At 34.7% G+C, this 139,876-nt stretch overlaps 2 protein-coding genes across 4 annotated transcripts; both read right to left on the bottom strand.

Annotated features, from left to right (window-relative positions):
- Positions 1-50,586: 50,586 nt before the first annotated feature.
- On the bottom strand, positions 50,587-138,782 carry LOC143237640 (uncharacterized). Of its 3 annotated transcripts, none has more exons than XM_076477129.1 (4): positions 138,551-138,782; positions 109,319-109,438; positions 96,173-96,408; positions 50,587-50,870 (listed from the first exon to the last, which is right to left on the bottom strand). In XM_076477129.1, exons 1-4 carry the CDS (start codon positions 138,639-138,641, stop codon positions 50,844-50,846), a joined length of 474 nt encoding a protein of 157 aa, XP_076333244.1. In that variant the 5' UTR covers positions 138,642-138,782; the 3' UTR covers positions 50,587-50,843. The 3 variants fall into 3 exon arrangements, with proteins under 3 accessions (XP_076333244.1, XP_076333242.1, XP_076333243.1); XM_076477127.1 differs by lacking the exon at positions 50,587-50,870 and adding an exon at positions 89,069-89,214; XM_076477128.1 differs by lacking the exon at positions 50,587-50,870 and adding an exon at positions 89,074-92,277.
- Positions 61,165-64,805, bottom strand: LOC143239719 (uncharacterized). The gene has a single exon (XM_076481137.1). The coding sequence runs from the start codon at positions 64,803-64,805 to the stop codon at positions 63,015-63,017; it is 1,791 nt and encodes a 596-aa protein (XP_076337252.1). The 3' UTR covers positions 61,165-63,014.
- Positions 138,783-139,876: the final 1,094 nt, after the last annotated feature.

Here is a 139,876-nt window from a genome sequence, read left to right as displayed (position 1 = left end):
GTTACTTGATTTATCCAATTTATTCTCGCAGTTGGCCAAATGAACGTGAGTTATGAGCGATCTGAACTGTTTGGTACATATCTTTTGTACTATTCCTACAAATAAGTTGTATTGTTGCTGATCTTGTAATCCACTGTTTTCGTGAGGTCGAACAAATTCTCTTAGATGTTAAATCGAATGATCCAAAAATGAACTGTAAACCTGATAAAGTTCACTCTCTCGTGTCATCGTTTGAGATGCATTGTTTCAAATAATATATATATTTATACATCGACGTACATAAAGAATGAATAAGCAAGCAACATTCTTTGTACTGGAAACCATTAATAGACATCTAGCGGTGCATGAAGAAGTTGTTTTGTACACGTGGTAAAAAAAACAAAACAACAGATGTACGTCATACGTTAATAGATTGTTCTGGAAGTTTGATTTGTATAGTTTCCTGTAGTTTATTTTAAATAAGACAATAGACGGGATTTCTGAAAGAGTTAGTTTACTAGTTGTTTTTTCTTTTTTTTAATGCATAATTGTCATGCAACGAGTTAGGTAATGAAAACTAAACGAGGACACTGTATGATGTACGAAGAATTTCCTTGATACCACCCACAAAACGTTTTGTCTCTATTTTGTTTCTCTAAAAGTTACTAACACTATAAAGGTATTTGGTTACTTAGTTTTAACCAAAAACAAAAAAAGAGTTGGCATTTTTCAATACGATATCATAGCAGTAAGTTTGTGTAAAAACAGCAACAGAAAAACGTAAACTTGTGTGTGTTCTCTGCCTTAGTTTTATGTCGATCCAATGCTGTGTGCCTTCATATCTGTCGTGATTTTGTAACTCTAGGTTTTGGTTCAACGGTCCGTGCTAACATTTAAGTTTGATTTTCGGTTATCACGTGTTGATTCATTCTCGCCATACTTTTAAGGCTTAAAGAAAACTGTGTTCAGTGGATTGCGGGAATTTTATTTTCGGTAAATTGTTATAGCATGTTTGCTGATTTAGATGGTCTTTTGAATAATGTTGTAGAATATTTGACGCATCATTTCATATCTATAAATAATAACTACCTTGTTCCCTTTTTTTTTCTTACTTGCACCAAACATTGACATCTCAGAATGTACAGTTGTCTTTGTAATAAATTTAAACTAGACTAGAGATTCTTGACCGTTTCGAAGAAAGGATAAAACATTTTTTTATTTTTTAAATTCAGTTTGCTTGTTTAGAATTAAGCACAAAACTACACAATGGACTATCTATGCTTTGCCCATCACGGATATCGAAACCCAGTTTTTTAGAGGCGTGAATCCGCAGGCATACCGCTGTACCACCGAAAGGTATTTTAATTCAGAAAAGAATTATTTTCCCGAGGAAAACGTGTCGATTTTACATCATTTTTGAACGATATGGTTTCTTTTGTGGTAGTTCTTAGTGCAACTGTGAAATAATATTGTTTAATTATTTTAGCGTAAAAACAAAATGTCGGAAAATAAATTCCTTCCCTCACCCCAGGAATACAAAGAATTGAAGAAACTTATATTAAAATTATTTTGAGCATCGCCACATCGTTACAACCCATGTAGCCACGTTTAATCCTGCTCTATCTGAAAACCGTGCGTATTGACAATAGCCTTGCAAAACAGTCCCATTGCAAAACATTTCATCTTACTGGGGTTTTATCCAAAGCATAAAACCTTCATTTTTTGAATAAACCATTTAGTATACAAGGATAACTTTTACCAAGCGTCATTTTCAACAGACTACTGACACAGAAATCCACAAGTACTGTGAGATGAAGTATACCTTCTTACAGAACAGCATAAACACCCTTTTCATTCTCTACCTTCTTAAGGTATGTGACGGTTAACTGGGCATTATTACCACAAGTCTTATCTTGGTGAATCCATAGGCTATTGACCTCGTTTTCAGACGAATATCTTCTCTGATCATGTTATGTACTGTTCTCTGGATCACGTGGGTGGTTTCTGTTACTGAATTTTGTGTTATCGTATTCTCACCTTTTACAAGACCTGAACTTTTTTTAAACAACTGGGGCAAGACTTCTTCCAGATCTCTTTCTAGATAATTCTGGTATCCCAACTTGATTCGAAGTTTTTGTTTTCTACTAACATTAATTACAAGGGATATTCCCCGTCTTAGAAATTCTAAATCCCCGCTCTGAGCACATAAATTTATTTCTAATTTTCTAATTCAAATGGCTTTGATGTATCATACACAATTCTGTAGTTTTTATATTTCCCATGAGTCAGCATCTGGATAGAGAAATCAGAATAATTTGATTCAGATCTTACAAATAATCAAATACAGTAAGTATTTTATTGTTGTCTCAGGAATAAAATATGGCAGTACAAATCATTTCATTGTATTTATAACATATAATTATATAATTTATTATTTTACAAGAAATTTCTAGGATTATAAAAATCAAGTAGAGAGTTTGTATTTGTTGCATAAAGTCTAGTAAAACTCAAAATTGATAACACTTGTATAATTTAAATTACGATTTATGGATACTTGAGTGTGAAAGTGAATGAATTTAATGAAATAGGAAATGGCCCGGCATGGCCCAGAGTGTTAAGGCGTGCGACTCGTAATCTGAGGGTCGCAGGTTCGCATCCCGGTCGCGCCAAACATGCTCGCCCACCCAGCCGTGAGGGCGTTATAATGTTACGGTCAATCCCACTATTCGTTGGTAAAAAGAGTAGCCCAAGAGTTGGCGGTGGGTAGTGATGACTAGCTGCCTTCCTTCTAGTCTTACACTGCTAAATTAGGGAAGGCTAGCACAGATAGTCCTCGAGTAGCTTTGTGCGAAATTCCAAAACAAATGAAATAGGAAACAAATATTTTGTTTCGGATGGAAGAAAATGAAATTCGCTTACATACATATTTGTATAGTTTCAAAATAGATGAATAACTATACAGTCTTTATATACAAGGCTTTTTTTTCCTTCTTATTTATCTAATTGTTGATACAAAGACTAATGAGAACCAAATGATGCCCAGTGGTTCGTGCACAAAACTGTGGATCTGCGGGTCCTTGTTCAGGTCCTGTCACCACCAAGAAAGGAAAATATAAACATGCTTCACACTTTGGGGTCCTGAATGCTTTATATAAATGACGGTCAAATCCCACTATTCGGATAGACAATAGTAGACCAAGAGTTGGTGGTAAATACTGTCGGCTAGCTCCCTTTCTTTAATTCTATCAGTTCAAATTTTGGCCTAGCTAGCACCTGTAACCATAATAACTACACTGCTGACCAAAATCTTAAGGCCAATGGACATAAAGAAAAAAAATATGCATTTTGCGTTGTTAGACTCAACCACTTATTGAGTAGAGCTTTAAAAGATGAAAATAAGAAAAGGGAAAATAAAAATAAAAAACTTTTTTTTTTTTTTGCATTTAATAGGGAAAATGTGAACACTATAAAATTACCCTAAATACTAGCTGGTCAAAAGTTTAAGACCATACCAAACAAAAAGTCCTAAACAGGGTAGGAAATGCCCAACAAGAAGTCTCAGTAGTGAACTGCACGGCCGTCTTTGCGAATAACTGAATATCGTGCCAGTAACGTTGGAAGCCATCTGGATCATCCATGTTACATTTTTTCTCCTTAGAGAACAAAACCTTCGTCCACGTTTCTACGTCCCATGTTTGGTGCTTCTCAGCAAAGTTTGACCGAGCTGTTTCGTGGTGTGGAAGGATGCATGGCCTTTGAAGACGTTTACGGCTTTTAAAGCCTTTCTCTCATAGATGCCGTCTTATTGTTCTTGAGCTGCATTTTGCATCCGTAAGGGCCTTAATCTGGTTCAACAATCGGTTGGTGTCTTGCCAGACAACCCGTTGAATCTTCCTGCTCAAAGCCGGCAAAATTTTCTTGGGCTGACCACTTGAAATTCTCGTTTCGTATCCGTCAGGGTCTTTTAAGAAATTTGCAACAGCAGTTTTACTACGCCCAATCTCACCAGTGATGGCACGTTGAGAGAGACCTTGCTTTTGCAGCTCGACAATTCTGCCACGTTCAAACTCTGTCAACTTTTTAGCCTTTACCATGTTTTTACCCAATGTAACACAGGAGATGTCAGTGAGAGATGTTGACAACGCTATTGCTTAAACACAAATGACTAAATTTCATTACGTGTTTACCGATTAACGCTTCGTTTCTGTATGAGCTTAGACTTTTGACCAGCTAATATTTTGGCTAATTTCATAGTGTTCACATTTTCCTATTAAATGCTAAAAAAGTTTTTTATTTTTATTTTCCCTTTTTTTATTTTCATCTTTCAAAGCTCTACTCAAATAAGTGGTCGAGTCTAACAACGCAAAATGCATATTTTTTCTTTATGTTCATTGGCTTTAAAATTTTGTCCAGCAGTGTATGTGCGAATATCAAAAAACAAACAAAAGAGACAAAGAACTCGTCTGTTATTATTTATATTTCTTTACTGAAAGCTTGAGTGAGTTTCCACTTTTTCACTTACGGCATCACAAAATAATGGTATATTAAAACTTGTTAAAATGTCAATAATGTGGAATTATAACACTGAGGAATAGTTTTCGTTGCATCAAAGCATATACTGCTATACTTATTTTTTGATATGCCATATCCGAAACATACCACTCCTCACTGATATTTTCCATAACCCATCTAGTGTTGAGCAAAACTAATTTCCTAGCGCCCATTTCAACAATACAAACGTAAATGAACCCACAGACATGTCTTCGTGTGGTATAGTTTAAATACTTATTTTGTTTTGAAGCTGATTGATGTATGTAATGCTTGAAAGTGTATTTCTACATTTCACTTTTCCAGACAAAGAAATCTTTCTCAATTGTGTTGCCTTTTCTCTCTGATCTGTGGGTTTCTAGAATCGCACCTGGTATAAAACAACACGCTACTTCCCCAAGTTGATACTTATTTCTTATTTTACAATGCCATTAAGTACACAGGATATATATATATTCCTGGCTAGGAAATTCTAAATTTGTAATACATACACAGCTGAGTGTATGAATATTTTGCTTCCGAGAGAGGGCTGTTGCATACTCTGCCAAAAGCGATCAGTTTTTGTTAGCATCACACCACGTATATAATATCAAACAATGTCAGTGGTAGATTTGATACATTCCATCCAATTGCAAGTATATATTGGCTGTGGTTGTCACATGGCTTTCAGAAATATATACTAAATATTGATATAAAAGAACACGCTTAAACTTTTTTATTATAAAAATAAGTAATGTATATCATAGAACAGTATGACGTGATGACAGATTGCCTACTGTAACTATAAAAATATTTGCATATGCACCAGAAATATTAATCATATATGAGGAATATCTCGACGAAATATTCGTGTTTTGTCAAATGTATTTGGAAATAACAGAAATGGTAAAACATACCAACTTAATCAAATCATTACCGCTGTCAGAAGAATCAAAATTCATTGTATTATTTATTATGTCACTAATTTATCAAAAAAATATTATTTATATTCTTTACAAATTGCAGATTTTCGTCAAATTAATATCTCAATAATTTTGAAACTTGCGAAGTCGTTTGAAAGATGCTTTCTTAAGTATTAAATAAAACCATCATTGCTAATCCCTTTATTGTATCTCTTGTTCTGTTAGTTATATACTCAGGCTATGACCCTGTGTAATTATTGTCTCCCTACTTACCCCACAGACTATCCTATCCACAGGCATTGCCAAGGAATCATCTGTAAATATAACCTCTTTCAGTTTATTATCCACATCATTCTTTCACTCTTTTGTTCTCCTTCCCTCAAATAGTTCGTTTTATCAACATACCATAGGCTGAAATTTTTTGCTCAGTAAAATAGGCTCACTAAAATTAAACCCGCAATTTTTAGTTTCAGCCCTTATAGTACTCTTTCTAGCTTCCTGAATGTGATTGTTAGTTAATATGGTCCTTGCATATTGAAGTTTATAGTACTTTGTCTAGCTTCCTGAAAGTGATTGTTAGTTAATGTGGTCCTTGCATATTAAAGTTTATAGTACTCTTTCTAGCTTCCTGAAAGTGATTGTTAGTTAATGTGGTCCTTGTATATTAAAGTTTATAGTACTCTTTCTAGCTTCCTGAAAGTGATTGTTAGTTAATGTAGTCCTTGTATATTAAAGTTTATAGTACTCTGTCTAGCTTCCTGAAAGTGATTGTTAGTTAATGTGGTCCTTGCATATTAAAGTTTATAGTACTCTGTCTAGCTTCCTGAAAGTTATTGTTAGTTAATGTGGTGCTTGCATATTAAAGTTTATAGTACTTTGTATAGCTTCCTGAAATTGATTGTTAGTTAATGTGGTCCTTGCATATTAAAGTTTATAGTACTCTTTCTAGCTTCCTGAAAGTGATTGTTAGTTAATGTGGTCCTTGTATATTAAAGTTTATAGTACTCTGTCTAGCTTCCTGAAAGTGATTGTTAGTTAATGTGGTCCTTGTATATTAAAGTTTATAGTACTCTGTCTAGCTTCCTGAAAGTGATTGTTAGTTAATGTGGTCCTTGCATATTAATGTTTATAGTACTCTGTCTAGCTTCCTGAAAGTGATTCTTAGTTAATGTGGTCCTTGCATATTAAAGTTTATAGTACTTTGTCTAGCTTCTTGAAAGTGATTGTTAGTTAATGTGGTCCTTGCATATTAAAGTTTATAGTACTCTTTCTAGCTTCCTGAAAGTGATTGTTAGTTAATGTGGTCCTTGCATATTAAAATGTATAGTACTCTTTCTAGCTTCCTGAAAGTGATTGTTAGTTAATGTGGTCCTTGCATACTGAACTTTATAGACTCTGTCTACGTTCTTGAAAGTGATTGTTAGTTAATTTGGTCCTTGTATATTAAAGTTTATAGTACTCTTTCTAGCTTCCTGAAAGTGATTGTTAGTTACTGTGGTCCTTGTATATTAAAGTTTGTAGTACTCCTTCTAGCTTCCTGAAAGTGATTGTTAGTTAATGTGGTCCTTGTATATTAAAGTGTATAGTACTCTATCTAGCTTCCTGAAAGTGATTGTTAGTTAATGTGGTCCTTGCATATTAAAGTTTATAGTACTTTGTCTAGCTTCCTGAAAGTGATTGTTAGTTAATGTGGTCCTTGTATATTAAAGTTTATAGTACTCTTTCTAGCTTCCTGAAAGAGATTGTTAGTTAATGTGGTCCTTGTATATTAAAGTTTATAGTACTCTTTCTAGCTTCCTGAAAGTGATTGTTAGTTAATGTGGTCCTTGTATATTAAAGTTTATAGTACTCTGTCTAGCTTCCTGAAAGTGATTCTTAGTTAATGTGGTCCTTGCATATTAATGTTTATAGTACTCTGTCTAGCTTCCTGAAAGTGATTCTTAGTTAGTGTGGTCCTTGCATATTAAAGTTTATAATACTTTGTCTAGCTTCCTGAAAGTGATTGTTAGTTAATGTGGTCCTTGCATATTAAAGTTTATAGTACTCTTTCTAGATTCCTGAAAGTGATTGTTAGTTAATGTGGTCCTTGCATATTAAAGTTTATAGTACTCTATCTAGCTTCCTGAAAGTGATTGTTAGTTAATGTGGTCCTTGCATATTGAAGTTTATAGTACTTTGTCTAGCTTCCTAAAAGTGATTGTTAGTTAATGCGGTTCTTGTATATTAAAGTTTATAGTACTCTTTTTAGCTTCCTGAAAGTGATTGTTAGTTAATGTGGTCCTTCTATATTAAAGTTTATACTACTCTATCTAGCTTCCTGAAAGTGATTGTTAGTTAATGTGATCCTTGCATATTAAAGTTTATAGTACTCTGTCTAGCTTCCTGAAAGTGATTGTTAGTTAATGTGGTGCTTGCATATTACAGTTTATAGTACTTTGTCTAGCTTCCTGAAAGTGATTGTTAGTTAATGTGGTCCTTGCATATTAAAGTTTATAGTACTCTTTCTAGCTTCCTGAAAGAGATTGTTAGTTAATGTGGTCCTTGTATATTAAAGTTTATAGTACTCTTTCTAGCTTCCTGAAAGTGATAGTTAGTTAATGTGGTCCTTGTATATTAAAGTTTATAGTACTCTGTCTAGCTTCCTGAAAGTGATTCTTAGTTAGAGTGGTCCTTGCATATTAAAGTTTATAGTACTTTGTCTAGCTTCCTCAAAGTGAAAGTCCTTGCATATTAAAGTTTATAGTACTCCTTCTAGCTTCCTGAAAGTGATTGTTAGTTAATGTGGTCCTTGTATATTAAAGTTTATAGTACTCTGTCTAGCTTCCTGAAAGTGATTGTTAGTCAATGTGGTCCTTGTATATTAAAGTTTATAGTACTCTGTCTAGCTTCCTGAAAGTGATTGTTAGTTAATTTGGTCCTTGTATATTAAAGTTTATAGTACTCTTTCTAGCTTCCTGAAAGTGATTGTTAGTTAATGTGGTCCTTGTATATCAAACTTTGTAGTATTCCTTCTATCTTCCTGAAAGTGATTGTTAGTTAATGTGGTCCTTGTATATTAAAGTGTATAGTACTCTATCTAGCTTCCTGAAAGAGATTGTTAGTTAATGTAATCCTTGCATATTAAAGTTTATAGTACTCTGTCTAGCTTCCTGAAAGTGATTGTTAGTCAATGTGGTCCTTGTATATTAAAGTTTATAGTACTCTTTCTAGCTTCCTGAAAGTGATTGTTAGTTAATGTGGTCCTTGTATATTAAAGTGTATAGTACTCTATCTAGCTTCCTGAAAGTGATTGTTAGTTAATGTGGTCTTTGCATATTGAAGTTTATAGTACTTTGTCTAGCTTCCTGAAAGTGATTGTTAGTTAATGTGGTCCTTGTATATTAAAGTTTATAGTACTCTTTCTAGCTTCCTGAAAGTGATTGTTAGATAATGTGGTACTTGTATATTAAAGTTTATAGTACTCTGTCTAGCTTCCTGAAAGTGATTGTTAGTTAATGTGGTCCTTGCATATTTATGTTTATAGTACTCTGTCTAGCTTCCTGAAAGTGAGTCTTAGTTAGTGTGGTCCTTGCATATTAAAGTTTATAGTACTTTGTCTAGCTTCCTGAAAGTGATTGTTAGTTAATGTGGTCCTTGCATATTAAAGTTTATAGTACTCTTTCTAGCTTCCTGAAAGTGATTGTTAGTTAATGTGGTCCTTGTATATTAAAGTTTATAGTACTCTTTCTAGCTTCCTGAAAGTGATTGTTAGTTAATGTAGTCCTTGTATATTAAAGTTTATAGTACTCTGTCTAGCTTCCTGAAAGTGATTGTTAGTTAATGTGGTCCTTGCATATTAAAGTTTATAGTACTCTGTCTAGCTTCCTGAAAGTTATTGTTAGTTAATGTGGTGCTTGCATATTAAAGTTTATAGTACTTTGTATAGCTTCCTGAAAGTGATTGTTAGTTAATGTGGTCCTTGCATATTAAAGTTTATAGTACTCTTTCTAGCTTCCTGAAAGTGATTGTTAGTTAATATGGTCCTTGCATATTGAAGTTTATAGTACTTTGTCTAGCTTCCTGAAAGTGATTGTTAGTTAATGTGGTCCTTGTATATTAAAGTTTATAGTACTCTTTCTAGCTTCCTGAAAGTGATTGTTAGTTAATGTGGTCCTTGTATATTAAAGATTATAGTGCTCTTTCTAGCTTCCTGAAAGTGATTGTTAGTTAATGTGGTCCTTGTATATTAAAGTTTATAGTACTCTTTCTAGCTTCCTGAAAATGATTGTTAGTTAATGTGGTCCTTGCATATTAAAGTTTATAGTACTCTGTCTAGCTTCCGGAAAGTGATTGTTAGTTAATGTGGACCTTGTATGTTAAAGTTTATAGTACTTTGTCTAGCTTCCTGAAATTGATTGTTAGTTAATGTGGTCCTTGCATATTAAAGTTTATAGTACTCTTTCTAGCTTCCTGAAAGTGATTGTTAGTTAATGTGGTCCTTGTATATTAAAGTTTATAGTACTCTGTCTAGCTTCCTGAAAGTGATTGTTAGTTAATGTGGTCCTTGTATATTAAAGTTTATAGTACTCTGTCTAGCTTCCTGAAAGTGATTGTTAGTTAATGTGGTCCTTGCATATTAATGTTTATAGTACTCTGTCTAGCTTCCTGAAAGTGATTCTTAGTTAATGTGGTCCTTGCATATTAAAGTTTATAGTACTTTGTCTAGCTTCTTGAAAGTGATTGTTAGTTAATGTGGTCCTTGCATATTAAAGTTTATAGTACTCTTTCTAGCTTCCTGAAAGTGATTGTTAGTTAATGTGGTCCTTGCATATTAAAATGTATAGTACTCTTTCTAGCTTCCTGAAAGTGATTGTTAGTTAATGTGGTCCTTGCATACTGAACTTTATAGTACTCTGTCTACGTTCTTGAAAGTGATTGTTAGTTAATTTGGTCCTTGTATATTAAAGTTTATAGTACTCTTTCTAGCTTCCTGAAAGTGATTGTTAGTTACTGTGGTCCTTGTATATTAAAGTTTGTAGTACTCCTTCTAGCTTCCTGAAAGTGATTGTTAGTTAATGTGGTCCTTGTATATTAAAGTGTATAGTACTCTATCTAGCTTCCTGAAAGTGATTGTTAGTTAATGTGGTCCTTGCATATTGAAGTTTATAGTACTTTGTCTAGCTTCCTGAAAGTGATTGTTAGTTAATGTGGTCCTTGTATATTAAAGTTTATAGTACTCTTTCTAGCTTCCTGAAAGAGATTGTTAGTTAATGTGGTCCTTGTATATTAAAGTTTATAGTACTCTTTCTAGCTTCCTGAAAGTGATTGTTAGTTAATGTGGTCCTTGTATATTAAAGTTTATAGTACTCTGTCTAGCTTCCTGAAAGTGATTCTTAGTTAATGTGGTCCTTGCATATTAATGTTTATAGTACTCTGTCTAGCTTCCTGAAAGTGATTCTTAGTTAGTGTGGTCCTTGCATATTAAAGTTTATAATACTTTGTCTAGCTTCCTGAAAGTGATTGTTAGTTAATGTGGTCCTTGCATATTAAAGTTTATAGTACTCTTTCTAGATTCCTGAAAGTGATTGTTAGTTAATGTGGTCCTTGCATATTAAAGTTTATAGTACTCTATCTAGCTTCCTGAAAGTGATTGTTAGTTAATGTGGTCCTTTTATATTAAAGTGTATAGTACTCTATCTAGCTTCCTGAAAGTGATTGTTAGTTAATGTGGTCCTTGCATATTGAAGTTTATAGTACTTTGTCTAGCTTCCTGAAAGTGATTGTTAGTTAATGTGGTCCTTGTATATTAAAGTTTATAGTACTCTTTCTAGCTTCCTGAAAGAGATTGTTAGTTAATGTGGTCCTTGTATATTAAAGTTTATAGTACTCTTTCTAGCTTCCTGAAAGTGATTGTTAGATAATGTGGTACTTGTATATTAAAGTTTATAGTACTCTGTCTAGCTTCCTGAAAGTGATTGTTAGTTAATGTGGTCCTTGCATATTTATGTTTATAGTACTCTGTCTAGCTTCCTGAAAGTGAGTCTTAGTTAGTGTGGTCCTTGCATATTAAAGTTTATAGTACTTTGTCTAGCTTCCTGAAAGTGATTGTTAGTTAATGTGGTCCTTGCATATTAAAGTTTATAGTACTCTTTCTAGCTTCCTGAAAGTGATTGTTAGTTAATGTGGTCATTGTATATTAAAGTTTATAGTACTCTTTCTAGCTTCCTGAAAGTGATTGTTAGTTAATGTAGTCCTTGTATATTAAAGTTTATAGTACTCTGTCTAGCTTCCTGAAAGTGATTGTTAGTTAATGTGGTCCTTGCATATTAAAGTTTATAGTACTCTGTCTAGCTTCCTGAAAGTTATTGTTAGTTAATGTGGTGCTTGCATATTAAAGTTTATAGTACTTTGTATAGCTTCCTGAAAGTGATTGTTAGTTAATGTGGTCCTTGCATATTAAAGTTTATAGTACTCTTTCTAGCTTCCTGAAAGTGATTGTTAGTTAATGTGGTCCTTGTATATTAAAGTTTATAGTACTCTGTCTAGCTTCCTGAAAGTGATTGTTAGTTAATGTGGTCCTTGGATATTAAAGTTTATAGTACTCTGTCTAGCTTCCTGAAAGAGATTGTTAGTTAATTTGGTCCTTGTATATTAAAGTTTATAGTACTCTTTCTAGCTTCCTGAAAGTGATTGTTAGTTAATGTGGTCCTTGTATATTAAAGTTTGTAGTACTCCTTCTAGCTTCCTGAAAGTGATTGTTAGTTAATGTGGTCCTTGTATATTAAAGTTTATAGTACTCTGTCTGGCTTCCTGAAAGTGATTGTTGGTGAATGTGGTCCTTGCATATTGAAGTTTATAGTACTTTGTCTAGCTTCCTGAAAGTGATTGTTAGTTAATGTGGTCCTTGTATATTAAAGTTTATAGTACTCTTTCTAGCTTCCTGAAAGTGATTGTTAGTTAATGTGGTCCTTGTATATTAAAGTTTATAGTACTCTGTCTAGCTTCCTGAAAGTGATTGTTAGTTAATGTGGTCCTTGCACATTAATGTTTATAGTACTCTGTCTAGCTTCCTGAAAGTGATTCTTAGTTAGTGTGGTCCTTGCATATGAAAGTTTATAGTACTCCTTCTAGCTTCCTGAAAGTGATTGTGAGTTAATGTGGTCCTTGTATATTAAAGTTTATAGTACTCTGTCTAGCTTCCTGAAAGTGATTGTAGTAAATGTGGTCCTTGTATATTAAAGTTTATAGTACTCTGTCTAGCTTCCTGAAAGTGATTGTTAGTTAATTTGGTCCTTGTATATTAAAGTTTATTGTACTCTTTCTAGCTTCCTGAAAGTGATTGTTAGTTAATGTGGTCCTTGTATATTAAAGTTTGTAGTACTCCTTCTAGCTTCCTGAAAGTGATTGTTAGTTAATGTGGTCCTTGTATATTAAATTTCATAGTACTCTGTCTAGCTTCCTGAAAGTGATTGTTAGTTAATGTGGTCCTTGTATATTAAAGTTTATAGTACTCTGTCTAGCTTCCTGAAAGTGATTGTTAGTTAATGTGGTCCTTGTATATTAAAGTTTGTAGTACTCCTTCTAGTTTCCTGAAAGTGATTGTTAGTTAATGTGGTCCTTGTATATTAAAGTTTATAGTACTCTGTCTAGCTTCCTGAAAGTGATTGTTAGTTAATGTGGTCCTTGTATATTAAAGTTTATAGTACTCTTTCTAGCTTCCTGAAAGTGATTGTTAGTTAATGTGGTCCTTCTATATTAAAGTTTATAGTACTCTTTCTAGCTTCCTGAAAATGATTGTTAGTTAATGTGGTCCTTGCATAATAAAGTTTATAGTACTCTATCTAGCTTCCTGAAAGTGATTGTTAGTTAATGTGGTCCTTGTATATTAAAGTTTATAGTACTCTTTCTAGCTTCTTGAAAGTGATTGTTAGTTAATGTAGTCCTTGTATATTAAAGTTTATAGTACTCTGTCTAGCTTCCTGAAAGTGATTGTTAGTTAATGTGGTCCTTGCATATTAAAGTTTATAGTACTCTGTCTAGCTTCCTGAAAGTGATTGTTAGTTAATGTGGTCCTTGTATATTAAATTTCATAGTACTCTGTCTAGCTTCCTGAAAGTGATTATTAGTTAATGTGGTCCTTGTATATTAAAGTTTATAGTACTCTGTCTAGCTTCCTGAAAGTGATTGTTAGTTAATTTCGTCCTTGTATATTAAAGTTTATAGTACTCTTTCTAGCTTCCTGAAAGTGATTGTTAGTTAATGTGGTCCTTGTATATTAAAGTTTATAGTACTCTTTCTAGCTTCTTGAAAGTGATTGTTAGTTAATGTAGTCCTTGTATATTAAAGTTTATAGTACTCTGTCTAGCTTCCTGAAAGTGATTGTTAGTTAATGTGGTCCTTGCATATTAAAGTTTATAGTACTCTGTCTAGCTTCCTGAAAGTGATTGTTAGTTAATGTGGTCCTTGTATATTAAATTTCATAGTACTCTGTCTAGCTTCCTGAAAGTGATTGTTAGTTAATGTGGTCCTTGTATATTAAAGTTTGTAGTACTCCTTCTAGCTTCCTGAAAATGATTGTTAGTTAATGTGGTCCTTGCATATTAAAGTTTATAGTACTCTTTCTAGCTTCCTGAAAGTGATTGTTAGTTAATGTGGTCCTTGTATATTAAAGTTTATAGTACTCTTTCTAGCTTCTTGAAAGTGATTGTTAGTTAATGTAGTCCTTGTATATTAAAGTTTATAGTACTCTGTCTAGCTTCCTGAAAGTGATTGTTAGTTAATGTGGTCCTTGCATATTAAAGTTTATAGTACTCTGTGTAGCTTCCTGAAAGTGATTGTTAGTTAGTGTGGTCCTTGCATATTAAAGTTTATAGTATTTTGTCTAGCTTCCTGAAAGTGATTGTTAGTTAATGTGGTCCTTGCATATTAAAGTTTATAGTACTCTTTCTAGCTTCCTGAAAGTGATTGTTAGTTAATTTGGTCCTTCTATATTAAAGTTTATAGTACTCTTTCTAGCTTCCTGAAAGTGATTGTTAGTTAATGTGGTCCTTGTATATTAAAGTTTATAGTACTCTTTCTAACTTCTTGAAAGTGATTGTTAGTTAATGTGGTCCTTGCATATTAAAGTTTATAGTACTCTGTCTAGCTTCCTGAAAGTGATTCTTAGTTAGTGTGGTCCTTGCATATTAAAGTTTATAGTACTCTGTCTAGCTTCCTGAAAGTGATTGTTAGTTAATGTGGTCCTTGTATATTAAAGTTTATAGTACTCTTTCTAGCTTCCTAAAAGTGATTGTTAGTTAATGTGGTCCTTCTATATTAAAGTTTATAGTACTCTTTCTAGCTTCCTGAAAATGATTGTTAGTTAATGTGGTCCTTGCATATTAAAGTTTATAGTACTCTATCTAGCTTCCTGAAAGTGATTGTTAGTTAATGTGGTCCTTGTATATTAAAGTTTATAGTACTCTTTCTAGCTTCTTGAAAGTGATTGTTAGTTAATGTAGTCCTTGTATATTAAAGTTTATAGTACTCTGTCTAGCTTCCTGAAAGTGATTGTTAGTTAATGTGGTCCTTGCATATTAAAGTTTATAGTACTCTGTCTAGCTTCCTGAAAGTGATTGTTAGTTAATGTGGTCCTTGCATATTAAAGTTTATAGTACTCTGTCTAGCTTCCTGAAAGTGATTGTTAGTTAATGTGGTCCTTGTATATTAAATTTCATAGTACTCTGTCTAGCTTCCTGAAAGTGATTGTTAGTTAATGTGGTCCTTGTATATTAAAGTTTATAGTACTCTGTCTAGCTTCCTGAAAGTGATTGTTAGTTAATTTGGTCCTTGTATATTAAAGTTTATAGTACTCTTTCTAGCTTCCTGAAAGTGATTGTTAGTTAATGTGGTCCTTGTATATTAAAGTTTGTAGTACTCCTTCTAGCTTCCTGAAAGTGATTGTTAGTTAATGTGGTCCTTGTATATTAAAGTTTATAGTACTCTGTCTAGCTTCCTGAAAGTGATTGTTAGTTAATGTGGTCCTTGTATATTAAAGTTTATAGTACTCTTTCTAGCTTCCTGAAAGTGATTGTTAGTTAATGTGGTCCTTCTATATTAAAGTTTATAGTACTCTTTCTAGCTTCCTGAAAATGATTGTTAGTTAATGTGGTCCTTGCATATTAAAGTTTATAGTACTCTTTCTAGCTTCCTGAAAGTGATTGTTAGTTAATGTGGTCCTTGTATATTAAAGTTTATAGTACTCTTTCTAGCTTCTTGAAAGTGATTGTTAGTTAATGTAGTCCTTGTATATTAAAGTTTATAGTACTCTGTCTAGCTTCCTGAAAGTGATTGTTAGTTAATGTGGTCCTTGCATATTAAAGTTTATAGTACTCTGTGTAGCTTCCTGAAAGTGATTGTTAGTTAATGTGGTCCTTGTATATTAAATTTCATAGTACTCTGTCTAGCTTCCTGAAAGTGATTGTTAGTTAATTTGGTCCTTGTATATTAAAGTTTATAGTACTCTTTCTAGCTTCCTGAAAGTGATTGTTAGTTAATGTGGTCCTTGCATATTGAAGTTTATAGTACTTTGTCTAGCTTCCTAAAAGTGATTGTTAGTTAATGTGGTCCTTGTATATTAAAGTTTATAGTACTCTTTCTAGCTTCCTGAAAGTGATTGTTAGTTAATGTGGTCCTTGTATATTAAAGTTTATAGTACTCTTTCTAGCTTCCTGAAAGTGATTGTTAGTTAATGTGGTCCTTCTATATTAAAGTTTATAGTACTCTTTCTAGCTTCCTGAAAATGATTGTTAGTTAATGTGGTCCTTGCATATTAAAGTTTATAGTACTCTATCTAGCTTCCTGAAAGTGATTGTTAGTTAATGTGGTCCTTGTATATTAAAGTTTATAGTACTCTTTCTAGCTTCCTGAAAGTGATTGTTAGTTAATGTAGTCCTTGTATATTAAAGTTTATAGTACTCTGTCTAGCTTCCTGAAAGTGATTGTTAGTTAATGTGGTCCTTGCATATTAAAGTTTATAGTACTCTGTCTAGCTTCCTGAAAGTGATTGTTAGTTAATGTGGTGCTTGCATATTAAAGTTTCTAGTACTTTGTCTAGCTTCCTGAAAGTGATTGTTAGTTAATGTGGTCCTTGCTTATTAAAGTTTATAGTACTCTTTCTAGCTTCCTGAAAGTGATTGTTAGTTAATGTGGTCCTTGTATATTAAAGTTTATAGTACTCTGTCTTGCTTCCTGAAAGTGATTGTTAGTTAATGTGGTCCTTGTATATTAAAGTTTATAGTACTCTGTCTAGCTTCCTGAAAGTTATTGTTAGTTAATGTGGTCCTTGCACCTTAAAGTTTATAGTACTCTGTCTAGCTTCCTGAAAGTGATTGTTAGTTAATGTGGACCTTGTATGTTAAAGTTTATAGTACTTTGTCTAGCTTCCTGAAATTGATTGTCAGTTAATGTGGTCCTTGCATATTAAAGTTTATAGAACTCTTTCTAGCTTCCTGAAAGTGATTGTTAGTTAATGTGGTCCTTGTATATTAAAGTTTATAGTACTCTGTCTAGCTTCCTGAAAGTGATTGTTAGTTAATGTGGTCCTTGTATATTAAAGTTTATGGTACTCTGTCTAGCTTCCTGAAAGTGATTGTTAGTTAATGTGGTCCTTGCATATTAATGTTTATAGTACTCTGTCTAGCTTCCTGAAAGTGATTGTTAGTTAATGTGGTCCTTCCATATTAAAGTTTATAGTACTCTTTCTAGCTTCCTGAAAGTGATTGTTAGTTAATGTGGTCCTTGCATATTAAAATGTATAGTACTCTTTCTAGCTTCCTGAAAGTGGTTGTTAGTTAATGTGGTCCTTGCATACTGAAGTTTATAGTACTCTGACTACGTTCCTGAAAGTGATTGTTAGTTAATTTGGTCCTTGTATATTAAAGTTTATAGTACTCTTTCTAGCTTCCTAAAATGATTGTTAGTTAATGTGGTCCTTGCATATTAAAGTTTATAGTACTCTATCTAGCTTCCTGAAAGTGATTGTTAGTTAATGTGGTCCTTGTATATTAAAGTTTATAGTACTCTTTCTAGCTTCCTGAAAGTGATTGTTAGTTAATGTAGTCCTTGTATATTAAAGTTTATAGTACTCTGTCTAGCTTCCTGAAAGTGATTGTTAGTTAATGTGATCCTTGCATATTAAAGTTTATAGTACTCTGTCTAGCTTCCTGAAAGTGATTGTTAGTTAATGTGGTGCTTGCATATTAAAGTTTATAGTACTTTGTCTAGCTTCCTGAAAGTGATTGTTAGTTAATGTGGTCCTTGCTTATTAAAGTTTATAGTACTCTTTCTAGCTTCCTGAAAGTGATTGTTAGTTAATGTGGTCCTTGTATATTAAAGTTTATAGTACTCTGTCTTGCTTCCTGAAAGTGATTGTTAGTTAATGTGGTCCTTGTATATTAAAGTTTATAGTACTCTGTCTAGCTTCCTGAAAGTTATTGTTAGTTAATGTGGTCCTTGCACCTTAAAGTTTATAGTACTCTGTCTAGCTTCCTGAAAGTGATTGTTAGTTAATGTGGACCTTGTATGTTAAAGTTTATAGTACTTTGTCTAGCTTCCTGAAATTGATTGTTAGTTAATGTGGTCCTTGCATATTAAAGTTTATAGTACTCTTTCTAGCTTCCTGAAAGTGATTGTTAGTTAATGTGGTCCTTGTATATTAAAGTTTATAGTACTCTGTCTAGCTTCCTGAAAGTGATTGTTAGTTAATGTGGTCCTTGCATATTAATGTTTATAGTACTCTGTCTAGCTTCCTGAAAGTGATTGTTAGTTAATGTGGTCCTTCCATATTAAAGTTTATAGTACTCTTTCTAGCTTCCTGAAAGTGATTGTTAGTTAATGTGGTCCTTGCATATTAAAATGTATAGTACTCTTTCTAGCTTCCTGAAAGTGATTGTTAGTTAATGTGGTCCTTGCATACTGAAGTTTATAGTACTCTGTCTACGTTCCTGAAAGTGATTGTTAGTTAATTTGGTCCTTGTATATTAAAGTTTATAGTACTCTTTCTAGCTTCCTGAAAGTGATTGTTAGTTAATGTGGTCCTTGTATATTAAAGTTTGTAGTACTCCTTCTAGCTTCCTGAAAGTGATTGTTAGTTAATGTGGTCCTTGCATATTGAAGTTTATAGTACTTTGTCTAGCTTCCTGAAAGTGATTGTTAGTTAATGTGGTCCTTGTATATTAAAGTTTATAGTACTCTTTCTAGCTTCCTGAAAGAGATTGTTAGTTAATGTGGTCCTTGTATATTAAAGTTTATAGTACTCTTTCTAGCTTCCTGAAAGTGATTGTTAGTTAATGTGGTCCTTGTATATTAAAGTTTATAGTACTCTGTCTAGCTTCCTGAAAGTGATTCTTAGTTAATGTGGTCCTTGCATATTAAAGTTTATAGTACTTTGTCTAGCTTCCTGAAAGTGATTGTTAGTTAATGTGGTCCTTGCATATTAAAGTTTATAGTACTCTGTCTAGCTTCCTGAAAGTGATTGTTAGTTAATGTGGACCTTGTATGTTAAAGTTTATAGTACTTTGTCTAGCTTCCTGAAATTGATTGTTAGTTAATGTGGTCCTTGCATATTAAAGTTTATAGTACTCTTTCTAGCTTCCTGAAAATGATTGTTATTTAATGTGGTCCTTGTATATTAAAGTTTATAGTACTCTGTCTAGCTTCCTGAAAGTGATTGTTAGTTAATGTGGTCCTTGCATATTAAAGTTTATAGTACTCTGTCTAGCTTCCTGAAAGTGATTGTTAGTTAATGTCGTCCTTCCATATTAAAATTTATAGTACTCTTTCTCGCTTCCTGAAAGTGATTGTTAGTTAATGTGGTCCTTGCATATTAAAATGTATAGTACTCTTTCTAGCTTCCTGAAAGTGATTGTTAGTTAATGTGGTCCTTGCATACTGAAGTTTATAGTACTCTGTCTATGTTCCTGAAAGTGATTGTTAGTTAATTTGGTCCTTGTATATTAAAGTTTATAGTACTCTTTCTAGCTTCCTGAAAGTGATTGTTAGTTAATGTGGTCCTTGTATATTAAAGTTTGTAGTACTCCTTCTAGCTTCCTGAAAGTGATTGTTAGTTAATGTGGTCCTTGTATATTAAAGTGTATAGTACTCTATCTAGCTTCCTGAAAGTGATTGTTAGTTAATGTGGTCCTTGCATATTAAAGTTTATAGTACTCTGTCTAGCTTCCTGAAAGTGATTGTTAGTTAATGTGGTCCTTGTATATTAAAGTTTATAGTACTCTTTCTAGCTTCCTGAAAGAGATTGTTAGTTAATGTGGTCCTTGTATATTAAAGTTTATAGTACTCTTTCTAGCTTCCTGAAAGTGATTGTTAGTTAATGAGGTCCTTATATATTAAAGTTTATAGTACTCTGTCTAGCTTCCTGAAAGTGATTGTTAGTTAATGTGGTCCTTCCATATTAAAGTTTATAGTACTCTTTCTAGCTTCCTGAAAGTGATTGTTAGTTAATGTGGTCCTTGCATATTAAAATGTATAGTACTCTTTCTAGCTTCCTGAAAGTGATTGTTAGTTAATGTGGTCCTTGCATACTGAAGTTTATAGTACTCTGTCTACGTTCCTGAAAGTGATTGTTAGTTAATTTGGTCCTTGTATATTAAAGTTTATAGTACTCTTTCTAGCTTCCTGAAAGTGATTGTTAGTTAATGTGGTCCTTGTATATTAAAGTTTGTAGTACTCCTTCTAGCTTCCTGAAAGTGATTGTTAGTTAATGTGGTCCTTGTATATTAAAGTGTATAGTACTCTATCTAGCTTCCTGAAAGTGATTGTTAGTTAATGTGGTCCTTGCATATTGAAGTTTATAGTACTTTGTCTAGCTTCCTGAAAGTGATTGTTAGTTAATGTGGTCCTTGTATATTAAAGTTTATAGTACTCTTTCTAGCTTCCTGAAAGAGATTGTTAGTTAATGTGGTCCTTGTATATTAAAGTTTATAGTACTCTGTGTAGCATCCTGAAAGTGATTGTTAGTTAATGTGGTCCTTGTATATTAAAGTTTATAGTATTCTTTCTAGATTCCTGAAAGTGTTTGATATTTATTGTGGTCCTTGCATATTAAAGTTTAAGCAGCTATTAAAATTGTGCTTCTATTTCCCACAGGTTACTCTTCTCTCTCTCTATTGCCTCTACTTTAATTGGGATATCTACATACAAATTACACATCTTCACTACTACTATAAAAACTTCCTTAAACGCACATATGGGCCCTGCACTGCCAAGTGTGTTAAAGCGTTCGTCTCGTAATCCGAGAGTCGCGGGTTAGAATCCCGGTCGCTCCAAACATGCTCGCCCTTTCAGTGGTAGGGGCGTTATAATGTGACGGTCAATCCCACTATCTGTTGGGTAAAGAGTAGCCCAAGAGTTGGTGGTGGGTGGTGATGACTAGCTGCCTTCCATCTAGTCTTACACTGCTAAATTAGGGCTGGCTAGCACAGTTAGCCCTCGAGTAGCTTGGTGCGAAATTCAAAACAAACAAACAAACTTAAATACGAGTCCCAAGTTCCTAAATAAAACCCATTTACTTCACCTGTCACATCTAATAGACTGTCACTGGTTAACTACAACGATAGTCTTAACCATTGTATTTGGTTCGGAAATAAATACTCAACAATAAATGTAAACAACAGTAGCCTATTGCCAACACTGTTAAACCTAACGTTTCGGAACCAAATATATTACAGTTTTTATCACTACTTTATGTTCACATTAAATTTAATTTAATTGTATAGAAATGGCAAATAACTAGTCTTTATTTGATATTTACGTTCTACTAAGACTAATTATAATAACAATTTATTTAACTTCATTCATAACCGATCTATAAACTGAAATTAAACTACTGGATCAAGACTAAAGTCAAACAAGATAATCCTTATAACACGAAGAAACAATTAACTAATTCTTACCTGGTATTTGTTTTATAAAAGAATGTGTTTTAACTAATATTTACGATTTACGGGTAAAATAAATGACATCTAAGCCTAAAAGTGCCATAAGACGTCTTATGCCTAACCTATCATTGCAGTACAGATTACACCACTAAGTTCTAATTTCAAACTTTAACCCTACTATTTTTATTTACCAATCTTATTACATCTAGTTATTCTTTTGTAATTTAATCCAAATCAATAAAAATTCTCATATTAACACCAAATAATATTCAAAAATCTATAACAGCAATACAACTTATCTTTCTAACGTCGTATTTCTTTCGTAGAGGGTCATAATTCATTAATTGTAGTGTCTGAGGCTGGGTGCTAGTTATTAATTTAAAAAAAACAACAACTGAAAATAGCACCATTGAGTTATTGAAGTTTACTGGTATTAAATGTCAGATTACTTGGTAATGAATATTTATAATATTGCCATAAGTAACACGATAAAGCAATTCACATGAAAGATAAAAAGTCATTTCTATAGTAACAATAAGAACAAGTAAACTGCAATTATAAATAACAAACATAAAGCAATTAACTTGCAAAGGTAAAGATATTGTAAATAAGCGCTACTTTGACATTATTATTTATATATTTGTGTGTGTGTGTGTTGTTGGCTATTGATGCAAGTGTTGCAAATACATAGAATCTCAAACATAAAATGTTATTTTCAGTCGAACAACGTTTAGCTGATTGAGATATATAATTATTGTTATTGATTTTTACTTAAAACCCTTTGCGTATCATCCCCTGTAGAAGTTCTAGTGTCTTACAAATTTGTTGTTTTTTATCTACGAGCCTACTTCTTTCTGTTTCTTCTGTGTGTCATTAACGTTGTCTCACTTTAGTTCTGATATAAAAAACCTTGTTTTTTCATAATAAAGGTAAAAATAAAATTTTTAAAATTACTTTTACAGTATAGATAAAGCAACTATAAGTTTATGTATTTATTTTAATGTCGCAAAAATAGCATATAAAAGGATACTCACTGTACTAATGGACTCCTCCCCATTGGTCAATGATAAGCCTGCAGGCGTACAACTCTAAAAATCGAGTTTCAATACTTGTAGTAAGCAAAGTAGAAATAGCCCATTAGGTAGCTTTGCGCTTAACATTGACTAAATTATAAAATCATACTAATGACTCTTTGAAAGTTATTTCAGCATTTTCTGTCCAACGAACCACAATAAACCCTGAGAACAAATATTAATTCTTTTTTTATATATAAAGCAAACACGAACATAAATAATAATAAATAACTTTGGCTTTAAACATTTGATTTTGGCAGAGAATACGCATATTACGCAGGGGGCGTTCGGCTGAATACTATTATTTTTGTGGTATAAAAGCACCCTGGAAGAATGGACCATGCTAACATGTTTCAGTAGTGTATACATGTGCGTATATGATACCCAATATGCTTTTGTTATTCAGAGTTCCTCAAATTGGTATACTGGGATAGTGATATATTTTTCAGTTTGTAACTCAAAAATTAGGAGTTCGTTTTTCTCAGTGAATACAGCATATAGCCCATATGGCTTTGATATAAGAAAACACACGTTTACATTAGTCATATAATTTTACAATTAAGAACTACTCTGTATGTGGATAGTAGAACACTTCACTATAATAAAAAAAACATATTTATATTAATTTAAGTATTAAAGTATGTTGATGTTCAGTTGCTTTCCATTAGATGTTTGTCGGGTTTATGTAAACAGTCATGCAATTGGTTAAGCTGTATTTAATGCAAAATGTCACAGTATTAGCATACTTTGCATGTTGATGGCTCGTAGCACAATATGTATTGGCTTTTGATTTCAAAAATTACACCCCCCTTTCAAAAATTCTGCTTTCAAGCCTGAAGGTGTGAAACGTCTTGTACTTGAGCCCTATGCAATTGTTAATTTTTTCACAAAAACTGGTAAATGTCATACGTAATCTAAATTCCATAGCCGAGATCAAACATTTAACAATGACACGTTTGTTGGTGAATGAACTACACTCGTGTCAACAATCGGGTCATAAAATGCGGTAAAAATTTTGGTCTGTATATCCGCACTAAATCTGATTCCAAGTATCCATTTTCGATACAGACGTTGGTCACAAATAAATTGGGTGTAAAATTCGACCTCAGTATTCACTTTCGGCATATCTAATGGTGTAAAGACCAAACAAAGTATTTACAGGATTGCTTGTAAGATATTTTGCATATATTTTACGATATATATAATATTATTAACATATTCAATCATGTTTTGAAGTTAGATCTATTTTATATTAAAAATCTTATACAATAAATAAAAGCTCGTATCTCAATATAAAATAATAAAAAAGTAATACACAAACGGAATTGCTGAACCTCAACGCTTCAAATGGTTTGAAAGAGGTGATGGTATGCACTTAGGGAAGGGGGGGTCAGAGAATAAGGGTAATGACACGAGGAGATGAAACATATTTGCGCTAACATAAGAAGGACACTAATGCCGCAGGTGTTTTCTTGTAAAGCCTAAAGGGTTGCGGGTAGGGTGTTTTGGAGCAGTTTATTATTGTTATTTTTGCCAGTATATCGTATCACCATTTGTTTCTTACTGGTTCCAAGTCCCTTTACTTTAACCACTGAAAGGTTATAATATAGTATAAATTTAATTTTCATACATGTCTAGCATCATTATAAGTTACGAAATGAAATTTCGAGTGATATGAAAGGAGAAAGTAAATCTGTCTGAAAACATTTTCTATTCTTCTCAAATTAATATATATATGTATAATTTTTTGTTTTGTTTTTTTGAATTTCGCGCAAAGCTACTCGAGGACTATCTGCGCTAGCCGTCCCTAATTTAGCAGTGTAAGACTAGAGGGAAGGCAGCTAGTCATCACCAACTCTTGGGCTACTCTTTTACCAATTAATAGTGGGATTGACCGTCACATTATAACGTTCCCACGGCTGAAAGGGCGAGCATGTTTGGTGTGACCGAGATTCGAACCCGCGACCTCAGATTACGAGTCGAACGCCTTAACACGCTTAGCCATATATATATATAAACAGAGATTATGTCGAACACTTCTTGGTAGTTTTCGGACACTGTTGTGATTCAAAAGCATCTACTTCTTTATTAGGTTCTCATTTTACTGTCCTTCAATGGCACAGCGGTACGTCCGCGGACACATACCGCTAAAAACCGGCTTTCGATACTCGTGGTGGGCAGAGCACGGAAAGTACAATGTGTAGTTTTGAGCTCAAGCCTAAAAAGACAAACTCATTTTACTTTATAAATTTTTATTTAAAAGTTTATGTTCTGACTGTTTGTTTGTTTTTGAATTTCGCGCAAAGTTACAAGAGGGTTGTCTGTGATGTCGAGAAAACCCACTTGTAGAGAAATATATATGCAAAATCGGCTCGTTTGGGTTGAGAAAATATTTTACATACGTGAACCTGACGATGACCGAAGAAGGTCGAAACGTTGTTCGCTCTTCTATGTAAACTATTTTCTCAACCCAAACGAGCCGTTTTTGCATATATAAGAGAGTTATCTGTACTAGCCGTCCCTAATTTAGCAGTGTAAGACTGTAGGGAGGGCAGCTAGTCATTCCGAATGGTGGGATTTACTGTCACAGTATAATGTACTGAAAGGGCTAGCATATTCGAAATTAGGAGGATTCGAACCCGTGACCCTCAGATTACGAGTCCATAGCCCTAATCATTTGGCCATGCTGGGTCTATGTTCTGTCTAACCTGATAGGTAACAGTTGTAAGGTCTTATAAGTGAAAGTAAAGAAGAAATTAAGTCAACTACACTATGGCTGCCATATCCGGTGCCGATGAGGACTTTTAGTTAATACCAGTGATCATCAGGCTGACTGGGACACGAATTATATAATACTGAAATAAACGCAATCTATATTATAAATTGTATAAACAACTCTTACAGTGTGAACAAGATTAAATAAGTGAAGTGTAGTCATTATCAAGTTCGGTTAAGTCAGAATTACAGCAATGATTGAGAACACAAAATTAAATATTTAGTTTTAATTGTTGTTTTGTATTAAGCACAAAGCTATACAATGGGCTATCTGTGCTCTGCCCACTACGGGTATCGAAACCCAGTTTTTAGCGTTGTAAATCCGCAGACACACCGCTGAACCACTGGGAGGCTTATTTTTAATACTGCTGTTAAACCAGTAAGCTATTAGTTTTGTTCTCGGAGTGGGTTTCAAACAATTACAGAGTCAACTGGAGAAAACTACGTTTTTAATTCTAAGAACTTATGTGTGAAAACAAAGAAGAGCATGTAATATGACAACCACAATGTCTGTCAGATTAAGTGGTTACAAAGCTTTCTGCCCAATATGGCCATAAGGCCGTCTGAGATACAATATACATAGCAGTGGTGTATTGCTGTTTATAGGATCAGTTTTATGAAAAAGAAACTATTAAAAGTTTGCAAGAAAGGAGAAGGGTGGTGGGCCTTTATAGGCTGTACAAACATATTAACAATCAAATTTCTATCACCCATGAAAAAAGATACAAACATAGTAACAAGGAATACAAGCTTCAATTTGGCGTAAAGGTAAGCACAATGGACTTGAAAGATCCTCGAATCTGAAATATAAGTGTTACCAACATGTTTTTGTACTTTTTGCTGCGGGTGAGTTGTAAGAGTACCAATCAATCCTACTATTCGGTTGAAAACAGCATTTTCAGGATGTTGCCAATAGGTTGTCTTCTCTTTGACCCACGGTAAGAAAATATGAATGGCTATGAGTTGATTATAGGCATCTCTAATTTGACTGTTAAGCTCGTTGTATGCTTAAGATTTACAAACAATAATAACACAAATTATCTTCTGTGATTTTAACTCTGATTGATACTGTAAACTTGCTGCAATTTATATAAATACATTGCTGGCCAAAATCTAAAGGCCAATGAACATAAAGAAAAAATATGCATTTTGCGTTGTTAGACTCAACCACTTATTTAAGTAGAGCTTTGAAAGATGAAAATAAAAAAAGGGAAAATAAAAATAAAAAACTTTTTTAGCATTTAATAGGAAAATGTGAACACTATAAAATTAACCTAAGTACTACCTGGTCAAAAGTTTAAGACCATACTGAAACGAAGCGTTAATCGGTAAACACGTAACGAAATTTAGTCATTTGTCTTTAAGCATTAGTGTTGTCAACATCTCGAACTGACATCTCCTGTGTTACATTGGGTAAAAACATGGTAAAGGCTAAAATATTGACAGAGTTTGAACGTGGCAGAATTATCGAGCTGCATAAGCGAGGTCTCTCTTCAACGTGCCATCGCTGGTGAGATTGGGCGTAGTAAAACCGCTGTTGCAAATTTCTTAAAACATCCTGAGGGATACGGAACGAGAATTTTAAGTGGTCGGCCCAAGAAAATTTCCCCGGCGTTGAGCAGGAGGATTCGACGGGTTGTCCGGCAAGACACCAGCCGATCGTCGAGCTAGATTAAGGCCCTTACGGACGCAAAATGCAGCTCAAGAACAATAAGACGGCATCTACGAGAGAAAGGCTTTAAAAACCGTAAACGTCTTTAAAAGCCACGCCTCCTCCAGATGGTTTCCAACGTTACTGGCACGATAAGAATATCCCACCGGAGACATTTTCTACTCGACATAGTGGAGGAGGTTCCACCATGATCCGTAGTGATTTCTCCTTACATGGAACAATGGAGCTTCAGGTTATACATGTGCGTCAAACAGTAGCTGGCTACATTGGCATGTTGGAGAAAGCATTCTTATTGACTGAAGGCCCTCGCTTTTGTGGAAATGACTGGATCTTTCAGCAGGACAATGCCCGCAGGACAAAGGACTTTTTTCATGGTGAATAACGTGATTCTTTTGGACCATCCAGCGTGTTCGCCCGAACTGAACCCTTTTGAAAATGTTTGGGGGTAGATGGAAGGGAAATATAAAGAAATGGACGTCAATTCCAAACAGTGCATGATCTTCTGAAACCATCTCCACCACTTGGAATAACATTCCAGCCAGCTTTCTGCAAACGCTTATATCGAACATGCCAAAGGAAGCTTTGAAGTTATTCGCAACGACGGCCGTGCAACTCTTGCGACCTCTTGTTGGACATTTCCTTCCGCTTAGGACTTATTTTTGGTATGGTGTTAAACTTTTGACAAGCTAGTATTTAGGGTAATTTCATAGTGTTCAAATTTTCCCTTTTAAATGCTAAAAACTTTTTTTTTTTTTTTTTTCCTTGTCTTATTTTCATCTTTTGAAGCTCTACTCAAATAAGTGATTGAGTCTAACAACGCAAAATGCATATTTTTCTTTATGTTTATTGCCCTTAAGATTTTGGTCAGCAGTGTATATATATATATGTATGTTGAATGTAGTGTTAAAACAGTTTCTTTTGTGACGTTTTAAGTGAATTCTAGTTAACAACAAGAAAAGATAATGCCTAGATCTCGAAATGTTTTTGTTTTTCATGACGATTATTTAGTTGAATAAATAAAGACATTTTTACACTCTGTACGAAGACTATCTTTGAAAACATAACTGATTATCTTAAGGTTAAGGCCTGGCATGGCTTAGCGCGTTAAGGCGTGCGCTTCGTAATCTGAGAGTCGCGGATTCGCGCACGAGTCGCGCCAAACATGCTCGCCCTCCCAGCCGTGGGGGCGTTATAATGTGACGTTCAATCTCACTATTCGTTGACTTGGTAAAAGAGTAGCCCAAGAGTTGGCGGTGGGTGGTGATGACTAGCTGCCTTCCCTCTAGTCTTACACTGCTAAATTAGGGGCGGCTAGCACAGATAGCCCTCGAGTAGCTTTGTGCGAAATTCCAAAACAAACAAACAAACAGGAACCACTATGTTCCTGTAGTACTAGTTACTTAAAGAACTAAGTAAACCAGTAAGATATCACACGTACTTTCTCATTGTACTTTCTCAAATCAATCAGTCAATCAAACTTTGAGGTTGGTTCTGCATAATGGAACTTTCTTTAAATAAGGTTCCAAAAATGGCGTTTCAAGTAGTCACTACTTATAAATATCGTTCCAAGTAATTATGTGTGTTTTGATAAGGGTGATATTAATTAGCTGTAATTAGTATTATACAATAAACAGTCATTTACAATCTTAAATATTTTCGTTATAATCCAACAACTAAAGAACAATTAAAGAGCTTTTGCCTAAATGAGGTAAGTAAGCCAGTCGTCTTTGTTTTGAAGTTACGGTTCACCAATGTAATTCAAGGTTTCATTTTGTCTGTTTCGATTGTTTTTCCACAGTCATTAGTGGTTAGCACTGAAACTTAACGTCTTCTACGTTAGAGCCTTCATTGTTTACGAAGACCTGTCCTCTAAAAACAGGTTAGTCTCTTATCTGTTTTTCATTTAGGCTTAATTACTCGTTGTAAGAGAAATAATTCAGAATTTTTCTCGGTGAAGACAATCTATATTATACTTATCTCAAAGGTGTTTCGTTGTTCCAAGTGGGTTACTTGTTTTTATTGTACAGTACAAATGATAAGGAAACGTACAGCGATCCTATGAGATATCAAAAGGATGGAAAATTAATTACAAATATATGTAGAAGTGCAGTTATTGTAGGAACATTGGAAAAGCTGTTGAAACTGAAGAATATGAACGATGGTAGAAAATTCAGTTAAATCATGTATTTATCGATGAAACTATAATGTAGAGTAATTGGGAATTTAAAAAAAAACCAGAAATATTATTTTCATAGCAGTCTTCCAAAGAGTTCGGTAGAAGAGGATTCTTGAGAAAATTGATTGAGTTGTTCGATAAACGCTGCAGAAGATGTACAAATACTACTGATAATTCAAACACAAAATAGGCTGACATAATGTCAATTTACAAAACCAATAACAATCCAGTATTGCCATAAGCTTCCGTTTAAAATACGTTTAGCCATGTTAAGCTTATTTACTACAACAGATTAAGCTTAAATTTTTGTAAAGTTTAACCTCAGTTTATGTAATGAGTAAGATATCACTTCATCATTGTCCAGATGAATAGGAATGACTTTATACACCTTTATTAATATCAAAATGTCTTTGGTTTGGATGTTTGAAAGTCTATATTAGAACATCTAGCTTGTTTTTTAACACGTCGAAAATTGGGTTCCAGAAAGAACAAAACTTTTTACGCTGTACTAATGTTACGTCACTAAAGTTTTCTATCTTCTCAACGACTGGTAACTTTTACATGTTTCTGAAGAATTTTCAAGAATGTTTCCTTTACTTTCTCGAATTTCATTTTCACTCTACTTCTTACCTTCTAATGTAGCGGTGTACTCTTTAGGCACACGTATCTTCTAATGTAGCGGTGTACTCTTTAGGCACACGTATCTTCTAATACAGCGGTGTACTCTTTAGACACACACATCTTCTAATGTAGCGGTGTACTCTTTAGACACACGTATCTTCTAATGTAGCGGTGTACTCTTTAGACACACGTATCTTCTAATGTAGCGGTGTACTCTTTAGACACACGTATCTTCTAATACAGCGGTGTACTCTTTAGACACACATATCTTCTAATGTAGCGGTGTACTCTTTAGACACACGTATCTTCTAATGTAGCGGTGTACTCTTTAGACACACGTAGCTTCTAATGTAGCGGTGTACTCTTTAGGCACACGTATCTTCTAATGTAGCGGTGTACTCTTTAGACACACATATCTTCTAATGTAGCGGTGTACTCTTTAGACACACGTATCTTCTAATACAGCGGTGTACTCTTTAGACACACGTATCTTCTAATACATCGGTGTACTCTTTAGACACACATATCTTCTAATACAGCGGTGTACTCTTTAGACACACGTATCTTCTAATACAGCGGTGTACTCTTTAGACACACGTATCTTCTAATACAGCGGTGTACTCATTAGACACGCGTATCTTCTAATGTAGCGGTGTACTCTTTAGACACACGTATCTTCTAATGTAGCGGTGTACTCTTTAGACACACGTATCTTCTAATGTAGCGGTGTACTCTTTAGACACACGTATCTTCTAATGTAGCGGTGTACTCTTTAGACACACGTATCTTCTAATGTAGCGGTGTACTCTTTAGACACACGTATCTTCTAATACAGCGGTGTACTCTTTAGACACACGTATCTTCTAATGTAGCGGTGTACTCTTTAGACACACGTATCTTCTAATGTAGCGGTGTACTCTTTAGGCACACATATCTTCTAATGTAGCGGTGTACTCTTTAGGCACACGTATCTTCTAATGTAGCGGTGTACTCTTTAGACACACGTATCTTCTAATGTAGCGGTGTACTCTTTAGGCACACGTATCTTCTAATGTAGCGGTGTACTCTTTAGACACACGTATCTTCTAATGTAGCGGTGTACTCTTTAGACACACATATCTTCTAATGTAGCGGTGTACTCTTTAGACACACGTATCTTCTAATGTAGCGGTGTACTCTTTAGACACACGTAGCTTCTAATGTAGCGGTGTACTCTTTAGGCACACGTATCTTCTAATGTAGCGGTGTACTCTTTAGACACACATATCTTCTAATGTAGCGGTGTACTCTTTAGACACACGTATCTTCTAATGCAGCGGTGTACTCTTTAGACACACGTATCTTCTAATACATCGGTGTACTCTTTAGACACACATATCTTCTAATACAGCGGTGTACTCTTTAGACACACGTATCTTCTAATACAGCGGTGTACTCTTTAGACACACGTATCTTCTAATACAGCGGTGTACTCATTAGACACGCGTATCTTCTAATGTAGCGGTGTACTCTTTAGACACACGTATCTTCTAATGTAGCGGTGTACTCTTTAGACACACGTATCTTCTAATGTAGCGGTGTACTCTTTAGACACACGTATCTTCTAATGTAGCGGTGTACTCTTTAGACACACGTATCTTCTAATGTAGCGGTGTACTCTTTAGACACACGTATCTTCTAATGTAGCGGTGTACTCTTTTGACACACGTATCTTCTAATATAGCGGTGTACTCTTTAGGCACACGTATCTTCAACCTATAACAGGTATATATAGCAAATGATGCAGTTCCAACACACAAATTGTGTGATGTGGCTTTGCTAGTGATTCAAGATGCGATTTTTGTTTATTTGTCTGTTTTTTTGAATTTCTCGCAAAGCAATTCGAATGGCTATCTGCGCTAGCCGTTGCTTATTTTGAATTGATAGACTACAGGTAGGGCAGTTGGTCAACAACACCCACCTCCACCTCTACTGCTATTCTTAATCAATGAATAATGTGATTGACCGTAACATTATAACATTGTCTTGACTGAAAGTACAAATATGAATGGGAGCCGAGCATTGTAACTATCAGCTCATACCAGGCCATCTGTATATGAATGGAAGTTATTTGATTTTTCTGAATTCATTCAGTAACTGGTTCATCAGAAACATATTGCCTGACATTGATTTATTCTAATGCTCTCGAATTTCAGATAAGGAATACATAACCATTGGTGGTGATCGTTCTCTCTATTTAAAACATTATTTTCACACTCAACAAGCTAATCTTTTCCTTCCTATCCATCATTAATATCTATGGACAAGCCATGTGACTTTTCTTGTGGTGCATAAACCAACTGTTATGCTTCCGAGACATTCATTTCTCTTGTACTTAAGCATTTTCATAATAGTGTCTTTATAATTAAAATACGCAAGTACATTTTAGTAGCCAGAATTATTTCAAACTTCAAAATTACTTCTTTATAAGTAGTCGCATTGGTACAGATTTCAGGTTTTGTATCATTGGTCTGGGTTTCAATCAGCATTAAAACTAAATTAGTGTAAAGTTCTGTGTTTCTGACCTCCCGAAAGGCTACAGGTACTTTAACAAATGAACAATCTGTTCTTTCTGGTAAAAGTATTCAAGTTGAGTATTATCACGGACTTCATCTCCTACGTCCATTGGCCGAGTTTGGCCAGGTGGTTAGGGCGCTCGACTCGCATTCTGAGTGTTGTGGTGATGACTAGCTGCCTTCCCTTTAGTCTTACACTGTTACATTGACAACGTTTTAACAATACTTTAAGAACTAAAATAATACACTGACAACAAGTGAAATTAAGAAAAACGAGGAAAGGAATAAGTAAAATGCAAAATTACAATGTAGGAGTGGACAGATTCCACGTGAGAAAACTACAATGTAGGAGTGGACAGATTCCACGTGAGAAAACTACAATGTAGGAGTGGACAGATTCCACGCGAGAAAATTACAATGTAGGAGTGGACAGATTCCACGTGAGAAAATTACAATGTAGGAGTGGACAGATTCCACGTGAGAAAACTACAATGTAGGAGTGGACAGATTCCACGTGAGAAAATTACAATGTAGGAGTGGACAAATTCCACGTGAGAAAACTACAATGTAGGATTCCACGTGAGTGGACAGATTTTACAATGTAGGAGTGGACAGTGAGAAAACTACAATGTAGGGACAGTGGAGGAGTGGACAGATTCCACGTGAGAAAATTACAATGTAGGAGTGGACAGATTCCACGTGAGAAAATTACAATGTAGGAGTGGACAGATTCCACGTAGAAGAAGTCGAAACGTTGATCGCTCCTCAACATAGTGCTTTCTCTATCCATACTAGCCGTTTTTACATATATATTTATGCAGTTATGAAACACCCTCTGGTGGGACACATCACCAACTACTATTGCTCCTTAGCTTCTTTAATAGGTCAGTGACATTAATGTAAACTGATTTTTAGCTTAAAGGCACGTTTTTGCATTGCAATGAGGTCTTACTCAACGCTGATGGATCCTTTATAGGTGCACTTCTCCTTTGTAGATCACTGTTCTGTACTGAATGCTATGATCCTGTTGACTTAACCACTAATTCTGTGAGCACTCCTATGTTTGATGTGTCAAACAATAATGTATTTTTGTTTATGGACTCGAGCATGGTGCTCAACAAGCTGGGTTCTGCGATTTTAGCCTCTGCAACTTTTTGAAACTTCTCATTAGCAAGGAAGTCCTGGACCTCATCAAGAACCTTGGCAGCTTCATACATTAACAATTTGGTCAAAAGACACGTCTATAAGCTTAACGTGTTCTGACATTACCCATATAACATGTCCAAGGAATCAAAGGATTTCCCAATCCACTAACTTCTCTACGTTCCAACCAGTCAACTACATCTAACCGTACTGCTCACTGCTAATCTTCTAGACCATACACTTGAACTCAACGATTTTCTTGACCTATCATTAAGTTGTCACACAGCTAGCATTCAGGTCCAGTAGATGGGAATGAGGTGGAGTCAAAATGGAATCTACACCATCAAGCTGACTCATATCAGGTGTGTTGCCCTCATCTTTAACTATTAACTTTTGCAATGCTTCCATTATCTTCTCTTAGGGACTGCCTTTCATTTACAAGCTGTAAAACAGGTATGGTAAAAATTACCAGGCTTCAACATTTGGATGATTAATTATGATATCCCCAAATTACATTTAGAACCAGCATTTGCAGGACTTAAAACTGCATTTGAAATGAAATAACTTTAATGAACCATATAAGTTAAATGTTTGTTTATTAAAAATATCTCAGTCTGCCTGACTGAGGATATTCCTTTGATAATCAAATAAATGAAATGGGCATGCTATATGTATGTATTTGTTATGAAATCTCAACCATTTTTGTGAATTTAATGCATTACATACAATTCAAAGTACTCATAGATATTTCAATTTAATATAACTCAAAATGCTTTCAAACCATGACAGAGAAATTTCAGATAAAACTGTGCCAGAACTATAGAACGAACAGAGTTTTCGAAACTTTAGTCAAATTGTGTCTCCTCTTCCTGATATAATATGAACCATGACTTACATTTTTGTCTTTAATAAAAAAACCACTGACCTGTTTAATACTCCAACGTTAAAATTATAGCATATTTCCAGCACTAATAAAAATTACAGGTACACAACAGTTTTCAACAATGCCTCCCAGATTAATCAATCACAATTCATCTCCCTTCATAATTTCTCCATATTGTGATCAAATGCTAACCATGTTTTCTTCATCTATCTTTATTATCTTCCATTACCATTCTCTCTGTGTGGCTGTTCATTTGCTTCAATTTATTTGAAACATTTATGAAGGATTCAGTTAAAGTTTTTAACACATATGCATCAGTGCACATACATGTTTGTTTGCATATGTCTATTTATAAATACATATGCCACTACTACACTTTGTCACATAGTCTTATTTTCAGAGTTTATCTCCAGCTACCGCATTGTTTATTCCAGCAACATCCATGTTACTTGCCAAAGTTACTCTGGGTAATGAAGATGGTGTAATGTAAAACCCGTAAAGCCTGTCATGATTTTATATCAAGCTTTCATTCTTCTACTTCAACAGTCTCAAAGAAGGTTGAACTCTTCTGTCAAATTCTTGATCTGGCATCTTAACCGGGAATATCATATTGTCTCCTTGACACTCGAAAATTTTTCCACTTTATTTTTAGAGAAAGTTTCTCTGATTATCTAATAAAATTTGCATCAGCAGATTCACTAATTATAACATAAATGATCCCACCTCATAGTGATAAGAAGATTGACACATACATCCATGTCGTTAGAACTCTCTGCCACTTCTTTCTCTTGTAACTCGTCATCCAGTTTTTGTCTGACTGATTATCAACAGCAATATAAGTGTTATGCACCTCTTTTTTTCGTAACGTAGGCCACATGACTCAGAATGGTATCCCCTTCTTCCTCCAACTCAGTGGTCTCTTCTATATACCCCTGGTCAAACCAGTCTATTCATCTGTGAGGTATAGACATAGGTAAATGATGTATTTTATGTGCATTCATGTTGAAATGTACCCCTCTTTACTGCCCAGTTATAGTATCTCCTTTGTTGTTGTTCTGCTTCCTTTGTGGCTTTTGGGCAAATTCATGTGCATTTGTGATTGCGTGTCTCAACCACTCTAAACACTCTTGGGATATAAAGGAACTTCCCCCGGTGGAGGACCATGAATGACATCAACAGAAAATGATACATTTCGACAAAATGGAGCTAGTTTAATAAACAACCTGTGGATCTCTTTTTCATTGCTTTATATTACATTTTTACACATGTTTGTCTTATTCATTCCCATATGACTTAGCAAAATATCCTACCTTTTTGTTGGTTTGTACTGCCTGTTCTACCACACTGAGGGTAATAAGGCAAAGTACGAGTCTTTACTATACCTAATACTTTACACAACTCAGTGAACAACTGGCTGTTTAAATTAGTCCCTTGATCCATATGGATTCCTTCTGATTCTGCAAGCCACATTATACAGTTTTCTGCTAATTCATTTGTTACAGTCTGCCCAAAACTGTTAGTCAATTGGTTTGCTTTAACTCACCCTATACGTAAAGTAATCATTACGTAGTTGTTTCTGAAAGTGAAAAACAGGTATCCAGGTTATTCTCTATAAAAGGGAACCAACAGTTCCTCATTGGAGTTTGCCCTATCTTGTACAATGCTCATACCAGTGACAGATTTTGTGTTACATGAGCTTGTGCTAATACCCAGTGATGGTGTTTTTGAGTTTTATGTTATGCAAACTATGGAGAATTCATGCCTCAGAACACTGGTAACATGCTGAGAACAATGGTATAGCGCACCTTCTTACGCTTTAAAAGAATCATATAAGTGTCATAAGTTACCTATATCCATACTTCATTCCTCAACTTGCATCTGATGGGTTTCAAATTGATAAAGTTGGATCTCTTACGATAGTTCTTGAAGCATTATATATTCCACATCCATTCTCAGTACAATCATCAGTCTTAAGATTCATCATTGTTATAGCCAACACATTCATTTTAACTCTCACATGGTGCCCAGGATCAGAATGTTTCAGGTACGGGCATGGTCTCACTATGTAGCAAGATAAACCATTAGTTTTCCAGAGCATTATTCACAGCATCCACAACTTCATCAGAGACTATTCTAGACTGCTTATCTGGTGGATTATATCTGCATTTTTGTATATTCTAAGAGTACAGGTTTGCAGAAGCTAGTTGAGTACCAACTGAAAATTGGTTATCCTGACATTCTAATGTTGTCATAAGACATGGACAGTTTCTCTGCTCTTCTTGTCTTGTATCAGTGGAGGGTATTCTGTTGGTGGAGCCTCTGGTTGCAATTAATCTGTGGGAGTGCTTTATGCTCATGCCTATTTACTTTAGACCAGTGTGGTTGCTTCACATTTTACGTGTGGAGGAACTCTTCAAATGGGTTTAACTTACTATGGTGGAGGAACTCTTCAAATAGGTTTAACTTACTATGGTGGAGAAACTCCTCAAATGGGTTTAACTTACTATGGTGGAGGAACTCCTCAAATGGGTTAAACTTACTATGGTGGAGGAACTCCTCAAATGGGTTTAACTTACTATGGTGGAGAAACTCCTCAAATGGGTTTAACTTACTATGGTGGAGGAACTCCTCAAATGGGTTAAACTTACTATGGTGGAGGAACTCAAATGGGTTTAACTTACTATGGTGGAGGAACTCTCAAATGGGTTTAAATGGGTTTAACTTACTATGGTGGAGGAACTCCTCAAATGGGTTTAACTTACTATGGTGGAGAAACTCCTCAAATGGGTTTAACTTACTATGGTGGAGGAACTCCTCAAATGGGTTTAACTTACTATGGTGGACAAACCTGCTTTACTCCTTTCATTGGTAAAGTCATTATTGCAGCTGCCACTGAAGATATTCTGTTCTTCAATGGTTAGCTTTAAATTATGTGATGGACACAGCTTCATAAAAACAAAAATATCTCTCAACCCTACAGTGAACTCGTCTATTAATATACTTTCCTGATCTACAGAAGTCATTTCCAGGTATGTTTTCCTGTGAAATTAATACAAATCCTTTACGTTACTTACCATTCCTTTGTTTACAGCTCTCTTTCGAACCTTAAACTCAGACCTTTATTTTGCTTTATTTTCCAAAGGACCAGATAAATGATGTAGGTTATTGACGATTATTTCCTAGTCTTCTTGTTGCACTTTGTGCAAGTGATTGGTATCATTGAAGGCTGGATCATCTAAACTCCGAATCAAACATTACACAGGCTGATTCTGAGTCCAACTATTCCAGGCTATAACCTGCTTGAAAAGTCTTAGGAAGTTTTCTCTTTCTGCACATTTGAAAGTCGACGGTTTGATCCGTTTGGCTTCGTTCATAGGGGACTGTTTTGCTTGTCAAAACCTCCCCATATTAGGTTCTATGCCAAAGCCTAACTAAAATATTACTGACATCACTGGTATGGCCTGATGAATTTTTTTGTTCAGGGTAGCAGGGTGGTAAATTATTTCCCAAAATTCATTATTCAGTCCTGCTTGGTTCTGTGGGTCTTTACACGGATAACTTCTTGTCTAACTAGAAACTCACTATCTCATTTTCATGGTTTTGATCCATAAGAGAATGCTACTGTGGCAGCTCTAGCTGGAAGAAGTGTTTTGTCAGTAGCACATTTAGTTGTCATTTAAGCATCGATGGCTTTGATAAGAGTTAAGGATGTTTGTTCTCTTGCAGGCAGTGTACCGGGAGATCTATATAGATCTATCTCTACGTGTATTCAGAAACTCACTAGTCGCCAATATAGTCTGGCAGACCTCAATCATTCCTGTCTCCCTATCGCCAAGATTGATCCCTAGGTCCACAGTCTGTTCCATTATCTTTGGTACACCATATATAAGCAGGTCCCCATAAGTCAACAATTGCAGACTGACCAATATTAGTGCCTGCACATTGTCAACAAAAGTCATTTACTGCATTGAAGCACAATTTTAAACTCTGCAAGAAATTGTGTTGGGATTTGTATGTGTTTATCTCACTCTCAAAAAAATCTCTCAATAAATCCTAGGTGTCAAAGCACCAACAATTCTCTTTTCTCTGTTACCTGTGGTATTTTCAGATCAAATTCATTTCTGACAAGTTTCTATGATACAAATACCTGCAGATGACTGTAAACTCACCCAATGTTTTACGTAAACGTCAGAGAGAAAATATCCAACTGAGTTTATAGAGTTATTGTGAAAATAGTGGAAATAAGAGAACTTGGACATATTAAATCAAATTTATGAAATCACAATTTATCACAACATAAAAACAATGAAACTATATGTGTACCCACGTGTGACAAGGAACAGTCCTCACTCCAGGTTATGAGTCGTTAGTCTTGAAGTTTCCTTCCAACGAGGTGGATCATATTGATTCTGAAATGCTGAAATAACTTAGATTAATCTTATTTCTGCAAACAAGAGAGCAAAAACCAATAGAAAAACGTGTCGTGGATTTCAAACATTTTCTTATTTTCTTTGAAGGAAAGGCAGCGTTAGCTCATGATCTCTATTCCCGGACAGCATTTATTGACTATCACGTTCAATCGGTTTCATACTTTGATCGGCAAAGGATATTCCAAAACTAAGTAGTTTTTAATAGAAATATACTGACACGTCCTTTCAGGCAGAAGAAGCTATATAAAAAACAATGGCTTTTGTAATGTAAAAATGTAATGTAATGTAATGTAAAAACTGTAACTTGTGATAAAATAAAATACAGAAAGCTAAGGTGGCTACAACACGATATTTGATGTCTTGGACCAAGTGTTGTTGCCCTAACAGAGCAGAGACTAAATACTCAACTATGTAACAAGTTATACCACTGTAGATGGTTTGTCTGTATACCACAAAATGTTCACATGTTCTCTGACCTGTCGTCTTTTCCTTATTTGCTCTCTTTAGTAAGGTACCACTGCTGTCAAAATGAGTTCACTTCTGGTGCAGATAGCACTGGTGTCTTGCGTCATAAATATTCTACAAAAACTAATCTTCTTTTGTTTAACTGAGATTATTGTTTTCTTAATTAATTAAATATTCATATTACTAGCATCTTAAATAGTCAGTTATATTTTTGTTATAAATGTCTTAATGACAATGACAACTATATTGTATTACCACTAAAAGTGGAATGTCAAATTTGAGTTATACCTTGATTAGTTTGGTTGTTTTTTTTTAATTTCGCGCAAAGCTACTCGAGGGCTATCTGCGCTAGTCGTCCCTAATTTAGCAGTGTAAGAATAGAGGGAAGGCAGCTAGTCATCACTACCCACCGCCATTTCTTGGACTACTCTTTTACCAACGAATAATAGAATTGACCGTCACTTTATAACGCCCCCACGACTGAAAGGGCGAGCATGTTTGACGCGACGGGGATGGAGTTATACCTTGAAGAAGGATACAATGACAGAACTTCGAATGAATTATCATACAGTATGTTATGACAGTGCACGAACTCCACACACATACATGTACAATATTACCCTTGTTTAAACGTATTTGATGAATATATCTATAATATTAACTTGCCACATTGACATTAGTAGAGAAGATACTTGCCGTTTGTCTATGACTATTTAATTTTCAATTCACAAATCACTTGTTAAATTACGTTGAAAGCCTTTACTATCTTACTGCAATTTGACTGAAATGTAGCACTTTGCAACTACAAATAGAGTCTATATAATTCACCCATTCTGGTCGAGTTATTACCTTACAAAACTATCCAAAGGGAAGTTATTTTATTCTTATAAAAAGAATTAGGACGTATATTTTGAAGTTTTAAATAAATAAATGTCTATAGTGTTAAATCGTGTCGGTAAATGGAAGGAGTCCTTATATAATAGGCACAGGGGCTGATTGGTTACTTTATCACTAAGTTACAGGTCACACACAACACGCCCGGCATGGTCAGGCGGTTAAAGCATTTTAATTGTAACACCAGGGTCGCGGGTTCGAATTCCCGTCGCACCAAACATGCTCGCCCTTTCAGCCGTTGGGACGTTATAATGTGAGGGTCAGTCTCATTATTCGTTGGTAAAAGAGTAGTCCAAGAGTTGGCGGTGGGTGGAGATGACTAGCTGCCTTCCCTCTAGTCTTACACTGCTAAATTAGGGACGGCTAGCGCAGATAGCCCTCGTATAGCTTTGCGCAAAATTGAAAAACAAATAAACAAACAGAAACAAAATAAGAAATATTGGTTTTTGGCTATAAACCTGTTTTCGACCATGGGATGCTTTGGATAGCTGAAAAGCTACATATAACGTAGCGACAGAGTTACTATGTCAGGTAACTCTTCATATCTAGCTTCTGATAACATGTAGCTAAGAAAATACATAATCATTTTGTACTGTTTTAATACAAGCATCCTTATACAGATAATGCTAACGTATTCTCCGGTACACCATCTGACTAACGTCGTTATACCACGAGGAAATATCAGTTTTGATATCAAAGAGGTTGCATCAAGATAAAGAATCCAGACACACGTCTAAGTTATTACACCATCTATCTAACGTGTTGACATCACTTCAGAGTAAAGAAACGTCTTGTACAACCTTAAACTAATACTGTCCCATCAAAATAAAGCATCTAATCACATGTTCAAATCAATACATGAGTAACTTAAATTCAAAAGCTTAGAGTAATTCATGTTAAGCCATCTGCAGACCTCTATTAACATTTGTGATTTTGGGTTGCTCAGAGAAGTGAAACGGAAATTAAGTATTGTTCTCTACTCTGCAGTTAAACTGATAGAGGTGTACTCTAATAATAATTCATAACAGAGTATAAAATGTTTTATTTTCTTTTAAACATGGAAGTCAAACTTTCTGCTATTAAACAGAAGGTTTTTAAATTATAAACAATTGTTCAGTTTTCAAGAAATGACTTTTTAAGCACAAAGCTACACAATAGGCTATCTGCCCTTTGTCCACCACATACAATCGAGCCTTGGATTTTAGGGTCGTAAGACTCTCTACTTACTACACACCCACTGGGAGGAAATGGTTTGTTTGTTTGTTTTGAATTTCGCACAAAGCTACACGAGGGCTATCTCTGATAGCCGTTCCTAATTTAGCAGTGTAAGGCGAGAGGGAGGACAACTAGCCATCACTACCCGCCGCCAACTCTTGGGTTACTCTTTTACCAACGAATAGCGGGATTGACCTAACTTTACAACATTCTCACAGCTGAAAGAGCGAGCATGTTTATTGTGAAGGGGATTCGAACCAGCGACTCTCAGATTATGAGTCAAGTGTCTTAACCACTCGACTCGTAATCTGAGGATCGCGCGTTTGAATCCCCTTCAGAACAAACAAATAATTATATGAAAAAAATTGAATATGTAGCTAAAGAAAGATACATATGACCTATTATATACAAGTTGTATGAAGAATCCACCAAAAACATGTTACTAAAGTAACAGGACCTTTAAGACTCTTTAGTTCATGGGCCACACGTGTCCTATTTTTTCAGCTTGCTAGACTGTGAATCTAGGAATCCTTAATTTGCGTTCATTTGCCTCCAAAACGTCCTTTTTACTCTGGGGCTGAGTTACAAGAGTGATAGTCAAAACATTTGGCTAGCTATGCATATAATACTTTGAAGCTTTTCCCGAATATCTAAAACAAACCAATATAAATATCATTTTCATAGTTTATTTGCTACCTGAGTGGATACACATATCCCTAAACAGAGCATATAGTAGATTCAATTCATTTCTCAAGGCTAGCTTCTCTCTTAAACTTTATAAACAGCGCAGTTACAAAAACATACTCTTCAAGGCTAGCTTCCGTCTAAAACTTGAAAAATAGCCCAATTACAAGAATGTAGTTTTAAGGGTTTTTTTTTTTCTCTTCTACTTGAGGAACACTGGTCAAAATTCTTATGGTTTAAGATATTCAGATTAAAGACAAACATCCTTGAATAAGAAAGAAAACCAACAACAAGAACAAACATAAAACTGAAGTTTATTTGGTTTTTATTAATACGGTTACTAACACGAGTTGGTTAGAGAAGAAGATCATTAAAACACCATTTTAATGAATTCAGTAATTAAACAAGAGGAAATCATCAATACCCACTGCACTTAAGTTATTTTAAGCAGAACTGAGTAATCTATAAGAACTTTATTCATTTTTATTAGCTACATTTTCAAGTGCCAGCAATGTCAAACATGGGGCAAACGTATACCCCATTCAATTTTATTATTCATTAATTAAGTCTGCTTTATCTTGGGACTCGGTCAAATACATTAATTGAAATGGTCTGACCTTTGTGTCCAAAACTGTAATTAGATCTCAAACAGATCTGTCAATAAATGAGCTTAACGTTTGTACTTGAAAAACATCCCTAAAACCCAGAGCAGTGGTTAAACATTCTATGCAAATCATGCATTTAGGTTTTTTGTCCTGCTTATAATCCTAAATTTGGCCTGGCATGGCCTAGCACGTTAAGGCATGCGCTTCGTAATCTGAGGGTCGCGGGTTCGCGCCCGAGTCGCGCCAAACATGCTCGCCCTCCCAGTCGTGGGGGAGTTATAATGTAACGGTCAATCCCACTATTCGTTGGTACAAAGAGTAGCCCAAGAATTGGCGGTGGGTGGTGATGACTAGCTGCCTTCCCTCTAGTCTTACACTACTAAATTAGGGACGGCTCGGTGCAGTGGGCTAACAACCTGCTCACTTAAATACTTGTTCGTGAAACCGCAAGAGATTGCGGCCCTATGTTCCTTGATGGAATCGAGTGGTAAATAGATAGATAGATAGATAACCCTAAATATTGGGTTTCGATATAAGTTACACATTCATCCAAATGTGTAAAAAAAAATCAGTGGATAGGTTGTTTGAAGAGGTCCGGCATGGCCAGGTGTTAGGTAATCTGAGAGTCACGGGTTCGAATCCGTGTCATATGAAACATGCACTCCCTTTCAGCGGTGGAGGTGTTATAATGTTACAATCAATCCCACTATTCGTTGGTAAAAGAGTAGTCCAAGAGTTGGCGGTGGGTGGTGATGACTAGTTACCTTCCTTCTAGGCTTAAACTGCTAAATTAAGGACGACTAGCTTTGCGCGAAATTCAAAATACAAACATACAATTGTTCCAAGAATTATTTTTTTCTGTATATTCAAACAACGATAGAGAATATAAACAACTTATTAGTTTTACCTGGTTTACCTAAGTCCATGATTTAGGAATGGTAATTTGATTGACAAGTTTACTAAGACGCCCATCGCAGATACGACTAGAATTCATTATGTAGTGAAACTAGTTTTACGATCTTCATGAAAAAAAAAAAAACTTTGATAAATTTGAAAGATTCTCTTGATATAAATGCTAATTCAAGAAAAGCTTCAATGCTTCATATGAAAATAAGATAAGATAGGCTTTTCAGAGCAAGTAGTTGTTTAATGCATGAGCCAATTGATTTCGGGAAGAAAGTGTTAACTCCTTGAGACATTTTGCAATAAATCTAGTGTTGGTATTTGTACTTATCAGTTATATGGTTTATAAACCTACTAAGATGTTTTGGTGGTTCAAAGACAAACGTAGCCTGGAGCTGTAGGAAGTGGGAAGGTCAGTCAGGTCATGACTTAACCCCTTATATTTATAGCAACAACTTATGTGTTAAACCTTCTTTACTTAAATTCAAGTTTTCTTTTTGACTTGAGATTAAGAAAATATATTTATAGAGGGCATATTCTTGTAAGAAAAATCATAAAATTTGTCTCCATAACACTTGTCTTTCTAATACTTGACGGTTTCAGTAACAATAATAATTTTAGCTATTCATACTGATAGCTAAGATATTTGTACGTTTATATTAAACTATTCTTAAGGAAAAATAATTTTATCGAGAGATTGCGTGGAAGAAATTCATAGGCATTCAAAATAATCCCTAATAATATCTGTTGACATAAAACCAATAACCAATAAGCCGGATCCAAATTAATAACATAAATTACTTTCTAGGCATAATTTAAAAATAATTTATGTGTATTTATATTAATATAAAATTCACTAAATTTCAAAAGACTGTAAAGATTAATCTGTAATAATGAATTTCTAAAACTGATTCAAGTGATGCATACGTAAACATACGTATGTTATTTGGTGAAGATACATTTTCTCACCACTCTGAGTAAGGTTAAATGCTAAGCATGTAACTTCTTTAGAATATACTGGTATTATGTTTTCAGAAATAAATAAAGTTTCATAAAAACGTGCGTAACGAATTGCATCAAAATTAAGAGATGGAATTCGAAAGAAATTATTTTTCTGCTTTTAATTAACTACCAGTAATTTAATTTGTAACGTTGGAAACGGTAAGAATGACTTTTTTTCCAGCGTCTACAGAATGCATCTTTATTTACATGGTTAAACATGGTTAAACATTCAAACACCATTCTACACAAATTGTTAAGTTTGCTTTAATAGATGTCATTAATAGTTGTTACTTCAACTAATTTTACTCCTACTTTATTGAATAAACGTAGTCTTGAGGTTCATCGTTCTCCGCATAGCACCCAGTAACCGATTTCTGATACCCTTACTATTACAATCCATCTATATATTCCTTTATTGTGTTGAAATTTTGAAATGAATACATTCAAGGTAAAGTACAGAAAATTAAAAACAATGTTTAAATAAACTGAAGTTTCGTTATCGAATTTGTTTCTGTTTGATCAAATTTTATAAATAAATTATTTGGTCACGAAATTGAAAGATAATATTTTGTTCAATATTCATTTCCCACATAACTTGTTTTGAAGTTCAGTTTTTACACTGTGACGTTCTATGATTTACACGAATAAAACGTGATATAGTTAGAAGCCATGTGAATGAAAGACTGACATTTTCCCAGTGCGTTATCTTTACAGATTCTAAGAGTTATACTTTGTTAATGTTTGTAGGAGACGTTGTTTTTTGTTTCCAGCACTTCGTAAGCGAGCTTTTGTTTTTCTTGTCTATTTGGCGACTTTTTTGTCCAAACTAATTTTATATAATATGACTGTGTAAAACATATTACTAAAAAAACAAAAAACTCATATCATGTCCACGCTGTCACTGACCTCTAGGTAAATAGGGTAGTGTGTGTCCCAGTTGCTTTGCGCAATAATTTTCATACCTGGTAGGGTAGATAAGATAAGGAACCCTCCTGTGTTCTTGTCAACGAAATTGATGTGTTACGTTATTGGTTCAAGTGACATAGGATGATAATGTCGTCTTTTATATTGCTTTCAACAGCCTGCAAAGTTTACGGTTTTGTAACTATTGCGTTAACTGCATCTTTACATCTGCTTTGAACCTATATTATTTACCATAGTAACATACCATATATATTTTAAAACAATCGTATCCTCTTTACAGGTGTATTGCAATTTAACAGCAAAAACAACTAAACCCTAACGGAATTATTAATACTAGATCACGTGATTTTATAGTCCTAACTTATTTATATATTGAATACATGTGTATAATGTATTAGTGATTGTATTAAAGCTTTGTTTCCTATATTTTCAGGCAGTGTTTTCTTAAATTGCCTGACATAATGTTTAACATAGGTAACTTGTGTCGATAAACAAAAGTTCTATACATTTGATTACGATGTTAAATCACATAACCGATTATGTTAAAGTATCTAATTAATCTTCTCAATACTACTATTATTTTGGATTAACAAGATGACCTAAGAAGGACCCCGGCATGGCTACGTGGTTAAGGCACTTGACTCGTAATCTAAAGGCTGCAGGTTCAAATTCCTGTCGCACCAAACATGCTCGCCCTTTCAGCCTTGGGGCGTTATAAAGTGACTGTCAATCCCACTATTCGTTGGTAAAAGAGTAGCCCAAGAGTTGGCGATGGGTGGTGATGACTAGCTGCCTTCCCTCTAGTCTCACACTGCTAAATTAGGGACGGCTAGCACAGATAGCCCTCGTGTAGCTTTGCGCGAAATTCAAAACAAACTAAACGAAAACCTAAGAAGGTGGAAACGTTGTTCTTTGTTTTAATTAAAGTGTTAATACATATACTAGTCGTCTTGAGGATACATAAAGAGAAAATGACAAAATTAAAAGATCTTAACATGAAGTATCATGTTTTGTGACCGAATTTTTAATAGGAATATACTTTTTATTTCCTAATAGTGAATTATTTTAGTAACATTTTAAATGATTAAGTATGATTGCAACCCATTTATTAACTTAGTTACAGATTAGACCAGCAGGTGGCCATCCAAGTATTATTTATGGATTCCCTTTAGTATATAATAAAATGTTTTCGAATATTCGAAAGTAATACATTAAAATCTCACCTGCTTACTATTTTTGAATGGTTATACTAGTAACGAATACACTTCGAAGTATAACTTTGAATTTTTAAACATCAAGTTAAATTGTAAATTTAAAAATAATAATTACTGTGTTAGTTTTGAAATTTCGTTGGAAGCAACGATACATTTAATTAAGTGAATAGTATAGTGTATAATTCGAATTTTGATGTTAATTAATTTTACCGTTTGAGAAAATAACATTTTGTGTAATGATCATTGATTAATCGTTTAATATTAAGCAGTAAGCTACACAATGAGCTAACTGTACTCTGCCCACCAGGGGGATCGAAACGCTATTTCCAGCACTACGAGTCCTCAGAAATTCCGCTGTGCCACTTCGTGTTTGTGAAAACATTATCGCTGGAGGCATTTAAAGACCACATTGACTGTATGGTTATGATCTTTAGTCTGTGTTCTTGTTTAGTCAATATTTTTCTTCCTGTTTTTGAAAGCATTACCGCCGGAAACATTTTACAGTTTTTAAACCACTTTACCATATATCATATGTAGTTGACGTGTTTTACATCTTTAATGTTTCTGACGATGTTGTACCCACCCCTTCTAGTTGCTCAGCATAAAGTCTGAAGGCTTATAACGCTAAAAACTGATAATAATGGTGAGAACAGCACAGATAGTCTCTTGTGTTGCTTTGCGTTTAACAGTAAACAAAGAAACTGACCATGTTAAGAAATTCCTGGAGTGCCTAAACAGTTATACGTACAATATTTGGTTGTTAATAGAAAACAAGCAATAGTTTTCTTTCATACACCTTAGAGAGTAATTGTGAAACAAGAAAATAATGTCTTGTATTTCAACTTTGAAGGCATTATATATCAGCTGCTTCAATACAACTCTAATGCTTCTTCATTTTGTAACTTTTTCGTGACGCCATTTTGGATCGAAAGTGAAACAATTTGTAGGTAAGTCAAATGCATGTATGGTGCTGACATCTAGCGTTGACGTTAGGTATTATTGAGAACGAATTAACTCGTCCGTGGCACTGTGTTACCGATCGTCTTGGAAGAGTTATCTCGTCTACGGCACTGAACAGGTTAAAAAACATAATCAAGATAATAATTCCTCGTGCACAGAAAATCTCACGCATGTGGTAAGACTGAGAATGATATTCCTGTCTGTTTGATAGATTGAATAGGCTATGACTACTTGAACAAACAAAATTTCGTAAAACCATGAGTGTTTAATATTTCTAAATGTTAATTATATTTGTGTGCTACAAAGTAGCTACTTATATATATTTTTTGAAAGATCGTATTTACAAACATATTTAAAATATATTTTAAAGCCACGATGTCGCCTGCAGAATTATTTTAAGTAATTATAACTGAATATTATCATGGCCAGATGGTTAAAGCGCTTCGTTCGCAACCTGAGGATCACGAATTCGAATCCTAAACATGCTCACATTTTCATCAGTGTGAGCATTATAATGTGACGGTCAATCCTATTATCTGTTAGTTACAAAGTAGTCCAAGATTTGGCGGTGGGTGGTGATGACTCGCTGCCTCCCTCTAGTCCTTCACTGCTAAATTAGGGATGGCTAGCACAGATAGCCCTGGTGTAGCTTTGCGCAAAATTCAACACAAACGATTTGTTTGTTTGTTTTTTGAATTTATCGCAAAGCTATACAAGAACTATCTGCGCTAGCGGTCTTTAATTTAGTAGTGTAATACAAGAGGGATGTAATTAGTTATCACTATCCATCTCCATCTCTTGGGCTATTCTTTTACAAATGAATAGTGGAACTGATCGTAACATTCTAACGCCCCCACTGCTGAAAGGGCGAGCATATTTGATGCGGCAGAAATTCAAACCTGCGACCCTCACATTACGAGTCCAACAGAAACGGAATACTTGCCCTAGCTGCAAACAAGAATTTCACGAATCCACCACGAATAGAAGAACATGTACATTTAAGGACACTGAACAGATGGAATGTAGATAAGCGTTACGCAGTTGTCCATTGAAGTTATTTAAATTCACCAATATGTTGTCAGGGTAATTGGTAATGTACGTTTCTGCATGCAAGTTTTATAAATTAGGAAAGTGGTCAAACTGGTAGGACAAAATGATGCTATGACTTCTTAGGATGTACGATTTTGTATACGACAAAGTCAAATTCTGGCCCGGCATGGGCAGGCGGTTAAGGCACTCGTAATCTAAGGGTCACGGGTTTGAATACCTGTCACACTAAACATGCTTGCCCTTTCAGCCGTGGGGGCGTTAGAACGTTACGATCAATCCCACTATTCATTGGTTAAAAAAATAGCACAAGAGTTGGCGGCGGGTGATGACGACTAGCTGTTTTCCCTCTAATCTTAGACTGCAAAATTAGGGACGGATAGCGTAGATAGCTCTCGTATAGCTTTGCGCAAAATTAAAAACAAACCAAACCAAGTCAAATCCTACCCTAAATGTTAAAGCGTTATTCTATAACAATCATAATGTGTGAATATCCGATATGGTACTCGTGGTACTAATAAGTTAATGGGTAGAACAAATTAGTAAAAGATATATTTCCTTTCTTAACGTCACACAGAATGTAGCGACTTTGATTTTGCTGTCATAAAATGCCTCCGGACATTCAGTAAGAGGACATATACAAAAATTACCAGAGAAACAAAACTGTATAATTAAGTGATATTTCTTCACCTAACATACAGAACTCGTCCACTTAGAAGTTAAGGAGTTAATTGTTACTATTATCCAGGACACTATGAGTGTTAACTCGCCTGTCTGTCTTTGATAAAGTCTAACCCATATATATCCTTTTGAGCATAGTTGATTGTGACGTGGTGTTCATGACTATGGATCAGGAACTATGGAGTATGATGAAATGAACCCGTTTCTGTACTTAAAAAGATGTCCAGCAGGATTAATGGTGTATATGAAATGCTTTATATGTTGCTATTGGAAGGGGATTTGTCCTCAAATAGCAAGTAACAAATCCACGTAGTAATATATAAAAAATAAATTAATTAAAAAAAATTCAAACTTCAATTTATTTCTTTGAGAATCTTTCACCCGAAGTTCTACAAAGATTTTTTATGCACAATTGTCCTCAATTTTGAACAGGTATACTAGATAGACCTCAGTTTATCAGTGCCACACACAACCATCCTTTGGGTACTAATTTATAGACCACCAACGGCACAGTGGAATGTCTGAGGTCTCCCACCGATATAAGCCAGGTTTCGATACTGGTGTTGGGTAGAGTACAGATAGTCCATGGTGTAGTTTTATATCTAATTCAAAATAAACAATACTAATTTATTTTTATGAACAGTAAAAAAAAAAATGACATTTGTCTCTTACTCTTGACAAAATATCGAAGTCCCCAACTTGCTGGTGTGATACCTCTAAAAATGATATTATAAGTCAAGACATTTTAAAGAAACTTCTTTTTTAAATACTTAATCATCTGGCCTGGTCACACCTAACATGTTCAACTTTTCACATTTGGGGACGTTTTAATGTTACGATCAATCCCGCTATTCGATGGTAAAAAAGCAACCCAAAAGTTGGCGGTGGGTGGTGATAAGTAGTTGCCTTTCCTCTAGCCTCACACTCTAGCTAAATTAAGGATGACTGTTGTAGATAGCCCTCGTGTGGCTTTGCGCCAAATTGAAAAACAAACAAACAGATTGCCCCCCGCTAGTACAGCGGTAAGTCTACGGATTTACAACGCTAAAATCAAGGGTTCGATTCCCCTCGGTGAGCTCAACAGATAGCCCGATGTAGCTTTCCTATAAAAAAAAAAAACACACAAACACACAAAACAAACAGATTTAATCGCCCTCTAGTGACAGAATTAATCACGAACACGAGAAAAGCTAACTGAAGATGCAAGATATCGTTTAGTGAAACTATCGTCACAGTTCACATGTTCCATCCTCGTTGTACAATTGGTACAGAAATTGTGTTGGTGTTTATGACTGAATTTATATCTTTTGGCACATAATATTGGACCACAAAACGATTATCTTTTGTTCACTTCTGATTTGTGTCTAAATCAAACAAATTTTCGATTATTAAGCTCCATAAATAATACAGACAATAAATCTGTCATGTTTCTCAACTACAATTTCGAAAGTTTTCACGATAAACATAAACGTTTCTTTCTTCCAAAGATCTACGTAAGAATACACTTCAGCTCGTCAATAATATCCAATCTTCAAGACGTGTCGATTACGGTTGTAATCTCTTGAAATATTGTTTTTGCTACCATCTCGAAACATACATAAAGTTCTGAAAGATGTAATAAACAACATTTATTGAAGTATACAAAGCAATGATGTTTCCGGAAGAGATGTATTTCTTTAGTTCCATTCAGAGAAGTAACAACTTACTTACAACATAAATTACTCATAATTCTCTTCCTTTTCAACCATTACATCAAATAAAATTATCTCCAGAATCAGAAGCAAAGTCATGTAATAAACTAATGAAATAGCAACAATTTTAAATCAGATAAAAATGTAAAACCCAACAGGCGATCAATGTTTTATTTATATTTGCCAAGCTAATAAATTACTCTTTACAAATAACCATGCAACAAAGTAATATTAATTCATAAAAATAATTCTCGTGTTCATGCTGTCTTAAAACTGTCCGCAGTCGTGTGTGATTCAACCACATTTTATTAGCATAAAATATTTATTGGATATTATCCTTCATTCTTTAATATCAAGGCCCGGCATGACCAAGCGTGTTAAGGCGTGCGACTCGTAATCTGAGGGTCGCGGGTTCGCATCCCGGTGGCGCCAAACATGCTCGTACTTTCAGTCGTGGGGGCGTTATAATGTGATGGTCAATTCCACTATGCGTTGGTAAAAGAGTAGCCCAAGAGTTGGCGGTGGGTGGTGATGACTAGTTGCCTTCCCTCTAGTCTTACACTGCTAAATTAGAAACGGCTAGCGCACATAGCCCTCTAGTAGCTTTGTGCGAAATTTCAAAAACAAACAAACTTTAATGTCAACTGAACTGAATTACTATCGTGTTTCAATCTGTAAACATTCTTTTATTTCGGAAGGAGGGCTTTGTGTTGAGTCCCCCCCCCACGCTATTACAGTTGTAAGTCTACGGATTTATAACTCTAAAATCAGGAGTTCGATTCCCCTCGATAGGCTCAGCAGATCGCCCGATGCTGCTTTGCTATAAGAAAACACACACACACTCTGTGTTGTGTTAGGACGTTGCTAACTTTCAAATATCTTGATAATACTCTAAGAGAATTACAAATAATCTTAAACTCTGAGAGATTTTTCTACAATTCCGTAGCAAATGTATTTGTATCAAATCTGAAACACTTGTGGCAGTATTGACTAAATATAGATTATTTGTTTCAATGCAAAGCCGCGCAATTATCAGTCTACTCTCTCTTAACTGTAGGAAATCCAACTCCTAATTTGAGCATCATTAGTCTGATCCTCCAGAGAACGTGTTGATTAGATATATGAATAATTATAGATTCAATTGATCTTGGAAGAAGAATCGCATGATCTCAAATATTACAAGTTAATTTCGAGTTAAAGAATGATAAACAAAATGCATCCAACCTTCAGAACCTGATTCGTATGTGTGCTCTTATAAACTGTAAAGTTCAAAAGAAAACATATCAGGGTTTTTCAGTAAACAAAATCTATTTCTGAGCAAGTCTCATTCACTTGAGAACTTGGTTTACAAACTACCTCTTTCTTTCAAACTTTCAAACAAACTTTCTCTTTTTTACACAAACATATATTAACCCTTTTTTTAGATAGAATGTTGTAAGTTGATGAAAATATTACTATGTCACATTCTTGGATATCTTATATACTACAATTATTTACAAGTATCAGATATGCATGTACGTCTGCAACTACTTTCAGCCAGCTGGTGGTTGACGAAATATACCTAAACCCCTTATAAGATATTAAGATAAATAGACAACATTGAATGTCATTAGAGACAAGTGCATCGTCTTTTAAGCTGAAAAAAAAACAACACAATAAAACTATAGTTCACATTTTTTAATTAAAAATCGCAGGTTGATCTATCTATGGATAAGTTCTAAGAAAAACGCTTTATTACCAACAATACATGTCCACTAACGTATGGTGGGTAATATTATATGTGTTTGTGTGTCTTTCTTATAACAAAGCCGCATCGCGCTATCTGCCATGTCCACCGAAATAAATCGAATTCCTTAGTTTTGAGTTGTAAATCCGTAAACTTACCTTCGTCCTGCAGGGGGATTGAGCACATTATAGATAGGTTAATTGACAACTTCAACCAATGTCACTCATGAAACCTGAGAAACAGGCTATCAAGAAAAGACACTAGTGTCTAAACCAGCGCAACTCACTTAGTCTAATAATATACGACTCCACTGACAAAAAAAGCCAAAAAACTTGGGTTGTCTCATTTCATTATATTTAATTAATTAAGTTGCTACTGGTGACATCTTTTGAAAGGAAATATTATTACACAGATATTTTACTTCAAAATGGGTAAAATAGACATTTCTGTTAAAGTAAATCTTGCATTTCGTTAGGACAGGCAATTGTTTTATGACGGAATACCAATTATGTGTAAATATATTCAAATATTTTATAAGAAAATCAACAAGTTCAAAATTATAAGAACCAATTTTTTTAGAGTACCGTATTTATAAACTTTAGGAATAGCAAAAAACACGAGAGATCATTTATGATTAAACTGATGGCGTTATGATGGTTGGAGATTAACAAATTCTCTTGCTAACCTATTTTTGTATGTTGACGAAAACTGTGTTAAAAGCACTGTCTCGAAAGTTTCAAACTACATGTTATCAAAGAACCATAGATATGTGGATTGCACTTTTGCCATTTTTAATAATCTTTGGTCTTATGATTGGGCCATTTGACTCGCAAACTACAAGACGCGTAATCGAAATCGAAATTCATAACCTAACTTATCGATCTTTAAAGAGTGGCCCGAAAGATGATGGTGAGTAATACTGACCAGCTGCCTTCCCTCTACTCTGTCCCTTCAAAATTGGGGGCCCGACATGGCCAAGCGTGTTAAGGCGTGCGACTCGTAATCTGAGGGTCGCGGGTTCGCATCCCTGTCGCGTCAAACATGCTCGCCCTTTTAGCCGTGGGGGCGTTATAATGTGACGGTCAATCCCACTATTCGTTGGTAAAAGAGTATCCCAATTTACACTGCTATATTAGGGACGGCTAGCACAGATAGCCCTCGAGTAGCTTTGTGCGAAATTCAAAACAAACAAACCCTTCAAAATTGGAGCTGCCAGCGCAGAGGACCCTGGAACTTCTTTAGGCAAAATTCAACAAACACACAAATAAAAAAAAACTCGGATCATGTTATTTAATATTTATAATAGTTTAGTAGTCGTGATTATAACATAAAGTTTGCAGGTTAAACAAAAAAACTTACCTTTCTGGGCCCTTTGGTGGTTAACAATGAAAGCAGCTTTGAATGTAAAGTTTATCATAAAAATACATTTTATATTTTCGTTGTACCAGTTTTGTTTATCGTTATTCAGGAAAAAGAGAAGAGTTAATGTCCTGATTGGTTGTACTTACATCATCTCTAACACTTGGGAATACTTACATGAAACATTTGACAACAAAAACTTTGTAAAGCAAAAGAGACTCAAAATAAACATCGTTAATAACATCATACGAGTTAAAAACAAGAAACCTTACAATCCAAGCGCTTTCAAAAGATTGAAAACCTCTCTTTAACAGAGACAAAGTGGAAACGACATACAACGACATCTAGAGGAGGCTGGAGTCCAAGAAACAACTTCCATACTGCGTGCCCGAAAAACCACTGTCAATAGCGCTGGTGCTGTCCTCTAGTAGCAAACAGGTAAGTTTAGTGAAGAAACACAATGTCGGATTTTTTTTTTTTTTTTTTCGTAGAACTTATCCACAGACAGAATTAGGCGCGATTTTAAAATCAGAATGTAGACTAGAAATTGTTTTCAAATGAAAGGATACCATATCGTATTCAACAATTTCGAATATTGTCTATAAATTTAAATGTTCTGGATGCCATTAAAGGTATATTGAGTCTACCACCAAAAAGGATTGAAAATACATGAATAAAAGAACATGCAAATCTGATAAGTGTAGTGACCAAGATTAGGTCATTCGAGATAGTGACATCCTAATATATTCGCTATCTTTCAATATTTTATCCAGAAACAACGATGAAAGAAGTCGACATGTAAAAGAAACATTTAATTTTTAGTTCACAATGTTTAAACTGATTAAAATTAGTTTAGCAAGTTATTTCATGTTGGGAACTTAGTTGACCATTTTCTCATTATGAGAAACAAAGAGACCAAGGAATTGTTAATGACCGGAACAAGACTTGTAGTATTTGACTTTAATTTCTTACCTGCAGTTCCAATCAAATATTGCAAAATTACTTTGATGATTAATATCACAAATTATCTTGTCTTTAGAAGAATGTTGGCAAAATCCAGAGAGTCATCTGATCATGCAGAAGCAACTTGAAAGGTGCTCAGTGTGTAATATTAGATTATAATGTATTAGTTTGTTCTCAGATACTGTGTGTGTGTGTGTGTGTTTTGTTATAGCAAAGCCACAATGGGCTACCTGCTGAGTCCACCGAGGGAGAATCGAACTCTTGCTTTTAACGTTGTAAATCCGGAGACTTACCGATGTACCAGCGGGGTACGTTCTCAGATACACAAAAGGAATTTTTTGTAACCCACTATCGGTTTTCAAAACAATATTTTCGGACCCACAGCATCCCTTTATTTTGTTATTTAACGAAACCCAATTGACTCATTAATTTCAAGTTAGAACTAGATTTTGTGCAATTAATCCATCAGCACTGACAAATTTCGATAACGTATGTGTACAATTTTTATATAGGTTTAAATGTTTACCTCTAAATCATTAAATATTAGTCTGCCAGAAATGTAAGCAATATCTCTGTTTGTTTGTTTTTAAGTCCGCAAAAATATTGCTGTTTCACTGAATGGCACCAGGTCAGAAACCTGATACAGGAATCATGTTATAATTTTAGGTGGTGGAAACCATCACATCTCCAAATAAAAAGTAGAAAAATTAATACCCTGTGTGCTTTAGTTATAAGCTAAAACACAGAATAAATTAAATAGCTTGTTACAAGGAAATCAAATACATCATAATATGACAGCCGCACAAACAAACATTCAAGATAATGAAATAAAGCAAACACGAGAGACTTCAACAAAACCACCGCTAAAGCCGACAACAATATTAAAACTGACAACCTCAATATTCCACAAACACGTACCTGTGCAGAAGTCGTGCACTCACGAAATAAAAACAGAAAGGGAGTAGCAAGTATAGAAAATAAGAAATCAACTACACAGCAAAACACCCAAATAAAACCATCAATATAATAAATAACCAGCGGTCAACCTCTGCGATTAACCCTATCTTAGAAATAACCAAAAACGTCTTTATAGAATGTATCCAACATACCAAAGTCCACAAAAGCAAACAGATGAAATTGCCTTCGTATTTGAAACAGCCAAGAAAACCTTTACACTAACGATCTCAGCAGAGCAGAGGGCGTGGCATTAGTTTAGGTTTAAAATTATCTGACCTCAAGCTGAAGCTCAGGGTCAGATATAAACGGGGGCGCTCAGAAGTATAGGTTATAAAATTCGCCCCGCCCCGCCCGTGGTGGTGATTCTTTCAGTTACTTATATATTTAAAGCCCACACTTATAACAGTTATGAATTCTTTCCTTGTTTATAACATAATAGTCACTCATTACCAGAACTTACTGCCTCACCTGGATTACCGTATTGAATGTATCTATATATATATATACAGGATATTTTACACGAAACGTGCACTTACTATAATGGAAAATAAACTATTGTTTGAGAAGTATTATACACGACAAGACGAAACAATGTAGCAGTGAGGAACTAAATATTACTGTATAATATTCACAAACAGGGTTCTGATAAGATAAATGGACACGTTTAAAACCGAACGTTTTAAGCACTGTTTTCGTAAAATTGTCACTAGTATTTGACAGATTAAAACACAGTAAAGGAAGGAGAAAAGGATTAAGCTGTACCTGGTAACCCAAGTTGAGACCTAAATACCGATCTGGACAACCAGGAAGACAGTCTATAAAGAATATTTGTTTGTTTTTGAATTTCGCGCAAGGCTACACGAGGGCTGTGTGCGCTAGCCGTCCCTAATTTTGCAGTGTAAGACTAGAGGGAAGACAGCTAGTCATCACCACCCACCGCCAACTCTTGGGCTACTCTTTTACCAACGAATAGTGGGATTGACCGTTACATTATAACGCCCCTACGGCTGAAAGGGCGAACATGTTTGGTGCGAAGGGGATTCGAACCTACGACCTTCAGATTACGAGTCGAATGCCTTAACCTGCCTAGTCATGCCGGGCCTAATTACAGAAAGAAGAAAGGATAATTTAGATTTATTCTCTAATCGTTCGTCACTTGGTGACTGAAAGGTTGGACGTGGCTCATATGCAGAGAAAATAAAAGATCCAGTTTCATCTGAAACAACTTTTGTTATTCATTTACGAGGTCCTAACAATCATGCAAAAGCAATTTGAAAGCTTTAAAGACGAAAAAAATAAATCATTTTTATACTTTACACGAAAATCAAGTTGTACTCGTACTGAATTTGTAAATTTTGGTTTATTCATTAACCTGCATTTCAAATACTTCAACATAAAATCTGACTTTTGTTTAACAAAGCTTGCCAAAATGTGTGAATGTGTACTTACTACACGTAAACTTACACTGTGTATAGTTTCGTGTTTACATGGTGGTTACAAGTCAATCAAAGTGGTCAAGAATGTTTACATAAAATATGAATTACTGAGCTGTTGGTCAAGCGGCCGTAACTTTCTCTACTTTTCTCTCTTTGCGACCTTCATAAAAGTAACACAGTTAACAACTAGCATTAGCAACCATTGTTTGTACATAGATTTACATATCGACCTTACCATGTGAATTTTAACCTCTACTTTAACCATGGCCCGGCATTGCCAAGTAATTAATATGATCGACTTGTCATCTGAGGGTCGAAGGTTTAATTTCCCATCACAACAAATATGGTCGCTCTTTTAGACGGCGGGGAGTAATAAAGCTATGGTCAATCCCACTATTCATTGGTAAAAGAGTAGCCCACGCGTTGGCGGTGGGTGGTGATGACTATCTGCCTTCTCTCTAGTCTTACACTGCTAAATTAGAGACGACTAGAGCAAATAGCCTTTGTGTAGCTTTGCGCGAAATTAAAACACAAACACTGTGAGAAAACCTAAATAAATACTAGTCACGTGAAGTAAAGAAAAAGTTTCATTGGCTAGTGCATAGGTTTTCTCATTGCGAATACAAAGCGTGTTCACATCAACAGTATGATACAGGACCAGCTTCTCTCTCTTTGGTGAACTTGTGTTGAGAGTTCCTGATGAAGAGTGAAAATGTCCGAAACTAGTATAACACAATAACACACGCTGATCAAAGTGTAGATTGAACGAGACCTCCCTTGAGTTCAAACTTCGATATAAATAATTTTCGGAATATTAAGTTTATTTTAACAGCGTTTAGACACCAATATGTAATGTGGCATTTTAAACTTATTTAGTATTTAGCTGCTTTAAGAAACTTATTAGGTTATCAGATACAACACAGACACAGTATATCAAATTTGATGTTAAAACATTAAGAGTGGTTCATCTCCGAGAATTAAAGAAAAGATTTACATGTTTCACGTGAAATTGTAGAATAAATAAGAAGAGGTGCTAAGAGCGAAAATTATAACAAAACTCATGACGTTTGGATTAGCACAACAATCACGTGGAGCTGGCTGATAATGGTTTCTATTTTACACACTGAAGTATCAAGTTTCATCAAAGTATGACATAAGATGACTTATCTTGAATATATGAACACTTTCGGAATAAAAAAAATTTTTTTACTTTTTCTCTCTTATAAATAACATTTTCTCTCTACGCCCTCTGCCGATTATTTGTATAGTAATAATATAAATGTAAATGAGATATTCCATGCCGATAAATTACTAATTAACTTTGACATAATTAATAGACGTTTCACACTGTATTATGATCATATATTGCCTTTGTAATAATTTAACATTTATTCTCTAGCATGTAGTAGTCTACTGTCAACCAAAAACTACCAAAGTTATGTTAGCCTGTCTGATCCAAAATTCTTTTGTTGATTTTCTTGTTTTACTGTATTACAGAAACTTTACATATCCTGCTGTAGAATGTACTCCCCACTATAAAATAATAATACGCTGAATATGATTCCAGTCGCGTACTCTTTGTTCGTTCATTGTGTTTGTAAACGCAACGCTACACAGTAGAGTGTCTTCGTCCTGTTCAAAATAGGAAAATCTATTTCCGGATTTCGGCATTTGACTCTAAATGTACTGCTGACCTGCCGGGTGACGATCACTTGACAAAAGATAAAATCAGTTCAACAAATTACCTTCTGTACCAAATTTGGTCAAGAAACCTATCTACTGGTTCATCAGGACTTTCATCTTATTGTACCTTGTGTATAGAAGATTGCTTTACATATGTCATATAGAACAGATGCATTTCTTGAATTTTGTAATTTTTTTTATTGGTCGGCTGCAGTGTGAGTTATGCATTAAGTTTGGCGTCTTTAAAGATTCTTTTCATCTCCGAGAACTTGAGATTCGTTTCTGATTCAGGTGAGCCAATACTTGCTGATTAAGGTAATCGTTATATATTAGTTCTAATCGATAACTACTGAATGGGCTAAGTATAAGGATATCCCCTAACTAACACATTTATAGTTTAAAGTTTGAGGTGCAAAACGGAGGTATGTATTTATTGCTACAAAATAAATAAAACACGGCCTATTATTTCATGAAACATATGTAATTGTTTTTATTTAATCCAAAACTTTTCCACTACGGTTTTATCGAGGTAAACAAGACACTTGTTAACTGATTTTAGACTTATACAAAATAATTCGACTCTTCACGAATGCATATATAAACGTGTTACAAAATCAAATTCTTGGTGATTTTAATGAAGTTTTTCTGGCGTAATAGTATGCCTTTTATCCATTTGTTTATCTATTTATTTATGTCTTTTATCTATTTATTTATGTCTTTTATCTATTTGTTTATGTCTTTTATTTATTTGTTTAGTTAATGTGCCTTCTTAAATATTTGTTGACATATCCGTTAAGCAGTGGATGGAAAATGTGCTTCGGACACTCAAGGAGATTGATACTGATGAAGAAGTAACTTCAACAGTCAGCTGTTTGCTGAAATTTGTAAGGTAGTAACATGGTTAATACTCATACACTATATTACATTACTCAATCTAATGGCTTGGTTGAGGGGCTGCTTTCAAGATTGGGAACAAACGAAAATGTAAAGTTCATCTTTTGGTAATAAAAACGATTCAATTAGATTTGTAAAATATTGTAATTTACATAGGTATACACGTTTAAAGAAAAATGAACGTGATTAAATACAAGTCTGTCAATTCAAATGCATGTCATTTATATATGTAAGAAATTCCAAATCAATCCACTAAAAAAGGTATCTTTCAAGACGGATGAATATACTTCAAATTCGTTGATGTTTGTCAGGTCAAATGAATGTTCCTCACATTGGTCTCTACTTGTCAAACCAAACGAATGTGTCTAAATGTTTATCTCTAAAGAACATTATTCACATATTTACAAAGTATCAAGTTGACATAAACGTGTAATTCACTTAGAGCTAAGATTTTCAAGTTAATCCAAATCACCTCTAAAGAATACAAATAGGTCTGCACCTTTCTTGTCAAACAACTATGATTCGTACAGTCTATAACTGACAAATCCTCTGAGTGCAATTCATTTGCCAGTTCTTTCGAATAATGAGCAGGTTAATTTAAGACAACAATTAATAATATATAGTGTTACAAGTATTTATATAGCATTACTATCCTTACCATAATTATGATGCGTTGCAACATATACAAAAATTCATAAAAATAAACAATACACTTTACCAAATTATTCACTTCACACATAAGCGATATCTCGACCGCTTGAACTCCCAATCTTGGAAATGATTTTAATTTTCTTGGAATGCAATAAGCCACTTCAACAAATCGACCTTCTTGTATGATTCTCTTCGTTTTTTAAAAAAATCTTGATTAATTGGCATCATGGTTTGATGTTCAAGCTATATTCTGTACCTATTCTACTTTATTATGTTTCTGTCATAAATTCAATTTTTACAAAACCTCAGGCAGTTGTCTCTCTGAAAGGCATATTCTTAAGATCACTCACCAACAAGGTTCAGTTCTGTCATCTCTTCTCATTATATCTCCGATGTGCTACATCTTTGACGTACAGCACAGAGTTTCCAGTATGCCGGTAATACTGATTTAGTAATTATCTGATAGACCACAAATAGCATATAATCACTTTGGTGCAAAAAATGGCAGAATATATTCAATCTATTTAAGTCCAAAGCTATTTTCTACTCTGTTTGATCCAAGAAAAAAAAAACATACTGACATGTCGAAATTCTGATCTATTTAATGTCAAAACAGACCATTTTTCTGTGGATTTACATAATACAATTAACTGTTTGGGTTTCATCATTTGTAGCACCTGGCATGAAAAGTCCATCCTGTAACAATGTGCTCACCCTTCTTCAATATCTAACTGGAACCACTTGTGGTTTAAACAACAGCTTTTGTTTTACTATTATTTGTCCTTGTATTGCCTATGGTCATAACTTAGGGATGTTCGTTTCTTTATCTTTCTGTAAATTACTTCGCAACTTAAACGCTATGGCCTCCATCTGGCTATCAATATAAAAATATCCAGTACAACTCGGGAGTTGTATAATCTCATAACATTTCTTGACATTTCTCTTCATTTTCAGTGACTTCGTATCAAATATATATCCCCTGCTATTTCCAAACTTACAATGTCATCCTTGCAGCTTGCTCAACACTCCAGTTTGACCTCTATCTGATCATGTATAAATGTCTCTGCTAACTGGTGGTTCAGAACATGTTGCCTTCCCAATGAAAAATATCTGCCCCCCCACACATTTATCGAGCCTGAAAATGGTTATAAAAAATCCTACTCCCTTTCACACCTGACTCAATAAAATTCTGAAAACTTAACAAGCATTATTTCATACCATAGAGATATATCAGCCACCGTCTGTCTAATCAAACAAACGTAACCCTAAAAGAAATATCTTTGAATCCCTGAAGTCCAACATTCGTAACTCATTTAATTGTGTACATATTTTATCAGTCCAAAATACTTGAATAACACAGGTCTACATTCGATCTTTCGACAGACAAATTGTCGATCTAAAATGACATTTCCATACGTCAATAAATGTAAATACCAAGTGAGAAAGAAAGAGAAGCGTAAAGAAACATATATTTAGTTCAACACTTTTTATGCACACATGCTCTAGGTAAACAGATAAAAAATTATCAATAGATATTATATACTTAAAAAACGTGTTTATCTTATCCTGTGGTGTGAGTGTTAAGATTTGATTTTATGGTAAGAGTACTATCTCCGTTCCAAGAATACGTTAATTAAGGTTTTAATTCAAAGTTAGAACATTAACATCTTACTTAACCTTTAAATTTACAATAAACAGCAAGAAAGACCTTGTTTCTTCTTTCTTTCATATCATTAATTTAATAAAACCATTTCACTTTTAAACATTAATAGCCGTATAAAAGACGGATAACAGCAAATCAATGTTTTAAACTAGTGATCATTGAGATGTAGATTTCAGTGTTAGTTAAACTTCATAAAACGTAATAACAAATATTTTTTATGATATGAGATACATTATTATCAAACGTAATAATTTCAGATCATAACAAGGAGAAGGTAGAATTTTCAAATGTTAGATTACGAAAATATATTACAGAGAAAAAAAAACACTCGAGAAACAGATTTTTCGGAAGTTAGACCTTCGGACTTATAAATAAAAAACAAATTAAATTATGGATTTCTTTTTGTAGTTTTCCTTATTCTATGTGTTTTTTTTTAGTATCATTACAACATCGGGTAAAATATTTTACCCAAATTTGTTTCATATTAATTTGGACAAAAGGTTAATTCCAAATATTTTCAAATTATCTTAAAATCGCACAAAATTCAAACAAATTATTAAACCAACGATTAACATACAAAACGTGAACAACAACAATCAGAATCAAAAAATCTTGTCAGATCTATTAGTACCAAGGCCATTCTTATCAGACGATAGAAAATATAAAATTTATACACCTTAAGGAAAAAATATGTAGTCAGTATCCGAATACAAGTAAAATCAGAAACTAAGTAACATACAACGGAGAGACTGTTTCAAAACCTGTGTCAACAAAAACAGGAGAACCAGGTTCGAGGTCAGAAAAACGACGAGATGGCCGAGATTTCTTCCAAATCCGTCTCACACAAATCAAACAGCAAACACAAAAACTAATCAAAATAAATAAAACTAAAGTAATAAAAAGAACAATTTTCCAATCAAAATCATTAACATTAAAATCATTAACTTCTGTTATTCCATCATCAAAACTTGAAGACCAAAAAGTTGAGCTCGGTGTACTTGATAAAAGTCTCGACACAACTGAAGAAGTATATGTTTCTGATCTTTCTTGATTTGTATGTGAAAAGGATGTGACACTTGTAACTTCATTTGTTGACAGTACTACCTCAGTACTAGATACTGTGCTGGTACTAGATTTATCTGGAATAACAGTAAAGTCAGATATGGAAGTACCTTTGGATGAAACTGCAGAGGTTACTTTCTGTGCATCTGTCGTTGTTCTTAAATCTGTTGGAATGATCGATTTTTCACTCGATGTGTGTAAACTAGGTTCCGTGCTAAATTTAGAGATATAAACGGAAGATTCTGTTAATTTGTTTATTGTACTTTGAGAGGACGATACAATCGTATCTTCTATGGTAGAAATTACTTTACCTTTCGTCGGTTTTCTACTAGAGGAAGAAATACTTTCTGTTTCGCTAATCATCGGTGAAGAACTGGTCACTTTAGTTTCTTTTTTCGTTGGGTGAACAGATGATGTTTCGCTAGCATGTTCTGTTGTTTTTAACGATTGAACAGTAGATGGCGTTAAACTACTTTGTCTGGCAAGCGTTATACTGACAGTTTGTGGAGAAGACGTCGTTTCTGATATATCTTCAGATGTATGCATGGAAGAGGTTTCACTTATAACCTCATTTGTTGACAGTATTATACCAGTTGTAGACACTGTACCTGTACTAGATTTATCTGGAATAACAGTAAAGTCAGATATGGAAGTACCTTCGGATGAAACTGCAGAGGTTACTTTCTGTGCATCTGTCGTTGTTCTTAAATCTGTTGGAATGATCGATTTTTCACTCGATGTGTGTAAACTAGGTTCCGTGCTAATTTTAGAGGTATAAATGGATGATTCGGATAATTTGTTTATTGTACTTTGAGAGAATGATACAATCGTATCTTCTATGGTAGAAATTACTTTACCTTTCGTCGGTTTTCTACTAGAGGAAGAAATACTTTCTGTTTCGCTAATCATCGGTGAAGAACTGGTCACTTTAGTTTCTTTTTTCGTTGGGTGAACAGATGATGTTTCGCTAGTATGTTCTAATGTTTTTAACGATTGAACAGTAGATGGCGTTGAACTACTTTGTCTAGCAAGCGTTATACTGACAGTTTGTGGAGAAGACGTCGTTTCTGATATATCTTCAGATGTATGCATGGAAGAGGTTTCACTTATAACCTCATTTGTTGACAGTATTTTACCAGTTGTAGACATTGTACTAGTACTAGGTTTATCTGGAATAACAGTAAAATCAGATATGGAAGTACCTTCGGATGAAACTGCAGAGTTTACTTTCTGTGCATCTGTCGTTGTTCTTAAATCTGTTGGAAGGAGCGATTTTTCACTCGATGTGTCTAAACTAGGTTCCGTGCTAAGTTTAGAGGTATAAATGGATGATTCTGATAATTTGTTTATTGTAATTTGAGAGGATGATACAATCGTATCTTCTGTGGTAGAAATTACTTTACCTTTCGTCGGTTTACTACTAGAGGAATATATACTTTCTGTTTCGCTAATCATTGGTGAAGAACTGGTTACTTTAGTTTCTTTTTTTCGTTGGGTGAACAGATGATGTTTCGCTAGTATGTTCTAATGTTTTTAACGATTGAACAGTAGATGGCGCTGAGCTGCTTTTTGTAGCCTCCGTAATACTGACACTTTCTGGAGAAGAAGTCCCTTGTGATATATCTTCAGATGTATGCACAGAAGAAGTTTCACTTATAACCTCATTTGTTGACAGTATTTTACCAGTTGTAGACATTGTACTTGTACTAGGTTTATCTGGAATAACAGTAAAGTCAGATATGGAAGTACCTTCGGATAAAACTGGAGAGGTTACTTTCTGTGCATCTGTCGTTGTTCTTAAATCTGTTGGAATGATCGATTTTTCACTCGATGTGTGTAAACTAGGTTCCGTGCTAAGTTTAGAGGTATAAATGGATGATTCTGATAATTTGTTTATTGTACTTTGAGAGGATGATACAATCGTATCTTCTGTGGTAGAAATTACTTTACCTTTCGTCGGTTTTCTACTAGAGGAAGAAATACTTTCTGTTTCGCTAATCATCGGTGAAGAACTGGTCACTTTAGTTTCTTTTTTCGTTGGGTGAACAGATGATGTTTCGCTAGTATGTTCTAATGTTTTTAACGATTGAACAGTAGATGGCGTTGAACTACTTTGTCTGGCAAGCGTTATACTGACAGTTTGTGGAGAAGACGTCGTTTCTGATATATCTTCAGATGTATGCATGGAAGAGGTTTCACTTATAACCTCATTTGTTGACAGTATTATACCAGTTGTAGACACTGTACCTGTACTAGATTTATCTGGAATAACAGTAAAGTCAGATATGGAAGTACCTTCGGATGAAACTGCAGAGGTTACTTTCTGTGCATCTGTCGTTGTTCTTAAATCTGTTGGTGTGATCGATTTTTCACTCCATGTGTGTGAACTAGGTTCCGTGCTAAGTTTAGAGATATAAACGGAAGATTCTGATAATTTGTTTATCGTACTTTGAGAAGATGATACAATCGTATCTTCTGTGGTAGAAATTACTTTACCTTTCGTCGGTTTTCTACTAGAGGAATATATACTTTCTGTTTCGCTAATCATTGGTGAAGAACTGGTTACTTTAGTTTCTTTTTTCGTTGGGTGAACAGATGATGTTTCACTAGTATGTTCTATTGTTTTTAACGATTGAACAGTAGATGGAGTTGAGCTACTTTGTCTACCAAGCGTTATACTGACAGTTTGTGGAGAAGAAGTCGTTTCTGATATATCTTCAGATGTATGCATGGAAGAGGTTTCACTTATAACCTCATTTGTTGACAGTATTTTACCAGTTGTAGACATTGTACTAGTACTAGGTTTATCTGGAATAACAGTAAAATCAGATATGGAAGTACCTTCGGATGAAACTGCAGAGTTTACTTTCTGTGCATCTGTCGTTGTTCTTAAATCTGTTGGAATGATCGATTTTTCACTCGATGTGTCTAAACTAGGTTCCGTACTAAGTTTAGAGGTATAAATGGATGATTCTGATAATTTGTTTATTGTACTTTGAGAGGATGATACAATCGTATCTTCTGTGGTAGAAATTACTTTACCTTTCGTCGGTTTTCTACTAGAGGAAGAAATACTTTCTGTTTCGCTAATTATCGGTGAAGAACTGGTCACTTTAGTTTCTTTTTTCGTTGGGTGAACAGATGATGTTTCGCTAGTATGTTCTAATGTTTTTAACGATTGAACAGTAGATGGCGTTGAAATACTTTGTCTGGCAAGCGTTATACTGACAGTTTGTGGAGAAGACGTCGTTTCTGATATATCTTCAGATGTATGCATGGAAGAGATTTCACTTATAACCTCATTTGTTGACAGTATTATACCAGTTGTAGACACTGTACCTGTACTAGATTTATCTGGAATAACAGTAAAGTCAGATATGGAAGTACCTTCGGATGAAACTGCAGAGGTTACTTTCTGTGCATCTGTCGTTGTTCTTAAATCTGTTGGAATGATCGATTTTTCACTCCATGTGTGTAAACTAGGTTCCGTGCTAAGTTTAGAGATATAAATGGAAGATTCTGATAATTTGTTTATTGTACTTTGAGAGGATGATACAATCGTATCTTCTGTGGTAGAAATTACTTTACCTTTCGTCGGTTTTCTACTAGAGGAATATATACTTTCTGTTTGCTAATCATTGGTGAAGAACTGGTTACTTTAGTTTCTTTTTTCGTTGGGTGAACAGATGATGTTTCGCTAGTATGTTCTATTGTTTTTAACGATTGAACAGTAGATGGCGCTGAGCTGCTTTTTGTAGCCTCCGTAATACTGACACTTTCTGGAGAAGAAGTCGTTTCTGATATATCTTCAGATGTATGCATGGAAGAGGTTTCACTTATAACCTCATTTGTTGACAGTATTTTACCAGTTGTAGACATTGTACTTGTACTAGGTTTATCTGGAATAACAGTAAAGTCAGATATGGAAGTACCTTCGGATGAAACTGCAGAGGTTACTTTCTGTGCATCTGTCGTTGTTCTTAAATCTGTTGGAATGATCGATTTTTCACTCGATGTGTGTAAACTAGGTTCCGTGCTAAGTTTAGAGGTATAAATGGATGATTCTGATAATTTGTTTATTGTACTTTGAGAGGATGATACAATCGTATCTTCTGTGGTAGAAATTACTTTACCTTTCGTCGGTTTTCTACTAGAGGAATATATACTTTCTGTTGTGTTAATCATTGGTGAAGAACTGGTCACTTTAGTTTCTTTTTTCGTTGGGTGAACAGATGATGTTTCGCTAGTATGTTCTATTGTTTTTAACGATTGAACAGTAGATGGCGTTAAACTACTTTGTCTGGCAAGCGTTATACTGACAGTTTGTGGAGAAGACGTCGTTTCTGATATATCTTCAGATGTATGCACGGTAGAGGTTTCACTTATAACCTCATTTGTTGACAGTATTATACCAGTTGTAGACACTGTACCTGTACTAGATTTATCTGGAATAACAGTAAAGTCAGATATGGAAGTACCTTCGGATGAAACTGCAGAGGTTACTTTCTGTGCATCTGTCGTTGTTCTTAAATCTGTTGGAGTGATCGATTTTTCACTCCATGTGTGTGAACTAGGTTCCGTGCTAAGTTTAGAGATATAAATGGAAGATTCTGATAATTTGTTTATTGTACTTTGAGAGGATGATACAATCGTATCTTCTGTGGTAGAAATTACTTTACCTTTCGTCGGTTTTCTACTAGAGGAATATATACTTTCTGTTTCGCTAATCATTGGTGAAGAACTGGTTACTTTAGTTTCTTTTTTCGTTGGGTGAACAGATGATCGTTGGCTAGTATGTTCTATTGTTTTTAACGATTGAACAGTAGATGGCGTTAAACTACTTTGTCTGGCAAGCGTTATACTGACAGTTTGTGGAGAAGACGTCGTTTCTGATATATCTTCAGATGTATGCACAGAAGAAGTTTCACTTATAACCTCATTTGTTGACAGTATTTTACCAGTTGTAGACACTGTACCTGTACTAAATTTATCTGGAATAACAGTAAAGTCAGATATGGAAGTACCTTCGGATGAAACTGCAGAGGTTACTTTCTGTGCATCTGTCGTTGTTCTTAAATCTGTTGGAATGATCGATTTTTCACTCGATGTGTGTAAACTAGGTTCCGTGCTAATTTTAGAGGTATAAATGGATGATTCGGATAATTTGTTTATTGTACTTTGAGAGGATGATACAATCGTATCTTCTGTGGTAGAAATTACTTTACCTTTCGTCGGTTTTCTATTAGAGGAAGAAATACTTTCTGTTATGCTAATCATTGGTGAAGAACTGGTTACTTTAGTTTCTTTTTTCGTTGGGTGAACAGATGATGTTTCGCTAGCATGTTCTAATGTTTTTAACGATTGAACAGTAGATGGCGTTAAACTACTTTGTCTGGCAAGCGTAAAACTGACAGTTTGTGGAGAAGACGTCGTTTCTGATATATCTTCAGATGTATGCACGGAAGAGGTTTCACTTATAACCTCATTTGTTGACAGTATTATACCAGTTGTAGACACTGTACCTGTACTAGATTTATCTGGAATAACAGTAAAGTCAGATATGGAAGTACCTTCGGATGAAACTGCAGAGGTTACTTTCTGTGCATCTGTCGTTGTTCTTAAATCTGTTGGTGTGATCGATTTTTCACTCCATGTGTGTGAACTAGGTTCCGTGCTAAGTTTAGAGATATAAATGGAAGATTCTGATAATTTGTTTATCGTACTTTGAGAAGATGATACAATCGTATCTTCTGTGGTAGAAATTACTTTACCTTTCGTCGGTTTTCTACTAGAGGAATATATACTTTCTGTTATGCTAATCATTGGTGAAGAACTCGTCACTTTAGTTTCTTTTTTCGTTGGGTGAACAGATGATGTTTCGCTAGTATGTTCTATTGTTTTTAACGATTGAACAGTAGATGGCGTTGAACTACTTTGTCTGGCAAGCGTTATACTGACAGTTTGTGGAGAAGACGTCGTTTCTGATATATCTTCAGATGTATGCACGGTAGAGGTTTCACTTGTAACCTCATTTGTTGAGAGTATTACCCCAGTTGTAGATACTGTGCTGGTATCAGATTTATCTGATACAACAGTTAATTCAGATGTGGAAGTTCCTTCGGATGAAACTGCAGATGTTAATTCACGTGTATCTGTCGTTGTTCTTAAAACTGTTGGAGTGATCGATTTTTCTCTCGATGTGTGTGATCCAGGTTCCGTGCTAAGTTTAGAGGTATAAATGGATGATTTTGATAATTTGTTTATTGTACTTTGAGAGTATGATACAATCGTATCTTCTGTGGAAGAAATTAATTTACCTTTCGTCGGTTTTCTACTAGAGGAATATATACTTTCTGTTATGCTAATCATTGGTGAAGAACTCGTCACTTTAGTTTCTTTTTTCGTTGGGTGAACAGATGATGTTTCGCTAGTATGTTCTAATGTTTTTAACGATTGAACAGTAGATGGCGTTGAACTACTTTGTCTGGCAAGCGTTATACTGACAGTTTGTGGAGAAGAAGTCGTTTCTGATATATCTTCAGATGTATGCATGGAAGAGGTTTCACTTATAACCTCATTTGTTGACAGTATTTTACCAGTTGTAGACATTGTACTAGTACTAGGTTTATCTGGAATAACAGTAAAATCAGATATGGAAGTACCTTCGGATGAAACTGCAGAGTTTACTTTCTGTGCATCTGTCGTTGTTCTTAAATCTGTTGGAATGATCGATTTTTCACTCGATGTGTCTAAACTAGGTTCCGTGCTAAGTTTAGAGGTATAAATGGATGATTCTGATAATTTGTTTATTGTACTTTGAGAGGATGATACAATCGTATCTTCTGTGGTAGAAATTACTTTACCTTTCGTCGGTTTTCTACTAGAGGAATATATACTTTCTGTTGTGTTAATCATTGGTGAAGAACTGGTTACTTTAGTTTCTTTTTTCGTTGGGTGAACAGATGATGTTTCGCTAGTATGTTCTATTGTTTTTAACGATTGAACAGTAGATGGCGTTAAACTACTTTGTCTACCAAGCGTTATACTGACAGTTTGTGGAGAAGAAGTCGTTTCTGATATATCTTCAGATGTATGCACGGTAGAGGTTTCACTTATAACCTCATTTGTTGACAGTATTATACCAGTTGTAGACACTGTACTTGTACTAGATTTATCTGGAATAACAGTAAAGTCAGATATGGAAGTACCTTCGGATGAAACTGCAGAGGTTACTTTCTGTGCATCTGTCGTTGTTCTTAAATCTGTTGGAATGATCGATTTTTCACTCGATGTGTGTAAACTAGGTTCCGTGCTAAGTTTAGAGGTATAAATGGATGATTCTGATAATTTGTTTATTGTACTTTGAGAGGATGATACAATCGTATCTTCTGTGGTAGAAATTACTTTACCTTTCGTCGGTTTTCTACTAGAGGAAGAAATACTTTCTGTTTGCTAATCATTGGTGAAGAACTGGTCACTTTAGTTTCTTTTTCGTTGGGTGAACAGATGATGTTTCGCTAGTATGTTCTAATGTTTTTAACGATTGAACAGTAGATGGCGTTGAACTACTTTGTCTGGCAAGCGTTATACTGACAGTTTGTGGAGAAGACGTCGTTTCTGATATATCTTCAGATGTATGCATGGAAGAGGTTTCACTTATAACCTCATTTGTTGACAGTATTTTACCAGTTGTAGACATTGTACTAGTACTAGGTTTATCTGGAATAACAGTAAAATCAGATATGGAAGTACCTTCGGATGAAACTGCAGAGGTTACTTTCTGTGCATCTGTCGTTGTTCTTAAATCTGTTGGAATGATCGATTTTTCACTCGATGTGTCTAAACTAGGTTCCGTGCTAAGTTTAGAGGTATAAATGGATGATTCTGATAATTTGTTTATTGTACTTTGAGAGGATGATACAATCGTATCTTCTGTGGTAGAAATTACTTTACCTTTCGTCGGTTTTCTACTAGAGGAATATATACTTTCTGTTTCGCTAATCATTGGTGAAGAACTGGTTACTTTAGTTTCTTTTTTCGTTGGGTGAACAGATGATCGTTGGCTAGTATGTTCTATTGTTTTTAACGATTGAACAGTAGATGGCGTTGAGCTACTTTGTCTCGCAAGCGTTATACTGACAGTTTGTGGAGAAGACGTCGTTTCTGATATATCTTCAGATGTATGCACGGAAGAGGTTTCACTTATAACCTCATTTGTTGACAGTATTATACCAGTTGTAGACACTGTACTTGTACTAGATTTATCTGGAATAACAGTAAAGTCAGATATGGAAGTACCTTCGGATGAAACTGCAGAGTTTACTTTCTCTGTATCTGTCGTTGTTCTTAAATCTGTTGGAATGATCGATTTTTCACTCGATGTGTGTAAACTAGGTTCCGTGCTAAGTTTAGAGATATAAACGGAAGATTCTGATAATTTGTTTATTGTACTTTGAGAGGACGATACAATCGTATCTTCTATGGTAGAAATTACTTTACCTTTCGTCGGTTTTCTACTAGAGGAAGAAATACTTTCTGTTTCGCTAATCATCGGTGAAGAACTGGTCACTTTAGTTTCTTTTTTCGTTGGGTGAACAGATGATGTTTCGCTAGTATGTTCTAATGTTTTTAACGATTGAACAGTAGATGGCGTTGAACTACTTTGTCTAGCAAGCGTTATACTGACAGTTTGTGGAGAAGACGTCGTTTCTGATATATCTTCAGATGTATGCATGGAAGAGGTTTCACTTATAACCTCATTTGTTGACAGTATTTTACCAGTTGTAGACATTGTACTAGTACTAGGTTTATCTGGAATAACAGTAAAATCAGATATGGAAGTACCTTCGGATAAAACTGCAGAGGTTACTTTCTGTGCATCTGTCGTTTTTCTTAAATCTGTTGGAATGATCGATTTTTCACTCAATGTGTGTAAACTAGGTTCCGTGCTAATTTTAGAGGTATAAATGGATGATTCGGATAATTTGTTTATTGTACTTTGAGAGGATGATACAATCGTATCTTCTGTGGTAGAAATTACTTTACCTTTCGTCGGTTTTCTACTAGAGGAATATATACTTTCTGTTTCGCTAATCATTGGTGAAGAACTGGTTACTTTAGTTTCTTTTTTCGTTGGGTGAACAGATGATCGTTGGCTAGTATGTTGTATTGTTTTTAACGATAGAACAGTAGATGGCGTTAAACTACTTTGTCTGGCAAGCGTTATACTGACAGTTTGTGGAGAAGACGTCGTTTCTGATATATCTTCAGATGTATGCATGGAAGAGGTTTCACTTATAACCTCATTTGTTGACAGTATTTTACCAGTTGTAGACATTGTACTAGTACTAGGTTTATCTGGAATAACAGTAAAATCAGATATGGAAGTACCTTCGGATGAAACTGCAGAGGTTACTTTCTGTGCATCTGTCGTTGTTCTTAAATCTGTTGGAATGATCGATTTTTCACTCGATGTGTCTAAACTAGGTTCCGTGCTAAGTTTAGAGGTATATATGGATGATTCTGATAATTTGTTTATTGTACTTTGAGAGGATGATACAATCGTATCTTCTGTGGTAGAAATTACTTTACCTTTCGTCGGTTTTCTACTAGAGGAATATATACTTTCTGTTATGCTAATCATTGGTGAAGAACTGGTCACTTTAGTTTCTTTTTTCGTTGGGTGAACAGATGATGTTTCGCTAGTATGTTCTATTGTTTTTAACGATTGAACAGTAGATGGCGTTGAGCTACTTTGTCTAGCAAGCGTAATACTGACAGTTTGTGGAGAAGACGTCGTTTCTGATATATCTTCAGATGTATGCACGGTAGAGGTTTCACTTATAACCTCATTTGTTGACAGTATTATACCAGTTGTAGACACTGTACTTGTACTAGATTTATCTGGAATAACAGTAAAGTCAGATATGGAAGTACCTTCGGATGAAACTGCAGAGGTTACTTTCTGTGCATCTGTCGTTGTTCTTAAATCTGTTGGAATGATCGATTTTTCACTCGATGTATGTAAACTAGGTTCCGTGCTAAGTTTAGAGGTATAAATGGAAGATTCTGATAATTTGTTTATTGTACTTTGAGAGGATGATACAATCGTATCTTCTGTGGTAGAAATTACTTTACCTTTCGTCGGTTTTCTACTAGAGGAAGAAATACTTTCTGTTTCGCTAATCATTGGTGAAGAACTGGTCACTTTAGTTTCTTTTTTCGTTGGGTGAACAGATGATGTTTCGCTAGTATGTTCTATTGTTTTTAACGATTGAACAGTAGATGGCGTTGAACTACTTTGTCTAGCAAGCGTTATACTGACAGTTTGTGGAGAAGACGTCGTTTCTGATATATCTTCAGATGTATGCATGGAAGAGGTTTCACTTATAACCTCATTTGTTGACAGTATTTTACCAGTTGTAGACATTGTACTAGTACTAGGTTTATCTGGAATAACAGTAAAATCAGATATGGAAGTACCTTCGGATGAAACTGCAGAGGTTACTTTCTGTGCATCTGTCGTTGTTCTTAAATCTGTTGGAATGATCGATTTTTCACTCGATGTGTGTAAACTAGGTTCCGTGCTAATTTTAGAGGTATAAATGGATGATTCTGATAATTTGTTTATTGTACTTTGAGAGGATGATACAATCGTATCTTCTGTGGTAGAAATTACTTTACCTTTCGTCGGTTTTCTACTAGAGGAATATATACTTTCTGTTATGCTAATCATTGGTGAAGAACTGGTCACTTTAGTTTCTTTTTTCGTTGGGTGAACAGATGATCGTTGGCTAGTATGTTCTATTGTTTTTAACGATTGAACAGTAGATGGCGTTGAGCTACTTTTTGTAGACTGCGTTATACTGACAGTTTGTGGAGAAGACGTCGTTTCTGATATATCTTCAGATGTATGCACGGAAGAGGTTTCACTTGTAACCTCATTTGTTGAGAGTATTACCCCAGTTGTAGACACTGTGCTGGTACTAGATTTATCTGGAATAACAGTAAAGTCAGATATGGAAGTTCCTTCGGATGAAACTGCAGATGTTACTTTCGTGTATCTGTCGTTGTTCTTAAATCTGTTGGAATGATCGATTTTTCTCTCGATGTGTGTGAACTAGGTTCCGTGCTAAGTTTAGAGGTATAAATGGATGATTCTGATAATTTGTTTATTGTACTTTGAGAGGATGATACAATCGTATCTTCTGTGGTAGAAATTACTTTACCTTTCGTCGGTTTTCTACTAGAGGAATATATACTTTCTGTTTCGCTAATCATTGGTGAAGAACTGGTTACTTTAGTTTCTTTTTTCGTTGGGTGAACAGATGATCGTTGGCTAGTATGTTCTATTGTTTTTAACGATTGAACAGTAGATGGCGTTGAGCTACTTTGTCTCGCAAGCGTTATACTGACAGTTTGTGGAGAAGACGTCGTTTCTGATATATCTTCAGATGTATGCACGGAAGAGGTTTCACTTATAACCTCATTTGTTGACAGTATTTTACCAGTTGTAGACATTGTACTTGTACTAGGTTTATCTGGAATAACAGTAAAGTCAGATATGGAAGTACCTTCGGATGAAACTGCAGAGGTTACTTTCTGTGCATCTGTCGTTGTTCTTAAATCTGTTGGAATGATCGATTTTTCACTCGATGTGTGTAAACTAGGTTCCGTGCTAAGTTTAGAGGTATAAATGGATGATTCGGATAATTTGTTTATTGTACTTTGAGAGGATGATACAATCGTATCTTCTGTGGTAGAAATTACTTTACCTTTCGTCGGTTTTCTACTAGAGGAATATATACTTTCTGTTTGCTAATCATTGGTGAAGAACTCGTCACTTTAGTTTCTTTTTTCGTTGGGTGAACAGATGATGTTTCGCTAGCATGTTCTGTTGTTTTTAACGATTGAACAGTAGATGGCGTTGAGCTACTTTTTGTAGACTGCGTTATACTGACAGTTTGTGGAGAAGAAGTCCTTTCTGATATATCTTCAGATGTATGCACGGTAGAGGTTTCACTTGTAACCTCATTTGTTGAGAGTATTACCCCAGTTGTAGATACTGTGCTGGTATAGATTTATCTGAATAACAGTAAAGTCAGATATGGAAGTTCCTTCGGATGAAACTGCAGATGTTAATTCACGTGTATCTGTCGTTGTTCTTAAAACTGTTGGAGTGATCGATTTTTCTCTCGATGTGTGTGATCCAGGTTCCGTGCTAAGTTTAGAGGTATAAATGGATGATTTTGATAATTTGTTTATTGTACTTTGAGAGTATGATACAATCGTATCTTCTGTCGTAGAAATTATTTTACCTTTCGTCGGTTTTCTACTAGAGGAATATATACTTTCTGTTGTGATAATCATTGGTGAAGAACTGGTTACTTTAGTTTCTTTTTTCGTTGGGTGAACAGATGATCGTTGGCTAGTATGTTCTATTGTTTTTAACGATTGAACAGTAGATGGCGTTAAGCTACTTTGTCTACCAAGCGTTATACTGACAGTTTGTGGAGAAGAAGTCGTTTCTGATATATCTTCAGATGTATGCACGGAAGAGGTTTCACTTATAACCTCATTTGTTGACAGTATTGTACCAGTTGTAGACATTGTACTTGTACTAGGTTTATCTGGAATAACAGTAAAGTCAGATATGGAAGTACCTTCGGATGAAACTGCAGAGGTTACTTTCTGTGCATCTGTCGTTGTTCTTAAATCTGTTGGAATGATCGATTTTTCACTCGATGTGTGTAAACTAGGTTCCGTGCTAAGTTTAGAGATATAAACGGAAGATTCTGATAATTTGTTTATCGTACTTTGAGAAGATGATACAATCGTATCTTCTGATGTAGAAATTACTTTACCTTTCGTCGGTTTTCTACTAGAGGAATATATACTTTCTGTTATGCTAATCATTGGTGAAGAACTGGTTACTTTAGTTTCTTTTTTCGTTGGGTGAACAGATGATCGTTGGCTAGTATGTTCTATTGTTTTTAACGATTGAACAGTAGATGGCGTTGAGCTACTTTGTCTCGCAAGCGTTATACTGACAGTTTGTGGAGAAGACGTCGTTTCTGATATATCTTCAGATGTATGCACGGTAGAGGTTTCACTTATAACCTCATTTGTTGACAGTATTATACCAGTTGTAGACACTGTACCTGTACTAGATTTATCTGGAATAACAGTAAAGTAAGATATGGAAGTACCTTCGGATGAAACTGCAGAAGTTACTTTCTGTCTATCTGTCGTTGTTCTTAAATCTGTTGGAATGATCGATTTTTCACTGGATGTGTCTAAACTAGGTTCCGTGCTAAGTTTAGAGATATAAACGGAAGATTCTGATAATTTGTTTATTGTACTTTGAGAGGATGATACAATCGTATCTTCTGTGGTAGAAATTACTTTACCTTTCGTCGGTTTTCTACTAGAGGAATATATACTTTCTGTTGTGCTAATCATTGGTGAAGAACTGGTTACTTTAGTTTCTTTTTTCGTTGGGTGAACAGATGATCGTTGGCTAGTATGTTCTATTGTTTTTAACGATTGAACAGTAGATGGCGCTGAGCTGCTTTTTGTAGCCTCCGTAATACTGACACTTTCTGGAGAAGAAGTCCCTTGTGATATATCTTCAGATGTATGCACAGAAGAAGTTTCACTTATAACCTCATTTGTTGACAGTATTTTACCAGTTGTAGACATTGTACTTGTACTAGGTTTATCTGGAATAACAGTAAAGTCAGATATGGAAGTACCTTCGGATGAAACTGCAGAGGTTACTTTCTGTGCATCTGTCGTTGTTCTTAAATCTGTTGGAATGATCGATTTTTCACTCGATGTGTGTAAACTAGGTTCCGTGCTAAGTTTAGAGGTATAAATGGATGATTCTGATAATTTGTTTATTGTACTTTGAGAGGATGATACAATCGTATCTTCTGTGGTAGAAATTACTTTACCTTTCGTCGGTTTTCTACTAGAGGAATATATACTTTCTGTTTGCTAATCATTGGTGAAGAACTGGTCACTTTAGTTTCTTTTTTCGTTGGGTGAACAGATGATGTTTCGCTAGTATGTTCTGTTGTTTTTAACGATTGAACAGTAGATGGCGTTGAGCTACTTTGTCTAGCAAGCGTTATACTGACAGTTTGTGGAGAAGAAGTCGTTTCTGATATATCTTCAGATGTATGCACGGAAGAGGTTTCACTTGTAACCTCATTTGTTGACAGTATTACCCCAGTTGTAGATACTGTGCTGGTATCAGATTTATCTGGATACAACAGTAAAGTCAGATGTGGAAGTTCCTTCGGATGAAACTGCAGATGTTAATTTACGTGTATCTGTCGTTGTTCTTAAAACTGTTGGAGTGATCGATTTTTCTCTCGATGTGTGTGATCCAGCTTCCGTGCTAAGTTTAGAGGTATAAATGGATGATTTTGATAATTTGTTTATTGTACTTTGAGAGTATGATACAATCGTATCTTCTGTCGTAGAAATTATTTTACCTTTCGTCGGTTTTCTACTAGAGGAATATATACTTTCTGTTGTGATAATCATTGGTGAAGAACTGGTTACTTTAGTTTCTTTTTTCGTTGGGTGAACAGATGATCGTTGGCTAGTATGTTCTATTGTTTTTAACGATTGAACAGTAGATGGCGCTGAGCTGCTTTTTGTAGCCTCCGTAATACTGACACTTTCTGGAGAAGAAGTCCCTTGTGATATATCTTCAGATGTATGCACAGAAGAAGTTTCACTTATAACCTCATTTGTTGACAGTATTTTACCAGTTGTAGACATTGTACTTGTACTAGGTTTATCTGGAATAACAGTAAAGTCAGATATGGATGTACCTTCAGATAAAACTGGAGAAGTTACTTTCTGTGCATCTGTCGTTGTTCTTAAATCTGTTGGAATGATCGATTTTTCACTCGATGTATGTAAACTAGGTTCCGTGGTGAGTTTAGAGGTATAAATGGAAGATTCTGATAATTTGTTTATTGTACTTTGAGAGGATGATACAATCGTATCTTCTGTGGTAGAAATTACTTTACCTTTCGTCGGTTTTCTACTAGAGGAAGAAATACTTTCTGTTACGCTAATCATTGGTGAAGAACTGGTCACTTCAGTTTCTTTTTTCGTTGGGTGAACAGATGATCGTTCGCTTGTATGTTCTATTGTTTTTAACGATTGAACAGTAGATGGCGTTAAGCTACTTTTTGTAGACTGCGTTTTACTGACAGTTTGTGGAGAAGACGTCGTTTCTGATATATCTTCAGATGTATGCAGGGAAGAGGTCTCACTTGTAACCTCATTTGTTGACAGTACTACCCCAGTTGTAGATATTGTGCTGGCTCTAGATTTATCTGGAAAAACAATAAAGTCAGATGTAGAAGTTCCTTCGGATGTAACTCCAGATGTTACTTTACGTGTATCTGTCGATGTTTTTAAAACTATCGGTGTGATCGATTTTTCTCTCCATGTGTGTGAACTAGGTTCCGTGCTTATTTTAGAGGTATAAATGGATGATTCTGATAATTTGTTTATTGTACTTTGAGAGGATGATACAATCGTATCTTCTGTGTAGAAATTACTTTACCTTTCGTCGGTTTTCTACTAGAGGAATATATACTTTCTGTTGTGCTAATCATTGGTGAAGAACTGGTCACTTTAGTTTCTTTTTTCGTTGGGTGAACAGATGATCGTTCGCTTGTATGTTCTATTGTTTTTAACGATTGAACAGTAGGTGGCGCTAAGCTGCTTTTTGTAGCCTCCGTAATACTGACAGTTTGTGGAGAAGAAATCGTTTCTGATATATCTTCAGATGTATGCACAGAAGAAGTTTCACTTATAACCTCATTTGTTGACAGTATTTTACCAGTTGTAGACATTGTACTTGTACTAGGTTTATCTGGAATAACAGTAAAGTCAGATATGGAAGTACCTTCGGATAAAACTGGAGAGGTTACTTTCTGTGCATCTGTCGTTGTTCTTAAATCTGTTGGAATGATCGATTTTTCACTCGATGTATGTAAACTAGGTTCCGTGCTGAGTTTAGAGATATAAACGGAAGATTCTGATAATTTGTTTATTGTACTTTGAGAGGATGATACAATCGTATCTTCTGTGGTAGAAATTACTTTACCTTTCGTCGGTTTTCTACTAGAGGAATATATACTTTCTGTTGTGCTAATCATTGGTGAAGAACTGGTCACTTTAGTTTCTTTTTTCGTTGGGTGAACAGATGATGTTTCGCTAGTATGTTCTAATGTTTTTAACGATTGAACAGTAGATGGCGTTGAGCTACTTTTTAGCCTCCGTTGTACTGACAGTTTGTGGAGAAGAAGTCGTTTCTGATATATCTTCAGATGTATGCACAGGAAGAGGTTTCACTTATAACCTCATTTGTTGACAGTATTTTACCAGTTGTAGACATTGTACTTGTACTAGGTTTATCTGGAATAACAGTAAAGTCAGATATGGAAGTACCTTCGGATAAAACTGAAGAGGTTACTTTCTGTGCATCTGTCGTTGTTCTTAAATCTGTTGGAATGATCGATTTTTCACTCGATGTATGTAAACTAGGTTTCGTGGTGAGTTTAGAGGTATAAATGGATGATTCTGATAATTTGTTTATTGTACTTTGAGAGGATGATACAATCGTATCTTCTGTGGTAGAAATTACTTTACCTTTCGTCGGTTTTCTACTAGAGAAATATATACTTTCTGTTTTGCTAATCATTGGTGAAGAACTGGTCACTTTAGTTTCTTTTTTCGTTGGGTGAACAGATGATGTTTCGCTAGTATGTTCTGTTGTTTTTAACGATTGAACAGTAGATGGCGTTAAACTACTTTGTCTAGCAAGCGTTATACTGACAGTTTGTGGAGAAGAAGTCGTTTCTGATATATCTTCAGATGTATGCACGGAAGAGGTTTCACTTTTAACCTCATTTGTTGACAGTACTACCCCAGTTGTAGACATTGTACTTTCTAGATTTATCTGGAATAACAGTAAAGTCAGATATGGAAGTACCTTCGGATGAAACTGCAGATGTTACTTTCGTGCATCTGTCGTTGTTTTTAAATCTGTTGGTGTGATCGATTTTTCTCTCCATGTGTGTGAACTAGGTTCCGTGCTTATTTTAGAGGTATAAGTGGAAGATTCTGATAATTTGTTTATTGTACTTTGAGAGGATGATACAATCGTATCTTCTGTGAAAGAAATTACTTTACCTTTCGTCGGTTTTCTACTAGAAGAAGAAATACTTTCTGTTACGCTAATCATTGGTGAAGAACTGGTCACTTTAGTTTCTTTTTTCGTTGGGTGAACAGATGATGTTTCGCTAGTATGTTCTGTTGTTTTAACGATTGAACAGTAGATGGTGTTAAACTACTTTGTCTAGCCTCCGTTATACTGACAGTTTGTGGAGAAGAAGTCGTTTCTGATATATCTTCAGATGTATGCAGGGAAGAGGTTTCACTTGTAACCTCATTTGTTGACAGTATTATACCAGTTGTAGACACTGTGCTGGTACTAGATTTATCTGGAATAACAGTAAAGTCAGATATGGAAGTTCCTTCGGATGTAACTGCAGAGGTTACTTTCTGTGTATCTGTCGTTGTTCTTAAATCTGTTGGAATGATCGATTTTTCACTCCATGTGTGTAAACTAGGTTCCGTGCTTAGTTTAGAGATATAAATGGAAGATTCTGATAATTTGTTTATTGTACTTTGAGAGGATGATACAATCGTATCTTCTGTGGTAGAAATTACTTTACCTTTCGTCGGTTTTCTACTAGAGGAATATATACTTTCTGTTATGCTAATCATTGGTGAAGAACTGGTCACTTTAGTTTCTTTTTTCGTTGGGTGAACAGATGATGTTTCGCTAGTATGTTCTATTGTTTTTAACGATTGAACAGTAGATGGCGCTGAGCTGCTTTTTGTAGCCTCCGTAATACTGACAGTTTGTGGAGAAGACGTCGTTTCTGATATATCTTCAGATGTATGCACGGTAGAGGTTTCACTTATAACCTCATTTGTTGACAGTATTATACCAGTTGTAGACACTGTACCTGTACTAGATTTATCTGGAATAACAGTAAAGTCAGATATGGAAGTACCTTCGGATAAAACTGCAGAGGTTACTTTCTGTGCATCTGTCGTTGTTCTTAAATCTGTTGGAATGATCGATTTTTCACTCCATGTATGTAAACTAGGTTCCGTGGTGAGTTTAGAGGTATAAATGGATGATTCTGATAATTTGTTTATTGTACTTTGAGAGGATGATACAATCGTATCTTCTGTGGTAGAAATTACTTTACCTTTCGTCGGTTTTCTACTAGAGGAATATATACTTTCTGTTGTGTTAATCATTGGTGAAGAACTGGTCACTTTAGTTTCTTTTTTCGTTGGGTGAACAGATGATGTTTCGCTAGTATGTTCTGTTGTTTTTAACGATTGAACAGTAGATGGCGTTGAGCTACTTTTTGTAGCCTCCGTTATACTGACAGTTTGTGGAGAAGAAGTCGTTTCTGATATATCTTCAGATGTATGCACGGTAGAGGTTTCACTTTTAACCTCATTTGTTGACAGTATTATGCCAGTTGTAGACACTGTACTTTTACTAGATTTATCTGGAATAACAGTAAAGTAAGATATGGAAGTACCTTCGGATGAAACTGCAGAAGTTACTTTCTGTCTATCTGTCGTTGTTCTTAAATCTGTTGGAATGATCGATTTTTCACTCGATGTGTGTAAACTAGGTTCCGTGCTAAGTTTAGAGATATAAACGGAAGATTCTGATAATTTGTTTATTGTACTTTGAGAGGACGATACAATCGTATCTTCTGTGGAAGAAATTAATTTACCTTTCGTCGGTTTTCTACTAGAGGAATATATACTTTCTGTTATGCTAATCATTGGTGAAGAACTGGTCACTTCAGTTTCTTTTTTCGTTGGGTGAACAGATGATGTTCGCTAATATGTTCTATTGTTTTTAACGATTGAACAGTAGATGGCGTTGAGCTACTTTTCGTAGACTGCGTTATACTGACAGTTTGTGGAGAAGTCCTTTCTGATATATCTTCAGATGTATGCACGGTAGAGGTTTCACTTGTAACCTCATTTGTTGAGAGTATTACCCCAGTTGTAGATACTGTGCTGGTATCAGATTTATCTGATACAACAGTTAATTCAGATGTGGAAGTTCCTTCGGATGAAACTGCAGATGTTAATTCACGTGTATCTGTCGTTGTTCTTAAAACTGTTGGAGTGATCGATTTTTCTCTCGATGTGTGTGAACTAGGTTCCGTGCTAAGGTTAGTAGTATGAATGAGAGATTCTGATAATTTGTTTATTGTACTTTGTGAAGATGATACAATCGTATCTTCTGTTGTAGAAATTACTTTTCCTTTCGACGGTTTTCTACTAGAGAAAGAAATACTTTCTGTTAAGCTAATCATTGGTGAAGAACTCGTCACTTGAGTTTCTTTTTTCGTTGGATGAACAGATGATGTTTCGCTAATATGTTCTATTGCTATTAAGGATTGAACAGTAGATGGCGTTGAGCTACTTTTTGTAGCCTGCGTAATACTGACAGTTTGTGGAGAAGTAGTAGTTTCTGATATATCTTCAGATATATTCACGGAAGAGGTTTCACTTATAACCTCATTTGTTGACAGTATTACCCCAGTACCAGATACAGTGCTGGTACTTAACTCATATGGAATAACATTAGTTGTGGAAGTTCTTTTGGATGCAAGTGCAGATGTCATTTCACGTGTATCTGTCGTTGTTCTTAAAATTGTTGGTGTGATCGATTTTTCACTCGATGTGTGTAAACTAGGTTCCGTGCTAAGTTTAGAGGTATAAATGGAAGGTTCTGATAACTTGTTTATTGTACTTTGAGATGATGATACAATCGTTAAGAACAATAGAACAGTAGGTAGCGTTGAGCTACTTCGTCTAGCATGCGTTAAACTGACAGTTTGTGGAGAAGTAGTAGTTTCTGATATATCTTTAAATCTATGCACGGAAGAAGTTTCAGTTATAAGCTCATTTGTTGACAGTATAGCCCCATTTGTAGATACTGTGGTGGTTCTAGACTTATCTGGAATAACAGTAAAGTCAGATGTGAACGTTACTTCGGATGAAACTGCAGATGGTACTTCATGTGTATCTGTCGTTGTTCTTAAAACTGTCGGAGTGATCGATTTTTCACTCGATGTTTGTAAACTAGGCTCCGTGGTTTGCTTAGACGTATAAATGGAAGATTCAGATAGTTTGTTTATTGTCCTTTGAGAGGATGATACAATCGTATCTTCTGTTGTAGAAATTACTTCATCTATCGTCGGGTTTTTACTAGAGAAATATATATTTTCTGTTGTGTTAATCATTGGTGAAGAAGTGGTGACTTTAGTTTCGTCTTTCACAGTGTGAACAGACGATGTTTTGATACTACGTTCTGTTGTTTTTAGCGATTGAACAGTAGATAGCGTTGAGCTACTTTTTGTAGCCTGCGTAATACTGACAGTTTGTGGAGAAGTAGTAGTTTCTGATATATCTTCAGATGTATGCACGGAAGAGGTTTCACTTATAACCTCATTTGTTGAGAGTATTACCCCAGTTGTAGATACTGTGCTGGTATCAGATTTATCTGATACAATAGTTAATTCAGATGTGGAAGTTCCTTCGGATGCAACTCCAGATATTACTTCACGTGTATTTGTCATTGTTCTTAAAACTGTCGGAGTGATCGATTTTTCGCTCGATGTGTGTAAACTGGGTTCCGTGCTGAGGTTAGACATATAAGTGGAAGATTCTGATAATTTGTTTATTGTTCTTTGAGAGGATGATAAAATCGTATATTTTGCTGTTGAGTTTAATTTGTATGTATTTGTTCCTTTAGGGGAGCTGTTTATATCTGATGTTACATGATAATTTTCTGGTGATTCTTCTGTTGACCTTATTGGAATTATTTCACTCGCATGTTGTGGTGTTGATGTTATTGCTTCTGTTGTATGGAATCGGACAGTAGAAAAGTTCTTGTCCGGTAGAAGGCTTACAGTTGTCATGTCATCAAAATGTGTGCCTCCCAATTCTGACGTATAGGACGTTTCCATATTCATTGTGGAAATACCAGAATGATGAGAAAAACCTTTTGATGTTCCAAATGATTGTTCTTTTGTAAACCTCCCCTCTGTAGTTGTGACTGTTTGTGTTGTTGATGTGTGTTGTAGAAGTATTTGAATGTTAGCAATTGCTAATATCCCATTTTGCGGTCGCCCTACAATGTCCAACTGAAAGAAGAAATACAAGTTTTTGTTTGATATTATTTCCAAGTGAAATATAATATAAATAGTGATGTGCTTAATGTTATATTTTAGCAAGAATTACATTAATCATTTATTTTATTATCGTTTTATTATATAAACAAATTTTTAACCCATAATGTATTTGGGTAAGCAGTTGTGTGTTTATTTCTTAAATATATCTTATCTTACTGCGATAGATATTACTATTCTCACATTGTTGTTTGTATCCTAATTTTTTTTTCTTTCTTTTGTTGTTGGTTACGTGGAAGACTCTTTATTTTTATCTTTATTATTTGACTTGTTTTGAATTTTTCCGTCCCTAATTTCGCAGTGTAAGACTAAAGGGAAGGCAGCTAGTGATCACCACCCACCGCCAAATCGTTGCTACTCTTTTATCGCGAATAATTGGATTGACTGTCACATTATAACAGCGTCATGGCCGAAAAGGCGAGCATGTTTTGTGTGAAGGGGATTAGAACCCGCAACCCTTGGATTACGAGTCGAGTGCCATAACCTCCTGGCCATGCCGGGCTCTTCTTGTTTGAATAGCTGTCTATATATATATATATATATCATATATATACATTTATTTATCAGTAAGTAACAATTACCTAATTAAAGGAAATGACACCGAGGTTTGAAGACGATATTGTTCTGATTAAAACTATACACAGGGTAAAAATTGTTTTTGTTCTTTTGAATTAAGCACAAAGCTACACAATGGGCTATCTGTGCTCTGCCAAACACGGGTATCAAAACCCAGATTTTAGCGTTGGAAGTCCGTAGACATATCGGTGATCCACTGGGGGGCTCAGGGTAAAAGTACTCAACATTTGAAATTCATATTTATTTTAATTTACAAACATACAACTATTTTGTATGATCAAAGTGTTATTAACTATATTACTACCATATATAGTCTTGAATTCAAAATATTAAAATATCTTATATTCGTATAACATAAATACAAATATATCCAAAGTATCAGTCAATAAGTTTTTATGAATGCCGATAATGGCATTAAGGCTAATTTTGTTCTTACATATAGTCGTAAAATGCATTAATCTTTAAGTAAAAAATAATAATTTCTTAGTAACAGAGTTTCATGGTGCTTTTACCTTGCATGGCCAGGTAGTTATGGCGCTCGACTCGTAATCTGAGGGTCAAGGATTCGAATCCTAGACACACCAAAAATGTTCGCCCTTTCATCCGTGAGGGCGTTATAATTTGACGGTCAATCCCGCTATTTATTGGTAAAAGGTTGGTCCAAGAGTTGTCGGTTGGTGACTATCTGCCTTCCCTTTAGTCTCACACTGCTAAATTAGGGACGGCTAGCGCAAATAGCCCTCGAATAGCTTTGCGCGAAATTCAAAAACAAAGTAATAATAGTATTATTACTATGTAATAAAGTAAAATATATCTTTTAACTTTAGCATAATTAAGCATCGCACTTTCCAATCGCAAACTTTACTAAAGTGAATTTGATACATTATAGTAAATAGAATAAAATATTACTCACATTCAAAAGCAGAAATAACAAAGATACATTCATTACGAAGTATAAACATTTTCTTTTTATAATATAAGTTAATTCTATAATAATTGTTTGGCATGAATCACTTGTTAACATTTATTTTAATATTATTTTTAAGAACTATTATATGAGTATTTGTTTGTACAAAACTACAATGAACTGTTTGTGCTGTGCCTGTCCAAATTGCTCAGGGTTAGTTTACTCACGTATAACACTCAAAACTGAAATCTTATATATATATGTTATGTGTCAATAATTTAAGTTATTAATTTGAGCATATACACTTTCTTTTACGTAGTAAATTAGGAGCGTCTGTTACCATTTTCTAACCTAAAATACATTTCTAATTTTCCATTCCTTTAATAATAATATTTTATTACTCTTCGTATGAATGTGTGATAATTATATGGCTGGTATGCTAATTTCATGAAACTAGTTCTACCATTGGCTTCAATGGTCTCGTTTTAATAGCCTTTTTATTACGTTGAAATTTTGTTTCCTTAAAACTGACTATTTTCATAAAACTCTGTGAACGTTGAATGACAGTGTTAATTAAATGTTTGATTTCGCATCCAAAATTTGTTCATAATTTAAACATCTTTTCTCTTCAGCATGCGAATGAAGATTAAATCTGACAGTTAGAGAGAATCATAGTTTCTAGCAGGTTCCTAGTTTACTAAGATGTATTTGAGTCTGCGAATGAAGATTAAATCTGACAGTTAGAGGGGATCGTAGTTTCTAGCAGGTTCTTAGTTTACTAAGATGTATTTGAGTCTGCGAAAGAAGATTAAATCTGACAGGTAAAGGGAATCATAGTTTCTAGCAGGTTCTTAGTTTACTAAGATGTATTTGAGTCTGCGAAAGAAGATTAAATCTGACAGTTAGAGGGGATCGTAGTTTCTAGCAGGTTCTTACTTTACTAAGATGTATTTGAGTCTGCGAAAGAAGATTAAATCTGACAGTTAAAGGGAATCGTAGTTTCTAGCAGGTTCTTAGTTTACTAAGATGTATTTGAGTCTGCGAAAGAAGATTAAATCTGACAGTTAAAGGGAATCGTAGTTTCACGCTGGTTCCTAGTTTACTAAGATGTATTTTATCCTCAAATCAATCTTCTTTGTACCCCTGTTGTATATGTGTCGTTTATGTGAGATGCTTTTTGTTTTTGATTTAATTTTCCACTATATTTAAATGAATTCTTCCTCTCATATTGTTTTTATTTTGTCATAAGATTTATATCACAATTATAACAATCACTTACAGAATTAAAGTCCTTACGAGCGAAACTGAGCATATTATAATTATTCTAAGATACAGACAGCAAACATTAGACAAAACAGTTCGTTATGAATTTCGCATAAAGTTTCACGAGGACTCTCTGCGCTATCCTTCCCTAATTTTGCAGTGAAAGACTAGAAGGAAGGCAACTGGTTATCATCACCCATCGCCAACTCTTGAACTACTCTTTTACAAACGAATAGTGAGACTGACGGACACGTTATAACGACCCTACGGCAAAAGTGCAGATTGCGAATCGAGCATTATAACCATCTAGCCCTGCCAGGACACATAATAAAGTTAAACACACCTGGACAGTCTTGACAAAAGTGCTTGTATGGTATTCGATATTAATGTTATTGTCCATATTTTTGCAGTAGTTATTAAGTTAATTCCCCAGTTATAACAAAGTTAAAGTATGATTATTGAACAAACATGTATGAGTTGTTATTATAGTCTGAACAAGTTGTTTTAAGCATTTGTTTGTCAAACTACACAAGCCCTCCTGTTTTGTTGTTTTGTATAAAAGGGTGTGTTTTTGGTATCATCTTTTTCAAAACACGTCAATGCTTTGTTCAGGCAATTTCTTTGTTATTGATGTACAGTTATGCCTTCTCACGTGCCAGAAGTTACAGGGCGTTAAATTTTCGGATTGTCCAGAAATGGTATGAAGCAAACAGACATCGCCAAAACGTTAGGGTACCCCCAGTATATTAAATATAGAATTCTAAAACGTCATCAAGAGTGTATCAGATTAAAGGAAATGCTCTTCAAGGAAAGCCTACTGGGAGACTGTGTTTTTATCAGGTTAACATATCATGGTCGAAATAAGTCTTTAAACACTGTACGACAGGAGTAGTATAAACACATTCATTCTTGGGTATCCAGTAGAAAAGTGAATAGGAGACTGGCCAAACAAGGTTATTTTACAAGAAGTGCTATCTGGAAACCGATATTAATCAGAATTCATCACCGTCACCACGTTACTTGAGCAAGACAGCATACCAACTTACAGTTAAGAAAATAGCGACATGTCATACTTTCAGATGAGTCCTATTTCCAGCTGATTGTAGAATTCGTAATCGTTGTATACTTGACGAACAGAGGAGGGAAGAGAGTCTTTTTCACAGAGAACACATAGTGGATGGTGAAGTACATATTTGGGCAGCTATTCATCATTGTGGGAAACTGCTCTTCATATCCTCCAAGGAAATGTCAATTCCTACAGGTATCACATAGAGACGATGTTTTTGCATATGCTAAGTTGAGATTTGCCGATAACTTTGTCTTCCAAAACGACAATGCCACTATCCACAGTACAAGTATATTTAGACCAGAAGAATGTTACAAGACTGCCATGACCAGCAAGGTCTCCACATTGTAATCCTATTGAGAACTATTAGGCAGTATTAAGCGGGAAAAATTGCTAACTACAACCCTAAACCAATCGCAATAGTTGAGGTGCACGCCTGCTAGTGAGAATTTGGTATGATATCACGGGATATTACATCAATAACATCATCGATAGCACATGTTCCCGACATCAGCGAAAAAGTAACCAAAATTTGAAAAAAAACTTATAACAAAATACAACATTCCAGTAAATACCAAATTTATTCAAAAACCAGGTACAAAACTAAAGTCCATACTTCGTAAAAATTACACTGACAAACACAATACCAACATTAGTTATAAAATACAATGTATCAACTGCCACGACTTGGAGTAACAAGCAGAAAAATGGAACCTAGATTCAAAGAACAAAAAAAAACAACTTCACACGTTTTTGAACACTGCAAATCAAATAAACACAACATAACCATAGAAAACACTCAGGTACTATGTAGGGAAGCAAATATAAACAAACACAAAATCAAAGAAACCCTACTTGTACAACTAAAACCAAAATTAAACCAGCATAAAGGAACACCTTTATACTTATAGTAATTATATAACCTAACATTCAACTGCATGTGTCCGGCAACGGTCAGTTGCAAACTCTCTCTTTGTTAACCTGAAGATGAGCTAGGAAGGTTGAAACGTTGCTCTCTGCTTTATTAGTAAAATTGTTAATACCCATACCAGCCGCTCTGAGATGCATTTTTATCAACAGCATACCATGTCGCTTTGTGAAGGTTTTTAGGACTCACCAGGTACCGAATATTTTATATGAACTGATATAAGGTTACAGACGCCATATATAATAATATGATGTTCTATTTTGTCATTATGTATGTTGTGATAGGTAAAACTTTGAATTACACATTCTTCTACAGGTGTCTCATAATATTTTTTGTTGTTCCAATAAATTGTTCCTGATGTCTCATTGTACAAATTACATATGTAGGTGTTTAACATAACATGCATTTTAATTTTGACTGCACTAAGTGCATTTGTATTCTTTCTTAACACTAATGATCTTATTTGTTACAAAATATCCAAAAATTTAGCCAATATTATCTTTAAACAATAGTGGTTACTACTACCCTCCAGAAAAGAATGAAGTGGGTATTTGATTAAAATATCAAAACCATTCGCTGTACTTAATTGTAATTAAAAGGATTTATCACACTATTAGTTTATAAATATATAACAAGCTTAATTTTAAAGTGGGCGTTCCATACACACATAAGAAAAGATTTAAATTACATTGACTTGCAAATGATTTTAACTCCGGAAATATTTGGAATAATAAACTTTTCACATTCCTTCTTGTCATAATTTATAGATTTAACTATTATTATGAGTGATTTCTCGTTGATCTGATTATTCGATTTCTTCGTGTTTACAAAATAACAGAAAACATTGAGTTTCATTACTTTTAATATTTTTTATGTGTCTTGTTCATAATGAGCCGGTCCCTGCTGGTACAGTGGTAAGTCTGCGAATTTACAACGTTAAAACACGGGGTTCGATTCCCCTCGGTGGACTCATCAGACAGCCCAATGTGGCTTTGCTATAAGAAGACACACACTCATAATGCACGGTTTTAATCAACGCAGGTCTGACTAGACTATAACCAGTCTATTGTAAATTTAAAACAGTGGTTCCCAACCAGGGGTGCGAGATAACATTTCAGTTTATTATATCGGCCCGGCATGGCCTAGCGCGTTAAGGCGTGCGCTCGTAATCTGAGGGTCGCGGGTTCGCGCTCGCGTCGCGCCAAACATGCTCGCTCTTTCAGCCGTAGGGGCGTTATAATGTAACGGTCAATCCCACTATTCGTTGGTAAAAGAGTAGCCCAAGAGTTGGCGGTGGGTGGTGATGACTAGCTGCCTTCCCTCTAGTCTTACACTGCTAAATTAGGGACGGCTAGCACAGATAGCCCTCGAGTAGCTTTGTGCAAAAAACAAACAAACAAACAAAACAAGTTTATTATAATTTTTGTTTTCCAAATGTTTCGTTTTCATGTATATATCATTAAAAACTAATTATAAAAATTTGTTTTGACCATCTTCACCTTTATTCTTAAATAAATAATTACTGTGAGGGGTGGGAGAACATATTAAAATGTTTTAGGGGTGCGGGGCATAAAAAAGGTTTGGAACCACTGATTTAAAATAAAACGAGGGTTGTGAGCTACTTGAAAAAACACATCAAAATACGTTATAATTTGAAATATTCTACAATCAAAAAACACAACAAAATACGTTATAATTTGAAATATTCTACAATTTAAATAGTTTACAAGGTGTATAACATTTATAAAAAGATGTTTTTAATTTGGATTTAAGTACAAAGTTTCGTAAAGGGGTATCTGTGTTCTGCCCACCATGGGTATCAAAACTCAGGTTTAAGTGTTGTAAGTCCGCAGGCATAAGGCTGTGCCAGTTGGAAGGATTTTATAAAGATAAAATGTTCCAAAATTAAGATATTATGATTATTGTTAATTTCATCGTTCACTGTATGTTTATGTAAATTATGATTTAAACATTTATGACAGCCATAGCTGGCATAAAGTGCTAGTGGTTTGTTTGTTTGTTATAACGCACAAAGTTTATCAGGTATCGAAACTCAGTTTTAGCGTTTAAATTCTTCAGACCTACCTCTGAGTCACTGGGGAGAGAACAGTGGAAATACATTTTAGTATTGTTTAACATTTAACTACGTGTAATTTGATTGTTTTAGTGAAGCACGTGCAATAATCCTTTGCTGTGCAAGATATTCACAGACTTAGATCGTAAAAATGTTTCAAGACCTTGTGTTCAGAATTTCTAACAAGATTATCTGTGCTAATTATTGGCATTGATAAACACAGAAATGTGGTTCAAATCGAGGTAACAAGGCCACCCAGAACGAGACTTTGCAACAAGTCACAGTAAGTAGTGTGGGGTCTTGTCACAGATGCAAATATAATTACACAAAGTGCCAAAAGCCTTCTACGCGCTCTAGGAAACAGTATACAATATAATCATGAAGAATCTCCACCAGGAAAATGGACAGAGATTACAGATACATAAGCTATTTTCAACAAAAATATCCATTAAAAACTTGAGTACATGAAAAGTTTGGAGAAAGAAAGGTGTATCTATCCTATTCCACAAAAGAAATATCAATGAAGTCACCGACTGCAGTGCCTATGGATTTCTGTGAGATAGTATTGTAGAAATATGCAGTAGAAAGCCAATGTTATAATGCACTAGATGGATTAAGTAATGTTTGCCTAGAGAAATCGTAGGCTTTTCACATAGTAGCTTTACGATGGGGTCTTCTATAATGAAAGCTACGTTGCAGGACGAGTGTCAAGGTCCATAATTCATCAGAAACAGCATGACTGGATGGACGTGGTGACGTAGACTGCAGATATATGCTGAGGATCCAAAATATTTTTAATATAATATATTCAGTATCTGTATTTATATTTAACTACAGTTCAAAAGAGTAGTATTTCTACAGTCATAGAAATGCCTGGGAATATAAACGGTTCAAGTTTTAAGAACATTAATGTGTTCTTCGTAGCACATGAACAACATGATACACTATAAGCATTGCCAAGCTGCTCTATTTTGCATTTTCTATGATATATTACTCGATATATTTAAACTATAGCTTTTTTTTTTCTTTTTCTGTAGCTAAAGCGTTTCGGGCGGATTTCTTGTTATTGTTTAACGTTAAGCAAGTCTTACACGTACGTAATTTTATAATATTTCTAATATAACACACATTATTGAGGATCTTACGTGGGAATGAAAAGCTTGTCACTTTTAAGAACAACGTGCTGAAAGAACCAAAAGCAGCAGTGACACTAGATGGCACTCGCTTCAAAAAATGACCTCTGGAAACGAGAGTCAAATGGAAATTTTTTTTAAACTGATATGTTTGTTTTCTGAATTTCACACAAAGTTACTCGAGAGCTATCTGTGCTAGCCGTCCCTAATTTAGCAGTGTAAGACTAGAGGGAAGGCAGCTCTTGGGCTACTCTTTTACCAACGAATAGTGGGATTGACCGTCACATTATAACGCCCCCACGGCTGGGAGGGCGAGCATGTTTAGCGCGACTCGGGCGCGAACCCGCGACCCTCAGCTTACGAAGCGCACGCCTTAACGCGCTAGGCCATGCCAGGCCTAACTGATATGATGAAACATAATTTGGATAATATGTTTTCACAACTTCACAAAAGCACGTAACTGCCTCAGCTAAGTATTCGCACAATTAATTCATTGCTTCATACCACTAATGTAAATTTGAAGAATATAAAGTGTTCGCTAGTTGTTTCACACCCACTTTATAGCATATTTTGCGTTAATGAAACCAAACTTTGCAAAAGTGTGCACCTTGTACAGTTTCTTCTTCACGTTCACATCACTAACAAAAGAATACTTGTATTATTTATCATTATTATTATCGCTGGACAAAGACTGAAAACGCTGAAAATTTTGAAATATTCTAGAAATTTAACGTGGCTCTAAAATAAAAACAGACAATGTTATTGGACAAACGTTTACTGACCTGTGGTAAAGTTGAGAATGAAACAATCTATTTTGCATAATTAAATATTGGGAAAAGGATTAAGTGTATTATTAAGAAAAATTACACATTGTGTGCATAATGTGCAAACTATGAAACATGCATGACAACAATGGTGTTGTTTGTTCTTTTCCGTTTTGTTTGGGCCGACATGGCCAAGTGTGTTAAGGCGTGGGACTCGTAATCCGAGGGTCGTGGGTTCGCATCCCCGTCGCGCCATACATGCTCACCCTTACAGCCGTGGGGGCGTTATAATGTGATGGTCAATCCCACTATTCGTTGGTAAAAGAGTAGCCCAAAAGTTCCCTTTAGACTTACACTGCAAATTTAGGAACGGCTAGCGCAAATAGCCCTCGAGTAGCTTTGAGCGAAATCCAAAAGTAAACAATCCGTTTTGTTTAATCTCTGGTAAATTGACAGCTGCTGTCTTGCGACAAAACAAAACAAAAACAGCTTGAAGGACACAATGTATTATTAACACGAGTGATAGTTTAGCGATCGATTTTCCACCTTCTGCAGCTCACAATTTGGTAACCTCAACTATCACATATTTTCAGTAGATGTGCTCTACTAGACCCTTACTTTACGTACCATATTTCTAGACAATCCATTAAGACACAACATCTCCAGTTTTGACTTTCTTCGTCTTTTATTATTTGCATCAAAAATAGAGAAACTTTATTTGAAAGAGAAATATACTTAACTTTTATGCATTTTGTCTAAGTTTACTACACTGATAGACCTTTACAACCTAATCTCTAAGTTTACTACACTGATAGACCTTTACAACCTAATGTCTAAGTTTACTACACTGATAGACCTTTACAACCTAATGTCTAAGTTTACTACACTGATAGACCTTTACAACCTAATGTCTAAGTTTACTACACTGATAGACCTTTACAACCTAATGTCTAAGTTTACTACACTGATAGACCTTTACAACCTAATGTCTGAGTTTACTACATCGATAGACCTTTACAACCTAATGTCTAAGTTTACTACATTGATAGACCTTTACAACCTAATGTTTAAGTTTACTACACTGATAGACCTTTACAACCTAATGTCTAAGTTTACTACATTGATAAACCTTTACAACCTAATGTTTAAGTTTACTACACTGATAGACCTTTACAACCTAATGTTTAAGTTTACTACACTGATAGACCTTTACAACCTAATGTTTAAGTTTACTACACTGATAGACCTTTACAACCTAATGTCTAAGTTCACTACATTGATAGACCTTTGCAACCTACAATAATAGGTTTCATTTAGTATAAATATAAGTCATATGTGCAAAGTTATTCAAAAGGTGGTTAAGGCACTCGACTCGTAACCCGAGGGTCGCGGGTTCGAATCCCCGTCACATCAAACATGCTCGCCCATTCAGCCGTTATAATGTAATGGTTAATCCCACTATTTATTGGTAAAAGAGTAGCTCAAGAGTTGGAGGCGGGAAGTGATGACTAGCTGCCTTCCTTCTCGTCTTAAACTGCTAAATTAGGGAAGACTAGCGCAGATAGCACTCGTATAGATTTGCGCGAAATTCAAAACAAAACAAACAAACAAACCTTTAAGTTGGGCGCTGAATCATTTTTGGCAGCACCTTTTTATCACACCTAAGGTGGTTTTCATTAAATTTAATTAGAAGGACCACGTACTGCCGATGTTTATGCATGTGTTAACCTTAAATAAATATTATAACTTTACATGACGAACATGTTATTTTCAGAGATTTTTCCTGCAATAAGATCATTAAGTGGTTTGTGATACAGCTACGGCTTTACGGTGCTGTTTCAAAAACAGTGTTCGGTGTTTCTATAGCTACTCCTTAGATTTCTAGGTGAGTCCTACGTCACAAGATATAATATTTGATTGATGTAAAAGTGTTTCATTGAAACATTTTTACATCAAATGCTATATTACTATTAGTTTATTCAGATAATATAATAAATGAGGACCGCAACAAAATATTAAATGTTGGATTTTTGTATTACATATAATTTATTTATTTTTTAGTTTCGATATAGTGTATATTGCCTAAATATAATTATATTTATTGTAAGTGACTTCACCTACAGTCCCTTAGTAACTCAGCCATAGGTCTGAAGGACTTGTAAAGTTTCGGTTTCGATAATCACGGAAGGCAGAAAACAAATATCTCGTCATGTAACTTTGCATGACAAACAAATAAACAAGACTTAGCAAGTTAGCTCCATTTTCTGTACTTTATACTAGTATTTCAAAATCGAGAAATGAACAGCGACGTGTTTTTAAACAAAGGAACCTAATATGATTCATCTAATAACAATAACACATTTAAAAACAGCGAAAACAGTATAAAATAATTAAAAGTTGTGAAAAACAACATCCCGTGTTTCATCTCTATTTATTCGTTCCTGATGATAAATCATCACAAGAATCTTTAACTGTTTGATCCATTTAACCAACTTCTTAAGTGTATTAAGAACTGCGATATATGTAACCAACTAACTAACAACAGACGCAAATTTAAAGATTTGTATTTACTAATTATACTTCCTTAAGCCTTTGTTCGCTGTTTTCAACGGTTGTTTAAAGTTAAGTACAGAGTTACACAATGAGCTATCTACCCACCACTGGTATCGAAACTGTGTTTCTAAAGTTGTAAGTCCACAGACATACCGCCGTGTCACTGGGAGATTTACTTTTCACTGCAGCAGTCATAAATACAATTGTGTTAAATACTTACAACGAATGGTTTATTGGGAGTTACTCGTATATTGACTTCAACTTCCTCCCATGTGTTAACCTCTCTGTTTTTGTGACTCGGAATCGCTGGAAAACTGTCCAGTTTTATTTCCAATCTGTTATCTATATCTGATGTCCACATCAATAGGGTCATTTTAAATTTCGGACTATCTGATTGCACTTTTGAACTCGATAACTGGAGGAAATATCCATTGTTAACGAGTATATGTGATTGATCTGAAAAACAAAGTTATTATTTTTGGAATAGTAAAAAGTAACTTAAATATTAACATGATGTACCTGTATTATTTTTTTAAGTTAACTCCCTAGATTTGATTATTTATTCATTTACCTCCTTACACTTAAATGCTAAATACTTTGTGTACAAAACACAAGGAAACACACGAAAAATTATACAACAATAACACTTTCTGTAATTGTAAAACAAACAATGGAGAATTACAAAAAAAAATAACTTTATTTTAATAGATAATAAAATTTTGTCACTTCTTGAAACTAAGCTGCAATTCCAAGCACGTGTTTCCACGGATTATATACTGAGCGGCATTGAAAAGGTAACAAGTAATAAAATGAGTTATTTGATACAAAACTTATGTTTAACCTAGTGTATTAAAATTGTTTAACTGTATGAATGTTGTTGTGTTTTTAATGCCTCTCAGTATATATGTCTTTTATTTCAGAAACCATGGTTAAAATCAATATCGGCCCGGTACGGCCAGGTGGTTACGGCGCTCGATTCGTAATCCGAGAGTCGCTGGTTCGAATCCCCATCACCCCTAAACATGCTCGCTATTTCAGCCTTGGTGGTATTAAAGTTACAGTCAATCCCACTATTCGTTGGTAAAAGAGTAGCCCAAGAGTTGGCGGTGGGTGATGATGACTAGCTGCGTTCCCATTAGTTCTACACTGTTAAATTAAGGACGCCTAGCGCAGATAGTCCTCGTGTAGCTTTGCGCGAAATTCAAACAAACAAACAAAATCAATGTCCAGAAAATTTAATTTCAGCATTGTTATCATAACAATGTTATGTACGATGTTATGTATAAGACTACATTGTTATCATAACAATGTTATGTACAATGTTTGTATAAGACTACATTGTTATCATAACAATGTTATGTACAATGTTTATATAAGACTACATTGTTATCATAAAAATGTTATGTACAATGTTATGTATAAGACTACATTGTTATCATAAAAATGTTATGTACAATGTTATGTATAAGACTACATTGTTATCATAACAATGTTATGTATAAGACTACATTGTTATCATAACAATGTTATGTATAAGACTACATTGTTATCATAACAATGTTATGTATAAGACTACATTGGTATCATAACAATGCCTTGAAAAATTTTTTAACAAAAGCTTTGAAACTTAAAACTTAAATTTTTGAAAGAAACATCTAGATTACAGAACCTTAGCTTTCTTACTATCATGTCAGACATATAAAAAAGTGCAAAAATAAATGTTAAACTTTGACTTTTTGTTAGTTAGTATGTATCGACTCTGTGCGTGGAAACTTTCTTTTACTATCTACTAAAATATGTTCGATTCGTTAACCTGAATGTGACCTGAGAAGGTCGAAACGTTGTTCTCTGTTTTATTAGTTAAATTGTTGATACCCATACCAGCAGTCCTGAGGTATATTTTTACTTCAAGTGGGTTATTCGTCATCACGAATGTTCGATTCGTATGACCCAAAATATCCTATAATCATTCTATATGCCAAGAATGAGGTAAGTAGCTAAGGAAACTAGTTTTTCGTAGTATAACAAACTGTTTTAAAGTAAAATTGTTGAAGAGATTATTCCTGAAGCTGTAATTTTCAGTCGATAAATATAGCACATCGTTACATAAAATGTCATCCAAATCGTGTAATAAATCGGTAGCTAGAATGCTAATAAGCAACAGATGGCGTGCAGTTCCTTTTGAAAGCTTATAACAAAACTACACATTTGGCGATCTGTGCTAATGAAAAGTGTCTTCCAATCAAACTTAAATATCACAAAGAAAAAATAAATCAATCGTAACTATATCAAGTGCTTTACATGATTTTGGTACAATGGAATTACCATCTTTTCACTTATTTCAGTCATATTTCATATAACAACAACAATATATTTCTTAGAGTTATTAAATGCCTGTTGTGTGTTTTCCCGCTTCCAGAGTAAATAGCGAATGATACTCCGTTTTTCAAAATAATATTTATGTTTTGCCTTTACGTCGTTTAACAACATTCCTCTGAGAATATATATCTTTAAAAGGAACGGCTGTATCTCTCCAACCATTGAATAAATTTTCTGGACGTTTTACAGGGCCTGGCATGGCCAAGCGCGTAAGGCGTGCGACTCGTAATCCTAGGGTCGCGGGTTCGCGCCCGCGTCGCGCTAAACATGCTCGCCCTCCCAGCCGTGGGGGCGTATAATATGACGGTCAATCCCACTATTCGTTGGTAAAAGAGTAGCCCAAGAGTTGGCGGTGGGTGGTGATGACTAGCTGCCTTCCCTCTAGTCTTACACTGCTAAATTAGGGACGGCTAGCACAGATAGCCCTCGAGTAACTTCGTGCGAAATTCCAAAAAACAAACTGGACGTTTTACAAGTCACCTGAGAGTGACTCTCTTGTTGATGCTGGGCTGCTGTCTGTCTATCACAAGACTGTTTATCTAGACTAAATAAATGATAAATAATTTACATATGTTTGCATAATATGTAAGTTAAAATATATTTAAACGATTAATACCTAGTTAAAAAATACTGTGCTCTGCCTAACTAGAAAATGTTTTCTCTGTTTGCTTGTAATTAAGCGCAAAACCGCACTAGGGTCTATCAACGCTGTGCATCTCACGGGTATCGAAACATGGTTTTTAGCATTATAAGTCTTCAGATGTACATCTGAGCCACTGGACAAAAGAAAGTCGATAAGATATGTATGGTTAATAATTAGGAAATGCATCTACTAGCAGGTGTGCAGTGATCAGGGTATGTTGTTAGAAGCTGTATAGTATTTGGTTCAAAATATAGTCAGCAAATTACGCATACAACCTGGCTGCTGAGAATAACAACATAAAAGAAGTATTAATACGATATCATATCATAAAGTATGGTAGAAACTATAGGACTGTGCAAAAGCTATGATCATTTCTATAATATCCCGTCTACATAGTCGTTTAAAAGGTTAACTGTTGATATCACGAAACTCGTATTTTATCTGTAATGCTACAGATGTTAACAAGGTATTTATAATTCTCTCCTTCAAGTCTTCTCAGTTACTTGGATGTGTTAAGATACCAAATGTTTAATATATCTCCATAAGAAGTGTATAATGGTGAAAGATTAAGGGAAAAGAAGCAAACAACCTCAGTTCCTGGACCGCCGGTCAGGGAAAACGATATCTAGGTATTGTATGATGTATCATGTATACTGAAATTACACAAATTCAAAGTAAACATTATTGTGTTACGTATTACTATTTGAAATAACCGTAATTTTGTATTTGGCCTTACGAGTTAATTAATTGTATTAAATTTATGTTATATGCCTACAAGACTGATGCACACAGTTTTTAACACATATGTGTTTTAATATAAAAAACATAAAAACATTGCAATTTAAAATAACGGTTATTACTAATAGTTATTGCAAATGACGGTTCATATACAACAGCTTTACAAACTTACAGACAATAGTGAGCCTCATTTCCGGTTTAGAACTAAATATTTTATCGATGATCTAGGTCCACAACATATAAATTAATTCCGAGTTGATATTGTTACGCCTTGCTTAAGCTAACAATGTCTTTTCTTGGCTAACTTCACACCGGGTACAATCTGAATCATTCCAGCGAAGATATTTAATGTTCACATAGAAATAATAATGTCCGAAGTTACTTACTGAAGTTGAACGGTTGGTAATGTTCACAATACATAAAAGTTCCTGGTCAAATACTGTAAATTTCCGATGAATAGATTAGTCACAATTAAAGCTATCTAGACTGACTGTACCTGACCTATATATATTCTTATTCTCCTGCCTCTCGGCTGGCTGCTAGAAATTACGCGAGACTCTAGAACTTTCACCAAATCTCGCGACAATACTGTCAACCAATAATATTATACATACACATAATACATAGTTGATCTTTTCCCCAAAAAAATTCTCTATAAGTTTCGAGAACAGGCGGGACTTGCGCAATACATAGTCAACAATATACGTCAAATGGAATAAAGAAAACTATAGAGAAACAAGCGTAGGCATCAAAATAAATATACAACAGTAAATCCATTACAACATCGATACCCTTTGGTATGTGTTGCAAATCTGCAATCATTAGACTAGCACATTCCTTTAAAAGATCAATGAAACTTTCTCCGAAAACTATCCTTTCAAAGAAAATTACAACCAAACTGATATTTCGTAAGGTTATATCAAACCAGTAGTGTGTTTGTCTAATTTTTAGGAAGACCAGCATCATTAATGTGGCAATTTGCCTCTTTGTGATAAAAATTGTCCACAACGTCTGGGTAAATTGATCATACAATTCATCTTGTATCATGAACTATTTGTAAAATGTTTCACGTTAATTTAAACCATCTTCTGTGTATGTTTGAGCTATGTGGAACTAGTGATGATGAAAGCTATGCTATTTCAGAATACAAACAAGATTTGTACAATTTGATGAAATGGTGTCACTAGGTAGCTCAAAAGGTAAGGGTCACAACTCCCTTTCAGCTGCTGATTTCTCAATCAACTGACCACCCTAACTGCTAAAAGAGCTTATTTTTCATTACAGGCTGTAGTGACCAGAAGATTAACACTACATGTATTCACAAAGATTGCTTACTCAGGTAGTATGTTATCTTTATTTGACTCTCCTTGAACAGTTTGAGTTTTCTTTATATCCAGTTTCTTTTGCTGGATTAGAACAGTACTTGATAATACTCTAATCACTGTTCTTGGTGTCAATTGTTTAATACCATGTTTCCTGAACAAGCTACAGCTGCAAAGATTTTGTCACTAATATACAAGTTATGTGACATGTGAATAATAAATGTTGCATTTTGATGTAGATAGTTGTTGCAGGACAAGATAAGAGTTAGGTCATCAAGACCTGAACAGTCGTCATGTTGAAAAGGAAAGCACTAAGGAGCTACCTAACTTATGGAAGGTATTTAAGTAATCAAACAAACAATCCTAATTTATGTAATTGTAAAATAACTATATGGTATCAGATTGAGAAAAGTGAAAAAATTCAATCATATTAGGATGAATAGCTACTTGGTAATTGAGCCTTAGCTAAACAAACAGTCTAACAAGAAAATATATAACAAACTTAAAAGAATCGATGAAATACAATTGCACGATGACTACACTGAATACGTAAAAAATGAAATCATAATATTTTTTGCTTGCTGAATAACGTTATTAGTATTTATAATATATATTATATTAATAGATTTTAATCATGTGAATGAACAATACTTGTAATCATAGCGATAAGAAACAACTGAGCCCACTACTACAAATACACGAAATCCTCAGTAATAGCAGATCCGAGTACAAACATAGTACATCAACACCAATGTTTAGCACGAGATTACATGGATCAGTAGCAGATCAGTTCTGGGTCCAAGATCCACGTGGCAGAAGATGAAGATAGGTATAATTGTATAGTTCGATCTTCACAATGAAATATAGATTGGATAAACATAAATACTATAACAACCAGATAAATATTCAAAATATATAATAATAGGGCATATTATTTAAGAATCTATATTTTGTTTATTTTGAAGCACAAAGCTACACAACTGACTATCTGTGCTTTGCCCACCATGAGTATTTAAACCAGGTATTTAACATTATATATATAAGCGTCTGACTTACTGCTAAGCTACTACAGGGGGTTAGAGGGAATATTGTACAAGAGTGTAATTATTGTAATTAGAAAATACAACACATGGCCAAAAGTATGTGGGCACAACTTCTAATCAGTGGATTTGGCTATTTCAGCCACACCCATTGCTAACAGGTGTATAAAGTTGTACATACAGGAATGCAATCTCCATAGACAAACATTGACAGTAGAATGGGTCGTACTGAAGAGCTCAGTGACTTTCAGCGTGGCACTGTCATAGGATGCCACTTTTCCAACAAGTCAAGTTTCTGTCCCGCTAGAACTGCCCCGGTCAACTGTAAGTGCTGTTATTGTGAAGTGGAAACGTCTTGGAACAACAAAAGCGCAGCTACGAAGCAAGACTACACAAGCTCACAGAATGGGACCACCAAGTGCTGAAGCGTGTAGTGCGTAAAAATCGTCTGTCCACAGTTGCAACACTCACTACCAGGTTCCAAACTGCCGCTGGAAGCAACGTCAGCACAATTGTTGGTCGGGAGCTTCATGAAATGGGTTTCCATAACCAAACAGCCACGCACAAACCTATGATCACCATGCACGATGCCAAGCGTCGGATGGAAAGGTGTAAAGCACACCGCCATCGGACTATAAAGCAGTTGAAACGCGTTCTCTGTAGTGATGAATCACGCTTCACTATCTGGCAACCTGACAGACGAATCTGGGCTTGGCGGGTGCCAGGAAAACGCTACCTGCCTAAATGCATAGAGCCAACTGTAAAGTTTTGTGAGGAGGAATAATGGTCTGGGGCTGTTTTTCATGGTTTGGTCTAGGCTCTTTAGTTCCACTGAAGAGAACGCTTAATGTTACAGCATACAATGACATTCTAGAGAATTGTGTGCTTCCAACTTTATGTTAACAGTTTAGTTCTTTCCCTAAAGTAAACTCAATCGAGCACCTTTGGGATGAATTGAAACGCCGTCTAGAGCCAGACCTTTTCGTCCGACCTCACTAAAGCTCTTGTGACTGAATAGAAGCGATAATCAGTGATGACGAGAAAACACACTTGAAGAGAAAAATATATATGCAAAAACGGCTCGTTTGGGTTGAGAAAAATTTTATGTAGAGGAGCGAACAACGTTTCGACCTTCTTCGGTCATCGTCAGGTTCACAAAGAAAGAGGTAACTGATTGATAGCTGACCGCATGTTTGAAAGGGGTTGTGTAACTGAGTGTAGGAATGTAGAGGGCGTGCTTAGATGTTTATATATATATATAGTTGTTGTTTTTTTAATAAAGGTATAAAGGTGTTCCTTTGTATTAGTTTATATTGGGCTTGAGTTGTTGTATAAGTAAGACTTCTTTAATTCATCGTTTGTTTATGTTTGTTTCTTTATTTAGTATTTGGGTGTTTTCTATGGTTATGTTGTGTTTATTTGATCTGCAGTGTTCGAAAACGTGTGAAAGTGACTTTTTGTGTTCTGTGAATCTGTTTTCCACTTTTTTACTTGTTTCTTGAATAGAAGCGAATCTCCGCAGCCATGTTATAAAATCTAGAGAAAAGCCTTCCCAGAAGAGTGGAGGCTGTTATACTATCAAAGGGAGGACCAACTCCATATTAATGCCAAGGGTTTTGGAGTGAGATGTTCAACAAGCACATATGTGTGTGATGGTCGAATGTCCACATTATTTTGGCCATGTAGTGTATATACAGAACATTAGTAAATGTATTTACAGATGCACTAGCAAGAGTATAATTTTGGTATTGTTGTTATTTGCTTTAGACAGACAAAATGTAATTATAGTTCCACTATATAACAAAGCAAATACTTATATTTGCAACGAATGTAGACTTTCACTGCTAAATTAGGGACGGCTAGTGTAGATAGCCTTTGTGTACCTTTGGGTGATTTTCAAACCAAACTGTTAATGTTGTCTCCTCTGTTGAGAATTTTTATCTGAGAATACTCAGAAAAAAACATTGCGTTCAAAAATATGAGATGGAATCCCTAAATATTCATGAAATCGAGTAGAGAGTTATCTACTTGTTTCATCAACATAACAGCTTTAGCAATCCGTAAATTCAACTGAAAACACATTTTATGAATTATAATTATATTTATATATATATATTTGGCAGTTCATTGATAAATTATCGTATTTCCGACGCACCCACATTTTTATTGCCTAAATTTTGGAAAAGAAAAAACACAAACATAAGAATAAGATGGCAGCACTTCCACTAATCTCACCAAGATGTTTCGTGGATTGTTTATTGACTAGGTACATAAGTTCTCTAGCCCACTTCTCGTTTCTCTGAGTTATACACTTATCATATCTACCTTTGAAAGTATATACCTTATATTACCTCTGGGATACCTGTAATATTACCAGTAATAACGTTATTTTAAGTCTATTCTTGGAGTGCCTTTTTTTTTTTGGTGAAGTCATAATATGGGCTATGTTAACAAACATTGACTCAGCTGAAATGTTACAGAGAACTACTTCCGAGAACAGGTCTGTGTTTAAAATCGTTGTACAACAACTGATCAGAATGGTCTGAACGGAACCAAAAGAATGGCTGCCGTTTCCGGGTACTGCTTCCGCAATTTTCTTTTCATATGTTCTTTAAATGTTGCCTTAATATCAAGATCGTTTGAGGTGAGTAAAAATGTCACTACTGGGAAAGTGTCAATAGATTTTGTGATTTATGATTATCTTGTTCATTTATTTGTTATTTAATACAAAGTAATTCATACATTTCAGTTCGGGTCATACAGAGGAGCTTGGATTACTTTCTAATATCGAAACGCTTCCTATAGGCTTAGTTTTAGGCCTGTGAGCAACGTAACCTTCAGTTACGAAAACACAGGGTAAATGTTTTAGACTTATTTTGGGGAAAAAAGAGCGTTTTCGACGCCGGGAAATAGGGTACTTTATTGTTTGGATATGGTTAGTTGTAGATTACTATTGCAATAATTATCACGTGATCCTTTTTAAAATTAAGTTCTATTAATCTCAGTTCCTGTATTTCACCTCATGATTCCAGGTAGACCAAGTGAAACGTTGTGAATAAAATGAACAAAAGTTTTACAATGCACAACTGATAAAACTTGTGTGAATTTAATAAAACAAAGTTCTGTCTAATATTGTATTCATGTCACTTTTTGGAGTCATCAGAAAGTTTAACGTCATTGTGAATACATTGAAAAACATTCTTGGTTTACGTAGGTGCAATTACTTAGGCCTAAACCTCGTAACTGCGAGAAAAGTGTGGATCTAATGCTAATATAAAAACAACCGCTATCCAAACTACCTAAGAAAACATACTATATATATATATATATATATAACTGGAATATTTATCCTATTCATAGGACTAACCTGATCTGTCTTTATATTTGAAGTTTTTGTGTGTTTTTTTCACAACCCACGCCTTCCTTGAACGAACATTTAACTTTTACCTATGATTCTTCTATGAAAAATACCATTCGTCGTCTGGTGAAAATGAACTTGTTAATAAGAAAGTAGAGTCGATACTCACGTTATGCACGAGAGTTCTGGATCATCACATTATTCCTAATTTTCTTCAATGTGAGTTAAAACTTTTAATTTCCAGTATGCTAAAATAATAATAACAATGCAGTACAAAGTTTATAAATGTATGCTTTAAAATTACAGATCGTTATCAAAATAAAACAAAACTATCTGCTAACAATATCAAAATTTAAAAACAATTTTGGATAAAATAATAGTATGAAGTAGTTTTACGACTTATTAATAATAATGCCATCAATCACGAAACGTTCAACTCGTAGGCATTCTGAGAAATTTGAAGAAAAAAAAACTGGAATAGACGCATGAAAAGAAAAATCTTATATCTTCAAGTGAGTAGGCCTAGTTCCATTTCACTACACTGAAAACAAGTCGTTTTTAACCTTTCCAGTCACCAGTTATTCACTGATGAAATTCAGTTCTTAGAAAAAAGGTTTTAGTTATGTTATTAAATCCTGAAATTTCCCTGTACTTGAATTCCAGGTAGGATTGGATGACTCTGCTAGGAAAATTGCTATTTATCAGCGTTTTAGCTCATCAAATAAACCCATCTATTCTCATATTCAAAAACTCATATTACAAATTCTTCCAACACGATTCATTAAAGAACAAATAATCCAGATCTTTCATTAAATAACCAAAACACTCGTCCTGAAATCCACAGTTACCTATCTTGTCATTTCCCAAAGTTCAAGAAAATAGTCAAGTTTTATCAATTTTTCATGATTTTGTACACAAACTTTTGATCTTTTGGAAAAACCTAAACTCTGAGCCAATCATAGGGGAGACCATTAGGGCCATTTGGCCAGGGCTCAAGCTCAAAGGGAGCCTAAAATGTAAATACTTGTTAAGTTTTGCAACTCATTGTTTTATGTGCCTCCATTCAAATTATAGTTTCATTATTTTTTGAGTCTAACAATAGTTTTAATATGTTTCTGTTATTTTTTTTTATTATTATGGTCAGGAGATTCAGAAGTTGAAAGTAGTCTGGGTCTCTCTGAACCTGTAAGAGGACCTACCTAGACTGCTAAACTCAAACTTTTCTTCAAAAGAACAGAAAGCACTACAACTATTTAAAAATGACGAAAGTATAATTTTACTAAAATCCGACGAAGGTAATGCTGTTATTGTCATGCAAAAGATGCACACACTCCCCGATTATCAACTTAACCCTTCCAAAGAAAAGGACTTAAAACAATTTGTTTTACAATGTAATGGATCTACTGTTGTACGTTTGTTTGAATATTTATGTTTGTTTCAGTTTAATGCATGTAACGTATGTTGTTAAATGTGTATTGCGAAAGTCCTACATATTATCTAAATTTGTAGAAGATTCTCGAGCTTAGGAATCAACAATGTACGATGTTCATTTAAAATACAGGTGATTTTCAGTATTATTGCCAGCTTATTATTTCTTTGATTTGAATTTCGCGCAGAGCTACACGAGAGCTATCTGCGCTAGCTGTCCCTAATTTAGCAGTGTAAGACTAGAGGGAAGGCAGCTAGTCATCACCACCCACCGCCAACGCTTGGGCTACTCTTTTACCAACGAAAAGTGGGATTGACCGTCACATTATAACGCCCCCACGGCTGGGAGGGCGAGCATGTGTGGCGCGAACCCGCGACCCTCAAATTACGCAGCACACGCCTTAACGCGCTAGGCTATGCCAGGCCCCAAACAACAGGTATTTGACCATAGACATATATAGGTTTTGAGCATAACGAACCGTTCAACTTCAGAGAAGTAACTCTGGACGTTGGTATTTCTTCGAGAACATTAGATATCTATCTTTCTTTGTGAAAAGAAAGCTTATCTCATATACCGCGTTAGGCCAAACAAGAAAAAAGCTAGCTAGCATTCCCGTCAAATGAAGTGTATCTGTGTATCAACATAAAAGTAATTTTCTCCTCGTTAACCATCGATAAAATATTCAGTTCCACACCAGATAGAAGACTTAATTTTGTTTCTAAGTTTGTACAATGTTTGTGTATAAATTACTATTTGTAATAAACGTTATTATAAATTATATTGTTGTTTATACATTTCAATATATTTGTCTTAACAAAGAAAACTGTGTGTATCAATCGTATTGTCAAGTTTAATACATATCGAAATTCGAGTAACTTCTAAATTCAATCTCCATTTTCCCGTGCTTGAAGTTGTAATACGTAACGTTTGTAACATAATAAATCGGAGACAGGTTCGAGATAAATTATAATGCGTAACAGCAGTTAGAAGTAAAACACTTCTGAACTTTCTGATGGTATATATTAATTTTTCGTCCCCTCATATTTCTGTACATTTCAAACTTTGGTTTTCCACAAACTCACACACAAACTTGGTTTTCAGTTCATCTTGTTGTTTACAACTATAACCGAGGAAGATTCCTATTTTTCTCAAGCTTTGTCCTTCTTAAAAATTCTGAAATGTTTACCAAGAAACTCTAATAATTTAATATCTTTGTTTTAATCACATTTGATGTAAACCACCAAGTTCTCGTCCTCGAGACGATAAATGCTACCCTGAATTATTTCAAAAATGAATATAATCGTCGTGTCTGTTTACACATCAATGCCGTAAGAAAAACGTTTCTCCTTACCGATAAATCTTCCACTTTCCAGTTTGAATGTGTGATTATATAACAATTAAAGGCCTAAGTATGGAAAATATTATAGCTCCAGTACTTACCAATACCCTTGTGATAAGAATTGAAGAAACTGTCATCTCAAATTCTCTTTATAAACCAATTTTGTGGCTTCGAGATGTTCATGACATTTTTTTCAGTTACATATAATCTTAACGTTACCTAATTAACTTACGAGCAGTTTGATGTTTCGGTTTGGTTTGTATTGAATTTGATTTCGTCAGGAGTTACAGTCAATTGTTTGTTTTGAATTTCGCGCAAAGCTACACGAGGGCTATCTACGCTAGCCGTCCCAAATTTAGCCATTTAAGGCTAGAGGGAAGGCAGCCAGTCATCACCACCCACCACCAACTCTTGGGCTACTATTTTACCAACGAATAGTGAGATTGACCATCATATTATAACGCCCCACGGCTGAAAGGGCGAACATGTTTGATGTGACGGGGATTTGATGTTTTGAAACAGCTATTTGTGGGATAATAGACTTATTTGTACACAACATTTCATTTCTGACAATGAGACACGATCACGTACAATGTTTTTCTTGATCATGTATCATGTTAAAGAAAAAACATTGTATAGACATAAATCCGTTGTCCCACAAACAGCTGTCTCAAATTTCAGTATCTGTTCATATTCAACGATGCCGTTTATCTAATGTGAACAATAAGTATTTTGTGTATATATTATTTGTGGTTTAACTTTCGTTCTGATTCATTCTGTGTTACTTTATGTATTCAATTATTTCTCACATCTTCAGTTTTATAAACTTTTATTCTCTCTATATATATTTACTAGAGTGCATTTAAATTATATATTTCCACAAATGCACTGTTGTGACTTTGTTAGTTTAAATTTAATTAATAAATTTGAACAGCTCGAGATAAAAGTTATTCTTTAGTCTTTGACAAACAACTTCATAAAAAATTAATGAAATAATTTTAATCTACTTATTTCGACATAAAGATGAAAAATTTAAAATTAACTGTGCATATCTATTCAAAAATTTAGTTTTTATTCTCTTATTTCTTTAGTTGTATTTTGTATTTTTAAATCCTTACCTTCAGGAAATTCAATTTCAGGATGTGTATCAACTATTAACGGTTGTTTTTCGTTTTGTATCTCCCATTCACAAAAGGTGTTTTCAAATCTACAGGATAATAATTCCACAGATGGCGTTCCTGAAAAATTTACCAAATATATGAAGAAAATTAAATAGAGACAAAATAAAGTTTTGTAACTACGTTATGAATAAATATGGATTGCCACCACATTTAGCTTCTAAGTTAAACACCAAATATGTTGAATTGTGCTAAATATATTTTAAAAACTTACAAAAATGGCAATCCCAGCAATAATATTTTTGGTTATTTTTCATAAAATACATTAACGAATTCATATAACAAATGAAAGAATGTTCTTGACTTAAGTTAATTTAGTGGGAAAAATTATGGTTATATTTGTTCAATAACATGTTTCAAGTTGAGGTTGTTTAACTTTACTCCTAGGGTTCGATTTCCCACAGTATAAATAGGAGATAGTTCAATGAAACTTTGCTCCAAGCAAACCAAGTATACAAACGCTGCTTAACTTTCTGCTTGTCTTGTTCATCATGCAGCAAACCTGGGTTCTGCACATAACAGCCAAAATACCCAACTTTTTGTTAAATAGAGGAAGCTGATCACACTTATATGTCTGTTTCAATCTTGATAAAAACTTAACATGTTTATTAATGGGTTAATACTGGTATGTGAAAAGACATTATTATCCTACTCACGGTTTTAATAAAAGTGTTAAAAGTGAATTATTGTTTATGTCGCACTTTTTTCCAAAATTCTGACGAAAGGTTATGACAATTTTTTTTTTTCAAAAAATGCTAACCCTGATTTCTGAATACTCGCTGGCAGTTGTTGTTCCATAACTATTGTACTTCACATTTTTATCACTGAAATCTGTCAGACTACTCGACATCATTATTTTTAAGATCACAATTAAATTTTGGGGAAACAAATGTTTAGATTAATCTAATAAAGTTAATATGGATACTGAAGCAAAAGGCTTATGCTCTTCATTTATTTATAATAAACAGAAATTCTACTTCATTGTCAAAACATTTCTAGAACCCTGAGTAAATAAAATTAGTTTAGACATCATAGTGTTAATGACATATTGTTAAACACTCATAGGCTAGGATTTATTTTACAATGAAACAAGAGAAAAATAATAATCTTTTTTTTAATTTTTTTAATTAGTAATAGTAATGGTAAGGTTAAAAGAATAAAAGGAAACAGTTTTAATATCAGAAGTACTGAAAACAAATTTCATTAAGTTTTGAATTATCGCGTTTATAAACGAAAGTCTCACATGAACAAAATTGTATAAAGTTATATTCCAAGACGTTTATCAAATAAAAATATACTTTAGTGTCTGAATAAGGCGAACACTCTAAAAAAAACTACGACGTCATAGTTGCTCAAGATAATTGGTGTGAAAACTTTAATTAGAATAAAGTACAGAGGTCCGGCATGGTCAGGCGGTTAAGGCACTTGACTTGTAATCTGAGGGGTGCAGGTTAGAATCCCCGTCGCAACAAACATGCTCGCCCTTTCAGCCGTGGAGGCGTTATAGTTAGCGATCAATCCCACTATTCGTTGGTAAAAGAGTAGCCCAACAATTGGCGGTGGGCGGTGATGACTAAGTGCCTTCCCTCTACTTTTACATTCCTAAATTAAGGACACGTATAGCTTTGCTCAAAATTCAGAGAATAGAACAACATTTCAACCTCATTTTGTCTTCTTCAGGTCAGTAAAGAGAGTTTGTTCTGTCCTTTAATATAATTAAAGATTCAATACCCATACTAACCGTCTAGAGAATACATTTTTACTTCAAGTGGATTTCTCGTCATCATGGATGTAATGGTTTAAATGGCGACAGTTGCGGGAGCATTAGGTACCAATATGCCTAAAATGTATTGTAAAAAACACTCTAACTATTTATTTATTTATCTAATTTATTACACATCCTCATCACCAGTTCATTTCAGATTCAAAATCACAACTTCTAAAAAATAGCATTTCACGTGTTTGTTTGTAATTAACCACAAAGCTACACAAAGGGCTCTCTGTATTCTGCCCACCACGGATATCAAAACCCGGTTTCTAGCGTTGTAAGTCTGGAGGCATTCCGCTGGGGAGGAGTTGTGTTTTCTCATAGCAACGCCACATCGGGCTATCTGCTGAGCCCACCGAGGGGAATCGAACCCCTGATTTTAGTGGGGAGCCGCTGGGGACGAAGACAGCGTTTCACTTATCTCTCCAGTATATTACAGTTAGGATTAGAACATTAACCCATTGTTAACATTTGTGTGCTTTTGTTTTTTTTATCACGAAGGAGAAAAGTAGAGGGTTAAGCCCTCTCGTAGACGAAGCGAAAAAATCTAGAAAAAAATAAATAAAATTGTAAAAGATGTGTAAAAGGGTGCAAAAAGATTTTTTTATATATGTAGTGTAGTACTTTAAATCTTATGGTTTAAATACTGAAAGCTAGCAAACCATTAGAAACTAACAGGTCTAAAATTTGTAATAAAAACAACGCTAACTAAAGGTGTTTTTACCCACTTTACTATTAAGTTGTTCATTTCGGCTTCTGAAATGAAAGGCGCGAACGTCACTAGCTCGTGAACGCATCTAACAAAGTATACGAATTAAATTAATGTCTTTGTTATTCATCAAGTATACATTTGTACTACAAGATGGCACTACTCTCTCATATGCCAGAACGAAATATCTCAACGACAAATAAAAGCATGTGAATTGAAACGCCGAAACAGAAACCAAAATGCATGAGGGTGCTTATGAATAGATTAAAGTCATATCTTTAATCGTGATAATTCATCAAATAAGTCATAAATCAATCTGTTAAATAACATTGTCGTTAGGCTTATTATGTTTAATACTATATCAAAACTTGTTAATGCCATCATTTTGAAGTGTTTGTTTTTGAATTTCGCGCAAAGCTACACGAGAACTATTTGCGCGAGCTGTCCCTAATTTTGCAGTGCAAGACTAGAAGGAAGGCACCTAGTCATCGAAACCCACCGCCAACTATTGGGATACTCTTTTACCAACGAATAGTGGGATTGACCGTAACATCATACGCTACTTAGGCTGAAAGGGCGAGCATGTTTGGTGTGATGGTGATTCGAACCCGCAACCCCCGGATTACGAGTCAAGTGCCTTAACTACCTGGCCATGCCGAACCGCATCTTGAAGTATTTATCGAAAATTATTTTGAGCAGTAAATTTCTATATTAAATGAGATGTACCACATTGTCTTGAACTATGTTGTACATAGGGTAACATAAGAAGCGATAAAACTACATATCAGCATGTTACAGAAAAATATAATTACACATAACAAAGTTTCCCTTCACGTGTAACGTATAGCTGTTTTTATTTAACATAACGTCACATAAAAAACACACAATGTTGATAAAGCTTACCACGACCCACAAGAAATCTATACTTATGACGGTATATACAACATTGTGTTTTGTTTAACACAACACACAACGAAACTGCATCTCAGGTGTAGAGTACAAGATCGTTAATAACATAACACACAACAAAACAATATCTCAGGTGTAACGTACAGCAATGTTAATAACTTAACACACAACGAAACTGTGTCTTAAATGTAATGTACAACGATGTTACTAACTTAACATGATATACAGCATCCCAAGAAGAAAAGTTAAAAATTCTAAGGCCTTAGAGTGCAAAAAACAGGGGTTCGATTCTTGTAGATAGACACAGCAGACAGCCCAATGTAGCTTTCCTCTAAAAAACAGACACACAGTTATACCTCAGGTGTAACATAAAGTGTTGTTGCCAGCTTAACAATAGAGCATAAAGTATTGTTAACAACTTGACGTCTCATATGATTTGTGGTGGGCAGAGCACAGATAGCCCATCGAATAGCTTTGTGCTAAATTCAAAACAACAGTAATTCATATGATTATCTCGTACAATATTTTTTTACCGTTTTGATTATCAAGTCACACAGCCATTAAGCCAGAACAACCTGCTCGCACACTGTGTATTATTAATAAAAGTTGACGTTTAGCAGTTTTACATTTTCTGTGGCTTAGACTGTGGTTAATCAAATTATTTTCAGAGAACGTGCTCTACTGGACCCTTAATTTACATATCAAATTTAAAAACAATTCATTAAGAAATACACGAGATATAAAATCTCCAATATCGATTGAATTTATTTTGGTTTTTTTCCTCTCACAGAAAATATAAAAACTGTATTTGGCAGAAAAGCATATATAACTTTTATGGATATTTTAAATTTTTTGTACTGATGGATCTTCACAACCTAAAATTAGTTGTTAAATGAGATCAAAATATGAGTCACATGTGTAAAGTAATTCAACAAAAATCGCTCAATTCTGGTCAAATATTTTGCGCATGCGTGCACAAAAAAGTCACGTGAGTTATCGGTCTTAAATAGTTACTAAACCCTCATCGAAGAGTAAAGGTAGACTATTTGTGTGTGTTTCTTTTGTTGTTGTTGTTTTGCTATTCGAACGTTTGATAAGGTTGTACCGTCTGCATTCGGGTGATTACAAGAAACTGTTAATCTACACTCATTGACCACTTTATTAAGTACACCTATCTAGTACCGGGTAGGACCCCCTTTTGCCTCCAGAACAGCTTGAAGTTTTCGAGTCATGGATTCAACAAGATGCTGTAAATATTCCTTAGGTATTTTGGTCCATGTTGACTCGAGTGCTTCACGCAGTTCCTGCAAGTTCACTGCCACACATTCAGAGTGCATGTCTTTCTTTCTAACTTATCCCAAAGGTTCTCCATTGGATTGAGATCTGGTGGCTGTGCAGGCCACTGTAGTACATTGAAGTCACTGTCATGTTCGTGGAACCATCTTGAGATGATGCGTGCTTCGTGATATGGTGCATTATCCTGTTGGAAGAAGCCATTGGAAAACAGGTAGACAGTGGTCGTAAAGGAATACAACAATACTCAGATACGCTGTGGCATTCCAATGATGCTCAGTTGGTATTAATGGGTCTAATATGTGCCAAGAAAACATTTTCACACCACTACATCATCACCACCAGCCTGTACCGTTGACACAAGGCACGATGGATCCATGGATTCATGCTGTTCATGCAGAATTCTTACCCTATCACCTCTATGTCGCAGCAGTAATGGAGATTCATCAGACCAGACGACGCTAACAATCTTCAATCATCCAGTTTTGGAGATCACATGTCATCTGTAACTTCATCTTCCTGTGCTTAGCTGACAAGAGTGGAACCATGCGAGGTCTTTTACTGCTGTAACCCATCCGCTTCAAGATTCGACGCGTTGTGCATTCAGAGATGTCCTTCTGCACCCCACTGGTTATTTGAGTGTTTGTGCCCTTCTTGTCAGCTCTCCTCTGACTTCTGTCATTAAGAAGGTGTTTTCACCCATAGTCTGCCGCTCACTGGAAGTTTTTTGTTTTTCAATCCATTGTCTGTAAACTCTAGAGACTGTAGTGTGTAAAAATCTCAAGAGGTCGTCAGTTTCTGATATGCTGGAACCACCACGTCTGGCAACAACAATCATTCTACCGTCAAAGTCGCTTAGATTACACATCTTCCCCATTATAATGTGTGATGGAACAACAACTGGACCTCTTGACCTATAATGTGTGGTGGAACAACAACTGAACCTCTTGACCTATAATGTGTGGTGGAACAACAACTGAACCTCTTGACCTATAATGTGTGGTGGAACAACAACTCAACCTCTTGACCTATAATGTGTGGTGGAACAACAACTCAACCTCTTGACCTATAATGTGTGGTGGAACAACAACTCAACCTCTTGACCTATAATGTGTGGTGGAACAACAACTGAACCTCTTGACCATGTCTGCATGATTTTTTTTATTGAGTTGCAGTCACATGTTTCGTTGTTTGGCTATTTAGTTTATAAAGAAGATATACTTAATATAATGGTCGATGAGTGTAGTTTTTACGGTGTTACCACAGAGGAAGTTATTAATACTGTTTTTAGAGGGTAAGAACTGCAACCATATATTTATTTAAAAAATCTGGTTGGCTCTGTAAATTATACGTGTGTTCAGAATAACAAACAAGAATTATAAAGGTGGTGGTTTGTTACTATCGAACATAACATTTTCTTACTTACTCAGTTTGTTGGTATGAATTGATAAAAATATTATGGTATCTAATCAAAAACACATTAAAGTGAAAAAATGTCCGTCCAAAAAAAATCGTGCATTTTAAATGAATGAAATCGAAATTGGAGGGTAAAGTGTAGCTACATCTATAGCATTAATAATAATTATACAGAAGTTATTCACTCATTAATTAGCTAGGCCATATGTTACTCGTCATAATACCCCAAGTTGAACAAAAAATACGATATGTCTGCAAACCTACAACATCAGAAGTCGGTTCGGATACCCGTGGTGGGCAGAGCACAGTGAATCGTGATGACGGGAAACCCACTTAAAGTAAAAACGTATCTTTTTTATCTACACTTTTACTAATAAAGCAGAGAACAATGTTTCCACCTTCTTAGACCCGGCATGGCCAGGTGTTAAGGTACTCGACTCATAATCTGAGGGTCGCGGGTCCGAATCCCCGTCACACCAAACATGCCATTTCAGCGGTGGTGGCGTTATAATGTGACAGTTAGTCCCACTATTCGTTGGCAAAAGAGTAGCCCAAGAGTTGGCGGTGAGTAGTGATGACTAGCTGCCTTCCCTCTAGTCTTACACTGCTAAATTACGGACAACTAGCTCAGATAGCCCTCAAGTAGCTTTGCACGAAATTCAAAACAAAACAAATCGACCTTCTTAGGTCATCTTCAGGTAAACACGTTATTAGTAAAAGTGTTAATACCCATACCAGCTATCCTGAGATACAGAACACAGTCAACTATTGTGTAACTTTGTGCTTAACTTCAAACAAACAAACTTAATTAGTGAAGAATAAGTTTTATACGTAACTAACTTAAAAGTAACTAAAATTAATGTGTTTGTTAATTTACTTTACACAAGGATACAAAACTCACTTTCATATCGTTCTCTTTCTCACGATTTGCGTGTACATTGAGAACTTATGTTTCAAGTTACTACTTTTTGACCTAGAGTCACATATTTCTAGTTTAAAACTACTGTTGTTTACACATAGTTTAATTTCTCTAGAACGTAATTGTTTAGACACGAAAATAAATAATACTATCACACATCTTACAACTGGGATTGTGTTCTCCAAATTCATCCAGGAGCAAATTCAGGTGACCAAGTCCAGCTCACAGATCGATAACCTTTGGTATTTATGAATAACACAAACTGAAACTTACATAGATTATAAAATACTGAATTGTCAGGATTAAATTAAGTTTTGTATAAGTGTGTGTGTCTTCTTATAGCAAAGCCACATGGGGCTATCTGCTGAGTCCACCAAATGGAATCGAACCCCTGATTTTAGAGTTGTAGACACGTAGACTTACTGCTGTTTAAGTATACATTTGTATGAGTGTACTACATTTCAGTTTGTGCACAACTTGTATATATATATATACATTTCACTCAATCAGACCCATGAACTAAATCTTTCTAGCATCTATTAACAAAACTTAACAAATATTAGATAGGGAATTATGGTCTAGAATCAGTTTTTCATGTTTATGGCCAATCATTTATAATAAACTTGCAAGATGAAGTTTATTTAACTTTGTTAAAGGCAAAAAAATATCTATTTTCTTGTTAATTGTCCCTCGAACGTATAGAAAGACAGTCTATGCAAGAAACCTAGAGACTGCTATATGATACGTTTCGTCAACGTTAATAGATACTGTAGCGACAGTAAAGTGAACCGTCAGTTTAACCAAGGCTTATATGCTTGGATGGACGATTAATAGGAAAATAAAGATTTTTTTGCCTTTAACAAATGATTTTACAAGTTTACTATAAATGATTGGCTATAAACATGAAAAACTGATCCTAGAACGTAATTTCCTATCTATTATTTGTTAAGTTTTGTTAATAGATTTAGTTCATGAGGCTGATTGAGTGAAACCCCAATCATTGCATCTAAGTGTTCGAGCGTCTATACCATTGACAGGAGCCCCCTAGTAGCACAAACGGTGTCTATGAACTCACACCGCTGGAAACCGGGTTTTGATATCCGTTGCCACCTGCTGTGCTACTAGGGGGCTCCTGTGAGTAGTATAGTCACTCGAACACTTAGATACAATAATTGGGTTTTCAGTCTTGGGCCAAACAATAAACTAGCTTTATATAAATCTTTCATGGCGTCACATGATTGATATAGAATGTTGTCATAACTACTTATGAAGATTTGCAGTGTGAGAGCAAGAAGTTCGGTAGTAAAAGCCGCCCACGCGTTCCAGGCAACAGCATGAAACATAATAAAAAGAGGACCTACTATCGCAAACAAGACTTGCATGGTATAGGTTCACCAAGATCAGTGTTAACTTCCCTTTGAATGGAAACATTCCTCAAGCAACTGGACAATGAAATTGGTATTCATGCTATGACAAATAAAAACATACCAGTCAACAAGTTGCTGGATGCAGCATCTGAGAATTTCTATGCAACTGGTCCGTCGAAATTGGCACTGAGAAACTGTCGTCCTCGTATAACAGAGGGCTTATGGAAAGCATGAGGGAGAAGTGGTGTATTTTGGACATGATAGTATTACATAAGCCCTTTACAATAAAGCTTACATTGCAGCTTAATTGTCAAGAATCAGGGTTACTGTCATCAAACACAGCATGACTGAACCTAGTGGCTTAGATTGTAATGACTTGGAGAGGCTCAAGTTTTATATAACATTTTCAAGTTTGTGCAATTGCACAAGTATTGTGCTTAGTTTTTCAAAGAAGTGAATACAAGTCTTTTTTTCTTATGATAGTGATAACTTCTGGGTTGTGAGTTTTCAACTCGGCTAGAAAATAACATCTCAGAAGAACTTCATAATGTGGCCTTCTTAGAGACTGAATTGATTTCTGAATATCTAGTATTTTCCTTACTTTATATCATAAGACAAGTTTAGCAAGGTGTGGAAAAGTCCTTTTATCTTTATGCCTACAGATTTTCTTCAAACCTACAGTGGTTATTACAGACTAAAACTGTTTTGTGAAAGAGTCGGTTCCTATTCCGAGTTATTGTTTCCCAGACTAATGAAGTACTTATACAGACAACTGAGTTTAAGTTTGTTGTTTTTTGTGTGTGTGTTTTTTTTTTGGGGGGTGGAGAGAGTGTCTAAAAAGAACTCTAGAACTGCAGGGTAATATTTCTTCTAATCTTTTGAATACACGTGCAGAATAAATGTTTTAATGTGCACCAGTATCAAAGCAATGTGTGTGGATGTGCGATTTTTTATACCATCAATCCTGTTGGATCATTAGAACGCTCTGCAATGATACTAGGTAGCTGTTTGGGCTTTAGGCCTATCAACTATCACAGTCATTAAAGCCATCAACATGTTGAGACTACTCATTTGTAGTGAGAATATCTCGCGACTAGAATAATTAAGTTTGCGACACTTGATTGGTGTTTGTGTGGCCACTCAGCTTAAAGGAAACATTCTGCAGAGTGTAGCACCAGTGACGTTTGTTCCTAGTGTTGAGTGTAAGACATCTTCATTTTTTCTCTTATCTTACGTAAGAACTCTTTCTCCTGTTTAAATATCTGTAAGTCGGTGTTGAAACAGAACTTTGAAATCAGTGATGTATACTTCTTTTTTAATTTACACCTACTCCTAAGATCAAAGTTTGTAGAACTATTACCCTTTTTTGGAAGTACATCTATATGCAAATAGATTTAGTAGCAGCCAATCAACTCTCTGGGTAAAGTTATAAACCAATAAGAAACAACCTCTACACAAAATCTCATGAACATTTCTACAGAAAGGCAAGATTATAATTTTCTACAATAGCAATGGATAAAGAAAACCATTTGCATAGGTCTTTTAAACAATTAACAAAACAAATCATCTTATAAAGATAAATATGAAAGGTAATTTGTGATGACGAGAAAACCCTCTTGTTTAGAAAATTATATATTTAAATACAGCTGGTATGGATAGAGAAAGCACTAGTGGAGGAGCGAAACGTTTTCTGAACCCAAACCAGCCGTTTTTACATATGTATGAAAGGTAATTTATTATTAATATTTAGATATTTAAGTAAACATCCTTTTCAGAGTGAATACATGTAAACGAATGTTTGCAATATTTCCTTCAGGTAAACACCAATCAAACAGAATGTCATTTGAATTATGCAATACTTTCTCCATAGTTCAGGGATTGATGGGTATTTTATTATCAGAATATATAATTGAAGTATAGATTTAAAACTATGAAGTTCAAGTGAGAATATTTGAAATGTTTAGGCAGATATGCCGTAACCCTGCTCTTATCTGCTCTTGAAACACTATCTGCCTTCAGAAACCCTGCTCTTATCTGCTCTTGAAACACTATCTGCCTACACAAACACTGCTCTTAGTAATACCATCCGCCTCACCTCGTTCTTTAGCAGGACTATGAAAGATAAAATAGTATTATTATAAAATAAACAATATACTAATTAGATTAATGATTATTTTAATGCGTTAATTATTGCGTGCTTTTCGTAGCTGACGTCATTATCCAATTCTGTTTTCTAACAAAATGCTCTGTCGTACCACCACTTCGTGGAACCATGACGTCACTTCTCTTGTTAATAGTTTTTTAGATGGCATTCCCACTCATTTGACAACGTTTAATAATGCAATTACTGCTAACATTGAATGTAGCACAGATAGCCCTCGTGTAGCTTTGCGCGAAATTCAAAACAAACAAACATTTGAATGAATGTGTGTTCATTACTTGATTACTAAATTATATTCTCAACTAAACAACTATTTATAGTTATGCAGTTTGTGTATTCTATGTTAATTGATGTGTCAATAAACCTCAAAATATTTTACCCTAATTTCTCTCTCGGATGTTAAAGAGACATCAGATTTTCTTAACTATGCTTTGTACTACATTTTAATTATAATATAACTTAAGATTACTTCATCCAGTTTAACGTTATTGAATTTTAACCTATTTCTCTGTTTCTTTGACTGTTTTCTTGATGGAAAGCTACACAACGGCCATAAAATATTAAAGTTTAGGGGTTTCATTCTATATTTCCACGTTCCTAGTCAGAAAAAGCGTTAAATATTACATTGGTGACGTTGTTTCTTGTTATCTAAAACTTTATCGAATGGTTATTAATTTGAAAGTGTAACGAAATAACTTTGCATAGATTTTGTCAACTTGTTAATTTTACGTCAAATGAATATATTTTTTATCAATTTTTAATCTGATTGCATTTCATGTGTATAATGCTCTATTGAATAAAACCTTATATGATATGAATATTTTCAGATAACTACTGTCGCCTTTCGTTTATTCTCCTTTTAAAGATATGATAATTCACTTATCATACAACCGTTTTTGTTCAAATGACGTTGTACTTGTTTCGTAACTGAAGTACGGAAATATGAACATTTAAATATCCTTCAACCTATGTAATTCGTAAGCTACTGAAGATTCGAGTTTTTACTTTTTCAAAGGAAAATATGAAGAAAAACTTTTTTAAAGATAACTAACTGCAGATGACATTTCTCTCCTAAAAAATATAACGTGAATTCTTTTGTTTTGAAATTCACTCAACAGTTATCTGTGCAAGCCATCCCTAGTTTTCAGTGATAGATTGACTATGGGTAAACCAAGTAGTGAAAAGCGTCAATTGTAAATTCTTAAACTTAGCCAAATAGTAGAATTTACCTCATTTTTATAACGCACCTATTGTCTTACAGTGTAGAGTATTCTTACAACAATAGAACAAGAAACACGTTTCCTCAGATCCAGTCCAACACCTTAATCACACGTCCATTATTTGAACAAATAGTGCAGTAACTATCCTTATAACTCTTTTCTAACAAGAAGTATTGAATTAAATAGAATTTCGTAGCAACAACGTTCTAATTCCCATAGTGCTCTGGAAACCTCTTGTACCATTCTTGGTCGTGCTTAATCTGATTTCCATTGTTGTAAACAAATACCAAAATCTTAAGGTAACAAGATCTTGTACAGGACGAAATTTGTTTGCTTGTTTGAAATTATGCACAAATCTACACAAAGAGCTATCTGTGCTTTTTCCGCCAAGGGTTTAGAAAGCTAGCTTCTCGTAGTGTGACTTCGCAGACACACCCCTGTACCACTGGGAGGGAATTTCAATCTTAGACCATACAACAAATAAACATTTTATAAAAATATCTACTTTACGTGAAATAGCAGATATCTTGTCCACTGTGGATATATTGTAATACTTAACATGATAACAAGCAGGATACCTGTGGTACTAGCTATTTATGTTATGGTTTGTTTGTTTGTTTGTTTTGAATTTCACGCAAAACCATGGGATTGGATTGTAGTCACATCATAACGCCCCTGTCGCTGAAAGGACCAGAATGTTTGATTCGAACCCACGACCCTCAGATTACGAGTCAAGCGCCCTAACCAACTCACCATATTATGGAAACAGTCCTTCATTTTAAAGCGTTGTTGAAATGTTGGAAAACTTGGAATACCCATTTCAAAAACGTGTTTTCTATATTGTTAATGATGCCAGAATATATTTGCAGTTTCAAAGCCTAAGGAGGGGTGAGGCAGGTGGAAAGATTTTCTTTTAAAACAATAAAATTCAATCTAAAGATGAGAGTACTGATAATTTGGTTGGGCTTTAAAGACAGTTTTTACTCAAAATGTGACACTTTGTTAGTTTTTTTAATTTAATATAGAACACCGAAAACTTTATTTCATGAATTTCTATATTCTTTTGTGTTGTATTAAAAATGTATTTTCGTCCTCAAATCTACACGTGGTGTCGTTGGTAATTTCTTTCATTATTATGGCCTAAGAAAAAAGTTACTTCTTTGAACCTTGAATTCTATTAATAACCCGACATATAGATGAAATGTAAATAGTAAAGTAACATTAAAGATATCTTTATTTTCAACCAGTCGCATTTTTCAATTAAAGCCACCATTGTTCTGGCCCCATTAAATTCCAAGTTTGTGAACCTGACGATGACCGAAGAAGGTCGAAACGTTGTTCGCTCTTCTATGTAAAAGTGTTTTCTCAGCCCAAGCGAGCCGTTTTTGCATATAAATTTCTCAACAAGTGGGTTTCTCGTCATCACTGATTATATTTGTTTTTGTTTGTTTGTTGCCAAGCAAAAAAAACTACACAATGAGCTATTTGTACTGCATTCACCACGGGTATCGAAACCAGGATTTAGCCTTCAGATTTACCGTTGAGCCACTGGAAAGTGTGAGAAGGAAACGGTAGACGTTATGTAAATAAAGACCAATACATTCAAACATTGTATTCATATTCCAGGTACCTGATAAAACCATGGTCGTAATAAATGAAATATTTATGAAACGTAAAATTGTCTTTGTTTTCCTCAATTCTGTAACTATGCAGTTTCACCAAGTAACGATAGTTTCAACTACTGGCACGATATATAATGTTATATGTAAGAGCACGAATAAATAGAAAATTAAAATATTATGTTCCTACAAATAAGTGTATCATGAATATTTTATTGTTAACTAAAAAACTAGTTGTGGTCATCTCGTATGTTCACTTCTTCTTTGAATATAGAATACTTATAAACATAGCGAACACTGTGTATTAGTTTATGTCATTGTTGTTCGCCAGGTTTATATTGTTGTTCTAAAAGGCATCTCCAGGTGTTCGGTAGCTAACGACAAAACGTGGTTTGATACAAGTCTCAACTAAGCTTAGTAATCAGCCTGTGTAAACAAATACCTACCTATCAACAGTCTCATTCAATACTATTCACTTACAAGTTTATTAGTCCAAGTGTGAAGTGGGGTTGTCATCAGATTTATGAATTTATATTTGGTTAGATGATAAAGACACTAAACCCGTTAGTAACGCACTATCTTGAAAGAAGATAAATTGTACATGGATCAGTCGTTTTTTGTTGAGATATTTAAGAACTTTCCGTTCTACAACTATCTTATACACTAACAAGAACACTTTTATATTAAACATATATTAAATATATATTATATTATATTAATTTAAATATTAACTGTTAGTTACGATGTTGTTATATATTTTTTCAACATATGATGAATCTAGTTAAACATAAGTTATAATCATAGAAGCTAGTTTATTTTTCGAAGTGCCACGAAAAAACAATAAATATAGATACCTTAAATGGATATCAGTGTCTTTCAGAACTTTAGAGAGATACGTTAAAAGTCATATTTAGTATACCTTAGTTGTTATGTACAATGTTATTACTAATTTATCAAAACAAATAGTAAAGCCAGGATCAGTGAGAAAGGTTATTACCAACTATATATTACATTGATGAACTAATCTCATCTGTACTGTTTTTATTATTTGTCTAACAATTATGTTATTTATATTTTCTGCATGAGGCTAAAAATGGCCTGATGGGTAGTGCAGCAGATTGTGAATCGAAATTCTCACGTTCAGTGTTGCACTGAACACGCGACACACTTTTATTGTTGGGGGTTATAAATGTGACAGTTAATTCCACTATTTATCACCTATTTGTTTATTTCGAGGGTTATGTTTCTGCTTTTTGTGTTTGTCACTAAGATTTATGAAACATGACTCGATAGGTTTGGACAAAATTTGGTATAAACTTCTAGAATGACCCAAATTAGAAATGCTTAGCTGGTGAAAGTTTAAGGTTATTAAAACCAAAAAAAAAAAAACATGGGAACTGATTTTTCACACTATTGTTGCCTTATAACTCAGTGAAAAATGATCTATAATATAATATATTGTCTGTTGTTGTTCCAGTAATAAAGACAGACACGAGGGTAAAATTTCTTATTTTGTGTGAGGCAGATATGATGAACGGCGAGTGGAGGAGATATACTCTTTACTGAGTCTTTCATTGTTCTTCCAGTGTATGTTATTTGCAGTTGAAAATCGTTAGAAGAGCCAGTGAAGAAAGGGAACTTAGGATTAGCTATCCTTTGATAATAAACAGAATCATACCTAAACTAAATAGTGTGGTGTAGATTGGTTTTATGGTAGAGCTTGGAATTTGAGCTAGCAGTCTTGGTATAAATCTGTACAATACAAAATATTCCTCGTACATAAGCTATTAGTGCATTATAAGTGTAACAGTCACTTCTTAACCGTAACATTGTTGGCTGGCTACCTTCTCTCTGGTCAGTGGTCCGAATTAAGGGCAGCTGTTGATAGCTTTATCATAAACGTTAAACATATTTATTTTTTGCCTTTTGTAGAACCTGTTTCTATTTTCTCCTTTCTTTCTAACATCATTAGTCTTTACGTGTATAACCCACTTCAGGATGGAACTTGATAAATACAATGCTGTTGTCTATCTGTCTTTGAAGATGTGGCATGATTAATGTGCTCATGTTTTAATATGTGGCTTTGAAAATATTTAATTGTTAATACGAACAAAGCTACCCGAGTATTAGTACCGTAAGCAATGAGACTGATTAGCCAATGGGAGGAACTTTGAAAATGTCACGTAATTAACATACGATTCTTTTTATATCTATCTGTCCCTGAATATTTTACGTTACTAATCCCCATGTGTTATCATATCTGTGTTTAAGTTGTAACGTGAGTAATCTACGTGCGATGTAATATCTGTATTTGAAGAAATAATGTTGATAATTTACATATGATGTCTTATCATCAGTATTTAAGGCTTTTTTTAACATGATTAACATACGTATGCTATTATAAATACGTATAAAGATTTACAGTACAGGAGCATAAAGATCACGTGGGATGGATTCACCAATGTAAGCGATAAGCTATAACTCTCCTTAAACTGATACAAACTGCAATCAACTGGAGCCTGAAATCGATATTCATGCTATTACAAACAATGAGATGTCAGTAAGTTATTGGGTGCGGCATCCATGAATTTCTGTGCAATTAAACTGATGAAATAGGCACTTGGAAGCTGTCATTATGGCATGACAAATGGCTTACGGGAAAGTTTCTAAGATGGTTATTGTGCTTTGGACAAGACAGTCTTACGTCAGCATTCTGCAATAAATACTTATGTTGCCGAGTGACTCAGGGTTATTACTATCATATCAGCAAGACTGTAATGGTATAGAGAAGCGCAAGTTTCGTATAACATTTTCAACCTCTATACAAATGCACTAGAATTGTGCTTAGTTTGGGTTGAGAAAATTTTTATGTAGAGAAGCGAACAACGTTTCGACCTTTTTCGGTCATCGTCAGGTTCACAAAATTTTTTCAACCCAAACGAGCCGTTTCTACGTATATATTTTTCTCTACAAGTGGGTTTTTTCGTCATCACTGATTATTGTGTTTAGTATTCGAAACAAGTGTCACATGAGTATATTTAATAATAGTGAAAACTTTTCAGCCACGATTTTTATAACTGAACTTGAAAATAACAGCTCAGAAGGACCTCACTGTGTGGCTTTCTTACAAACTGAATTTATTTCTGAATATCTAGCATTTTGCCATTGATACATATTTTATATCATGAGAGAAGTTCAGCAAGGTGTGGAAAAAGTAATTTAATACTTTTCAAAAATATAATGCTTTTGTAGTCTTCAACTGTTTCCTATTCTGCATTATTGGTTCCCAAGCTAGGTAGTATTTATGTTAAATGTGTGTTTGGGTGTTTTTCTTATAGCAAAGCCACATCGAGCTATCTGCTCAGCCCACCGAGGGGAACCGAGCCTTTATGTTAAGAAGTAGCACAAACACTTGTACAAGTGAGTATAGGTTTGGGGTTTATTTTAATTTTTCTGGAAGTGTCTAAATATAAACTTAGAACTGCAGCAAAATGTTTCTTTTAATTTCTTCAATCCGTGTAAATAATGATTTTTTCATTTGCGCCAATATCAAAGAAATGTGCTACTAGCTTTATTCTTGGGGGTGGTGATACTTTTATACCATCAATCCTGTTGGATCATTAGAACGCCCTGCAATGCTACTAGGTAGCTATTTGCGCTTTAAGCCTATCAACTATCACAGTCATTAAAGCCATCAACATGTTGAGACTACTCATCTGTAGTAAGAATATTTCGTGACTAGAATAATTAAGTTTGCAAAACTTGATTGGTGTTTGTGTGGCCACTCAGCTTAAAGGAAACATTCTGCAGGGTGTAGCACCAGTGACGTTTGTTCCTAGTGTTGAGTATAAGACATCTTCATTTTTTCTCTTATCTTACGTAAGAACTCTTTCTCCTGTTTAAATATCTGTAAGTCGGTGTTGAAACAGAACTTTGAGAAAAGTCAGTCAGGTCTTTATGAAATTCGTTACTACTTCTCTTCTGTTTCCTTCTACTGCTTTGTTTAACAACCCATAATTCTGCTGTTTATTGTGAATCTCACAACGTTACTATTATAAATCAAAGTACTGAATATCACATCAATATATGTAAACTTAAATGCGGTAATAGGTTTGTTTTGTGTTCATTCAAGGTCTTTATTTTCACAAAACATCTGTTTTCTTTTTTTATTATTATTATTCATGGAAGAACATCGCTTTGATCAGCAGAGTTTTTAAATATGACAAAACTTTACTGTATTTATAATGAAACAAATGTCTACAGCTAGTACAATATACGTGTATCACTACTAACCGCCAACTGTTGGAAAACTCTTTTAACAATGAATAGTGGGAAGAACCGTCACATTATTACGCCCCCACGGCTGAAAGGGCGAGCATGTTTGGCGCGATAGAGATTAAAACCCGCGACCCTAAAATTAGAAGTCGAGCTCCCTAACCACCTGGCCATTCCGGGCCATACGTGTATGTGTGAATAGATACTGAAATTATTTTAACGTTTACCAAAATGTCTGGCTATGGTTAAAACTCACCTCGTAGTTCACCCACCTTGTATTACAACATGAGATATTGGTCCGAATTTCCTTTATACAGTAGTAACATATTTGCATGTAGCTGCACCCTTGTATTAAAAAAAAATATTCTGTGAATATCTGAAAATGTTATAAATCTGATATTTGTCTAAATCCTATTACCGTATGGGTGAAAACAAGATAATGCCAGGTAACTTCTGTCGAGATCGTAATTATTCGTGAGGTGATAATTTCATAGCAATGTTATCAAATTCTTGCTTGATAAGAAGATAATGTTTTTTTTCTGCACTAAATATTATACGATATTAATACTTTCAAATAAAAACAGCGCATTTTGATAACGATTTTCTTGTCTCAGCCTTTCACTCTGAACGTAAATACGAAAGATAAAATTATATTAAACCAGGTAACTCATAAATCATCGAATGTCACAGATTTTTGTGACAGAAGAAAAACTAGTTTTGTGCACAATAGTTACCTCGTGCAATAAATCTTTCAAAAGATTTGTTTGTTTGTTTAGAGTCAAGCACAAAGCTACAGAATGAGTTATCTATGCTCTGCCTGCTACAGGTATCGAAACCTGGTTTTTATTGGGGGAAATGCGCAGACACGCCGCTGTGCCACTGCAGGGCCTATTAAAAGGACATACTTCTTATCTTACGAAGAAATATTTATCTAAGTAACTGTCAACTTCAGAATATAGACAAAGCATGAAACGCATATAAAAAATGATCCCTTAAGGCAGTGGTTCCTAACCAGGGGTACTCGCGTTCCAGGATGTGCGAGATAACATTTGTTTTGGCCACCTTCACATTTATTCTTAAATAAATAATTACTGTGAGGGGTGCGAGAACATATTAAAATTTTTTAGGGGTGCGGGGCATAAAAAAAGTTGGGAACCACTGCCTTAAGGAATTGAATCTAGCACTCCTACCGGCACAGTTTAACACTAAACCAGTTATCCTTATTTTCCCGAAAGGCGGCTGAAGTCTGCCTGTATGGGTCATCTGTTTCACTATACAGTTATGTTGTCAGTCAGTGGACACTGAAATGACGTCAGATACAGGCGCTTAATGTTGCAGTTTGTTGTTGTCATCACGCCAGTGAAACATGTGCATGCCATGAATCGTGAGAAGAATTATGCACTCTGTATGCTGAACACAGCATAACATATGAACTTCAAAAGCTAAAAATAAAAAAAAAATATTTATCACTTTCAATTTTGAATTTATTTACCCCTTAAACAGAACACTTTCTGTGCAAGTTTTATATCTCTCGTTGTTTTATTATGCATACTTTGATTGGTAGCATTGACATACATAAAAATAAGAAAATTCTAAAATACAATGATACCAATTATTACTTAAACTTAATTATAATTTTGGTTAACTTAAGTGTTTTTAATGTACTAGGGTCACTTGGAATTCTTGGTCTGGCTAAGATCACTTCTTTTAAACCTGTTAAAATGCTTAAAACGACAATCAACAGCTATTAATACACACATTACTGACTATTATTCCATAATCATACACATTATAATAATTTTGTTCACTGAAACAATACGAAATACCATCAGTATTAAGTGTATTTAGCTATGTAGTACAAAAGGAAGACATCGATAAGTGTTATTAAAAAAAATCACCTGATTTATTCTTTTATTTCTTTCTGTTAATAATTAAACATATCACTGATTGCTTGGAACTTGGGAAGAAAAACTGATGCCCAGCTCGTAATATGAACCTTAGGCTGCCAAAGATTTAACAAAATCATTACGTTTTCATGAAGAAACAGTTAAGGATAGGTGGAGAACATATAGAAAATTATATTTATTTTAAATACAAGACTGAAGTTGAGTATTGAAAATTAAAACCAAAGTTATGTAAATAGTGTCCTAAGAAAATGTTGAATGTTATTAATAAATAAATAACTCTGAATTTCGAGCTGCTTGCATTTAATGAAACCTTATTTCCACGTAAATCTCGAATAGGATTTTAAAATTGTTAAATACTAATTGATAAAGTTTGGCAATCACCTAGATTAAAATGAACATCCATTTCTACATTGATTGATTGTTTGGAAATAGACACAAAGCTACACAATGTGCTATCGACACCCGGTTTCTAACGGTGTGATTTCGTAAACATACCACTGTGAGGGAATTCGAGTAAACAAAAATGAATCTCTTAACGTATTGTTTTTTTAACAACCTGTTTCTACTAAGTAGATGGAACGTATTGTAAATACACTTAAAAGTAATAATGGAGCTACGGAAATAAACAAACTTAATATCTTCTCATGCACATACATCATGTATGTATTTTATTTTATCAAAACCGTTAAAACATGTTGTTAATTTAAGATTTAGTAAAGGTGTAATACCACTGCATTTCCAGTTAAAATAAAGAAACAGTAATAATTCCAATTTATAAGACTGGTGAAAAAGCCCAGTTTTGCTCTTAACTTTTTTTTTTTTTTTCAAAATTTGTTGAAAATATATCGAAGAAAACTTATCTTCTACGGGTTTATATCTTTTCTCCTAATTAATTTGGTGGCCAGGGATGAGTTTATTATTGGTATGGCTATTAGCGTATTAATTAACGCTATTTATGAACAATTTAATGAGTAAAAACAATAAGATCTGGTTTAATGATTACGGCACTCGACTTACAAGTTATGAGTCACAGGTTCGAGTCTCGTTACCTAACATACTTGATATTTCACTCTAGTGGGCGTTGTAATGTAATGTGATTATACCATTATACTATTGAGTTAGACAATCCCAAGAGAACGCTAAGTGTGTTATTGATTATGTGCTTTCCCTTTGGTTTGTCTCTTTTGATGGTTAGGGCACTCGAATCGTAATCTCATGATCGCGGGTTCGAATCCCCGTCACACCAAACATGCTGTCCCTTTCAGCCGTGAGGGCGTTATAATGTGACAGTCAGCCCCAATATTCCCTGCTAAAAGAGTAGCCCAGGATTTGGCGGTTGGTGATGATGTCTAGCTGGTTCCCTCTAGTCTTACACTGCTAAATTAGGGATGGCTAGTGCAGATAGCCCTCGAGTAGCTTTGCGCGAATTTCAAAACAAGTCAAACTGTGTTTTTAGATTATAGAGTAATTGTGAGACATAATATGCCAAAAATGTCCTTGTTTTATTCGTTTCAAGTCGTGCCTGTAGGTTTTGTTTTAATCTGAATAGCAGTTTGACATAGGCTTCTTGTAACAGCAATGATTTGTTGAAATCATATACGCTATTGCCATAAGATATTTTGTTAAATATATTTTTATGATAAATATAAATACATTACAAATTATAATTAATTTTATAGTGTAATTGTAAATAATGAAAATAAGTAACTTATTCATCTTTGAGTTAACTAATTACCGCGTCATGCCCACGATGTTCGCTCCGAACAACATATATGTAAAATTATATATATTTGAAGTGAGAAATCACATTAATCGTAAGCGTGTTAAGATACTTGAAAACTGTCCAACTCATAGAATATATTTTTTATATAGATTAAATCAACAACAAGATATCAGCCACTGATACTGCAAGTTGAAATAAGATCGAACATTATTAGAACCCAAGGAATATGTAACCTAAACATTTTGACTCTTTTATAACAAGTTTTGTGTACGATAAACTAAACTAAACTAACGTGGCAGGGGTTCAGTTTAGAGAGAGAGAAATCCGAAGAGTTCTCTCTCCAACTGGGGTGTTCAGGAACTTTGTAGTTCCTCTTCGTCCCCTTTCGTGGATTGTTATTAGGATTAAGTGGTGTTTTTTTTTTATTATTATTATTATTTTAATAAATTAATTATCGTTATTATTCTTGACTTTTTGGGTGGGGAATGTCTCACTAAATGGTCTTTTGGGTGGAGGCAAAGGTAGCAGTGGAAAGAAGGAAAGGTCGGGACCTGTCTCGAAAAGAAAAAGTTGGGTAGATGTGAACATGAATGTAATTCATTCAAGTTCAGATCAAATCAAACGGCCCGATTCTGGGTCTTGATAGAAAACATTAGATCAATTTATAGCATTGTGTGTGTTTTTCTTATAGCAAAGCCACATCGGGCTATCTGCTCAGCCTGGGGAGAATCACCGAGGGGAATCGAACCCCTGATTTTAGCGTTGTAAATCCGCAGACATACCGCTGTACTATTGGGGGGCTTGTAGCATTGGATTTCTGACAAGAGAGAAATCTTGTAATAACTTAAAATGAGCAGACGGAAATCACTTAATAAGTAATACAATAATAGTTTTTTCCTAAATAAGAATAATAATGTAGGATTTAGCAACTAAAACGTAAGAACCATTGCTGTAATTTGAACTTTTTAAAACGAATGAATTACGTTTTATTCCTATTTTTATAATAAACATCTGATTTACTTTAATTGCACATATATTATCAGCAGATCACGTTCACACATACACAACATATCGAACAGATTATTGAAGACAAGGTATTATTATTCTCAGGGATGTATAACAGTCAATGATAACTCCCCATACCTTGTCCATACGAATGAATGATCGATGCCTTATATTAAACCTTGGTCCTGAATTGGTGAAGTCACAGCTATGTCAAACATACCAAATTCACTATATTGTATATATATATATATAAGAACAAAAATCTGTGCATCTGTCTGTTTGTCCGTTATCTAATTACTTTTTGGTCTCTGGTCCAATCTCATCCAAAATTTCTGAAGTCATCATATGGAATACGTGACATGTTAATTGAAAGTAAACGACCTCTTCTATCACGTATTATTGAGCATTTATTATTTTTGACGTACGTTAATGTAAATTTTATTTATATATGGCGCCACATACTTCCTCAAAAGACTAATTTTTTTTCGCGCAAAACTACACGAGGGCTATCTGCGCTAGCTGTCCCTAATTTAACACTGTAAGACTATAAGGAAGGCAGCTATTCATCACCACTCGCCGCTGTAATTTGGGCGTCTCTTTTACTAACAAAGAGGGGGATTGATTGTCACATTATAATGCACCATGGCTAAAAGTGTGATCATATTTGGTGTGACGGGGATTCGAACCCTCGACCCTCCGATTGCGAATCGAATGCCTTAACCACCTCACCATGCCGGGAAGTTGATATAATGAAATAAATAATTCATTCTCCAATCAAAATTCATCTTCGGTATATAATTTTAGTGTATTTAAAGTGTCGAGTTATTGTTATATTTAGTTTGATTTTAAGTAAATATATCTATGGTGTGGATTTGAAAAAAAATACATATATAACTTTTGGACATGATTCTAAATATATATTTTTAGGAACCCAAACCTCACAAATAATGTTTGCTTTCTAACTTATTATCATTTGCGTTAGTGGTAATAGAAACGAATGTGCATATTTACTAGAATGTTTACGAAAAATATGAGATTGTTGATTATGCTTGGACAGATTATATTTTATTTACACAATATCAATTCCCTATCGCTTTCAATGAATGTGAGAGACTTAAGCGTTTTCATTCAAACGGTTTTGTGTGTTTTCATAAAAAGATACATTAAGTATCACATTCAGCACCAAAATGCCGTATCTTAACTACTAAGTTTTATACCAAAACTTAATGTTCAAAATCTGGATGGCATTTGATAAAGTCGTGTATCATGCTTCATGTTCTTACATAGGTGTGTGATAAACAGTACTGTCAGCACTCTTAAAATCATCCTTGAATATATTGTCTAACTATGTAGTAAGTAACCTAAAACTGTGTTTGGAAAAGTAGTGAGTAATAAAAAAACCGTGTCTGAACATGTTGTATGGCAACTATCCTCATAAACATGCGCAGTCATGTATTAAGTGTCTAGACATGTAGCGAGTGCCTTTCAACCGTGGTTACACATGTGTGAGTACCTCACAACTGTGGTTAGACATGTGGTACGTATTTTAAAACCTCGTCTGCACATGTTCTATAGCAGATATCTTACACTTGTATCTGGCCATGTAGTAAGTAATATTACATCTGTGCCTAGAGAAGTAGTGAGCATTTTAAACCTCGTCTGCACTCGCTGTATAGTAGCTACCTTACGACTATGTGTTTGGAAATGTGACATGTTAAGTGTTCATACAGTCTTGCCTAAAGATATAACGTAGTCAATATCCTTAAAACCGTACCCTGACAAGTGGTATTATAATAGTTTAGGATATTCGCGCAAAGCTACACAAGAGCAAACAAGTTATCTGTCCCTGTCTAATAAACCACAGGGATGGTGGCTAACCAACAATATTATAACCGACTCTTGGTCCACTGTAATGTGTAAGAATGTGATTTTAACATTTTTCTAACAACACAGCTGAAGCCACATTATCCAAAGTGTGAATGTTTTGTGGCAATGAAACGCGAACTATGGAAACTTTGATCCAGTCAGTTTACTAAACACTAAACTACGACCAGCATTTGAACAGTACTGTTGTTCATGAAATATAACACTGAATTTAATAACAAGAAGTTTGTAGCAAGCATTTTTAGACTCCACAATGTCCTTAGAACTCGTCTTCAATGTCGATTGTAATCATGTTGTTGGCTATGTTTGTGCATTATTGCCAGATAGTTTTAATTGTAACAAGGATAGATAATTCAGTTACACTATTATTATCACAATTGTATCCAGATTTTTAGATATTTTCTTATTTTTCCATAACGTCCACAGATTCATTACTTTAGAACAACTTTGACAAAACAATTTATTCTTCTCTTCTCTGTATTTACAATACAAGCTGTGAAACACTTCAAAAATTACCCCTTATGGGTAAACTGACAGACAGTCTAACTTCACTTTTACCTACTATTACTTTCACTAATGTAACTTACATTACCTAACTTGGCCGCATATATATATATATATATATATACCGACTGACGCCTAAAATGTTCTACAAACAACAAGATATTATGAAGTAACAATACTCATTGACACAATGAGAAAAATAGAAAGTTCAAGTAACATAAAGCAACAATATAACAATAATCCATTAGTAAAGTAAACAATATACGACTTTTAAAGAACTACATAAACAAACCTGCGATAAATTATCGCTTCTAAAGATACTAAATTTAACACTCGCACTTTATAATCTAAATCTTACCTCCTTTGAAAATTTTAATTAAACAGCCATGTATATCTAAAAGGCTTATATAATTCTACCAACAGTTTTTATGAGACAATATTTATTACCATCATTTACAGAAATTTAACTAAATGAGTGTGTTTTTATTTCTTTCTACCTGAAAGTAATCCACAGAAACCTCCTTAAAAAATATATGAAAAGTTTAGTATGGTAAGTTTTTTATGTTAATTATATCAACTTGCTCGTTATGACAAGTTTTTATACAACATTGTCCACAACTTTATTTATGGTAATTTCTCTTATTCGTTTCTCTTTTATTTTAAAATATATTTTTTTACTCTTTAAATTGTGTGTTTTCTTATAGCACAGCCACATCGGGGTATCTGCTGAGCTCGTCCGAGGGGAATCGAACCCCTGATTTTAGCGTTGTAAATCCGTAAACTTACCGCTGTAATAGCGGGGACAACTCTTTAAATTATGCTTTGAATTAAGCTATTGCAATACTAGCACACTTGCTGCAAAATAAAGTAATATTTATTTTAGAAATAACACTATGTAACACAAATAACACTATGTAATACAAATAACACAATGTAACACAAATTTTGTTCCTGGATAGTATGTGTTATTTCTTAATTGCTTATGTTGCAAAAGTACAGAAAATGGCCATTATTCCCTTCAAACTTTACTTTTGTGACCTGGATGATGAAATTTAGAAATTAACCTATTTTGTATGTAAAAACGGGCACATTTTCACATTTTCATTTACATAAGGTCTGAATAAAACAACATATAAGTCAATATTTACATGTATTTATACTAAAGTTATACAAAAATGTTTAGAAATGAGTAGTTTTTCGAGATTTGCGACTGTAATGTAAATCACTTCCACGTATCAGCCCCATATAGTGTCCCCCATCATGTTTTTATTACACGCTCCTTGGAAGCGGCGTTCAAACTCCAGTATATCTTGGTGGAAGCGCTCGCCTTGCTCCTCTGAGTATGCTCCTTGAATTTATCAAGATGAGCGTCCAGGATATGGACTTTCAGGGACATTCTGCAGCCCATTTTGCCACAGTTCTTCATCAGAGCCTCAACCAGTTTCACATAATTTTTGGCCCCGAACCACTGCGACAAAGCTGCCCCAAGATTTTTTCCTTCCTACTGAGCTTCTTGGGGAATTTTGAGCACTCCAGGATCTTCTTTATTTGTGGTCCAACGAAGACACCAGCTTTGATCTTTGCCTCAGACAACTTAGGGAAGAAGTCTCGAAGATACTTGAAAGCTGCAGACTCCTTATCAAGAGCTGTGACAAATTGTTTCATAAGATCCAATTTTATGTGCAATGGTGGGAACAACACCTTCTGGAGGTCCATCAGTGGCTCACACTTGACATTGTGCCTGCCCACAAAGAACTCGGTCCGTTGTGGCCACTGCTTCCTGTTATAGTGCTCTGCACTGTCCCTGCTGTCCCAAAGGCAAAGATAACAGGGACACTTGGTAAAGCCTCCTAGAAGACCCATCAGGAATGCCACCATTTTGAAGTCTCCGATAACCTCTCAGCCATACTCATCATACTTCAAGGCTTCTAGCAAGGTCTTGACGCTGTTATATTCCTCTTTCACAGAGTACGTTTTCGCTCTTGTCTTGATAAATTGGCCACATACATAGCAGAATATGTCTGGAGAATGCTTGCAGCTTCTTGATTCCATCTCTGATAAAATCAGTTAGGTCTATGTGTTCACTTAGGCAGCTAGAACTAAACTGAAGTGGTGAGCCCCTATATATATATTACTGTAGAATGTTCTTGAAAATTCACGTAAGTTCGAGAAAATTCTCTATCAGCTACTCAGTACTGAATCTAACTGAAATGTTCTGGAAAATGGTGAAACTTGAACATTTCATTACCCATGTCACAAAAGCAAAGTTTGAAGAGAAAAATAGGTCTTTTCTATTTAATTTAGGCATAAGCAATTCGGAAGTAACACTTTCTGCCCAGGAACAAGAAAAAGTAAACATTTTGTTACATAGTCTAGTCGCATATTTCAAAATTAAAATTATCACCTTAGTAACCTTCCGGAATTAAATAGTGTGGGAAGGAATAAATATATCATATAGTTAAGACATTAAGAGTTCACTAGTTTTCTGTTGTTTAATGTATGCATGGCTAAAGTTACTTTGTCTTATTACTATAAATGACCCTGAAAATTATTCACATTTCTAGGTTTAAACTTTATGTTCGGTCTCTATAATACATACATATTACATTCAGTATCGTATATTCGGTTTTTAACTGCGAGCCATTAAACTTTTTCAACCATTAACACAAAAGTAAAATTTTGGTTATAAATATAAATTTTCAAAAATTTTCACTTTTATATCTGTGGAAGGGAGTTTATTCCAAATGCTTCATTAACTATAATCTGGCCCGGCATGCCCAGGTGGATAAGGCATTCCACTCATAATCTCAGGGTCGTTGGTTCGAATCCCTGTCACACCAAACCTGCTCCCCTTTCAGTCATGGGGGTATTACAGTGTTATGGTTAATCCCACTATTCATTGGTAAAAGAGTGGTCCAACAGTTGGCAGTGGGTGGTGATAACTAGCTGCCTTCTATCTATTCTTACACTGCAAAATTACGGACGGCTAGTCCAGATACGCGAAATTCAAAACAAACCGACCAATTTCATAGCGTTAGAAAATTTCAATGAACCATAAATAATTGATGAAATATTATCTAAAGCAACTGGACGAAACGTTTTGCATTCTAGTACATGGTTTGGATTAAAAGTTTTCTTATGTGCCAACTAGTTCTGATTCACTAAATATGCATATGTGGGCTGTTCCCTTATTTACAACTTGGCTTATGAAATGCTATGATATCTGATAGTATGCAATACGTGAGCTAAAGGGTGATGTCAAGGCTCCAAGATTCAAGCGTAGCCGCCCCTACTTTAAACCTGCTGACTGGAGAGAAAGCGAACAGCCAGTCACCAGCACTTGCTCTTTGCACTCTGAAGTCATACAGCAGCTGAGCCTTTATTCTCCGGACTATTTACATACACACCTAACTCTTTATCACAGTAATTTATGGTGAACTTCTCACAAAGTAATACCATATATGTCGTAACCATCTCACACGTCATATTTTCTTTTTTTTTGCGTTTTTAACGAAACTTGAAGTATTTTAAAATTTTCCAAAATATTTGATTAAATTATTGAACGAATTAATTTCTTCTCCTCTCCTAAAATTTATTAAAAAGATTATATTATTACAACAGCATATCTTTTTTTCAGTTGTGTGTATTATATAAATATCTTGAGAGTCAAACTACAACTTCAATCACTGAGGTGGTGATTTATATTTCATTCTATTTACACACAACTGCATGGCCAGCTGGTTTAGGCATTCGACTTCTAATCCTAGGATCACGGGTTCGAATCCCCGTCACACCAAACATGCTCGCCATTTCAGCCGTAGGGGCGTTATAATGTGATGATCAATCCCACTATTCGTTGGTAAAAGAATAGCCCAAGAGTTTGCGGTGGGTGGTAATGACTAGCTGCCTTCCATCTGATCTTACACTGCAAACTTAGGAAACGACTACCTCAGATAGCCCTCGTGTAGCTTTGCGCAGAATTCAAAACAAACAAAACCAATCATATTACAACCGCCTAGAGCATTATAAATGCACTTGTAATGAAAGACAATTTCTGAACATTTGGAATAATTAATGTTGTATTAAGCATTTAAATCTTACAACATTTTAAAGAACGATTCTAACCTTTAAAGTTTTTTTTTTACAATTAAAACCAGCATAATTTCTGTGGACACTGTGAACCAACAGTTTGTATGGACATTTGATACTGACACTTCAAACTAAAACAATGAGGTGCGAAAAGATACGTAACTATTCTGAAACTGTAAAAGAGAATTTCGAAATATTTTAAATATCAACATTACGATTAGAATGAAGCTTTTAAACAAAACGGAATGTACTTTAGTGACTGGTGATACTTACAAGCACAGTTTTAATTTACATTATAAAGGTTAAACTAAACAATGATGTTGAGAGTGTGCGTTGTATTAGAACCCTGTGTTCTTGTGAGTTATTAAAAAAAGCACAGATATATGGTTATCAATAGCACATACCTTTGACTTCCGTAGCGAAACAAACTAATAGAATAAATAAAGAGTTACATGTCTTAATCATCTGACGACGTGGTTTAAACATTTTGATCATTCCTAAAACCAAACGTTTTTAAAGAATAAACTAACAATATTTGACTAGTAATAGAATCACTTGTATATTAAAATCCTCTATTATACCCTCTATACAGAACTGTCGCTTGTTGTGGTTCACTCAGGAAGATAAATCGTATCAACTCACTGATAATCCAAGATATCTTGTTCTTAAAGTTAACGGTGTGATAATTAGAATGATATATCTTGTCTCATTGGGTAGTAACAAAACGTGACGTATTTACAGTAATGTACTTAACAATTATTTATTTGTTTATTTTTGAATTTCGCTTAAAGCTACACGAGCTGTCCCTAATTTTGCAGTGTAGGACTAGAGGGAAGGCAGCTAGTCATCACCACCCACCGCCATCTTTTGGGATGCTCTTTTATCAACGAATAGTGGGATTGACCGTAACATATAACGTCTCCACGACTGAAAGGCGAGCATGTTTGGTGCGACCGGGATTCGAACCCGCGACCTTCAGATTACGAGTCGAGCACTTTAACCACCTGGCCATATCGGGGCAAATTAACACCTGAATAAAACGGTAATGATCTTATTGTAGTCGTAATTGTAATAAAGAAGCCTATAACAACTTTAATGTATTTCCTCACAATGGATATTTTGGGGAGAAAAAGGAAATAAGTATTACCCAATTTGACGGTTTTTTCGTCTTCTTTTATAAATTCTATTAAATGAATTCCAAATCATTTATTTTCGGACAACGTAAAAATTTTTTAGATGTTTAATATAAAAACTCAGAATTAGTTTCATGTTCACAATTACTGCTTCACAGAATATCATTCTAAATAAAACATTAATATTGTTGTACTTCGCACAGTTTGCTTTCAGGGAAAACGTTTTCCAGTAAGTCAGGGTAAATTTGGATATTCGTGGTGCTACATTCTGGTGAATGAAAGAAAATAGACGAATAATTGTTCCCTTATAGTAGTAATATTTCTTGTGTCTACAAGAAAACAATTACAATATCACAGAACAACGTTTTAAAGTTATTAGCTACATGTTTAAATCTACGCAACAGCTCATATGAATGGATACTTGACTAATGTTTGATATTTTTAACTATCCTTACTATAAATAAAACAAAGAATCAGCTATTTTTATTTGCTGCAACACTTCTGTTTAATATTGTTTTCATTCGTGTAAATAAAGCATGCTGAATGTTTATTTTTGTTTTAAAGTAAACCAAGGCTTTCTACACAAGCCCTTTTCGA

Source organism: Tachypleus tridentatus, chromosome 13 (assembly GCF_004210375.1).
Source record: "Tachypleus tridentatus isolate NWPU-2018 chromosome 13, ASM421037v1, whole genome shotgun sequence".
Classification (NCBI taxonomy): domain Eukaryota; kingdom Metazoa; phylum Arthropoda; class Merostomata; order Xiphosura; family Limulidae; genus Tachypleus; species Tachypleus tridentatus.
Note: the sequence above shows the minus strand (reverse complement) of the source record. Positions and strands in the feature narration are given on the sequence as shown.

Coding starts and splice junctions, on each gene's coding strand:
- LOC143239719 (XM_076481137.1), bottom strand. CDS start 64,805: ATGATTAGCGAAACAGAAAGTATATATTCCTCTAGTAGTAAACCGACG.
- LOC143237640 (XM_076477127.1), bottom strand. CDS start 138,641: ATGATCAAAATGTTTAAACCACGTCGTCAGATGATTAAGACATGTAAC. Junction 96,409..109,318: donor TGAAATTGAATTTCCTGAAG/GTAAGGATTTAA, acceptor TTTGTTTTTCAG/ATCAATCACATATACTCGTT. Junction 89,215..96,172: donor CTCCCAATAAACCATTCGTT/GTAAGTATTTAA, acceptor CTTTGAATCTAG/GTTCCATTTTTCTGCTTGTT.